Consider the following 122,173-nt stretch of genomic DNA (forward strand, 5'->3'; position numbering starts at 1 on the left):
ATCTCTAGCTAGGCAATTGGGCCAGGTAACTACCAGAGGTGATAGTGAGGGCCCAGGAAACTCTCCCTTAGGTATTGGGGGCCCAGGAAAATCTACCTCGGGTGGAAGTGGTCCCCGCAAACGTTACCTTAGGTGATTGTGGGCTCAGGAGACTCTTACCTTAGGTGATTTTGGTGGGACTAGGAATATTTACCTTCAGTGACTGTGGGCCTAGGAAACTCGAGTTCTGGTGATCGGTGGTTGTGGACCAAGGAAATTCTACCTTGGGTGAGCGTTCGGCCAAAGGTAATTGTACCTTAGGTGACGGTGGGGACCCTAGAAAATCTACCGTGATTGTGGTGCCCAGGAAGCTCTAGTGTACGTGATTATGTGGGCCCTGAAGAGTCGACCGTAGGTGACCATGGTAGTTTGGGTAACTCTAACTTAGGTTATTGTGGTGGCCCAGGAACCCTACCCGAGTCCATTGAGGGACACAGAGAATTTACCTTAGTTGACTGGGGGGTGTACCAAGAAAGGTCTCACTTAGGTGATTGTAGGGCCAGAGAACTCTAGCTTAGGTGATTGTTGGTGCCCAAGAAACTCTCCCCTATGGGGGGGCGGCGCAGAGGGCCAGGAAATTCTGTGTTAAGTGATTGTGGGGGACCAGGATAGTCTTCTTTAAGTAATTCTGTGCGGTTGACAGCTTATTACTTGAGGTGATTGTGGCCTCAGGAAAATCTAGCTATGGTGATGGTGGGGGCCCAGGAAACTCTACCTAGGTGATCTGGATGCCTGGAAATTCTGTGTAAGCAATGGTGGGGGCCTAATCCAATCTACCTTTAGGGCATTATGAGGCCCTGGAAACTTGACCTAGGTGTTGGGGGCTTAAGGAGACTATATCTTACGCGATAACGGTACCTGAGGAAATTCTGTGTAGGTGATGGTGGGTGCCCAAGGAAAATCTAGCTGAGTTGATTATGGGGCCAAGGATACTCCACCTTAGGTGATTGCGGGGGCTTGGAAAACTCTACGTTAGGTGTTGTGGGCTTCAGAAGTTCTATAGTGGGTGATCATGGCCTAAAGTCTACCTGAGGTGATTGTGGGGTTTCAGGAAACCCAGCCTTAGGGGACTGTGTGGTCCCAAGGAACTGTACGTTAGGTCATGTTGGGAGCACGGGAAAGTCTAACTTAGGTGATGTGGGGAGTCAGAAACCCGATCTTAGATGATTGAGGGGACCCGGGAAATAACACCTTAGGTGATTGTCAGAGCCCAGGAAACTAGTGTGCGTTTGTGGGGGGCCAGAAAACTCTCCATTAGGTGATTTTGCGAGACCCCTATCTCTAACTTAGGGGATTTTGGAGGCCCAGGAAACAAATCCTAGGTGATTGCGGGTGCCCAAGAAGTGCCAAGAAACTGTACCTTAGGTAATTATGGGGGGTGGGTGTGGCAGGACATTCTCCCGTATGTGTTTGTAGAGGCTCAGGAAATAATCTTAGTTGATTTGGGGGCCTCGGAGTCACTAGTTTACCTGATTGTGGGGTCCCAGAACACTCAACATTAGGAGATTTGGGGACCCATGAAACGCTGGCTTAGGTGATCGTGGGGGCCTAGAAACCTCTACCTTAGGTGATTGTGGGTCCAGGAAACTCTACCTTAGGCGAATGTTGGGTCCCAGGATGCTCTAGCTTAGGTCATTGTAGGGGGTCAGGAATCTCCCCTCAGGTGCTTATGGGGTCCCAGAAAACTCTAGGTTAGTTGTTTGTGAAGGTCGATGAAACGACCTTAGGTGATTACGGGGGCCAGGAAACCCTAGCTTGCATGACTGTGGCTGCCCAAGAAACTATGCCTTACTGCTTCTAGGGGCCCAGGGAACTAGCTTAGGTGATTGTGAGGCCAGGAACCACTATGTCAGTGACTGTGGTTGCCCCGTAAACACTACCTTAGGTGGTTGCGGGGTCCCAGGAAACTGTGCATTAGTTGACTGTGGGCCAGGGACCTCTGCCTATTAGTTGACCGTGGGGGCCCTGGAAACTAGACATTAGGTGATGGAGGTGGCCCGGGAAACTCGACTCTATGTGACTGTGAGACCCACGAAAGTTGACCTTATTTGATTGTGGGGGCCCAGATTATTGAACCTTAGGTATTTGGGGACCTGAGGTGTTCTACCTTAGGTGATCCCAGGGCCCCTGGGAACGTCTATGTGAGGTGATTGTGAGGGCTCAGGAAACTCTACCTTAGGTGTTTGTGGGGGAGCATGCATATGGATCTTAGGTGATTGTGGGAGGCCAGGATGTCCGCCTTAGTTAAGTTTGAGGGGGCCAGGAAACTCTACCATAGGTGATTACGGGGGCTCAGGAATCTCTACCTGATGTGAATGTGGGGTAGAGGTAGTTCACCCTTAGGGTATCACCTCATCCTGAAGTGACGGTGGGAGCCACGATAATGTACCATAGTCGGTCGTGGGGGGCCAGGATTGTCTACCTTAGGTGAGGATGACCCCCAGGAAACTTGCCTTAGGTGATTGTGGGGGCTTAGGGAAGTCCCCCTTAGGAGAAGGTAAGGCCCTGTGAATATCAGCCTTAGGTGATGTGTCCCAACTCACCTGGAAGCTCAGCCTTAGGTGATGTTGGTGGGTGGTGTGTGGTGGCGAGGCTAGGAATCTCTACCTTTGGGGATTGTGTGGGCCCAGAAAACACAACCTTAGGTGATTGTGGGGTCCCAGAATGGTTTACCTTAGTTGACTGGATCATGGAAGGGCTAGGAAATTCTACCCTGTTGTTTGTGAGGACACTACCTTACCTGATTGTGGGGGTCCATGAAATCACCCTTAGAAGATAGTGGGGGCCTGGGAAAATCTACCTTATATGATGATGGTGACCTAGGAAACTATACCTGAGGTGATTGTGGGCACTTGGGAAAATCAAACTTAAGTGATTGTGGGGCCCTAAACTCAAACTTAAGTGGCAGTGGGGTCCCAGGAAACTCTTCCTTGGTGATTGTGGTGCACTGAAGATTGGACCTTAGGTGATTGTGAGAATCCAGGAATCTCTGTGGAGGAAACTGTTGACCAGAGAAACTCTATCTTATGTGTTTGTGCGGTCCCCCAGAGCTTAACCTCAGGTGATTATGAGCTTGAGAAACTCTACCTTTGGAGAGGTTGTGGCCCAAGAAACTCGACAGTAGGAAATTGTCGAGACCCAGAAAGCTCCACCTTAGTTGATTTTGAGGGGCTATAAAAATCTAACTTAAGTCATGCTGTGTCCCAGTAACTTTCTCTTGGTGGGGGAGGGGGACACGGGGGGAGCAGGAACCTCTGTCTTAGGTATTTTTGGGTCCAGGAGACTTCCTTAGGTCAATGTGTGTCCCAACGCACTCTGTCACTATTAATTTGATTCTTATTTGATTTTGGTGGCGAAAAATTATTACTTTAAAAAGAATAAACAAACGATTACTTTAGGTGAGGTAATCCTAGGAAATTTATTTCAAATGATTGAGGCCTCATGCAACAGTAACTTAGGTGACTGGGCGATGCTGAAAACATTGGCTTAGGTGTTTCTAGGGCCCCAGGGGACTCTCCATTGGTCAATGTTGGGGGCCCATGAAAGTGTACCTCAGATGATTATGGGGGTGGCTCAGAACTCTAAATTGGGTGATTGTTGGGACACGGGACACTCTGGCTTTGGGGATTGTTGGTGGCCAGGAAATTCTATCTTAGATGATGGTGGGGGATAGGGAAACTCTAGCTTAGGTGATACGGGAGGCTAGGAAATTCTTCCTAAGTTGATTGAGGGACCAGGAAAGTCTACCTTAGATAATCGTGGGAGCCCAGGAAATTCTACCTTAGAAGATTGTGGAGATGCTATAAACTGTAACTTACGTTATTGTGGGGACCCAGCAAACTGTGACTTATGTGATTGTAGGGACCGAGGAAACTCTAGCTTGGGTGATTGAAGTGGGGGAGGGGGCAGTGAATCGTCCTTATGAGACTGTGGAGGACCTAGAAGTACTACTTTAAGCTATTGTGGGCCAAGGAAATCTATCTTTGGTGATTGTGGACCCAGGAAATTCACCTTTAGGTGATTGTGGGCCTCAGGAAACTCTGCTTTAGGTAGTTTTTCCTGCCCAGGCAATAATACCTTTAGGTAACTGTTGTGTATCAGGAAACTTGAGGTTAGGTGACTGTAGGTGCCCATAACTCTACCTCATTTCATTGTGGGACCCAGGAAACTCTACCTTAGTAAATTTGGGGCCCTAGGAAACTCTACTTCAGGTGATTGAGGGGCCCATGAAACTGTACCTTATGTGATTTTTGAGGCCTATGAAACTCTACCTTAGGATATTTTGGGGATCCAGGAAACTCTGTTAGGGGATTGTGGGAATTGAAGAAACTCTACCTTTGGTAGCTGTGGGAGCCTGGAAGTTTCTCCTTATGTGATTCTGGGGGGCCCAAAACTATTACTTTAGGTGACATGAGCCCAGGAATATCTACCTAAGGTTACTGTTGGGGAAACTCTAGCTTAGGTCATTGTGGGGGTCCTGGAGACTCTAGCTCAGGTGATGGTGGAAGGCTGGAAACTCTTCCTTAGGTGATTGTGGGGGGCCAGGAAACCTTACAATATTTTGGGAGCCCAAGAAACTTTACGTAAGGGGATTATGAGGGCTTAGGAAACTCTTACTTATTGATTGTAAGTCCCAGGAACTCTAATAGGTGATTGTGGGGGCACTTGAAACTTACAAAAATTGGGGGCCCAGGAAACTCTAGGTTCTGTGAATGTTGGGGGCCCTGAAACTCTACCTTAGGTAATTTGGGGGGACCCTGGAAACTCTAGCTTAGTGACTATGGATGCCCAGGAAACTAGCTTAGACGATTGTGTGGGCCCAGGGAAATCTACTTTATGTGATTGTGGGAGCCAGTAAACTCTAGTTTGTGTGATTTAGGGGCCCAGGAAACTACCTTAGGGAAATGTGGTACCTCAGCAAAATCTAATTTAGGTGATTGTGGAAGACCAGGAAATCTATCTTGGGTGTTAGTGGGGCTCCAGGAAACTCTTTCTTAGGTGATTGTGAGTTCTCAGGAATCTCTACCTCAGTTATTTGCTGGTTCCCAGAAAACTCGTGTCATTTCATCGTGGGGGCCAAGAAACTATACTGAATTTAGGGCCCAAGTAAGTTCTACTTTAGGTGACTTAGGGGGCCAAGGACTGTACACTTTGTGGGTTTTGAGGCCTGGGAAACTCTACCTGTGGTTGTTTTGGGGCCCAGGAAACTGTTAGGTGATTGTGGGGGGGGGGAGGGTGTCAAAGAAACTCTACCTTAGGTGATTGTGGGGGACCAGGAAGATCTTCCTTATGTGATTCTCAGGAGACCAAATCACCTAGTACTTTAGGTGATGTGGGCCCAGGAACTTTACCTAAGGTGACTATGGAGGCCCTAGAAATTACCTTAGTGAATTGTGAAGGCCAAGGAAAGTCTACCCTACATGATTGTGGGCTCAAGAAACTATCTTAGTTCATTGTGGGGGCTAGGGAACTCTACCTTAGGTTATGGTAGGTGCCCAGGACACACTACAATAGATGACTGTGGCCCAAACTCTACTTTAGGTGATTGTGGGGGCCTGGAAACTATATCTTAATGATTTTAGATCCTCCAAAAATTCCATCTTAAGGTTTTCTGTGGCCAGGAAACTCCACCTTAGGTGATTTGGGGGGCCTAGTAAACTAATTCTACCTTAAATGATTGAGGGGGCCCAGGAAACTCTATCTTAGGTGAATTTGGGGGGTCCAGGAAAATCAAGCTTAGGTGATTTGGGGTCTAAGAAACTCTAGCTCAGGTGATTGTGGGGTCCCAGGAAGCTTAGATGACTGTTTTGGTCCAGGAAATCAAGTTTAGGTAATCACGGGGTGGCAGGAAATTCATCCTTAAATGATTGTGGGGAAATTCTACCTTAGTAATTGTTGGTGCCTAGGAAAATGTATCTTAGGTGATCAATTATAGGGGTCTTAAGAACTGTATGTTAGGTAATTTGGGTCTAGGAAACTACCATAGTTTATTGTGGGGAATAGGAATCTAACTCTTAGTGATTTGGGGTCCCAGGAAAATCTACCTTAGGTGATACTGGGGGCCCTGGAAACTCTATATTAGATGACTTTGGGGGCCTAGGGATCTCTTATGTGAGGGTGAAGAAAATCTACATTAGGTTAGTGTTGGGGTGGGGCAGGAAATTTTTCTGTATGTGATTCTGAGAGACTAAAAACTTACTTTAGATGAATTTGTTTCCAGGAAAATCTACCTTAGGTGATTGTGGGGGCCCAGGAAACTCTATATGGTAACTGTGCAGGCCCAGGAAATCTGGCTTATTGTGAGGGGATTAGGAAATTCTACCTTAGTGATTGTAGGGGGCTCATGAAATTCCACTCTAGGTTATTGTGGGGGTCCACAAACTACCTTTTGGTGATGTTGAACTAAAATAGACTGTCAGTTATTTCTTCAGCAAGAGAATGGGTTTATTTGGGATCTGCAGAAAATTAAAATTCAGGGTGTGCAACTATGTGGAACTACTTGCATGTCCCCACACAGCAAGGCAAGGAGAGCTCTTACAGAGGAGAAAAGGAAGTTGAGAGGACTAGAGTAAATAGAGTCCATGGCTTTTCATTGGCTGAGTCATTGCCAGGAAAGAAGTCTGTCTTCTTCCTGTTGGGCTCTGTTATCATCACAGGACATGAGAGTTCCCCCTTCTGGTTTCCTGACTCTATCTGAGGTTTCTCTATTTTTTTCAGTGTTGATGGAGTCAGGATACTCTCCACCTTAGGTGATGTGAGAGCCCAGTAAACTCTAGTTAAGATGATTGTGTGGGCCCAGGAAAGTCAAACTTAGGAGAGTGCAGGGCCCCAGGAAATTCCTCCTTGGTGAATGAAGGGGCTCTGGAAACTCCACCTTAGGAGATCGTGGGGGCCAGGAAACTCTACCTTATGCCAGCCTTAGGTTTTTTGAAGGGTGGGGTTGAGAAGAGCAACCATGCCAGGGGTCCAGATAACCTGCCTACACATCTAGGCTCCCTGGTGTATTGTGACCTCAGCTCTGCTGCTTCTCTGGCTTCAGATCTCACTGTGGTGGCTCCCTTGCCAGAACTCTAATTTCAGGAAATGGTAATTATGCTTTTATCCACTGGAGAATAAGCTAGAGTCAGATGTTTGGGGGTTTGAAACTGGCCCTGGTGCTTCACTCCTTATTTAATGCCCAGCTAACTTCCAGGCACTACTCCCTCTTTATATATATATATTTTTAAGAATCTTTCTTCTTTCTTTCTTTACTTTTGGCTGCATTGGGTATTCATTGCTGTGTGCAGGCTTTCTCTAGTTGCAGTGAGCGGGGGCTACTCTTCATTGCAGAGCACAGGCTTCTCATTGTGGTGGCGCATGGGCTTACTTGGTCCGTGACATGTGGGATCTTCCTCGAATAGGGCTGGAATCTGGGTCCCTTGCATTGGCAGGCAGATTCTTAACCACTGCACCACCAGGGAAGCCCACTAGTCCCTCTCCTGATGCCTTTGCTGCTTCTGATCTTGGCATTATTCCATGGTTTTGTTTTCTTTTTTCTTTTCTGCAGTTTTCATTTTATTTTATATTTCGGTATTGGAAAATACATAATGAAATCAGCAGTCTTAATGATGTACATATATTTATTTTTTTATTTTTTTATTTTTTTTTTCTGTGGTACACAGGCCTCTCACTGTTGTGGCCTCTCCCGTTGCGGAGCACAGGCTCCGGACGCGCAGGCTCAGAGGCCATGGCTCACGGGCCCAGCCACTCCACGGCATGTGGGATCTCCCCAGACTGGGGCACGAACCCGCGTCCCCTGCATTGGCAGGCGGACTCTCAACCACTGCACCACCAGGAAAGCCCATATATTTATTTTTTAATGTTTATTTATTTTCTTATTAGTCATCCATTTTACACACACCAGTGTATACATGTCAATCCCAGTCTCCCAATTCATCACACCGCCCCCCCACACCACCCCCCCACCACTTTCCCCCCTTGGTGTCCATACATTTGTTCTCTACATCTGTGTCTCAACTTCTGCTCTACAAACCGGTTCACCTGTACCATTTTCTAGGTTCCACATATATGAGTTAATATATGATATTTGTTTCTCTCTTTCTGACTTACTTCACTCTGTATGATAGTATCTAGATCCATCCACGTCACTACAAATGACCCAATTTCATTCCTTTTCATGGCTGAGTAATATTCCATTATATATATGTACCACAACTTCTTTATCCATTCGCCTGTCGATGAGCATTTAGGTTGCTTCCATGACCTGGCTATTGTAAACAGTGCTGCAATGAACATTGGGGTGCATGTGTCTTTTTGAATTATGGTTTTCTCTGGATATATGCCCAGTAGTGGGATTGCTGGGTCATATGGTAACTCATTCTTAGTTCTTTAAGGAACCTCCATACTGTTCTCCATAGTGGCTGTGTCAACTTACATTCCCACCAGCAGTGCAAGAGGGTTCCCTTTTCTCCACACGCTCTCCAGCATTTATTGTTTCTAAATTTTTTGATGATGGCCATTCTGACTGGTGTGAGGTGATATCTCATTGTAGTTTTGATTTGCATTTCTCGAATGATTAATGATGTTGAGCTTTCTTTCATGTGTTTGTTGGCAATCTGTATATCTTCTTTGGAGAAATGTCTAGTTAGGTCTTCTGCTCATTTTGGGATTGGGTTGTTTGCTTTTTGATATTGAGCTGCATGAGCTTCTTGTAAATTCTGGAGATTAATCTTTTGTCACTTGCTTCATTGCAAATATTTTCTCCCATTCTGAGGGTCGTCTTTTGGTCTTGTTTATCGTTTCCTTTGCTGTGCAAAAGCTTTGAAGTTTCATTAGGTCCCATTTGTTTATTTTTATTTCCATTTCTCTAGGAGGTGGGTCCAAAAGGATCTTGCTGTGAATGATGTCATAGAGTGTTCTGCCTATGTTTTCCTCTAAGAGTACTATAGGGTCTGGCATTACTTTAGGTCTCTAATCCATTTTGAGTTTACTTTTGTGTATGGTGTTAGGGAGTGTTCTAATTTCATACTTTTACATGTACCTGTCAAGTTTTCCCAGCACCACTTATTGAAGAGGCTGTCCTTTCTCCACTGTATATTCTTGCCTCCTTTATCAAGGATAAGGTGACCATATGTGTGTGGGTTTATCTCTGGGCTTTCTATCCTGTTCCATTGATCTATATTTCTGTTTCTTGCTAGTAGCATACTGTCGTGATTAATGTAGCTTTGTAGTATACTCTGAAGTCAGGGAGCCTGATTCCTCCAGCTCCGTTTTTCTTTCTCAAGATTGCTTTGGCTATTCAGGGTCTTTTGCGTTGCCATATAAATTGTGAAATATTTTGTTCTAGTTCTGTGAAAAATGCCAGTGGTAGTTTGATAGGGATTGCATTGAATCTGTAGATTGCTTTGGTTAGTAAAGTCATTTTCACAATGTTGATTCTTCCAATCCAAGAGACATGGTATGTCTCTCCATCTGTTTGTTTCATCTTTAATTTCTTTCATCAGTGTCTGATAATTTTCTGCATACAGGTCTTTTGTCTCCTTAGGTAGGTTTATTCCTAGATATTTTATTCTTTTTGTTGCAATGGTAAATGGGAGTGTTTTCTTAATTTCACTTTCAGATTTTTCATCATTAGTGTATAGGAATGCTAGAGATTTCTGTGCATTAATTTTGTATCCTGTTACTTTACCAAATTCATTGATTAGCTCTAGTAGTTTTCTGGTAGCATCTTTAGGATTCTCTATGTATAGTATGTTATCTGCAAACAGTAACAGCTTTACTTCTTCTTTTCTGACGTGGATTCCTTTTATTTCCTTTTCTTCTCTGATTGCCATGGCTAGGACTTCCAAAACTATGTTGAATAACAGTGGTGAGAATGGACAATCTTGTCTTTTTCCTGATCTTAGTGGAAATGGTTTCAGTTTTTCACCACTGAGGACGATGTTGGCTGTGGGTTTGTCATATATAGCCTTTATTATGTTGAGGAAAGTTCCCTCTATGGCTACTTTCTGCAGGGTTTTTATCATAAATGGGTGTTGAATTTTGTTGAAAGCTTTCTCTCCATCTATTGAGATGATCATATGGTTTTTATTCTTCAATTTGTTAATATGGTGTATCACATTAATCAATTTGCATATATTGAGGAATCCTTGCATTCCTGGGATAAACCCCACTTGATCATGGTGTATGATCCTTTTAATGTGCTGTTGGATTCTGTTTGCTAGTATTTTGTTGAGGATTTTTGCCTCTATGTTCGTCAGTGATAATGGCCTGTAGTTTTCTTTCTTTGTGACATCTCTGTCTGGTTTTGGTATCAGGGTGATGGTGGCCTCATAGAATGAGTTTGGGAGTCTTCATCCCTCTGCTGTAGTTTGGAAGAGTATAAGAAGGATAGATGTTAGCTCTTCTCTAAATGTTTGATAGAATTCGCCTGTGAAGCCATCTGGTCCTGGGCTTTTGTCTGTTGGAAGACTTTTTATCACAGTTTCAATTTCAGTGCTTGTGATTGGTCTGTTCATATTTTCTATTTTCTGGTTCAGTCTTGGAAGGTTGTGCATTTCTAAGAATTTTTCCATTTCTTCCAGGTTGTCCATTTTATTGGCATAGAGCTGCTTGTAGTAGTCTCTTAGGATGCTTTGTATTTCTGCAGTGTCTATCGTAACTTCTTTTTCATTTCTAATTTTATTGATTGATTTGAGGCCTTGCCCTCTTTTTCTTGCTGAGTCTGGCTAATGGTTTATCAATTTTGTTTATCTTCTCAAGGAACCAGCTTTTAGTTTTATTGATCTTTGCTATTGTTTTGTTTCTTTTTCATTTATTTCTGCTCTGATCTTTGATTTCTTTCCTTCTGCTAACTTTGGGTTTTTTTTGTTCTTCTTTCTCTAGTTCCTTTAGGTGTAAGGTTAGATTGTTTACTTGAGATGTTTCTTGAGGTAGGATTGAATTGCTATAAACTTCCCTCTTAGAACTGCTTTTGCTGCATCTATATGTTTTGGATCGTCGTGTTTTCATTGTCATTTGTCTCTAGGTATTTTTTGATTTCCTTTTGATTTCTTCAGTGATCTCTTGGTTGTTTAGTAACGTATTGTTTAGCCTCCATGTGTTTGTGTTTTTTACTTTTTTCCCCTGTAATTCATTTCTAATCTCATAGCGTTGTGGTCAGAAAAGATGCTTGATATGATTTCAATATTCTTAAATTTACTGAGGCTTGATTTGTGATCCAAGGTGTGATCTATCCTGGAGAATGTTCCATGCGCACTTGAGAAGAAAGTGTAATCTGTTTTTGGATGGAATGTCTTATAAATATCAATTAAATCTGGTCTATTGTGTCATTTAAAGCTTCTGTTTCCTTATTTATTTTCATTTTGGATGATCTGTCCATTGGTGTGAGGTGTTACAGTCCCCCGGTATTATTTTGTTACTGTCGATTTCCTCTTTTATAGCTGTTAGCAGTTGCCTTATGTTTTGAGGTGCTCCTATGTTGGGTGCATATATATTTATAATTGTTATATCTTCTCCTTGGATTGATCCCTTGATCATTATGTAGTGTCCTTCCTTGTCTCTTGTAACATTCTTTATTTTAAAGTCTGTTTTATCTGATACGAGTATTGCTACTCCAGCTTTCTTTTGATTTCCATTTGCATGGAATATCTTTTTCCATCCTCTCACTTTCAGTCTGTATGTGTCCCTAGGTCTGAAGTGGGTCTCTCGTAGACAGCATATATATGGGTCTTGTTTTTGTATTCATTCAGCGAGCCTCTGTCTTTTGGTTGGAGCATTTAATCCATTCACGTTTAAGGTAATTATAGATATGTATGTTCCTATGACCATTTTCTTAATTGTTCTGGGTTTGTTTTTGTAGGTCCTTTTCTTCCCTTGTGTTTTGCACTTAGAGAAGTTCCTTTAGCATTTGTTGTAGAGCTGGTTTGGCAGTGCTGAATTCCCTTAGCTTTTGCTTGTCTGTAAAGCTTTTGATTTCTCTGTCAATACTGAATGAGATCCTTGCCAGGTAGAGTAATCTTGGTTAGAGGTTCTTCCCTTTCATCATTTTAAGTATATCAATCATGCCACTCCCTTCTGGCTTGTAGAGTTTCTGATGAGAAATCAGCTGTTAACCTTATGGGATTTCCCTTGTATATTATTTGTCATTTTCCCCTTGTTGCTTTCAGTAATTTTTCTTAGTAATCAAATTTGCAAAAATTAAAGACAATGTGTCTTGGCATGAGTCTATTTCCATTTTGTGGATAAGTTCATTTGTGTCGTATTTGAGATTCCACATATGTGATATTACATGGTATTTCTCTGACTTACTTCACTTAGTATAATCTCTAGGTCCACCCTTGTTGCTGCAAATGGCATTTAAAAATTTTTTTATGTCTGAGTAATATTCCATTGTATATATATGTGCCACATCTTCTTTATCCATTCCTTTGTCAGTGGACATTTAGGTTGCTTCTGTGTCTTGGCTGTTGTAAATAGTGCTGCAATGAACACAGGGTTGCATGTACCTTTTTGAATTAAGAGTTTTCTTTGGATATATGCCAAGGAGTGGGATTGCAAGATCATATGGCAAGTCTATTTTTAGTTTTCTGAGGAACCTGCATACTGTTCTCCATAGTGGCTGCACCAATTTACTTTCACACCAACAGTGTAGGAGGGTTCCCTTTCTCCACATCTTCTCCAGCATTTGTTATTTGTAGACTTTTTAATGATGGCCATTCTGACTTGTAGAAGAACAACTGACTTTAGACAAACCTCCTCACCCCTGAACCCAAAGCCCTTCTACTCCCTGCTTGTTTGACTACTGGGCAGAAGTGTACGCTAATGAAATTGTCTTTTAGGTTTTTAATCTCTGGAGAACTAAATATTATTTACTTCTCACCCTAAAAATACAATTGTTTTTTGTTTTTATCTTTTTTTTTTTTTTTTTCTGTACGCGGGCCTCTCACTGCTGTGGCCTCTCCTGTTGCGGAGCACAGGCTCCGGACACACAGGCTCCGCGGCCATGGCTCGCGGGCCCAGCCGCTCCGCGGCATGTGGGATCTTCCGGGATCGGGGCACGAACCCGTGTCCCCTGCATCGGCAGGCGGACTCTCAACCACTGCGCCACCAGGGAAGCCCTGTTTTTATCATTTTTGTGTGGCCTATTTTTACAGTTTTTCTGTGGGAAATTAGCATTAAGAAAAACATAAAAAGTCTCTGTACTGTTGTCCCAAATACATAAAAGGCAGATAGCATGTAACAGCTTCCTAGAACAAATGCAGTCACTGCAAGAAAAGGAGAAAGGAGTTTTGTGGGATGGTCAGAGAAAGAATGATAAATTATAAGAACACTCAATTTTCCCTAATAGGGCAAAACCAGGAACATCATCCTCCAAGGTATACCTTACATGGTTCAGTGATTCCCAGAACTCTGTCAAAGCAAATCAGGGAAGTGGAACATGATATTTAGAGATGTGAAGTCACTTGGACAAAGCTGATGAGTGGTAAGAATAATATTTTTTAGGTAACATTTAGTTAGTACGTGTTATGTGGCAGGCTCTAAGTACCTTATATGTTTCATATAATTCAATCTTCAAAACAACCTTATGTTGTAAATCTATTAATAGGTATTTTTCTGTACTAATGAGGTAACAGATGTTACAAAAGGCTAAATAATTTGTCCAATGTCATTCAATTAAAAAGTGGCAGAGCTGAGATTAGACCAGGCAGGGTCAGGGGGCCAGCCAGTCGTCATAGTTTGCTTTTCAGCATGTCATTGTGCTAATGGCTGTGAAGGAAACTCTCTGAGTGATAACCAGGTGGGTGCAGTATTGTGGCTGGGATAGAGGTCTTGGAAGTCATTTGACCTTGCTTCAAGAACTGGCCCCTTACCTATAATGTGTCTTTGGGCAAGTCACTCAACCTCTCAAAGTCTGTTTCCTCAAATGAGTACAAAGCATAGAGTGAATAATGAATAAATGTTAATTAGCTAGTATAAATAGCTGTGAAAGCAGGCAGGAGTGAATATACGAGAGGAGAGCTTAGATAAAGGTTAAGGAGAGGAATCATCATGCTATACTTTGAATAATTTTTAAATTCCCAATTAGCCCTGAAAAAGTTGAGAAAAATTCCCAATTGATAATGCAAAGTTTCAAATCAGAAAGCAGAAGCTCAGGGATAAGACAGAAGGTGGGGACAACAGCAGTTTCTCTTTCTGGCTCAGAATTCTTTCACTTCTACAGTGACTACCACATTGGGCCTTGAAATGGACCATTCATTTACACTGAGTCTTCAGAACTAGAATGTCCAGTGACTTGGCATTCAGACTGCTTTGGATATAAAGATAAATTCCTGAACCTGGAAATGATCAAGTTTTGCTTCTGTACTAGTTACTTCAGATGCTTCCTTTGTATTGTTTTTTAATGGTGGCCAAGCAAAGTGACTTGCCTGCCTTCTCCTGCACAGGAAGAAGGATCATCTTAAGGATCCCATTCTGGGTAAGTAGTGCTCAGCTCCTGCTATCACACACCTTCTCCTCCTGAAACCTCCAACACCTTCTCTTCCATCCTTACTCCAGATAAGGATCTTGCTTCTTATTTCACTGAGACAATGGAAGCATCTGAATAGAACCACCACATGCTCTCTCCACCAGATCTCCCCCATGCTGTGCATCTGTGTGCACACACTCGGCCTTCTCTCCTCTAACCAGGGAGACCACTCTGCATCTATGTAAGGCCACTCCTCCATCCGGGCATGAGGGCCCATCTCCTCTTGTTCCTGCATCTCATTCCTTCCATCTCTTGGATCAGTCCCATAAGTATACACACATGCTGTTATTTTTCCCTTAAAAAAAAGTCTCTTTTCTATTGGAAAAAGATAAACACAGATGAGTTATGACATTAAGGCACTACTGTTAATATTGTCACTGTGATTATAATTTTTAAGTTCTCATCTAAAAACAATATATACTAAAGTTATCAGAGGTGAAACAATGATTCTTTAAAATACTCCAATCAGAAAGTTGTAGATGAAGCAAGATTGTCAAAATATCAATAGCTATTGAAACTGGGAAGCGAGTACATGTATCAGTAGGTCCATTTTACTTTTCCCTCTATTCTTGTGTATGCTTGAAAACATACATGGAAAAGGTTAAAAAAATCATCTTAATTCCACTTTCTCTCCAGCTATTACATTCTTTGCTTCCCTTGATGGTGATACTCCTTGAAATAGTATATTCACTGACTGATTTCTTTTCCTCCTATTCCCTTGAACCTCCTTTATTCAGGCTTCTTTCCCTTACCATTTCAGCAAACTTGCTTAAGACCACTAATGACCTCCACGTTGTTAAATCCAGTGGTCATTTCTCAGTCTTCACCCTACATGATGCATCAAGCGTGATTTGACAGCTGATCTCTCCTTCCTCCTTGAAACACTTACTCCACCTGACTTCCAGGACTGCAGCCTGTGGGGGACTTGCAGTTGTCAACAGTACTGATATTATTCTTTTAGCTCATTAACTCCAATGAGTAAAAATGGTTTCTGAATAGATTTGATTTCCATCTGGTGTTAATTACATACAAGGAAAGGATGTGCTCAAGGGCACAATGCAATGTTGGCAGCTGGTCACAAGAGTGAGGCTGGGAGTGCAGGCAGTATCATGGTGGCATGAGTTGTTCCTTTTTTTCTCTCCCCCTCAACCTACAACTATTAGACATCTGTAACAGAAAGTGCCTCTGCACACACACCAAGACACCCAAGAGATGCATCCATCTGTGCATCTGAAAGTGGGTGGGTTGGATCTTGGAGAAGACCACAGAGCCAAGGGAGTTGCAGTGGTGGTGGCAACAGTCTCTCTGGCAGAGGAGGTGGAAAGTGAAAGGGGTGACAGTCTGCCTGGCAGAGTCCTGAAGAGAGACCTCTGTAACCAGGAGGATGGAAAGGAAAGAAGGCAGCCAAAGACAACCGAAGGTATGGGTTTCCTGCCATGTGTCCTGGAATTCCATCAAGAAGTCCCCCTATGCACTGCTGGAGCTCCCCCAGTGGAAGATCCCCCTACCAGGCCATGGGCATACTCAAAGCTCCAAGTGCTTATTATGTACCCCCCAGTCTGTCACCAGCCTTTGTTCTTTTTTTAACACCAGCTTTTTTATGCACATGCTCCCAACTTAGCTCCAGCAAGTCAAAAACGTGTGCTATATTGCCACCTTCTGGAAAGCAAAAGAAAGGCTTCTTATTGCCAACCTGTTTATTAGAATCAAAGCAAACAAAGCCTTACCTGTTACTTCAAATGAAAATGTGCAGAGGCACATTTCATGAAACACTATGAAAAAATCGTCGTAATATGGCAAAAGTAAAAATAAAATGACAGTTTTTCAGCAACTGAACCCAAAGACACAGAATACTGTGATCTACCTTATAAAGAATTCAAGAGTTGTCATGAAGAAATTCAACGAACTTTCAGTGAACTGAAGAATGAAATTAATGAACAGAAGGAATACTTTACCAAGAGAATGAAATTCTAAAGAACCAAACAAATTCTGGACCTGAGGAACTCACACAGGAAATGAGAGGAAGGCTGCATTAAAAACATTGGAAATAGAGCAGATCACATGGAAAAGAGGATTAGCAAGCCAGTGATAGGACTTTAGAAATGATTCAGGTGAGGGAAGCAGTCAAGATGGTGGAGTAAAAAAACCCTGAGCTCACCTCCTCTCACAGGCACACCAAAATCATAGCTATCTGCAGAACAACCATCAATGAAAAAGAAGAACCTACCAAAAAAGGTCTTCTATAACTAAAGAAGGAACCACAACAGTTAGGAGGGGGCAGAGTCACAATATAGTCAAGTCCCCTACATATGGGTTGGCAACCCACAAATGGGAGAGTAATTACAATTTTTTTTAATATCTTCGACTACAGTTGCTTTACAATGGTGTGTTAGTTTTGCTGTATAACAAAGTGAATCAGCTATATGTACACATATATCCCCATATCCCCTCTCTCTTGCAGTCTCCCTCCCACCATCCCTATCCCACCCCTCTAGGTGGTCACAAAGCACCAAGCTAAGGGAGAATAATTACAATTGCAGAGGTTCTCCCAAAGGAGTGAGAGGTCCGAGCTCCATGTTGGACTCTCTAGCCCAGGGATTCTACACCAAGAAGATGAGCACCTAGAGCATGTGGGTTTGAAGGCAAGCAGTGCTTACTTTCAGGAGTCCCAGAGTCTGTAGGAAATAAGAGACTTCACTCTTAAAGGGTGTGCACAAAATATCACACACTCCAGGACCCAGGGAGAAGCAGTAATTTGATAGAAGCCTGCTGATCTTGGAAAGTCTCCTTGAGGCAAGAAACAACTGCAGCTCATCCTGGAAACACAGACACAGATGGTAGCCATCTTTGGGAGCTCCTTTTACCATGTGGACCCTGGTGCTGGCAAGTGCCATTTTGGAATCCTCCTTCTAGCTTATTGGCCCCAAGACACAGCAACTAACTGGGTGTAACCACAGTCCAACCCACCAGTGGACAGGCTGCCTTAAGACCCTCTGAGCCCACAGCTGCCTCTGGACACGGCCCTGTCCATGAAAGGGCCCAGGACCCAGCCCCACATGTCAGTGTGCAGGCACTAGCCGAGGCCCGCCAGGACCCGCCAGCCAAAGACCCCAGGACCCACTAGGGCACAGACACCAGCTGCAAGAAAACTGTAGCCCTGCAGCTTGCAGACCCAGCAGGCCAGACTCTGCCCAGGGACCAGCTGGGCCCTGGCCAACAGCAGGCCAACACAAGCTTCAAAACACCCCAGGTCCCACAGCCAACTGTGTCAGGAACTGGCCCCACTCACCAGCTATCTGACCCCAGTTCTGGGACCTGCAATCAGACGCCAGGACCCACCTCTATCAGCCAGGAGGTTGGCACTAGCCCCAGGACTCAGCTTCACATAGCAGTGGGTGGACAACAGCCCTGGGGTCTCCTGGACCCTGACTCTGCCCACCAGTAAGCCAGCATTAGCCTAGAGAACCTGTGGGGTTCCACAGTCAGCCACCTCATGACCCAGTCCTGCCAACCAGCAGCTAGCAGCCTCCACAAAAGGTAGGACCTGGCAACCAACCAGGCTAGGGGCCAACCAAGCCTACCAGACTGACCACACAGTCAGCCTACCAAGACAGAAAGCCCCACACAGCTCTCTAGGAACCCCTAGCTCATATAGCTCTGGTGGCAAGAGGGGAGTGTACTGCTCGGATGCATAGGATGTCTCTTACAAAAGGCCACTTCTCCTAGGCTGGGAAATGTAAAGAACAAATTAGGCAAAATGAGGCAACAGATGAATATGTTGTGAACAAAGGAACAAGATAAAACCCCAGGAGAACTAAGTGAAATAGAGATAAGCAATCTACCCAAGAAAGAGTTCAGGGTCATGATTGTAAAGATGATCAAAGAACTTGGGAGAAGAAGGGATGCACAGAGAGAGAGAGATTAGATGTTTCTAACAAAGAGCATATACAAAGAAAAACCAAACAGATGAAGAATACAATAACTGAAATGAAAAAGCACACTAGAAGAAATCAACATCTGACCAAATGATACAAAGGAATGGATCAGCGAGCTGGAAGACAGTAGTGGAAATCACAAACTGAACAGAAAAAAGAATGAAAAGATATGAAAATGGTTTAAGAGACCTCTGGGACAACTTAAGTGCACTAATATTCGCATTATAGGGGGTCCAGAAGGAGAAGAGAGAAAGAGACTGAGCACATACTTAAAGATGTAATGGCTGGAAACTTCCCTAATTTGGGAAAGGAAATAGATATCCAAGTCCATGAAGCTCAGAGAGTCTCATACAGGATTAACCCAAAGAGGAACACAGCAAGAAACATTATCTTTAATATTCTCTCTTTTTAATTACAATGGTGGCAAAAATTAAAGGCAGCAAGGGAGAAGCAGCAAGTTACACACAAGGGCACTCCCATAAGGCTATCAGCTGACTCTTCAGCAGAAACTCTGAAGGCCAGAAGGGAGTGACATGATACATTTAAAGTAGTGAGAGAGAAAAACCTAAAACAAGAATAATCTACCCAGCAAGTCTCTTGTTCAGATTTGTTGGAGAGATCAAAAGCTTTAATGACAAGCAAAAGCTAAAAGAGTTCAGGATGATTGAGGCAGCTTTACAAGAAATGTTAAAGGAACCTCTAAGTGAAAAAGAAAAGACCACAACAAGAAAACATGAAAATTACAAACGGAAAAAGCTCACTGGTAAAGGCAAACATATAGTAAATGTAGGAAATCGTTCACTCATAAAGTTAGTAGGAAGGTTAAAAGATAAAACTAGTAAAATAATCTATATCCACATTAAGAAGTTAAGGGAGGGCTTCCCTGGTGGTGCAGTGGTTGAGAATCTGCCTGCCAATGCAGGGGACACGGGTTCGAGCCCTGGTCTGGGAAGATCCCACATGCCGCAGAGCAACTGGGCCCGTGAGCCACAACTACTGAGCCTGCGCAATTGGAGTCTGTGCTCCACAACGAGAGGCCGCGATAGTGAGAGGCCAGCACACTGCAATGAAGAGTGGCCCCTGCTCACCGCAACTACAGAAAGCCCTCACACAGAAACGAAGACCCAACACAGCAAAGATAAATAAATAAATTAATTAATTTTTAAAAAAAAGAAGTTAAGGGAAAGACAATCAGATGTAAAATATTGTATCAAAAACAGTTATTGGGAGGAGAGTACAAATGCAGGGTTGTTAAAATGCATGTGAAATTAAGAGATCAGCAAGTTAAAACAATCATTCATATCTATCTATCTATCTGTGAGCTAGCTGTATGTGAACCTCATTGTAACCATAAATCAAAAATCTATAATAGATACACACGAAGAAGAAAAATGAATCCAAACATAACACTAAAGATAGTAAAAATCACAAGAAACAAAAGATGAAAGGAACAAAAAAGGCCTACAAAAACAAATCCAAAACAATTAACAAAATGTCAATAAGAACACATACATCAATAGTCATTTTAAACGTAAATGGACTAAATACTCCAATCAAAAGACAAAGTGGCTGAATGGATACAATAATCAAGTCCTATAAATATGTTGCTACAAGAAACTCACTTCAGATCTAAAGACACACACAGACTGAAAGTTGGATGGCAAAAGGTATTCCATGCAACTGGAAATCAAAAGACAGCTGGGAGTAGCAAAATACACTTTAAAATAAAGACTGTTATAAGAGACAAAGGAGGACACTACATAATGCCTAATGATCAAGGGATCAATCCAAGAAGATATAACATTTGTAAATATATATGCACCCAACATAGAAGCATACATAAAGGAAATATTAACAGACACAAAAGGAGAAATCAACAGTAACACAATAATAGTAGGGAACTTTAACACCCCAATCATATCAAAGGAAAGATTATCTAGACAGAAAATCAATAAGGAAACACTGGCCTTAAAAGACACATTAGATCAGGTGAACTTAATAGATATATATAGAGCATCCTATCCCAAAACAGCAGAATACACATTCTTTTCAAGTGTACATGGAACATTTTCCAGACTAGATCACATGCTAGGACACAAAGCAAACATCAGTAAATTTAAGGAAATTGAAATTCTATGAAGCATCTTTTCTGACCACAACAGCATTAGACTAAAAATCAACCATAAGGAAAAAAAACCCACTAACATGTGGAGGCTGTACAATGTACTACTACACTACCAACAGATCACTGAAGAAATCAAAGAGAAAATTAAAAAATACCTGTACACAAATGAAAACAAAACCAAACCTCAACAATCCAAAATTCTATGGGAACAACAAAAGCAGTTCTAAGAAGGAGGTTTATAGCAATACAAGCCTACCTCAGGAAACAAAAAACCTGAAATAAACAACCTAACCTTACACATAAAGGAGCTAGAAAAAAATAACAAACCCCAAAGTTAGTAGAAGGAAAGACATGGTAGAGATCAGAGCAGAAATGAAATAGAAACAAAAAAAATTAAAAAGATCAATGAAATTAAGAGGTTTTTAAAAAGCTAAACGAAATTGACATATCTTATCCAGACTCATCAAGGAAAAAAGAGGGCCCAAATCAATAAAATCAGAAATGAAAAAGGAGACATTACAACTGACACCACAGGAATATAAAGGATAAGAGACTACTACAAATAACTATATGCCAGTAAATTGGACAACACAGAAGAAATGGAGAAATTCCTGGAAATGTACAATCTCCCAAGACTAAACCAGCAAGAAATAGAAAATATGAACAGACCAATTAAAAAAAAAAAAACCTCCCACCAAACAAAAGTCCAGGAACAGATGTCTTCACAGGTGAATTCTACAAAACATTTAGAGAAAAGTTAACACCTATCCTTCTCAAACCATTCCCCCAAAATTGCAGAGAAATGAATGCTTCCAAACTATTCTACAAGGCCATCATCAAATTAATACCAAAAACTCAGACAAAGATATCACAGAAAAATGAAAATTATAGGCCAGTATCACGGGTGAACATAGATGCAAAAATCCTCACAAAATATGAGCAAACTGAATCCAACAATACATCAGAAGGATTACACACCATGATCAAGTGGGATTTATGCCAGGGATGCAAGGATTCTTCAATGTATGGAAATCAAACACTGTGATACACCATATTAACAAATTGAAGAATAAAAACCATATGATCATCTCAATAGATGCAGAAAAAGCTTTTGACAAAATTCAACACCCATTTATGATAAAAACTCTCCAGAAAGTGGGCATAGAGGGGACCTACCTCAACATAATAAAGGTCATATAAGACAAACCCACAGAAAACATCATTCTCAATGGTGAAAAACTGAAAGCATTTCCTCTAAGATCAGGAATGAGACAAGGATATCCACTCGCACCACTATTATTCAACATAGTTTTGGAAGTCCTAGCCATGGCAATCAGAAGAAAAAGAAATAAAAGGAATACAAATTGGAAAAGAAGTAAAACTGTCACTGTTTGCAGATGACATGATACTATACATACAGAATCCTAAAAATGCAACCAGAAAACTACTAGAGCTAATTAATGAATTTGGTAAAGTTGCAGGATACAGAATTAATGCACAGAAATCTCTTGCATTCCTATGCACTAATGATGAAAAATCTGAAACAGAAATTATGGAAACACTTGCATTTACCATTGCAACAAAAAGAATAAAATACCTAGGAATAAACCTACCTAGGGAAACAAAAGACCCGTATGCAGAAAACTATAAGACACTGATGAAAGAAATTAAAGATGACACCAACAGATGGAGAGATATACCATATTCCTGGATTGGAAGACTCAATATTGTGAAAATGAACATACTACCCAAAGCAATCTACAGATTCAATGTAATCCCTATCAAATTACCAATGGCATTTTTTTTCTTGCGGTACACGGGCCTCTCACTGTTGTGGCCTCTCCCGTTGTGGAGCACAGGCTCCGGACGCACAGGCTCAGCGGCCATGGCTCACGGGCCCAGCCGCTCCGCGGCATGTGGTATCCTCATGGACCAGGACATGAACCCATGTCCCCTGCGTCGGCAGGCGGACTCTCAACCACTGTGCCACCAATGAAGCCCCCAATGGCATTTTTTTACAGGACTAGAACAAATCATCTTAAAATTTGTATGGAGACATAAAACACCCCGAATAGCCAAAGCAGTCTTGAGGGAAAAAAACGGAGCTGGAGGAATCAGGCTCCCTGACTTCAGACTATCCTACAAAGTTACAGTAATCAAGACAATATGGTACTGGCACAAAAACAGAAACATAGATCAATGGAACAAGATAGAAAGCCCAGAGATAAACCCATGCACCTATGGCCAACTAATCTATGACAAAGGAGGCAAGGATATACAAGAGGAAAGACCGTCTCTTCAATAAGTGGTGCTGGGAAAACTGGACAGCTACATGTAAAAGAATGAAATTAGAACACTAACACCATACACAAAAATAAACTCAAAACGGATTTGAGACCTAAATGTAAGACCAGACACTATAAAACTCTTAGAGGAAAACACAGGAAGAATACTCTTTGACATAAATCACAGCAAGATCTTTTTTGATCCACCTCCTAGAGTAATGGAAATAAAAACAAAAATAAACAAATGGGACCTAATGAAACTTAAAAGCTTTTGCACAGCAAAGGAAACCATAAACAAGATGAAAAGACAATGCTCAGAATGGGAGAAAATATTTGCAAATGAATCAACGGACAAAGGATTAATCTCCAAAATATATAAACAGCTCATGCAGTTCAATATTAAAAAAACAAACAACCCAATCCAAAAATGGGCAGAAGACCTAGATAGACATTTCTCCAAAGAAGACATACAGATGGCCAAGAAGCATATGAAAAGCTGCTCAAAATCACTAATTATTAGCGAAATGCTAATCAAAACTACAATGAGGTATCACCTCACACCAGTTCGAATGGGCATCATCAGAAAATCTACAAACAACAAATGCTGGAGAGGGTGTGGAGAAAAGGAGCCCTCTTGCACTGCTGGTGGGAATGTAAATTGATACAGCCACTGTAGAGAACAGTATGGAGGTTCCTTAAAGAACTAAAAATAAAATTACCATATGATCCAGCAATCCCACTACTGGGCATATACCCAGAGAAAACCATAATTCAAAAAGACACATGCACCCCAATGTTCACTGCAGCACTATTTACAATAGCTGGGTCATGGAAGCAACCTAAATGCCCATCGACAGACGAATGGATAAAGAAGTTGTGGTACATATATACAATGGAATATTACTCAGCCATAAAAAGGAACGAAATTGAGTCATTTGTTGAGACATGGTTGGATCTAGAGACTGTCATACAGAGTGAAGTAAGTCAGAAAGAGAAAAACAAATATCGTATATTAACACATGTATGTGGAACCTAGAAAAATGGTACAGATGAACCGGTTTACAGGGCAGAAGTTGAGACAGAGATGTAGAGAACAAACATATGGACACCAAGGGGGGAAAACCGCGGTAGGCTGGGGATGGTGGTGTGCTGAATTGGGCAATTGGGATTGACATGTATACACTGATGTGTATAAAATTGATGACTAATAAGAACCTGCAGTATAAAAAAAACATACAAATGAAACAACTAATACTAAACTTTCTTTGGGTTATTTGTATGGCAATATGTTAATATAAATGTTTCAGACATTACATGAAATCTCTAAAAATCTTATAAGTTCTGGTAAAATGTTATGTCATAATTCTAGTTATTACTTTAAAATGTATATCAGAAATAACTAAATTTCCTTGTCAACTGCATTATTATGAACTTTCATCAGATCTTTAACTGTGGTCATTTTTAAGTCTTTTGTCATTTACAGAGAGTTCTGAGTGTACTCTGATGCTTTTGCAAAAATGTTCCTATAAAAGGGTCTCATCTTCAAGGAAATCATGGAAAAGACTCTGACAAGTACAGGTTTCTGGTAACTGACTATACTGCTGAACTGAATGAATAAGCATTTTCAGAACTCTAATGGAAAACTGATGAATTCATAAAAGTGCTAACAAAAGATCAAGATAAAAAAAATTAATTACATGGGACTGAGTGAACTGATGAGGATGATTATAATTTTTGTGACTTTCTGTTTGAATAATAAAAAAAAATCCCACAAGGACTCAGAGGCAAAAAATATACAAATCAATTTTCACTGCAAAGTAAAGGAGCTGTTACAGTGGAGGATTACTGGACTGAATGTCAATATTATGACATAGTATGAGTGTGTTTCATGTTTGGTAATTGCAATCATTGCTGCTTTTGTTGTGGTCATCCAGTTACAATGCTTGGTGTCAGTTGATTTATCTCTTGTAAAAATAAAATACAGTGTGTGTGCGTGAAAAAAAAATGGCTGGAAGATCTAAACGGACATTTCTCCAAAGGAGACATACAGACGGCCAAGAGGCACATGCCAAGATGCTTAACACCACTAATCATTAGAGAAATGCAAAGCAAAACCATAATGAGGTATCACCTCACACTGGTCAGAATGTCCAGCATCAAAGAATCTCCAAACTATAAATGCTAGAGAGGGTGTGAAGAAAAGGGAACCCTCCTACACTGTTGGTGGGAAGGTAAATTGGTACGACCATTATACAGAACACTATGGAGGTTCCTTAAAGAACCAATAATAGAGCTACCATGTGATCCAGCAGTCCCACTCCTGGGCATATATCCTGAGAAAACCATAAATCGAAAAGATACATGCAATGTTCACTGCAGCACTATTCACAATAGCCAGGACATGGAAGTAACTTAAGTGTCCATCGACAGAGGAATGGATAAGAGGATGTGGTACATACATACAATGGAATATTACTCAGCCATAATAATAATGAAATAATGCCATTTGCAGCAACATGGACGAAACTGGAGATTATCATACTAAGTGAAGTAAGTCAGACAGAGAAAGACAAATATCGTATGATATCATTTATATGTGGAATCTAAAACATGGTACAAATGAACTTATTTACAAAACAGAAATAGAGGGACAGATGTAAAAAACAAACTTATGGTTACCAGTGGGGAAATGGAGGGAGGAATAAACTGGGAGGTTGGGATTGACAAATACACACTACTATATATAAAATTAGATAACTAATAAGGAGCTACTGTATAGCACAGAGAACTCTACTCAATACTCTGTAATGACCTATATGGGAAAAGAATCTAAAAATGATTGTATATATGTGTATGTATAACTGATTCACTTTGCTGTACACCAGAAAGTATCACAATATTGTAAATCAACTACACTCCAATAAAATTTTTTTTAAAAGTTAAAAATAAAAAACAATGGAGTGACAAAATAACCAGAAGGAAAAAGATTCAATGGCAGTAGTAAGTTCTTACATATCAACATCACCCTAAATATAAAGGGATTGAACTCAGCAATCAAAAAGTAGAGTGGCTGGATGGATTAAAAAAATGACCCAACTATATGCTGCCTAAGGAGACTCATCTCAGCTCTAAAGGCATATTAATACAGAGGCTCAAAATGTAGGGCCAGAAAATGATATTCCAAGAACTGGAAACAAAAAGAAAGTGGGTGTAGCAATATTTATATCAGACAAAATAGACTTGAAATAAAAAATGGTAAGTGACAAATAAAGACAAAAGGGTCAATACACCAAGAACATATAAAAATTATAAACATAAATACACCCAACATAGGAGCACCAAATACATAAAGGAAATATTAACAGACATAAAGGGAGAAGCTGACAGTAACACAATAATAGTAGGGGACTTTAACACCCCACTTACATCAATGGTAGATCATCCAGACAGAAAATCAATAAGGAAACACTGGCCTTAAAGGACACATTAGACCAGATGAACTTAATAAATACACATAGAACATTCCATCCAAAAGCAGAATTCACATTCTTTTCAAGTGCACAAGAAACATTCTACAGCATATAGCATATGATAGGACACAGAACAAATCCTAGCAAATCTAAGACTGAAATCATACCAGCTACCTTTTCTGTCCCCAATGGCATAAAAGCAGAAATCTAGATCAAGAGGAAAGTGAGATCTACAAACATGTGAAAACTAAACAATACACTTTTAAACAACCAATGGGTCAAGGAAATTGCAATTGAACTAAAAAGTTATTTAACAAAAGAAAAAGTAAATACAACATATCAGATCTTGTGGGATGCAGCCAAAGAGGTTCTGAGAGGAAAGTTTTAGCAATCAACATATATACAGTCTAGCTATCTTTTCAAAGAATTAGTTTTTAGTTTCGTTGATTCTTCCTATTTTTATCTGGTTTCCATTTCTTTCACTCTGATTTTTATTTCCTTCCTTCTACTAATTATGGGCTTAATTTGTTCTTTTTCTAGTTCTTTGTGGGGACCGTTAGCAAAACAGCTTACAAGCCTGGGCCAACTAGTAATATGGCAGCATAATCAGTAAGAAAGGATGCCCCCATGATCATCTGAACAGGAATACACAACAGCTTCAAAAAGAGCTATTTGCTTAAGAGATGGAATGACAGTATCTGATTTGCATCACTATTCAAATAGTTCCATAGATTTCTTCCTCTATGTCATTCCAGGCACCGTGTGAAGTGCTGGGAGTACAAATGGAATAAGTAGGACACAGTCCCTGCCCTCAAAGAGGTTATGGTTCAGATGGGGTGAGACAAGCCAAGAGCCACAGTTTGAGCTATAAATATGCACACAAGATAGGATGTTGTACAGGAGAGTGTCCTGTAAAGAGGCTTCTAGAAGAGGAGACCCAAGCTGAGTCTTGAACAACAAGTAAGACTCAGCTGCATAAAGGATACAGATCGGAGAGCAGATGGAAGCGCACAGGATAAAACCTGAAGGTAGCAAGTTATAATCACTTCCATAAAGAAGGAACACGGTGGAGAAGGGGTAGGAAAAGGCAGAGAATTGGGTGGGTGGCTTGTACAGAGCAGGATATAAGGTCAGAGAGCTGAGCAAGATGCCAATGGCTTAGACACTTATGGGTTAATTTAGATAGTCTAAACTGTATCTGAAAGCTCGGGAAGCTGGACACCATTAGGCTGGCTTTTAAAGAAAGAGCTTTCTGGCTGCCACATGGAAGACTATTAGGAGGGTTGAGCTTCTTGGGTCCTGCTTCAAAGGGGATGAGGAACTGACAGTTGTTATGGACTAAATTGGCCCCCACAAATTTGTATATTGAAATCCTACCCCCCACCCCCAATGTGATTGTATTTGGAGATAGGAATTTTAGAGGTAATTAGTGGTAAATAAGGTTATAAGGGTGGGGCTTTAATCCAATAAGACTGGTGTCATTATGAGAAGGGAGAAACCAAGGATGCCTGTGCAGAGAAGTCCATGTGAGGACATGAGAAGATGGCCATCTGCAAGCCGAGGAGAGGGGCCTCAGGAGAAACCAATGCTGCCAACACCTTGATCTTGGATTTACAGCCTCCAGAACTGTGAGAAATCAATTTCTGTTGTTTAAGACATCTAGTCTATGGCACTTTGTTATGGTAGCCCATGCGGACTAATACAAGTGTTTACTCTAAGTTTTAGATGTTGTAAATAATAATCATGGACATAGGCCTTAATCCATGAAGGCTGAGAACACTAATCAGGTGAGTGTTAGATAACTGACACATTGCAAAATACATACAATCAATTATATGTGCGGGGGATCAATCACAGTGTGGAGTAAGAGGATGTGGAGCTCACCTCCCCCCATGAACACATCAAAAGTACATCTACATGTGTAACAATTCTCACTGAAAACTAACTGGAAACTGGCAGGAGGACTCCTATACAACCAAGGATGTAAGAAAGATACACGTGTAATCTGGTAGGAAGGGAATAGAAATTGGGTAGGGACCTATGCCCCTGGGAGGGAACTCAGAGGAAAAGGGAGATTACATGGGTGGACACCCACCCTAGGGAGTGAGTGGTGAGAGCCACAGATTGAGCATCCCAGTCCTGGGGTCCTACACCAGAAGGAAGAGAACAGCCTCCTTTGCTGGTTGGAGGACTGCTGGGACTAATAGAAGGGCTATGGGAAGCCTGGACTCCACTTGAGGGGAGCACACATGTGCTGGCTTGCCCCTGAGGCAGGGCAGAGAGAGTTCTGCTCTAGCAGCCGCTGGGTTTCCTGAAACCATGGTGGTGTGCACCCCAGCCTGAACCAAGTGAATGGTCAGCCCCCTGTTCATTCCATGTCACAGTGCAACACTGGATCTGGGGTGGCCATCACCAGGGAGAAGACTTGACTGTGGGATATAGAGGTGACCTGGTCCTGGGGTGGAGCCTGGGCAGGGCAGCAGTGGCCACTGTTGGTGCTTACTCAAGTGGCATACTAGAAGCAGCCCAGATTCTGATGGTGCTGCTCCTCCACAACTTAACCCCAATACATGCTCAGAGTCCACGTGGGCCCCTCCTGCCCTTCGGTGGGGCTCCACATGGGCCCCATTTGCTTCAGCACTCCCTTCCTCTGGGGCAACTGCCCCCGTCTGGGAAGAAGGGAAAACACACACTTAAAGGGAACACAACCAGGTCAGCCCAACCCTCAGGGCTTCTGCTCCAGCACCTTGGGATCAGACCCTGCCCGTGATAGGGTGGTGACAGCCACTGAGCAGAGGGGAAGTCCTGCCTTATACTAAGCTCCAGCTCCAGGCCCTTCATCTCCAGCCCCACCCCCTACCAAGGTGATAGCTGCCAGCACACCCTGAGGAAAGAGGTAGTATGCATCCATGTCTAATCCAGCTCTCCCATCAAAGGCATTGGGCACACACAGTCTGTATAGGGATACTCCCACTTAACACCCCTTCAAGATGCAATAGGTAACTGTTTCACCTAAATTCAGAGGCAGAGAAAGTTAAGCAAAATGGAAAGGCAGAGGAATTGCTCTCAATTGAAAGAGCAAGAGAAAACCCCTGAAAAAAATAATGAAACAGAAACAATTTACCAGATAAAGAATTCAAAGCATTGGTAATAAAAATGTTAACTGAATTAGACAGAAGAATAGATGTACACAGTGAAAAATTTAACAAGGAACTGGAACCCAATCAGAAATGAAGAATTCAATAGCTGAAATAAAAAACACACTAGAAGGAATGAATAGCAGACAAAGTGATACAGAAGTATGCATAAATCATCTGGAAGATAGAATAATGGAAATCACCCAATCAGAACAATAAAAAGAAAGTTTAAAAAATGAAAACAATTTAAGAGATCTCTGGGAAACATTAAGCATACCAACATTTGCATTAGAGGGGTCCCAGAAGGAGAAGAGAGACAGAGGGGATTGAAAATGTATTTGAGGAAATTATGGCTGAAAACTTCCCAAACCTGAAGAAGGAAATAGATATCCAGGTACAGGAAGCACAGAGGGTCCCAAACAAGATGAACCCAAACAGACCCACACCAAGGCATATCATAATTAAAATGGCAAAAGTTAAAGCTAAAAAGAGGATTCTAAAGTCAGCAAGAGAAAAACAAAGAGTCATAAACAAGAAAACCACCCCTGCTAGAAGACTATCAGTTGACTTATCTGCAGAAACATTGCAGTTCAAAAGGGAGGCGCATGATACATTCAAGTGCAGAAAGGGAAAAATCTGCAACCTAGGATACTCTACCCAGCAAAATTATCATTTGGAATAGGAGAGATAAAGAACTTCTCAGACAAGCAAAAACTAAAGGAGTTTATCAATACTAAACCTACTGTAAAAGAAGTGTTAAAGGGCCCTCTCTACATGAAAAGAAGTAAGAATCCAGAGGAAAGGTTAAATACCAATAGGAAAGGCAAATATAGAGCAAGGACTGAGAATCAACCACTTAAAGAAGCCAGCCTGAAGACTAAAAGACAAAAAATTGTAAAAGCAATTATAACTACAATAAACAGTTAAGGGATAAACATGGTGTAAAATATGACATCAAAAACAAAAAATGTGGTGGAGGGGAGTAAAAAAAAGTAGATCTCTCAGGTGTGTTTGGACTTAAATAAATGAGTACCAGTTTAAAACAAGTAGATATAGTTATAGGTCAACATATATTATCCAGGGTTTTGAGAGAAGATGGCGGAAGAGTAAGACGTGGAGATCACCTTCCTCCCCACAGATACATCAGAAATACATCTACACGTGGAACTGCTCTTATAAAACACCCACTGATTGCTGGCAAAAGACCTCAAACCTCCCAAAAGGCAAGAAACTCCCCATGTACCTGGGTAGGGCAAAAGAAAAAAGAAAAAACAGAGACAAAAGAATAGGGACGGGGGCTGCCCCGGTGGCGCAGTGGTTGAGAGTCCGCCTGCCGATGCAGGGGGTGCAGGTTCGTGCCCCGGTCTGGGAAGATCCCACATGCCGCGGAGCGGCTGGGCCCGTGAGCCATGGCCGCTGAGCCTGCGCATCCGGAGCCTGTGCTCCGCAATGGGAGAGGCCACAACAGGGAGAGGCCCTCATACTGCAAATAAAAAAAAAAAAAAAAAAAAAAGAATAGGGACGGGACCTGCACCAGTGGGAGGGAGCTGTGAAGCAGGAAAGGTTTCCACACACTAGGAAGCCCCTTTGCGGGCGGAGATGGGGGTTGGCGGGAGGGGGGGAGCTTCGGAGCCACAGAGGAGAGCGCAGCAACAGGGGTGCAGAGGGCAAAGCGGAGAGATTCCCGCACAGAGGATCGGTGCCGACCAGCACTCACCAGCCCGAGAGGCTTGTCTGCTCACCCGCTGGGACGGGCGGGGGCTGGGAGCTGAGGCTCGGGCTTCCTTCAGATCCCAGGGAGAGGACTGGAGTTGACGGTGTTAACACAGCCTGAAGGTGGTTAGTGTGCCGCGGCTAGCCGGGAGGGAGTCCGGGGAAAAGTCTGGAGCTGCCGAAGAGGCAAAAGGCTTTTTCTAGCGACTTTTCATGCCTCTCTGTTTCCAGGTGCGCAAAGACAGGGGATTAAGCATGCTGCTTAAAGGAGCTCCAGAGACAGGCATGAGCCGTGGCTGACAGAGTGGACCCCAGAGACGGGCATGAGACGCTAAGGCTGCTGCTGCTGCCGCCACCAAGAAGCCTGTGTGCAAGCACAGATCACTATCCACACCGCCCATCCCGGGAGCCTGTGCAGCCCGCCACTGCCAGGGTCCCGTTATCCAGAGACAACTTCCCCGGGAGAACACGGTGCACCTCAGGCTGATGCAACATCACGCTGGCCTCTGCCGCCGCAGGCTCGCCCTGCATCCGAGCCCCTCTTTCCCCCCAGCCTGAGTGAGCCAGAGCCCCCGAAGCAGCTGCTCCTTTAACTCCGTCCTGTCTGTTCAAAGAACAGACGCCCTCAGGCGACCTACACACAGAGGCAGGGCCAAATCCAAAGCTGAATCCCGGGAGCTGTGCGAACAAAGAAGAGAAAGGAAAATCTCTCCCAGCAGCCTCAGGAGCAGCGGATTAAAGCTCCACAAACAACTTGATGTACCCTGTATCTGTGGAATACCTGAATAGACAACAAATCATCCCAAATTGAGGAGGTGGACTTTGAGAGCAAGATATATTATTTTTTCCCCTTTTCCATTTTTGTGAGTGTGTATGTGTATGCTTCTGTGTGAGATTTTGTCTGTATAGCTTTGCTTTCACCATTTGTCCTAGGGTTCTGACCGTCCAATATTTTTTTCTTTTTTTTACTTAAAAATTTTTTTCTTAATAATTACTTTTTATTTTAATAACTTTATTTATTTTATCCTACTTTATTTTATCTCCTTTCTTTCTCTCCCTCTCTCTCTCTCCCTCTCCCTCCCTCCCTCCTTCTTATTTTTTTCTCCCTTTTATTCTGAGCCTTGTGTATGAAAGGCTCTTGGTGCTCCAGCCAGGAGTCAGTGCTGTGCCTCTGAGGTGGGAGAGCCAACTTCAGGACACTGGTCCACAAGAGACCTCCCAGCTCCACGTAATATCAAACAGCGAAAATCTCCCAGAGATCACCATCTCAATGCCAAGACCCAGCTTCACTCAACGAAGGGCAAGCTACAGTGCTGGACACCCTATGCCAAACAACTAGCAAGACAGGAACACAGCCCCATCCATTAGCAGACAGGCTGCCTAAAATCATAATAAGGCTACAGACACCCCAAAACACACCACCAGACGTGGACCTGCTCACCAGAAAGACAAGATCCAGCCTCATCCACCAGAACACAGGCACTAGTCCCCTCCACCAGGAAACCTACACTGAACCAACCTTAACCACTGAAACAACCTTACCCACTGGGGACACCCACCAAAAACAATGGTAACTATGAACCTGCAGCCTGCAAAAAGGAGACGCCAAACACAGTAAGATAAGCAAAATGAAAAGACAAAAAAACACATAGCAGATGAAGAAGCAAGGTAAAAAGCCACCAGTCCTAACAAATGAACAGGAAATAGGCAGTCTCCCTGAAAAAGGATTCAGAATAATGATAGTAAAGATGATCCAAAATCTTGGAAACAGAACAGAGAAAATGCAAGAAACATTTAACAAGGACTTAGAAGAACTAAAGAGGAAACAAGCAATGATGAACACAATAAATGAAATTAAAAATACTCTAGAAGGGATGAACAGCAGAATAACTGAGACAGAAGAACAGATAAGTGACCTGGAAGATAAAAATAGTGGAAATAACTACTACAGAGCAGAATAAAGAAAAAAGAATCAAAAGAATTGAGGAGAGTCTCAGAGACCTCTGGAAGAACATTAAACGCACCAACATTTGAATTATAGGGGTCCCCGAAGAAAAGGAAAAGAAAGGGACTGAGAAAATATTTGAAGAGATTATAGTTGAAAACTTCCCTAATATGGGAAATGAAATAGTTAATCAAGCCCAGGAAGCACAGAGAGTCCCACACAGGGTAAATCCAAGGAGAAACACACCAAGACACATATTAATCAAACTATCAAAAATTAAATACACAGAAAACATATTAAAAGCAGCAAGGGAAAAACAACAAATAACATACCAGAGAATCCCCATACAGTTAACAGCGGATCTTTCAGCAGAAACTCTGCAAGCCATAAGGGAATGGCAGGACATATGTAAAGTGATGAAGGAGAAAAACTGACAACCAAGATTATTCTACCCAGCAAGGATCTCATTCAGATTTGATGGAGAAATTAAAACCTTTACAGACATGCAAAAGCTGAGAGAGTTCAGCACCACCAAACCAGTTTTACAACAAATGCAAAAGGAACTTCTCTAGGCAAGAAACACAAGAGAATGAAAGACCTAAAATAACAAACCCAAAACAATTAAGAAAATGGGAATAGGAACTTAGATAACGATAATTACCTTAAATGTAAATGGATTAAATGCTCCCACCAAAAGACACAGACTGGCTGAATGGATACAAAAAAAAAGACCCATATATATGCTGTCTACAAGAGACCCACTTCAGACCTAGAGACACATACAGACTGAAAGTGAGGGGATGGAAAAAGATATTCCATGCAAATGGAAATCAGAAGAAAGCTGGAGTAGCAATTCTCATAGCACACAAAACAGACTTTAAAATAAAGACTATTACAAGAGACAAAGAAGGACACTACATAATGATCAAGGGATCGATCCAAGAAGAAGATATAACAATTGTAAATATTTATGCTACCAACATAGGAGCACCTCAATACATAAGGCAAATACTAACAGCCATAAAAGGGGAAATCGACAGTAACACAATCATAGTAGGGGACTTTAATACCCCACTTTCACCAATGGACAGTTCATCCAAAATGAAAATAAATAAGGAAACACAAGCTTTAAATGATACATTAAACAAGATGGACTTAATTGATATTTATAGGACATTCCATCCAAAAACAACAGAATACACATTTTTCTCAAGTGCTCATGGAACATTCTCCAGGATAGATCATATGTTGGGTCACAAATCTAGCCTTGGTATATTTAAGAAAATTGAAATCATATCAAGTATCTTTTCTGACCACAATGCTATGAGACTAGATATCAATTAGAGGAAAAGATCTGTAAAAAATACAAACACATGGAGGCTACACAATACACTACTTAATAATGAAGTGATCACTGAAAAAAATCAAAGAGGAAATCAAAAAATACCTAGAAAAAAATGACAATGGAGACACAACAACCCAAAACCTATGGGATACAGCAAAAGCAGTTCTAAGAGGGAAGTTTATAGCAATACAATCCTAACTTAAGAAACAGGAAACATTTCAAATAAACAATCTAACCTTGCACCTAAAGCAATTAGAGAAAGAAGAACAAAAAATTGAAGGAAACGATAGCAAAGATCAATAAAACTAAAAGCTGGTTCTTTGAGAAGATAAACAAAATTGATAAACCATTAGCCAGACTCAACAAGAAAAAAAGGGAGAAGACTCAAATCAATGGAATTAGAAATGAAAAAGGAGAAGTAACAACTGACACTGCAGAAATACAAAAGATCATGAGAGATTACTACAAGAAACTCTATGCCAATAAAATGGACAACCTGGAAGAAATGGACATATCCTTAGAAATGCACAACCTGCCGAGACTGAACCAGGAAGAAATAGAAAAAATTAACAGACCAGTCACAAGCACTGAAATTGAAACTGTGATTAAAAATCTTCCAACAAACAAAAGCCCAGGACCTGATGGCTTCACAGGCGAATTCCATCAAACATTTAAAGAAGAGCTAACACCTATCATTCTGAAACTCTTCCAAAATATACCAGAGGGAGGAACACTCCCAAACTCATTCTATGAGGCCACCATCACCCTGATACCCAAACCAGAAAAAGATGTCACAAAGAAAGAAAACTACAGACCAATATCACTGATGAACATAGATGCAAAAATCCTCAACAAAATACTAGCAAACAGAATCCAAGAGCACATTAAAAGGATCATACACGATGATCAAGTGGGGTTTATTCCAGGAATGCAAATATTCTTCAATAGATGCAAATCAATCAATGTGATACACCATATTAACAAATTGAAGGAGAAAAACCATATGATCATCTCAATAGATGCAGAGAAAGCTTTCGACAATGACAAAATTCAACACCCATTTATGATAAAAACCTTCCAGAAAGTAGGCATAGAGGGAACTTTCCTCAACATAGTAAAGGCCACATATGACAAACCCACAGCCAACATCGTCCTCAATGGTGAAAAACTGAAACCATTCCCAGTAAGATCAGCAACAAGACAAGGTTGCCCACTCTCACCACTCTTATTCAACATAGTTTTGGAAGTTCTAGCCACAGCAATCAGAGAAGAAAAAGAAATAAAACGAATCCAAATCGGAAAAGTAGAAGTAAAGCTGTCACTGCTTGCAGATGACATGATACTATACACAGAGAATCCTAAAGATGCTACCGGAAAACTACTAGAGCTAATCAATGAATTTGGTAAAGTAACAGGATACAAAATTAATGCACATAAATCTCTAGCATTCCTATACACTAATGATGAAAAATCTGAAAGTGAAATTAAGAAAACACTCCCATTTACTATTGCAACAAAAAGAATAAAATATCTAGGAATAAACCTACCTAAGGAGACAAAAGACCTGTATGCAGAAAATTATCAGACACTGATGAAAGAAATTAAAGATGAAACAAACAGATGGAGAGACATACCATGTCTCTTGGATTGGAAGAATCAACATTGTGAAAATGACTCTACTACCCAAAGCAATCTACAGATTCAATGCAATCCCTATCAAACTACCATTGGCATTTTTTTAAAGAACTAGAAGAAAAAATTTCACAATTTGTATGGAAACACAAAAGACCCCGAATAGCCAAAGCAATCTTGAGAATGAAAAATGGAGCTGGAGGAATCAGGCTCCCTGACTTCAGACTATACTACAAAGCTACAGTAATCAACACAGTATGGTACTGACACAAAAACAGAAATATAGATCAACGGAACAGGATAGAAAGCCCAGAGATAAACCCACACACATATGGTTACCTTATCTTTGATAAAGGAGGCAAGAATATAGAGTGGAGAAAAGACAGCCTCTTCAATAAGTGGTGCTGGGAAAACTGGACAGCTACATGTAAAAGTATGAAATTAGAACACTCCCTAACACCATATACAAAAATAAACTCAAAATGGATTAAAGACCTAAATGTAAGGCCGGACACTAGAAAACTCTTAGAGGAAAACATAAGCAGAACACTCTGTGACATAAATCACAGAAAGATCCTTTTTGACCCACCTCCTAGAGAAATGGAAATAAAAACAAAACTAAACAAATGGGACCTAATGAAACTTCACAGCTTTTGCACAGCAAAGGAAACCATAAACAAGACCAAAAGACAGCCCTCAGAATGGGAGAAAATATTTGCAAATGAAGCAACTGACAAAGGATTAACCTCCAAAATTTAAAAGCAACGCATGCAGCTCAGTAACAAAAAAACAAACAACCCAATCCAAAAATGGGCAGAAGACCTAAACAGACATTTCTCCAAAGAAGATATACAGATTGCCAACAAACACATGAAAGAATGCTCAACAGCTTTAATCATTAGAGAAATGCAAATCAAAACTACAATGAGATATTATCTCACACTGGTCAGAATGGCCATCATCAAAAAATCTAGAAACAATAAATGCTGGAGAGGGTGTGAGAAAAGGGAACACTCTTGCACTATTGTTTGGAATGCAAATTGATACAGCCACTATGGAGAACAGTATGGAGGTTCCTTAAAAAAATTCAAATAGAACTACCATGTGACCCAGCAATCCCACTACTGGGCATATACCCTGAGAAAACCATAATTCAAAAAGAGTCATGTACCAAAATGTTCATTGCAGCTCTGTTTACAATAGCCAGGACATGGAAGCAACCTAAGTGTCCATCAACAGATGAATGGATAAAGAAGATGTGGCACATACATACAATGGAATATTACTCAGCCATAAAAAGAAACGAAATTGAGTTATTTGTAGTGAAGTGGATGGACTTGGAGTCTGTCATACAGAGTGAAGTAAGTCAGAAAGAGAAAAACAAATACCTTATGCTAACACATATATATGGAATCTAAGAAAAAAAAAGTCATGAAGAGCCTAGGGGTAGGATGGGAATAAAGACACAGACCTACTAGAGCATGGACTTGAGGATATGGAGAGGGGGAAGGGTAAGCTGTGAGCAACTGAGAGAGTGCCATGGACATATATACACTACCAAACATAGGGTGGATAGCTAGTGGGAAGCAGCTGCATGGCACAGGGAGATCAGCTAGGTGGTTTGTGACCACCTAGAGCGGTGGGATAGGGAGGGTGGGAGGGAGAGACATGCAAGAGGGAAGAGATATGGGAACATATGTATATGTATAACTGGTTCACTTTGTTGTAAAGCAGAAACTAACACACCACTGTAAAGCAATTATACTCCAATAAAGATGTTTAAAAAATAAAAAAAACATATATTATCCACATGGTAACCACAAATCAAAGACCTACAATAGATACACAAAAGCTAAAAAGAACAGAACACAAGCATATTCTAAAGAAAATCATCAAACCACAAGGGAAAAAAATAAGAATAAATAAACAGACAATAACTACAAAATAACTGGAAAACAAGTAATAAAATGCCAATAAGTACATGCTTATCAACATTTGCTTTACATGTCAATGGACTAAATGCTCTAATCAAAAGATGGAGTGGCTTATCAGATGAAAAAACAACACCCTTCTATATGCTGCCTACAAGAGACTCATTTCAGAGCTAAAAATACACACAGACTGAAAGTGAGGGGATAGAAAAGATATTTCTTGCAAATGGAAACAGGAGAGCAGGGGTAGCAATACTCACATCAGACAAATAGACTTTAAAACAAAAGCCATAAAGAAAGACAAAGGGCATTATATAATGATAAAGTGATCAACACAAGAAGAGATTATTACACTCATTAACATATGTGCACCCAATACAGGAGCACCTAAATATATACAGCAAGTACTAATAGACGTAAAAGGAGAAATTGACAATAATAATAATAGAAGACTTTATCACCCCAATGATATCAATGGACAGATCATCCAGACAGAAAATCACTAAGGCAACAGTGGTCTTAAATGACACAACAGACGAGTAGGACTTAATAGATATCTATAGGACAGTACATCCCAAAACAACAGAATACACATTCTTTTCAAATACACATGGAATGCTCTCCAGGATAGATCACACACTAGGCCAGAAAACAATTCTCAACAAATTTAAGAGGACAGAAATTATATCAAGAATTTTTTTAACACAACAGTATGAAACTAGAAATCAATTACAGAAAGAAAAATGGGAAAAGAACAAACACATGGAGACTAAACATCATGCTACTAAAAAACCAATAGGTTAATGAAGAAATCAAAGAGGAAATCAGAAAATGCCTCAAGACAAGTGAAAATGGAAACACAACACTCCAAAATCTGTGGGATACAGCAAAAGCAGTTCTAAGTTTATAGTGATACATGCCTTCCTCAAGAAACAAACAAACAAAAAACTCAAATGAACAACCTAACCTACCACCTAAAGGATTTAGAAGAAGAACAATCAAAACCCAAAATTAGCAGAAGGGAGGAAATAAGATCAGAGAGGAAACACAGACAAAAAAAAAAATCAATAGAAAAAAACTGTGAAACCAAGAGTTGGTTTTTTGAAAAGATAAACAAAATTGATAAACCTTTAGACAAACTTACCAAGAAGAAAAGAGAGAGGACCCAAATAAATAAGAAATGAAAAAGGAGAAATAACTGATACCAGAGATACAAAAAAATCATAAGCAAATACTATGAACAATTATATGCCAAAAAATTAGACAACCTAGGAGAAACAGACAAATTTCTAAAAACATACAACCTTCGAAGACTGAATCAAGAAGAAACAGACATTGGAACTGACCAATCACTAATTGAAATTGAATTTGTAACTGAAAACAAACTCCCAGTAAACAAAAGTCCAGTACCAGACAGCTTTGCAGGGGAATTGTACCAAACATATAAGAAGAACTAATATCTACCCTTCTCAAACTAGTCCAAAAAAATTCAAGAGAACAGAACACTCCCCAAGTTTGTTCTATGAGGACACCATTACCCTGATACCAAAACCAAAGACACTACAAAAAAACAAAATTACAGGCCAGCATTTTTGATGAATATAGATGCAAAAATCCTCAAAATATTAGCAAACTGAATCCAACAATATGATCTTTAAAAAAAGATCATACACCATCAAAGTTGGATTTATTCCAGGGATGAAAGGATAGTTCAATATTCAAAAAACAATCAATGTGATATACCATATTAACAAAAGGATAAAAACCACATGATCATCTCAACAGATGCAGAAAAAGCATTTGATGAAATTCAACATCCATTTGTGATTAAAAACTCTCATTAAAGTGAGTAGAGAGGAAACAAATCTCAACATAATAAAGGCCACTTATGACAAACCCACAGCTAACATCATATTCAACAGTGAAAAGCTGAAAGCCTTTGCTCTAAATTCAGGAACAAGACAAGGATGCCCACTCTCATCACTTTTATTTAACACAGTATTAAAGTCCTAGCCACAGCAATCAGACAAGAAAAAGAAATTAACAGTATCCATATCTCAAGGGAAGAAGTTGAAGTGTCACTATTTGTAGAGACATGATACTTTATATAGAAAACCCGGAAGTCTCCACCCAAAACTACAACTAATAAATGAATTCAGCAAAGGTGCAGGATACAAGGTTAATATACAGAAATCTGTTGTTTTTCTATACACTAATAATGAACAGAAAGAGAAAGTAAAAAAAAATCCCGTTTAAAATCGCATCAAAAATAATATACTTAGGAATAAACAATCAAGGAAGTGAAAGACCTATACTCTGAAAACTATAAAACACTGAGGAAGGAAATGGAAGATGATACAAAGAAAGGGAAAATTATCCTATGCTCTCTGATTGAAGAATTAATATTATTAAAATGGCCATACTACCCAAAGCAAGCTACAGATTTAATGCAACCCCTATTAAAATACCCATGACATTCTTCACAGAACTAAAACAAATAATCCTAAAATTCATATGGAAATGAATGCAAATGCAAACGCAATCTTGAGAAAAAAGAACAAAGCTGGAGGTGTCACCCTCCCAGACTTCAGACTATACTATAAAAGTATAGTAATAAAAACAGCATGGTACTGGCACAAAAACAGACAAATAGATCAATGGAACAGAATAGAAAGCCCAGAAACAAACCCACACACTTAAAGTCAATTAATTTACAGCAAAGAAAGCAAGAATATACAATGGAGAAAGACAGTTTCTTCAATAAATGGTGCTGGAAAAACTGACAGTCACATGTAAAACAATGAGATTAGAACATTTCCTCACACCATATAAAAAATGGTCATTAAAAAGACAAGAGATGACAAAAAAGAGGATGTGGAGAAAAGGAACCTCTTGTGCATTGTTGGTACAGCTGCTGTGGCAAACAGTATGGAGAAACCTTAAAAATGTAACTACCATATGATTTAGCAATTTGACTTCTGGGAATTATCCAAAAGAAATGAAAACATTAACTCAAAGAGATATGCGTACTCTCATGTTCATAGCAGCATTATTTACAATACCCAAGACATGGAAAAAACTTAAGTGTCTGTCAATGGATGAATAGAAAAAGAAGTTGTGGTGTATGTATGTTAGTTCAATATTAGTGTATAGAAAAGCAACAGATTTCTGTATATTAATCTTGTATCCTACAACTTTGCTGAATTCATTTATCAGTTCTAATAATTTTTAGGTGGAGACTTCAGGGTTTTCTATACACACACACACACACTTACACACACAGGAGTATTATTCAGCCATAAAACAACAATGAGGAAATCCTGCCATTTGCAACATGGATGGACCTTGAAGACATTATGTGAAGTAAAGTAAGTCAGAGAAAGACATACTGTATGATCTCACATATATGTGAAATCTAAAACAAAACAAAACAAAACAACTCATAAAAAAGAGATCAGATCTGTGATTAGCAAAGGTAGGGAATGGGGGCAGGGAGAATTGAATGAAGGTGGTCAAAAGGTACTAACTTCCAGTTATAAGATAAAAAAGTACCAGGGATGTAATGTACAACATGATGACTATTGTTAACACTGCTGTATAATATACAGGAAAGTTGTTAAGAGTGTAGATCCTGAGTTCTCATCATAGGAAAAAAAATTTTTCTTTTTATTGTAGTAATAATTTCATAATATATGTAAGTTAAGCCATTATGTTGTATACCTTAAACTTATGTAGTAATATATGTCAGTTATATCTCAATAAAACTGAAAAAAAATACTGTGACCTTCTCCCCCACCCCCCCACAAAAAACATCCAGAGGGAGGAAAATGAAAACCCCCATGCCAGGCAGGAGCCATGTGGGTCAATCAGAAAGCAATTCAGCCCTAAATTACTGCTGCAGTTTCTATCACATGACATTAAGGAGTCCTGACTTCTTCAAGTGCCACCTCCCCTTGGTTTCCATCACACCCCTAGTTGCCTCCTTTTCTCTGCTCTCTTCTCTCCCCTTCCCCCAGGGCTCTCCACTCCTGCGACTCAAACTTCACCTCTACAGGGAGGCCCTCCTTGAATCCTCATTCTAAATTAGCCCTCCAAAAACAAAAAAAAGCTGAAAAAAGGGAATTCCCTGGCGGTCCAGTGGTTAGGGCTCTGTGCTTTCACTACTGGGGGCCCGGGTTCAATCCCTAGTCGGGGAACTAAGATCCCACATACATACATAAATATTAGCCCTGACTGCCCCACTTTCATAGCACTGCATTTCCGTAGTTGTAAGTGCTTGCAAAAGGAAACCTTTGGGAGAGACCAAAGAACCAGGTATGTTTTGGTTAAGGTCCTAGCTTTTATACTGTGTGGTGTATTCATGGTTATTTCATTAAAAATAAGCAGTCCGTGCAGGCATGGATTAATGATGTGTATGTCCTGAACTAATAATTATGATTGATGTGATTCTCTGCACCTGAGAGCCATTATTAAGTATTCTGAACACTTTATGTATTTGGCTTTCTGTTGATAATAAGTTGAGGGTAGTAGAAGTCAGGGATTTGTGCTTATTTTAATAATTTAGCCCATTTGATGGAGGTGAGAGAAGGGAAGGGGAGTAGTAAGGTAAGAACTAAAATACAAAGTGGCAGTTTAAGCCAAAGAGAACTTAGCAGTAAGAGGGAGATGTTTTCTTGAAATTTCACTGAAGAGACAAAATTTAATATGGGTATTGAAGAATTTCAGTGAGTGATGGATGGGAAAGAGTGTTGTTGTTGAGGAAATGGCATGAACACAAAACTGGTTCAGAGACAGTACAGAGAACATGAATCTAGGGGACAGTGGGACAGACTGGCAGGACTATGAGGCCAGAAAGAGGGAAAGCTGGTCTCGGGATCTGGACTGTTTCCACTGCAGGCCATGAGGAAACAATAAAGATCTTTAAACAAGGATGCATCCCTGAGAAGCATTTTACTAGTTATTCCAGGTAGCAAAGTTGCAGATGGATTTGGCATATATGAGGATGAAAAGTGGTCAAAGAGAGCTGGAAAGGTTTTAAGGTCATAAATGTGGGGCATGTGGGGTAGAGACAGGCTTCTAGAGGAAGATTAGAGAATATTTTGATTAAAAGAGGGAAAGAATACACCCTCAGAATGATAGTAGTGTGGGTTGGGAAAAGCAGTAGGGAGATGAAGGGGAGTGGGGTCCAAAAGAACTACGGGAAAAGGACAACTGGAAAAAATGGATGAGTCTGAAGCAAGAGCATTTACCTAGAAGTGCCCAGCTAGAAGCTAGAAATGCAGGATAAATTTGAGAAAAGATAATAACAAATATATTATCCTTCCAGGTAGACAAGGGATAGGGTATCAGACAAAATTTTGAGGGACCCAATGCTTACAGGCTGATGGGTAAGAATATTACTAGAAAATGCACTCCAACCCAGCACCCCAAGAGTGTCTTGAACTGTCACATTACTCAGTGCTACCTAATGCTATTCATCTTCTTCTCATGAGCCCACAATAATTAGCTTGTGGAACAAGCATACACGTGCTAAGAACAATGACAAAATTACCACATGGGAAAAATATTTCATCCTCTCGTGGCTAGACAGTCCACTAGACAGTCCAGTCAGAACCATATCTGAAACCTGGAATGCTTCATCACTCAGCACTGTCAGTGCCGTTAAGGTACTGTTTTTTTCTTACCAGAGGATTAATATAGGTGTGTCTAATCCTTAATTTACTCAAAGAACCTGAGAGGTCCTAGGTTAAATTTTGGTCTGAGCAATGACACCACAACTCCTCCCTCCTAAAATACTAAAATGAAAAAAAATGCTGGAAGAAAAGAAGGCCATCAACAGACGAGAAATCAAGGGAATTCCTGGGAGATAGAAAACAACTATCCCCATCATTCACTAATTTATACAATTATCTAAGAAAAAGAAAGTGAGGTATAAATTTTGAGAAATAAACATTAGTTCCAACTAGTTAGAGTTCAAAATAGCCAGATTCAAAACCCACATTACGTTTCTTTTTATGACAGCCATTACTTACTAACAAATGTAACAGGGAAAAATTGATTCTGTGACTCAATAATGAATTGAGTTTCACTTGTTAAAAAAAAAAATCAGTTTAGAGATTAGCTCACGATGGTGGAGTAGAAGGACATGAGCTCACCCCCTTCTTATAAAAACACCAAAATCACAACTAACTGCTGAACAACCATCGATAAAAAAATGCTGGAACCTACCAAAAAAGATACCCTACATCCAAAGACAGAGAAGTAGCCACAACAAGATGATAAGAGGGGTGCAATCATGATAAAAATCAAATCATATACCTGCCAGGTGGGCAACTCACAAAGTGTAAAACAATTATGCCACAGAAGTTATCCCGCAGGAGTGAAAGTTCTGAGCACCATGTCAGGCTTCCCAGCCTGGTGGTCAAGCAATGGGAGGAGGAGTCCCCAGAGAATATGGCTTTGAAGGCCAGTGGGGTTTGATTACAGGACTTCTACAGGACTGGGGGGAACAGAATCTCCACTCCTGGCAGGCACTCAAAGTCTCATGTACACAAGGACCCAGGGGAAAAAAAGCAGTGACCCCATAAGAGACTGGGTCAGACCTACCTGCTAGTATTGGAGGGTCTCTTGCAGAGGCGTGGGTGGCTGTAGCTCACTGTGGGGACAAGGACACTGGCAGCAGCAGTTCTGAGGAGTACTCACTGTCGTGAGCCCTCCCAGATGCCACCATTAGCCCCACAAAACAGCCTGTAGGTTCCAGTGCTGGGTCACCTCAGGCCAAACAACCAACAGGGTGGGAACACAGCCCCACCCATCAGCAGACAAGTTGCTTAAAGTCTCCCTGAGCATGGCCCTGACCACCAGAAGGACAAGACCCAGCTCTATCTACCCATGGGCAGGAACCAGCCACTCCCATCATGAAGCCTGCACAACCCTCTTAGACAGTCTCAACCACAAGAGGGCAGACAGCAGAAGCAAGAGCTACAATCTTGCAGCCTGTGGAACAGACACTGCAATCATAGAAAGTTAGTCAAAATTAGATGGTAGAGGAATATGTCCCAGAAGAAGGAACAAGATGAAACCCCAGAAGAACAACTAAGTGAAGTGGAGATAGCCAACCTACTGGAAAAATGCTTCAGAATAATGATAGTGAAGATGATCCAAGATCTCAGAAAAATAATGGAGGCAAGGATCAAGAAGATGCAAGAAATGTTTAACAAAGACCTAGAAGAACTAAAGAACAAATAGAGATGAAGAATACAATAACTGAAATGAAAAGTACACTAGAAGGAATCAATAGCAGAGTAACAGAGGCAGAAGAACAAATAAGTGACCTGGAAGACAAAATGGTGGAAATTACTGCCATGAAACAGAATTTTTAAAAAAGAATGAAAAAGAAATCAAGACAGTCTAAGAGACTTTTGGGACAACATTAAATACACCAACATTCACATTATAGGGGTCCCAGAAGGAATGGAGAAAGAGAAATGACCTGTGAAAATATTTGAAGAGACAATAGCTGAAAACTTCCCTAACATGGGAAAGGAAACACTCACCCAAGTGTAGGAAGAGAGAGTCCCAGGCACAGAAAAACCTAAGGAGGAACACTCTGAGACACACAGTAATCAAATTGACAAAAATTAAAGACAAAGAAAAAATATTAAAGCAATAAGGAACAAATGACAACATAAAAGGGAAGTCCCTTAAGGTTATCAGCTGACTTCTCAGCAGAAACTGCAGGCCAGAAGGGAGTGGCATAATATATTTAAAGTGATGAAAGGGAAGAAACTACAACCAAGAATACTCTACCCAGCAAGGCTCTCATTCAGATTTGACAGAGAAATCAAAAGCTTTACAGACAACCAAAAGCTAAGAGAATTCAGCACCACCAGACCAGCTTTGCAACAAATGTTAAAGGAACTTCTCTGGGCAGGAATGAGACCAGCAACTTAAAACAACCATGTACATATATAGACTGCTATATCAAAACCTCATGGGAACAGCAAACCCGAAAACTACAATAGATTCACACACACACACACACACAAAAGCAACCCAAACACAACACTATAGACGGTCATCAAACCACAAGAGAACAGAAGAGGAAAGGAAGAAAAAAGACCTACAAAAACAAACCCAAAACAATTAAGAAAATGGCAATAGAAACATACATATCAATAGTTAACTTAAATGTAAATGGATTAAATGCTCCAACCAAAAAGACAGACTGGCTGAATAGATACAAAAACAAGACCCATATATATGCTGTCTACAAGAGACCCACTTCAGATTTAGGGACACTTACAGACTGAAAGTGAGGGGATGGAAAAAGGTATTCCACACAAGTGGAAATCAAAAGAAAGCTGAATAGCAATACTCATATCAGACAAAATAGACTTTAAAGACTGTTATAAGAGATAAAGAAGGACACTGCATAATGATCACGGGATCAATCCAAGAAGAAGATGTAACAATGGTAAATATATATGCACTCAACATAGGAGCACGTCCATATATAAGGCAAATACTAACAGCCAAAATGGAGAAATTGACAGTAACACGATAATAGTGGGGGACTTTAACACCCCACTTTCATCAAATGGACAGATCATCCAGACAGAAAATCAACAAGGCAACAGTGGTCTTAAATGACACAGTAGACCAGCTGGACTTAACAGATATCTATAGGACATTCTATCCCAAAACAACAGAATACATATTCTTTTCAAATACACATGGAATGTTCTCCAGGACTGACCACATGGTGGGCCACAAAGCGAGCCTCATTTAATTTAAGAAAACTGAAATCGTATCAAGCATCTTTTCTGACCACAGCGCTATGAGATTAGAAATACACTACCAGGGCTTCCCTGGTGGCGCAGTGGTTGAGAGTCCGCCTGCCGATGCAGGGGACACGGGTTCGTGCCCCGATCCCGGAAGATCCCACATGCCGCGGAGCGGCTGGGCCCGCGAGCCATGGCCGCGGAGCCTGTGTGTCCGGAGCCTGTGCTCCGCAACGGGAGAGGCCACAGCAGTGAGAGGCCCGCGTACAGCAAAAAAAAAAAAAAAAAAAAAAAAAAAAAAAAAAAGAAATACACTACCAGAAAAAAACTGTAAAAAACACAAACACCTGAAGGCTAAACAATATGCTACTAAACAACCAATGGACCACTGAAGAAATCAAAGAGGAAATCAAAAAATACCTAGAGACAAATGAAAACAAAAAGACAATGATCCAAAATCTATGGGAAGCAGCAAAAGAAGTTCTAAGAGGGAAGTTTATAGCAATACAATCTTACCTCAAGAAACAAGAAAAATCTCAAATAAACAACCTAACCTTACACCTAAAGGAACTAGAGAAAGAAGAAGTAAAACTCAAAGTTAGTAGAAGAAATCATAAAGATCAGAGCAGAAATAAAGGAAATACAGACAAAACAATAGCAAAGATCAATGAAACTAAAAGCTGGTTCTTTGAAAAGATAAACAAGATTGAAAAACCTTTAGCCAGACTCATCAAGAAAAAAAGCAAGGACTCAAATCAATAAAATTACAAATGAAAAAAAGGAGAAGTTACAACTGACACCACAGAAACACAAAGGAACATAAGAGACTACTACAAGCGACTGTATGCCAATAAAATGGAAAACCTGGAAGAAATAGACAAATTCTTACAAAGGTACAATCTCCCAAGACTGAACCAGGAAAAATTGAAAATAAGAACAGACCAATCACAAGTACTGAAATTGAAATTGTGGTGGAAAAAACTCCCAACAAACAAAAGTCCAGGATCAGATAGCTTCACAGGCGAATTCTATGAAACATTTAGAGAAGAGTAACGCCTATCCTTCTGAAAATGTTCCAAAAAATTGCAAAGGAAGGAACACTCCCAAACTCATTCTATGAGGCCACCATCACCCTGATACCAAAACAAGACAAAGATAACAAAAAAAGAGAAAATTACAGGCCAGTATCACTGATGAGCATAGATACAAAACTTCTCAACAAAATACTAGCAATCTGAATCCAACAATACATTAAAAGGATCACAGACCCTGATCAACTGCGATTTATCCCAGGGATGCAAGGTTTTCTTAATATCTGCAAACCAATCACTGTGATACACATCAACAAATTGAAGAATAAAAACCATATGATCATATCAATAGATGCAGAAAAAGTTTTTGACAAAATTCAACACCCATTTATGATAAAAACTCCCCAGAAAGTGGGTATAAAGGAAACATACCTCAACTTAATAAAGCCCATATATGACAAACCTACAGCTAACATCATACTCAACAGTGAAAAGCTGAAAACATCTCCTGTAAGATCAGGAACAAGACAAGGATGTCCACTCTCACCACTTTTATTCAACATACTTTTGGGAGTCCTAGCTACTGCAATCAGAGAAGAAAAAGAAATGAAAGGAATCCAAACTGGAAAAGAAGAAGTTAACTGTCACTGTTTTCAGATGACAGAAAACTATTAGAGCTCATCAATGAATTCGGTAAAGTTGCAGGTTATGAAATTAATACACAGAACTCTGTTGCAGAGGAGCTTCAAGATGGTGGAAGAGTAAGATGCGGAGATCACCTTCCTCCCCACAAATACATCAGAAATACATCTACATGTGGAACAACTCCTAAAGAACACCTCCTGAACGCTGGCAGAAGACCTCAGACCTCCCAAAAGGCAAGAAACTCCCCCACGTACCTGGGTAGGGCAAAAGAAAAAAGAATAAACAGAGACAAAGAATAGGGACAGGACCTGCACCAGTGGCGGGAGCTGTGAAGGAGAAAAGGTTTCCACACACAAGGAAGCCCCTTCTCGGGTGGGTGGCAGAGCGGGGGAGCATCAGAGCCACTGAAGAGAGCACAGCAACAGGGGTGCGGAAGGCAAAGAGGAGAGATTCCCGCACAGAGGATCAGTGCTGACCAGCACTCACCAGCCTGAGAGGTTTGTCTGCTCACCCACCAGGACGAGTGGGGGCTGGGAGCTGAGGTTCGGGCTTCGGTCGGATCCCAGGGAGAGGACTGGGGTTGGCTGCGTGAACACAGCCTGAAGGGGGCTAGTGCACCACGGCTAGCCGGGAGGGAGTCTGGGAAAAACTGGAGCTGCCTAAAACACAAGACTTTTTCTTGCCTTTTTGTTTCCTGGTGCACGAGGAGAGGGGATTAAGAGCGTGCCTGAAAGGAGCTCCAGAGACAGGCACGAGCCGCAGCTATCAATGCGGACCCCAGAGATGGGCATGAGACGCTAAGGCTGCTGCTGCAGCCACCAAGAAGCCTGTGTGCAAGCACAGGTCACTATTCACACCTCCCCTCCCAGGAGCCTGTGCAGCCCGCCACTGCCAGGGTCCTGTGATCCAGAGACAACTTCCCCGGGAGAACGTACAGTGCGCCTCAGGCTGGTGCAAAGCCACGCTGGCCTCTGCAGCTGCAGGCTCGTCCTGCATCCATACCCCTGCCTCCCCCCGGCCTGAGTGAGCCAGAGCCCCCGAATCAGCGGCTCCTTTAACCCGTCCTGTCTGAGTGAAGAACAGACGACCTCAGGCGACCTACATGCAAAGGCGGGTCCAAATCCAAAGGTGAAACCCGGGAGCAGTGTGAACAAAGAAGAGAAAGGGAAGTCTCTCCCAGCAGCCTCAGGAGCAGTGGATTAAATCTCCACAATCAACTTGATGTACCCTGCACGTGTGGAATACCTGAATAGACAACGAATCATCCCAAATTGAGAAGGTGGACTTTGGGAGCAACGATATATATATATTTCTCCCTTTTTCTCTTTTTGTGAGTGTGTATGCGTATGCTTCTGTGTGTGATTTTGTCTGTCTGGCTTTGCTTTTACCAGTTGTCCTAGAACTCTGTCCGTTTTTTTTCTTTTTTATTACTTAAAAATATTTTTTCTTAATAATTATTTTTTATTTTAATAAATTTATTTTATTTTATTTTTTTATTTTATTTTACCTTCTTTCTTTCTTTCTTTTCTCCCTTTTATTCTGAGCCGTGTGGAGGACAGGCTCTTGGTGCTCCAGCCAGGCATCAAGGCTGTGCCACTGAGGTGGGAGAGCTAAGTTCAGGACACTGGTCTACAAGAGACCTCCCAACTCCATGTAATATCAAATGGTGAAAATCTCCCAGAGAGCTCCATCTCAATGCCAAGACTCAGCTCCCCTCAACGAACAGCAAGCTACAGAGCTGGACACACTATGCCAAACAACTAGCAAGACAGGAACACAACCCCATCCATTAGCACAGAGGCTGCCTAAAATCATAATAAGGCCACAGTCACCCCAAAACACACCACCAGGCATGGACCTGCCCACCAGAAAGACAAGATCCAGCCTCATCCACCAGAACATAGGCACTAGTCCCCTCCACCAGGAAGCCTACACAACCCACTGAACCAACCTTAGCCACTGGGGACAGACACCAAAAACAATGGAAATTACGAACCTACAGCCTGTGAAAAGGAGACCACAGTAAGTTAAGCAAAATGAGAAGACAGAGAAACACACAGCAGATGAAGGAGCAAGGCAAAAACCCACCAGACCTAACAAATGAAGAGGAAATAGGCAGTCTACCTGAAAAAGAATTCAGAATAATGATAGTAAAGATGATCCAAAATCTCGGAAATAGAATGGAGAAAATACAAGAAATGTTTAACAAGGACCTAGAAGAATTAAACAGCAAACAAACAGAGATGAACAACACAATAAATGAAATTTAAAATTCTCTAGAAGGAATCAATAGCAGAATAACTGAGGCAGAAGAACAGAGAAGTGACCTAGAAGATAAAATAGTGGAAATAACTACTGCAGAGCAGAATAAAGAAAGAAGAATCAAAAGAATTGAGGACAGTCTCAGAGACCTCTGGGACAACATTAAACACACCAACATTCGAGTTATAGGGGTCCCAGAAGAAGAAGAGAAAAAGAAAGGGACTGAGAAAATATTTGAAGAGATTATAGTTGAAAACTTTCCTAATATGGGAAGTGAATAGTTAACCAAGTCCAGGAAGCACAGAGAGTCTCATACAGGATAAAGCCAAGGAGAAACACACCAAGACACATATTAATCAAACTATCAGAAGTTAAATACAAAGAACAAATATTAAAAGCAGCAAGGAAAAAACAACAAGTAACACATAAGGGAATCCCCATACGGTTAACAGCTAATCTTTCAGCAGGAACTCTGCAAGCCATAAGGGAGTGGCAGGACATATTTAAAGTGATGAAGGAGAAAAACCTGCAACCAAGATTACTCTACCCAGCAAGGATCTCATTCAGATTTGACGGAGAAATTAAAACCTTTACAGACAAGCAAAAGCTAAGAGAATACAGCACAACCAAACCAACTTTACAACAAATGCTAAAGGAACTTCTCTAGGCAGGAAACACAAGAGAAGGAAAAGACCTACAATAACAAACCCAAAACAATTAAGAAAATGGGAATAGGAACATACACATCAATAATTACCTTAAATGTAAATGGATTAAATGCTCCAACCAAAAGACATAGACTGCCTGAATGGATACAAAAACAAGACCTGTATATATACTGTCTACAAGAGAGCCACTTTAGACCTAGGGACACATACAGACTGAAAGTGAGGGGATGGAAAATGATATTCTATGCAAATGGAAATCAAAAGAAAGCTGGAGTAGCAATTCTCATATCAGACCAAATAGACTTTAAAATAAAGAGTATTACAAGAGACAAAGAAGGACACTACATAATTATCAGCGGATCAATCAAAGAAGATATAACAATTGTAAGTATTTATGCAGCCAATATAGGAGCACCTCAATACATAAGGCAAATACTAACAGCCGTAAAAGGGGATATCGACAGTAACACAGTCTTAGTAAGGGACTTTAACACCGCACTTTCACCAATGGACTGTTCATCCAAAATGAAAATAAATAAGGAAACACAAGCTTTAAATGATACATTAAACAATATGGACTTAATTGATATTCATAGGACATTCCATCCAAAAACAACAGAATACACGTTCTTCTCAAGTGCTCATGGAACATTCTCCAGGATAGATCATATCTTGGGTCACAAATCAAACCTTGGTAAATTTAAGAAAATTAAAATCATATCAAGTATCTTTTCTGACCACAGCGCTATGAGACTAGATATCAATTACAGGGATAAATCAGTAAGAAATATAAACACATGGAGGCTACACAACACACTACTTAATAACCAAGAGATCACTGAAGAAATCAAAGAGGAAATAAAAAAATACCTAGAAACAAATGACAATGAAAACACAATGACCCATAACCTATGGGATGCAGCAAAGGCAGTTCTAAGAGGGAAGTTTATAGCTATACAAGCCTACCTTAAGAAACAAGAAACATCTCAAATAAACAGCATAACCTTACACCTAAAGCAATTAGAAAAAGAAGAACAAAAAACCCCAAAAGTTAGCAGAAGGAAAGAAATCATAAAGATCAGATCAGAAATAAATGAAAAAGAAATGAAGGAAACGATAGCAAAGATCAATAAAACTAAAAGTTGGTTCTTTGAGAAGATAAAATTGATAAACCAGTAGCCAGACTTATCAAGAAAAAAAGGGAGAAGACTCAAATCAATAGAATTAGAAATGAAAAAGGAGAAGTAACAACTGACAGTGCAGAAATACAAAGGATCATGAGAGATTACTACAAGTAACTATATGCCAATAAAATGGACAAACAGGAAGAAATGGACAAATTCTTAGAAATGCACAACTTTGGAGACTGAATCAGGAAGAAACAGAAAATATGAACAGGCCAATCACAAGCACTGACATGGAAACTGTGATTAAAAATCTTCCAAAAAACAAAAGGCGAGGACAAGATGGCTTCACAAGCAAATTCTATCAAACATTTAGAGAAGAGCTAACACCTATCCTTCTCAAACTCTTCCAAAATATACCAGAGGGAGGAACACTCCCAAACTCATTCTATGAGGCCACCATAACCCTGATACCAAAACCAGACAAAGATGTCACAAAGAAAGAAAACTACAGGCCAATATCACTGATGAACATAGATGCAAAAATCCTCAACAAAATACTAGCAAACAGAATCCAACACCACATAAAAAGGATCATACACCATGATCAAGTGGGGTTTATTCCAGGAATGCAAGGATTCTTCAATAGATGCAAATCAATCAATGTGATACACCATATTAACAAATTGAAGGACAAAAACCATATGATCATCTCAATAGATGCAGAGAAAGCTTACGACAAAATTCAACACCCATTTATGATAAAAACCTTCCAGAAAGTAGGCATAGAGGGAACTTTCCTCAACATAATAAAGGCCATATATGACAAATCCACAGCCAACATCATCCTCAATGGTGAAAAACAGAAAGCATTTCCACTAAGATCAGGGACAAGACAAGATTGTCCACTCTCACCACTCATTCAACATAGTTTTGGAAGTTCTAGCTACAACAATCAGAGAAGAAAAAGAAATAAAAGGATTCCAAATCAGAAAAGAAGAAGTAAAGCTGTCACTGTTTGCAGATGACATGATACTATACATAGAGAATCCTAAAGATGTTACTAGAAAACTACTAGAGCTAATCAATGAATGTGGTAAAATAGCAGGATACAAAATTAGTGCACAGAAATATCTGGCATTCTTATACACTAATGATGAAAAATCTGAAAGTGAAACTAAGAAAACACTCCCACTTACATTGCAACAAAAAGAATAAAATATCAGATGGAAACAACCTAAGTGTCCGTCATCTGATGAATGGATAATAAAGATGTGGCACATATATACAACGGAATATTACTCAGCCATAAAAAGAAACGAAATTGAGTTATTTGTAGTGAGGTGGATGGACCTAGAGTCTGTCATACAGAGTGAAGTAAGTCAGAAAGAGAAAAAGAAATACCATATGCTAACACATATATATGGAATCTAAGAAAAAAATAATGTCATGAAGAACCTAGGGGTAAGACGGGAATAAAGACACAGACCTACTAGAGCATGGACTTGAGGATGTGGGGAGGGGGAAGGGTAAGCTGTGACAAAGTGCGAGAGTGCCATGGACATATATACACTACCAAACGTAAAATAGATAGCTAGTGGGAAGCAGCCACATAGCACAGGGAGATCAGCTCGGTGCTTTGACCACCTGGATGGGTGGGATAGGGAGGGTGGGAGGGAGGGAGACACAAGAGGGAGGAGATATGGGAACATATGTATAACTGATTCACTTTGTTATAAAGCAGAAACTAACACACCATTGTAAAGTAATTATACTCCAATAAAGATGTAAAAAAAAAAGTAAATCACATCTTCTACATTGACAACATAGCTGGTAGTGACTACACATTAAAAATATATTAAAGGCCTTTAAAAAAAAAGAATAAAATATCTAGGAATAAACTTACCTAAGGAGACAAAAGACCTGTATTCAGAAAATTATAAGACACTGATGAAAGAAATTAAAGATGACACAAATAAATGGAGAGACATACCATAATCTTGGATTGGAAGAATCAACATTGTGAAAATGACTATGCTACCTAAACAATCTACAGATTCAATGCAATCCCTGTCAAACTACCAATGGCACTTTTCACACAACCAGAACAGATAATTTCACAATTTGTATGGAAACACAAAGACCCCAAATAGCCAAAGCAATCTTGAGAAAGAAAAACAGAGCTGGAGGAATCAGGCTCCCTGACTTCAGACTATACTACAAAGCTATAATAATCAAGACAGCATGGTACTGGCACAAAAACAGAAATATAGATCAATGGTACAGGATAGAAAGCCCAGAGATAAACCCACACACATATGGTCACCTTATCTTTGATAAAGGAGGCAAGAATATTCAATGGAGAAAAGACAGCCTCTTCAATAAGTGGTGCTGGGAAAACTGGACAGCTACATGTATAAGAATAAAATTAGAACACACCCTAACACCATACACAAAAATAAACTCAAAACGGATTACAGACCTAAATGTAACGCCAGACACTATAAAACTCTTAGAGGAAAACATAGACAGAACACTCTATGACATAAATCACAGCAAGATCCTTTTTACCCACCTCCTAGAAAAATGGAAATAAAAACAAAAATAAACAAATGGGACCTAATAAAACTGCAAAGCTTTTGCACAGCAAAGGAAACCATAAACAAGACCAAAAGACAGCCCTCAGAATGGGAGAAAATATTTGCAAATGAAGCAACTGACAAAGGATTAATCTCCAAAATTTACAAGCAGCTCATGCAGCTCAACATCAAAAAAACAAACAACCCAATCCAAAAATGCGCAGACCGAAATAGACATTTCTCCAAAGAAGATATATAGATTGCCAACAAACACATGAAAGATTGCTCAACATTAATCATTAGAGAAATGCAAATCAAAACTACAATGAGATATCATCTCACACCAGTCAGAATGGCCATCATCAAAAAATCTAGAAACAATAAATGCTGGAGGGGATGTGGAGAAAAGGGAACCCTCTTGCACTGTTGGTGGGAATGTAAATTGAAACAGCCACTATGGAGAACAGTATGGAGCTTCCTTAAAAAACTAAAAATAGATCTACCATATGACCCAGCAATCCCACTACTGGGCATATACCCTGAGAAAACCATAATTCAAAAAGAGTCATGTACCAAAATATTCATTGCAGCTTTATTTACAATAGCCAGGACATAGAAGCAACCTAAGTGTCCATCAACAGATGAATGGATAAAGATGTGGCACATATATAGTGGAATATTACTCAGCCATAAAACGGAACGAAACTGAGTTATTTGTAGGAGGTGGATGGACCTAGAGACTGTCATACAGAGTGAAGCAAGTCAGAAAGAGAAAAACAAATACCATATGCTAACACATATATATGGAATATAAAAAGAAAAAAACATGGTCAGAAGAACCTAGGGAGAAGACAGGAATAAAGATGCGGACCTACTAGAGAATGGACTTGAGTATACGGGGAGGGGGAAGGGTACGCTGGGACAAAGTGAGAGAGTCGCATGGACATATATATACTACCAAATATAAAGTAGACAGCTAGTGGGAAGCAGCTACATAGCACAGGGAGATCCGCTCAGTGCTTTGTGACCACCTAGAGGGGTGGGATAGGGAGGGTGGGAAGGAGGGAGATGCAAGAGGGAAGAGATATGGGGACATATGTATAACTGATTCACTTTGTTATAAAGCAGAAACTAACACACCATTGTAAAGGAATTATACTCCAATAAAGATGTTTAAAAAAAAAAGAAAGAAATCTGTTGTATTTCTATATGCTAACAATGAAAGATCAGAAAAAGAAATTAAAGGAACAATCCCATTTACCAACACATCAAAAAGAATAAAATAGCTAGGAATAAAACAACCTAAGGAGACAAAAGACCTGTACTGTGAAGACTATAAGATGCTGATGAAAGAAACTGAAGATGACACAAACAGATGGAAAGATATACCATGTTCTTGGATTGAAAGAATCAATATTGTCACAATGACTATACTACCCAGGGCACTCTACAGATTCAATGCAATCCGTATCAAATTACCAATGGCATTTTTCACAGAACCAGAACAAAAAATCTTAAAATTTGTATGGAGACACAAAAGACCCTGAATAGCCAAAGCAATCCTGAGAAAGAAAAATGGAGCTGGAGCAATCAGGCACCCTGACTTCAGACTATACTGCAAAGGTATAGTCATCAAAACATTATGGTACTAGCACAGAAATATAAATATAGTTCAATGGAACAGGATAGAAAGCCCAGAAATAAACACACACAGCTATGTTAATGAATCTATGACAAAGGAGGCAAGACTATACAATGGGGGAAATACAGTCTCTTCAATAAATGGTGCTGGGAAAACTGGACAGCTACATGTAAAAAAAAAAAAAGAAATTAGAACACTCTTTAACACCATACACAAAAATAAACTCAAAATGGATTAAAGACCTAAGTTGAAGACCAGGCACTATAAAACTCTTAAAGAAAAACATAGGCAGAACACTCTTTGATATAAATCGCAGCAACATCTTTTTTGATCCATCTCCGAGAGTTATGGAAATAAAAACAAAAATAAATAAATGGAACCTAATTAAACTCAAAAGATTTTGCACAGTAAACCATAAACAAAATGAAAAGACAACCCACAGAATGGGAGAAAATATTAGCAAATGATGCGACCGACAAGGGATTGGTCTCCAAAATTTACAAACAGCTCATGCAGCTCAATATCAAAAAGACAAACAACCCAATCAAAAAATGAGTAGAAGACCTAAATAGACATTTCTCCAAAGAAGACATACAGGTGGCCAACAGTCACATGAAAGGATGCTCAACATTGCTAATTATTAGAGAAATGCAAATCAAAACTACAATGACATATCACCTCACACCAGTCAGAATGGCCATCATCAAAAAGTCTACAAACAATAAATGCTGGAGGGGGTGTAGAGAAAAGGGAACCCTCCTACATTATTGGTGGGAATGTAAATTGGTACAGCTACTAAGGAGAATAGTATGGAGGTTCCTTAAAAAAACTAAAAATAGAGCCACCATATGATCCAGGAATTCCACTCCTGGGCATATACCTGGAGAAAGCCATGGTTTGAAAGGATTCATGCACCTCAATGTTCACTGCAGCACTGTTTACAATAGCCAAGACATGGAGGCAACCCAAATGTCCATCGACAGAAGAATGGATAAAGAAGATATGGTACATATAAACAATGGAATATTACTCAGCCATTAACAAGAATGAAATAATGCCATTTGCAGCAACATTGATGGACCTGGAGATTATCGTACTAAGTGAAGTAAGTCAGACAGGCAAAGACAAATATCATATGATATCACTTATATAAAAAATATTTTAAAAACGATACAAATGAACTTATTTACAAAACAGAAACAGACTCACAGACTTAGAGAACAAATTTATGGTCACCAGAGGGGAAGGGTGGGGGGTGGAGAGGGATAATTAGGGAGTTTGGGATTGACATGTATACACTGCTATATATAAAATAGATACCCAAAAAGGACCTACTGTATAGCACAGGGAACTCTGCTCAATATTATGTAACAATGTAAGTGGGAAAATAATTTGAAAAAGAGTAGATACATGTATATGTATATAACTGAATCACTTTGCTGTACACCTGAGACTAACACAGCATTGTTAATCAACTATACTCCAATATAAAATAAAAGTTTTTAAAAAATCAGCTTAAGCAGAAAAGTAAATTTATTGAGCCCCAACTAGCTTTAGGCACAACCAAATTGTGAGATTTCAGTCATGTCATCAAAACTTTTTCTCCATGCTCCATCCCACCCCCAATCTCTGACCTCTGTCCTGTGAGCTCTTCTCTTCAAGGCAGGCTCTCTCTGGGAAGGCAAAACATCCTCTCCAGATTCTATTCCCAGTAGCAAAAGAACTCAAAGAGTTGGACTACTCCTGGCAAAAACACAGGACCTGTATGAAGAAAACCATAAGAGACCTAAATAAGTGGAACAGGAGTTATGTTCTTAGAAGGGAAGACACAATATTGTAAAGTTACTACTTATTTCCAAATTGATTTATAATCCAATCCCATTCTATTTAAAATCCTAAAGCAATGTCTTAACGGATTCTTTATAAACTGGCTTTCAGAGTTCAACTTAAACAATTCACAGAAATGGCCAAGGATTTTTTTTTTTGAGAAAGAAGAATGGCGGGGTAGATTAGACTGTAACACCAGATGTTTAAACATGTCATAAACATATAGTAATTGAGACAGAGTGCTATTAGTAGAGGAAAAGATAAGTCAACAAACTAGAGAAAACATTCAAATTAGCTGGGAAAAAACAGACCATCTATAAACAGTGCTGAAATACCCACCCCAACTTTTCTTTTATAAGAAGTGAATCCTACTTCATACTGTTACCAAATGCAAGTTCATGTGCCCCACATACAGTGAAGACAAACAAACTGACACATCAGAGTTTGGAGCAGAGAAAGGTTTATTGCAGGGCCACACAGTTTCAGTTGCTAGAGTCAGTACACTGACTGAAACCAACAAAGGCTGAATAACCAGTTCCTCCAAAACGTTGGAAATACCATCCTTTTGGACATTATGCCTATAGTTTTTCTCCTTGCCATGCCGGTTTCCTTAGTTCTGTGACTGTAGACATGGGATTCAGTCCAGCAGTTTCAGCTAGTGTAGATGGAATGAGCTCTGTAACATCCGCAAAGGCATGAATGCAGTAGGAATCCAAACCACTCAATGTTCGTGAATATTCGGTTAACCACAGGGCCCACTCTATCTCTGGAGCACTACCTCCTGCAATAAGAGCTCTCTGCTTTACTAAACAATGAATAACACATAGGGCATCATGAACTGAAGGCCCAGCTTCATCAATCACCAATGTGTTAGAACCAGGAACGACAGCTGTAACTTTTTCCTGGGATAATATAGCCTGTAATCTTGAGCAGTGTGCCAGAACTATGTAAATTGACCCCCTCAGCTCATTCGGCCAAACCCAGCAGGTCAGCAGTTAAGTTGGTCAGTATGAGCAATTGGCTTGGTTCCAATATTTTCTCTTTCAATGTCCTTAACTACCACAATCTTCATTTTGATCAGGAAATTTAATACAAGATCACTAAGAGCGTGTCTGAAGAATAGACTTCTGGGGGCTTCCATGGTGGCGCAGTGGTTGAGAGTCCGCCTGCCAATGCAGGGGACACGGGTTCGAGCCCTGGTCTGGGAAGATCCCACATGCCGCGGAGCAACTGGGCCTGTGAGCCACAATTACTGAGCCTGCGCGTCTGGAGCCTGTGCTCCGCAACAAGAGAGGCCGCGATAGTGAGAGGCCCGCACATGGCGATGAAGAGTGACCCCCGCTTGCCACAACTAGAGAAAGCCCTCGCACAGAAACGAAGACCCAACACAGCCATAAATAAAATAAATTAATTTAAAAAAAAAAAAAGCAAGGTCTGACAATGAGAACTGAAAATTAAAAAAAAAAAATAGACTTCTGTATGCGAAAGACATTATATCCATTTTTAAAATTTGCTTCGTTAAATTTAGAATATAGTCTGTCTTTCCTCAGGGCTCCATCCATGTGGGCATAGCAGAAACTGTTTGATTATCATGATCTGTTTTTAAGCCCAATCTTAATCTTTTCAACTCTGGATATGTCAGAGGAATTGGCCACCTTTTGGGTGAGAACCAGCCCTTCCACCAACACAAAATTATCAATTGTCCCACCAAGTTTCCTTTTTTTTTTTAAAAAAAAAAAAAGATAGTTTATTTAAACTAAAAACAAGCAAAAAAACTAGAACAGTTTACCCACCCATTTCTCTCACCCCTCTACCCCCACCTCTGGAAACCACCAACCTGTTCTATCGATGAGGTTTTATGTTTTTTTTTTTAGATTCCACCTGTAAGAGAGATGACACAGTATTTGTCTTTCTGTCTGATTTATTTCACTTAGCATTATACCCTGGAGGGCATTAGCAGGTTTTTTAACTATTCTGACCTCTTTGAGATCTACAACAGTAGCTGTGGCTGGATCAATCACTTTCCTCCCTGCATTTACACTCAAGTAAGAGAAAGACTTGAATACTGAGAGACAACTGCTGAGCTCAATGAAGTGGCTGCAATGTTTAACAACACTTCTCTATCACTCGCTTCCACAGGTCACGGCATGTCAAGATTTCAATACCCTTTCCAAATCCTTCTAAAGTGATTTGGAAATGATGAATCCATTTCTGAAAAAACCTGGTACAGGAATCAGAGAGAGCCATCAATGATGACCACTGATGTGGTGCCATTTCCTTCTTTCTCTTGAGCCTTAGCTCTACCAGCATTCTGGCTGTTGAATGTAATGCTTGTGTTTGTTTCAGAATGGTAGCACCATTTGTAACGGTCACATCACCTCTTCCATCTTGAATCATTTTATCCATTCCTTTTGGTCCAAGTCTTGATCTAATGCATCGGCAACACCTTTGGCCACGAAGATGTTGCTGAAGCAGATCTGTGCTGGCTTCTTGTCCTCACGGGTGCTTTTCCCCTGGCTGCTAGCAAGCTTGGTTGGGTCTGTGTGGGCTCCGAAAGGACAGGTGGACGCAAATTCCAGCAGGCACTAGAATAACTGTGTTCTCTATTAACCACTGAAGGGGATCAGAACATGTTACCCCCAAATATTTCACTTTGGCATATTGATTATTTTAGCTGAAAGCAACTGAGAAATAGCATATATAGGAAGAGCTCTCTGACCCCTTTCTGCCTAAAAGCTGGGCATAAATTTCCTGTGAGAAAGGTGCCTTCTGTACCAGGAAGGGGAGAACACTCTTATCACTGGCAATGGGAGTTAATACCAAGATGAATCTACATTAACTTTACTAAAATAATCCTCATCTTCCATTAGCTTCCCCCATATATTTCTTAGTCACTGTCCCACAATATACCACCCCTGGAAGCCCAAGCCCCTTTTCTTTGTTTAGTCATACCTCCACAATTTATCACCCTTTGTTAAAATGGTATATAAACCCCAAGTCTTACTGCTTCTTTGAGTTTTCACGTCTTTTATATGAAGTCCCCTGTAAAAAACATTAACATCAAATAAGATTTGTATGTTTCTCTCCTGTTAAGCTATCTTTTGTCTTTGAAATTCATAGGGCTCAGGTACAGGGTAAAGTTTTCTTTCTCCATCTACTTCAAGCGATGGGTTGACTACAGAATAGAAGGTGAAAGAGAAGGACTTGTTATGTGCCTGTGTACTGATTAAATGTTTAAGATAATTGTATGTGTTGTATTTAAAGAGACAATAAAAAGGAAATTGTCATCAATCAAGTTACTCCTAAGAATAAAGACTTATTGAATCCCAAGCAAAACCAACTGTTTTTTTAAAGATGCATAAATTAAAACTTTAAAGATTTAATAATTTATTGAAGTCAGAAAAATAAAATTTCAATATATTAACCCTAAAAACCTAGAAGTCCCAGAAATTACATTTTAAAGGATTTAGAAAGAATTCCTTATAAAAGGATTTACTATTACATTCTTTGTTAAACTAAACTGTGACTCGGAGGACTTGTAGTATCATTTTACACCCCGACACAGTGCCCTGATAGATTAGTCAGCAGTAGCACATGAAATCATGGATAGATGAGAGATACATATCCACTCATATCCAAACATAGCAAATAGCACTGTATTTCCTATTTAATGGAAAGCAGTTTCTTCTGTAATTCTTTGGAGCAATAAGCCTTTAGATCCCTGTGTCTCCCATTTAAAGAAGAGCCATTTGTGCCTTTGTCCTAATATCTCTGAGTACTTGTCAGGAGTTAAAATGCTGGCTGAATCACTGTAGGACTACTTATATGAATGCAGGTAAAAATGTCTCAGGAGGTGGTTTACTCTGGTTTGTTCTTTCACATCTCAAATTTGCTTGGCTGGTCACAGTTAGGCAGGTAGAAATGAGTTAAGAATTTTAGAACTCACAATAATTTTGACCAGAAGTAGATTAAGATCATTGCTGTACAATATGAGAGAAAAACCCAGACCAGCTGTCTTTCCCAAGATGGCTGCAATGAACGTTGGAAGAAGAGACAAAATCCATTCTATAAGGGGAGGGAGAAGAGAATTAGATTGCTTCATAACACTCAAAACCTGTACTCAATAAAATACACCTGAGGTTCTAGATTAAACACTAAGACAACTCCTGAATTTAAAATGTAAAAAAAGGAAATCCTGGGGCTTCCCTGGTGGCGCAGTGGTTGAGAGTCCGCCTGCCGATGCAGGGGACACGGGTTCGTGCCCCAGTCTGGGAAGATCCCACATGCTGCGGAGCGGCTGGGCCCGTGAGCCACGGCCACTGAGCCTGCGCATCCGGAGCCTGTGCTCCGCAACGGGAGAGGCCACAACAGTGAGAGGCCCGCGTACCGCAAAAAAAAAAAAAAAAAAGAAAATCCTGAGCAATAGGTAACTTGTAATTAGGAATCTTTGAGTTAGTATTTGTAAGAAGTAGTCTAACATAGGGGGTAGAAGGACATAAGGGACACAACTTTGTCAGTTAGAGCAGGAATACTCATCTTTTCATTCACTTCTTTCAAAAGCTGAGAGAGGGCCTCCCTGGTGGCGCAGTGGTTGAGAGTCCGCCTGCCGATGCAGGGGATACGGGTTCGTGCCCCGGTCTGGGAGGATCCCATATGCCGCGGAGCGGCTGGGCCCGTGAGCCATGGCCGCTGAGCCTGTGCGTCCGGAGCCTGTGCTCCGCAACGGGAGAGGCCACAACAGTGAGAGGCCCGCGTACAGCAAAAAAAAAAAAAAAAAAAAAAAAAAAAAGCTGAGAGGAAGGTAGAATACTATATCATGTTCTTTCCTGAGCAAAGATGCCAGTTGGGGAAATTGACAAATCACTAAATTGAAAGGTATCCCCTGAGACAATAAAGCAAGCAGTTCAGTTCCAGTCAGAAAAATGGGGGTGGGGGAGAGACTTGAAATCCAGCCTGTGGCATTTTAACTGCAGCTGAGAGAGGTGTGGGCATGTCTAGTTTACTCATTTGGAGAATTTCTGCTTCTTGATGTTAAAAGATTGTTCCTTACTCATTGGTGATTAGCCAAAAGATGAGAACAAAAACAATGCCCCCTATCAATTTCCTCTTTAGTGCGGAGTGCCCTTGGGGGCCAAATGCCTTGTTAAGACAAATGGCTCAGGTGGGGTTCTGAGAGTTCACAGGCCTGAATAGTTGAAGACCCCGCCTCCCCATCCCTTCCCATCCCAAAAGAATGGAATTAATGCTAACACCTCAAACTGTTCATGCAAGGTCAAGGTTCTGATTCAAATACTACCTCTCCTCCACAAATGGAACCCAATTCATCAATACAGGTCTACCAGGAAATTGCAAAACAGGAGGCTAAGTTTCCTGCAGTGTCTTCCCTAGATTCTTAGATTTTTTTTTAATTGTTGGTTTTAATAGTTTGGCTGTGTTTCTTCTATAACCTGGGTCACCACGATTGCTGATTCAACTCCAGTAAGGAGGAGAAGAAAGAAGTAGAGGTCTCGCTCAGAACCCAGGAGGCATTCTCCCTTCTTACTGAAGGCTGGCCAGACTCTCGCTGATCATGAGCTCAGTTTAGGAGCCGCAGTGCAAGGGCCTCCCGCTCTAGCCTAGACCACAGAGATCAATGGCTTACAGCTGCGCGCCAGGGCGCCTGGCTATCTCCCAATTGAGGGCTGGGTGCAGTGAATCAGAAGTTAAGGAACCTCAAGTCGTCAGCACCACGGGGTGCCCGCGCAACCACTGCCCCCTGCCCCCACCCCCCCAGAGACCTCTGCCTCAGCTCTTCCTGAGAGATGGGGGTGCTGGACAAGGGGCTGCCTTTTCATTCTAACGTTTTAGGCTGGCGTGCTCTGACCTGCAGAGCCATGGGGTCTATGGAAAAAGGTGCAACTAATAAGTGTTGGAGAAAGAACCCACCTGGCCCAGGCCACCCCGTTGCTGACTTCGCCACTTTGGGAATTTCTACCTAAGCAAAGCATCCAGACCTAACATGAGCGCACCCTAAAACCCCGAGGGCGGTCAAGAACAAGGCCAAAGTGTGCAAACCCAAGTCGTGCGCTGCTGTTTCAGAATGGGTTAGTATGAGAGCCGTCTAGCTAGACCTGTTTCGGTGACTGACTCCGCCAGTAGAGGAGAAAGCCGAACTTCACCACGAATGTCCCAGGCCTGCTGAAACGAACGCCCCACGGGGCTGGCGCCGCAGGGTCCCTCCGGGCGCCGGCCGCGTGGGCGCGTCCCGGGCTTCCCACCCACGCCGGGTCCCCGCGCCCGCCGCGCTCACCCAGCCGCCGTTCGCCATCAGCCGGGCGCGGTGCCGTCCGGAGAGCTGAGCACACAGCAAGGCCACCAGGAACCGGCAGTCTCTGCAAACGTCTTCATTCTCCGTCTTCTTCCGCCTACGGGCCCCCTCTCCAGCAGCGTCCACGCGAAGGTTACGAGCGCTGCTACGCGGGCCCAGCTGGGGCCGCCACGGTTGTTGGCGAGTAGCTCCTGCGCCATCCAGGCCACCAGCTCGACGCGGTTCTCGCGGAAACCGCGGTATTGGGACAAGAAGTGCAGGTTGGTCTCCTGTATCCGGGCGGCCACGGGCGCAGCACGGCGGCCTCAGGCGTGGACGGCGTCCGCACGGGGGTGCCGGGCTCGCAGGCGCAGTACTCCAGGTAGTCCATCAGCAGCCTGGCTGTGCGCTCCCAGAAGGCGTCCCCCATGGCTCCGCCTCTGCCGGGGCCCGACCCGGCCTGTTTTCTAGCCCCGCCCGCGCCCCGCCCCTCCCCGCTCCGCTTTGACTCGGCTCCGCCCGGTCCGCCGCGGGCAGTTGCTTTCCCAGGTCCGGAGAGGAGCTTTTGATGGGAATCCCATCTACACCTGTTCCGGCCCCAATAGGCGAGACCCAGCTGTGTGCATGTGTTCACATAACAATCAGGGGCAGAGTGAGACTCTTTTGGGGTTATTGTTTAGCTCTGGCTTGGGGACTAAGAACCCAGTGGGGACAGTCTGGGAAGCTGGACTAGACTTTTGCCTCCTTTTTAGGAGAGGTTGACAAAGGTTACACACAGCCCTCCACTGGCGGCTCCCTTGAAAGGATTATCAGCATCTTCTCAGATTGGACTGAAGCATCCAGGTGTGTGTTGGAGGTACCTTTCTTTGGGTCTGGTATATGTGGCAGGAAACAGGATGATTCTCCTGCAGGTTGCTAGAGTGCCAATATTGGCTGCATTCACTCATTCATTCACTCATTTACTCCTAGTCTTTGGGGGTGGTAGGTCTCCCCCTTAGCACTGGAGATATAATGGAGAACAAGGCATGTGGTTCCTGCTCTCAAGGACCCTAGAGTCTAGTGATGGGACAAAGAAACAGGCAATCACAGTACAGTTAAATTATCACTATAATAGAGGTTGAGGGAGTACCCAGCTTTTGGCTGCTTCTTATAGCTACCAACCCTATATTGCTTAGAATTCTCCACTTTTTACTGGCCAATCCCTCATTACCCCAATTCCCTATTATAGTTAATACTTCTTATACTAATCTTTCTCTGTTCATGTTACTCTATGGCTTCTTTCTCCTGATTGGACACAGACTGACATAGAATTGTACCAGCAGTGAAATTTGTGAGGGTTCATTGGTCTGGAGCATTTTGAAATATCCCCGTCAGGGTGGAAGATGAATTGCTGCAGCTTGTATCACCGACAAAAAGGAGGCACAACCCTCGGTAGGTCACTTTGGAGGCAACATACACATTTGAGTATGCAACCTCAAACCATCTACAGGCAGGTGGATTGGGAAGCAGAACAAGAGAAGGCTCTTGCAGCTGTTTAGGCTACAGTACAAGCTACTCTTATCACTTGGGTTTTATGATCCAGCAGGTCCAATGATACTTGAAGTATCAAATAGAGAAGCTGTATGGAGCCTCTGGCAAGCACCGTTACAGTTATGGTGCAGACCTCTAGGATTGTGAAGCAAATCTACGTCCTCTTCTGCAGATGACTATCCTTTTGAGAAGCAGGTTCTGGCTTGCTACTAGGTCTTCATAGAGGCTGAATGAGGTGACCATGCAGCTTGAGTTCTCCTCATAATATGGACGTTGTCTGACATGCCTTGTTTTAAGGTTGGGTGTGCACAGCAGCAATCTTTCATCAAGTGGAAATGGTATATGAGAGACTGAACTCAGGCGGGTCCATGAGGTACAAGTAAATTGTGAGTAGGTGGCTCAGACCCCTGCAACACAGCTCCTGTTGTTTGCCTCTTCTCTTGTTCCATGCCTATGGCCTTCAGGGGATTGCTTATGACCAGCTGACTGAGGGAGAAAACTCAAGCGTGGATTATAGATGGGTCTGTATGATATGCTGGTACTACATGAAAGTGGACAGCTGGAGCATTATAGCCCCACTCAGTGGGGGACTGTGAAGACAATGGTGAAGGAAAATCCTCCCAGTGGGCAGAAATTCAAACAGGATATATGACTGTACACTATGCCTGGGGGGAGAGATGGCCAGAGTACAGATCTACATTGATTCATGGGCAGTTGCTGATGGTTTGGCTGGATGGTCAGGGCCTTGAAGATTGGTGACAAGGAAATCTTGGACAGAGATATGTGGCTGGAACCCTCTGAAGAGGCAGAATGAAGATACTCGTCTCCCATGTCAACGCCTCCAATCCAAAGGGCAGCCACTGCAGAGAAGACTCTTAATAATCAGGTAGACAAACTCCTGTACTCTGTGAAGGTCAGAGAGCTTCTTTACACAGCTGCCACAGTGCTTGGTCCATGCGACCGTGAATGAAGAGGCCATGAAGCAGGGACCGAGGATGTGGCAACAACAGAATTCCCCTTACAAAGGCTGAGCTGGCTAATGCTACTGCTGAGTGCCTTATCTGCCAGTGCCAGTGATTCCTCTATGGTGAGCCAAATGAATTTTGCCTGAAGGGAATATAAATCTCTGTAAGTCGGGCTTCCCTGGTGGCGCAGTGGTTGAGAGTCCGCCTGCCGATGCAGGGGACGCGGGTTCGTGCCCCGATCCCGGAGGATCCCACGTGCCGCGGAGCGGCTGGGCCCGCGAGCCATGGCCGCGGAGCCTGTGTGTCCGGAGCCTGTGCTCCGCAACGGGAGAGGCCACAGCAGTGAGAGGCCCGCGTACAGAAAAAAAAAAAAAAAAATCTCTGTAAGTCAAGCTGAGCTGGTTGTGACATCTTACGAATTCCCTTAGTAATTAATTATTAAATAAACATTTTGATATATGTTCATGTTTTATTTTCAAGGGAGTCGTGATTTTATCTTTTTGAACATTATATTTTAGCAGCAAGCACACAGTTTTTTCTTAGATTTGGAGTAGCCTGGGGGTTAGAGGTAGATCCTCTGGCCCTGTCATTGGTTAACTCTAATAATTATCAGTGCAATCAAACAACAAATGAATAAATTAACCTCCACACAGAATTTCCTATGCAGTTTGCAGTCAGATTTGGTTACAATCCCCACTCTGCCACTCAGAAGCTGGGCGACCATGAGCAAGTTATTCAGCCCTCCCAACTTCCATTTCCCCACCTATGAAATGGAGGCAATAAACTGCATTATAGGCTGTTACAAGGATTACGTGAGTTGGTATGTGCAAAGGCCTTAGCATAGTACCGGGCACATAGTAAAAGCTCTTTACAGAGGAGCCTGTATTATTAGTATGAGTTGACCAGGGTTACCAGGCTCGCTTGTCCCACTTTTAACCAAAAAATCAAGATGTGACATTTTTGGTGAGCCTTACTTATATGGTTTCTGGTTTTGTTTTTAAAATACTGAAAATATCTAGAGATTTTCAGTGATTCACAGCCCCCATTGGTCTCTTGCCTTTCCCACTGCCTCTCTGTGCCCGCAGGGCCCCTCCTGTGCCGCATACGGTTGCCCCAGAGCCTCCGCTTGAGCCACCCTCTCTCAATTACCTTCCTCCTCCTCTTCCAAACCCCTACAAGGGCCTGAATGGCCCCAGGGACGTCTCACAGGGAGGGGCTGGAAAAGGGCTCATTAGCCCAGATCAGCTGCTTTCAAAGTTGATCTGACCCTGGGAGTCCTTCCAGGGAATCCTCCAAGGTCAAAACTATTTTCATAATAATACTGACTCTTTTCTGTACGTGTGGCTTTTAAAACACTCACTTTCTCAGGAGTTTTCCAGAGGCTACTGATGTGTGGTGAAGGCATCATCACTGGAATATGTGCTTCTGTATTCTTGTGTTTTATGATTTTTCTCAGTTTAAATTTCTAATATGATAAATATTGATAGATATAAATCCATATAAACAAAAAGCTCTTTGGGGTCCTCAATAATTTTTAAGAGTGTAGAGGGATCCTAAGATGGAAAACTTTGAGAACCACTGGCCCAGATGAATCTCTAATTGATGATAATTACCAATTTGATACATGAGTAGGGATCGCTTATGTGGAGTCGGGGGAGAGGAGAGAAAAGAATGAACAAGGGGAAGGGGCATAGGGAGGAGGGGGAGAAGAAGAGGAGGAGAGGTAGGAGGAGGAAGGGGATCAGGAAAGAGGTGAGACAAGAAGAGAGAGGAGGGAGGAAATGGGGCAAGGGAGGGGGGAGGAGGGAAAAGGGAAAGGAGTTGGAAAGGAGAGGAAGGGAACAGGAAAGGGAGGAGGGGAAGGTACTTTACATACCTTGGAACTGTCCCATTTCCTAGATGAGGGAACTAAGGCTGAGACAAATTTAGACATTGTATATCCTGTAAAAGTGGTAGAGCTGGGTCTGAAACTAGGTGCACATCCTTTGTCCCCATGCTGTCCCCCTCTTATAGATGAGTCCTAGTGTCAGCAGGACCACCTTCTAGCCAGATGGCCAAGCAACTATGAGAGGCAAGGATGCTAAGGCCCATACAACCTGTACTGCCTTTAAGCCACTTATAATCCCGGGAAGGGTATAGAGGAGGTCCAGGGTGGGAAGAGGGAAGTGGATATGGGGTGCCTGCTCTGGCCTTGGGTTCATTCCAGAACAGGACCAGCAGCAGGGCCCTACTTCTGGGAGGCCAGCCGCCCATTCCCTCCAAAGCAGCTGCCTTGGTTTCAGTTCACAGGTATTTCCCACAAACACCTGTCATCATCATACCTCCTTGTTTGACCCCCCTGTCTGCCTAACCTTTCTCTTCTCTGGCTGGAAAGGGGGTGTCCAAGGCTATGCACACCTCGGGGCACATCTATTTGGCCCCTTCACCGCAATGGTTTGGTAGCTTTGCCTCCACGTCCTCTAAAAAAAAGAAAACCTGATTAAAAATCTCCACTCAGCATTATTTTCAATATGCAAAATATAATTTATTACCTGGGGTTTATCCTTCAGTCTCCATGTGGTGTAGTATATTTCCAACCAAGTATTTCATCAATAAATACTAAACAACAGGCGCTGTGAGATTACATACTTATAGGGGAGGTGGCTAACTGCCCATGGGGGTGAGGGAATACTTTCTTAGGGCCTTGAAGGTCACTTTTTTAAAAATTATTTTTTATTTATTTTTTTAAACATCTTTATGGGAGTATAATTGCTTTACAATGGTGTGTTAGTTTCTGCTGTATAACAAAGTGAATCAGCTATACGTATACATATATCCCCATATCCCCTCCCTCTTGCGTCTCCCTCCCATCCTCCCTCCCATCCTCCCTATCCCACCCCTCTAGGTGGTCACAAAGCACCCAGCTGGTCTCCCTGTGCTATGTGGCTGCTTCCCACTAGCTATCTATTTTACATTTGGTAGTGTATATATGTCCATGCCCTCTCTCACTTCGTCCCAGCTTACCCCTCCCCCTCCCTGTGTCCTCAAGTCCATTCTCTACATCTGCATCTTTATTCCCGACCTGCCCCTAGGTTCTTCAGAACCATTTTTTTTTAAGATGCCATATGTATGTGTTAGCATATGGTATTTGTTTTTCTCTTTCTGACTTACTTAACCCTGTATGACAGTCTCTAGTTCCATCCACCTCACTACAAATAACTCAATTTCGTTTCTTTTTATGGCTGAAATGTGGTCACTTTTGTGGTCACATTGTGGTCACTTTTTTGATTGGAAAGTTAGGGGCTATTTTGCACATATACTGAAGATGCTCCCCCACCTCTCCAAACATATAACCTTGAATTTGCTTCCCCAGAGTCTGGGTGACTTTTCCTTTGCCCTGGCTTCCTTCACTTCTGGGAGGCCCAGGTCAGACTGCAGAGACACAAAAAGGTCTGTGGGAGAGAGGGAAGGGGATGCCCTAACTAGGAGCCCAGGAACAAGCTCAGGAACATTCTGGGAGCAGAGCTTGAGAATTTCACAGGACACATTGTGGGGCCAGCCCTTCGGCAGTTGGCAGGAGCTGGGTAGACCCTGTGCCCATTTCCCTGAGCCCCTGTTCAGACTGGAATCTACTAGAGGGAGACGGTGGCTGAAAAGTTGTCCCTCTGGACCATGCTCCCTCCCTGCCTTCCCTCTGGGCTCTCAAGGTGGGTAGGGCGGGGTGGAGGTCTGGGAGGTGCGGGAGGAGGTGGGGTGAGGGGGTAGGGGGGTGAGCAGTAGCCTTTCATATTTTCTCTCTCTACTCCAGGGCCTGCTGTGTAGTAAAACCCTTGGTAAATGTTTTCTTGGCAAATGATTGCATATAATCATTATGTTTATTTCAAAAGAGTTGATTGAAAAGCTGGCTTGGGTAATTTTTGACTGACTGGGCCCATCTTGATACCTGAACAAGTTGTTTTGCAGGTGGGCCTGGCACGCCCCCTGAGGTTTACAGGGGCACTGGGTCCAGGCCTGTCGGATGGCTCCAGCCCTGGAAGGGCAACTTCAAGCAGCAGAGCCTGCGGCTGGGCCTGCAAAGCCAGAACTACCATTAGGAAAAGGGCCAGGCTGGAGCAGGGCCAAGAGAGGGGACCGAGGATCCAGGGGACTCAGCACACACAGCCCTCGGGCACCATGAGAACCTGGCCTGCCAGACCCCAGACCACCCACAGGGCAAGCCTCACCCAGGAACCATTTTTGGTCAGAGCTGACCTTTTATTTCCCTAAGTGATGCATGCCATCTTTATGAATGAGGAGTTTTCCAAAACAAAGAATAAGCCTCTACACCTTAAAACAAGACAGAACAGAAAATAAGGGATCCTGTAACTAAAGCACTTGGTACCTTCCAGAAGGAACTGCTGAATTTCAAATAAAGACAAGATATATTTTATGTTATTTTTCCTCAATATAAGTGAAACAAAGACATTATCATTCGAGACCTACCCTATCAATTAATTTGTATATGTAATTGCACTTGCAATGCAGTAAAGATGAGTGTAACTGATACGGACAAGGTTCATTTTAGTCTGAGTAGATGCTACTAATCCTAATACGTCTAACACTACAAACAGGTTTTTAAATGAGTTTACTGTCTTATGTTCCCACACAGAAAGGTTTTGGTTGCTCTGAGAAGCATTTGTGTCACAAACAGCACTCAGCTTTTCCCTCTAAGAAAAAGTCCTGTCCCCATGATGCAGTGATATATCCCACCATCACAAGATTCACACATCAAACCTTCTATTTTATGATATCTCTGCTTCATTTATAACTGCTTACACATATGAAAATGTTTTATCCTAAAAAATACAATAGGACGCAAGGCTGAAAAGGCTACTTTCACCATAAAAACACACTTTTAAAAAATTGATTCTGTCTAATTACATTTGGAATTGGCATTTTCTTCTATCAAAGACCAATTAACACTGTCATTCTCACACAGTCCATTAAAGTCAGCACTTGCAGGGGAAGGTTCCAAAAGTCACAGTGTACACTGAGAAAAATCAGCTTTTAAAGTGCTCTGAAAAATAAATTTGATTCAAGGAAACAATATGGAATATATTATATGCTGAACTGTACTGGGGATAGAATGAGTTGAGACGACAGTTTAGAATAACCTTAAAAACAGATACATTTTGGGCTTCCCTGGTGGCGCAGTGGTTGAGAGTCCGCCTGCCGATGCAGGGGGCGCGGGTTCGTGTCCTGGTCCAGGAAAATCCCACGTGCCACGGAGTGGCTGGGCCCGTGAGCCATGGCCACTGAGCCTGCGCATCCAGAACCTGTGCTCCGCAATGGGAGAGGCCACAACAGTGAGAGGCCCGCGTACCGCAAAAAAAAAAAAAAAAAAAAGATACATTTTAAAAAGTGTTTGAAATGAAAAACACTGTACTTGAAGGTGTTCTCATAGTGCTGAAGGCTCATTCTGGGATCTTTCCAGGGTGGTGGTTTTAACAGTAATATTGGAGATGCTTGCTGAACATTCAGTCCTGGAGCTGCTCACTTAAGCTAAGTTGCAATAAACTCTCAGATCCTCTAGAAGCAAGATCTATTTATATGTGACGATTTCAAATTCTATTCTCAGGTACCTATATGTGCATTATGATTAAGCCCAGACCTGCAAAGACACAAATAGATAATATTTAGTCTGTTTTCAGTTAATGACTTGTAAAACCTGAGTTTAAACAGATAAAATCAAAGTCTACTATACACAAACATACACACTACATCCAAAATAGAGCATTCACATGTCTTAGAAAGATAACACTTTACTCCTAGCATCTCAAAGGTGCTTCTTTGGCCCTGGCTCCCCCTCTCCCTTAGTTAATCATCTGAAGGGCATCTGTGGCCTTCTTGCTAGGGAAGGTAACTCTTAGATTGAAAACCAGAACCCTCTGTACCCATTCAGCTCACTGGGTACATTGACATGTTTATTAATTTAGCGAACTCTTGCCCAGGATGATGAAGTCACAGGTAACTTTACTGTTTGTTTCAGGAACTTCACAAAAATCCTTTTATCTATTTACCCTAAGACTAGACTACTCAATTACCCTCTTTAGAAAAGACACACACTTCTCACGACAGTACACAGCATCAAATGACCACCTACTTTTCAAGACGTTCTTCGAAATTCTCTCCCTCCCCCGACCCTGTGTCCAACAATCTTAAACTATGCCACAAATTTGTCCAATCCTAATTAAGTCCCTCCATCAAAAGACTTGCCTTCAACCAGACTCCCCAAACCTCATAAATACCTGCCTTTGCTCTCCCCTTCTGAAATGCTAATAAAACTGTCAAGTTTGTGATCTTCCACAGTGAGATAAGCTTTGCTTGATGAACAGGTTATTTTGGTGGCATTTCTAGGGAGCCAACATCTGACAAAGTCATGGAGCTCTTTGAGAATCTAATAAAAGCCATGAGGACACTTTTCCTGGAAAAAATGCGTACACGCGCACGCGCGCGCGCACACACACACACACACAATTTAGCATATAATTGCAGGGGCTTCATAGGTCTCCTGAAGCCCCTGTGTGGGCTTCACAGGCGTCTGTGACCAAAGATTAAGAATCCAGCACTACTGGGAGGTGAGACTGGCAATATGACTTGTCAAAGGCTGGAATCAGACTTTTAGGGTATCTATGCTTGAACAGCTGCATTGATGGGGAACTCACTACCTCTCCAGGCAAATCATTTCTCTGTGGCTACAGAATTGAAAGTAGAGCTCTATTTTGGCTGCCCAGGCCCATCCTAGCTTACTCTGACCTCTCTGCTTTCAGGAAGGCCAATCACTCCTGCTCTCACACACAGAGGAAAGTAGAAAAACTTCTCTCTTACTCTGAGGGTATGATCCCATGATCCTGAGCAAAAGGCAGTCCCATCAGGGGAAACTCGTAGAGTACTAACACGGTTTTCATGTCCAAACAAGATGGAGACTCGGGATCCCTTGAGGACATCCCAGACGTTGATGGTATAATCGTTGTATCCAGCAAACAGCAGGCGACCTTAAAGCAGGAGGATATGATGGTTATGAAACCAGTTCCTTCCTTCTTGTTTTTCTTTTCATGACTCTCACTCATGCACTCGCTCATTCATTCATTCATTTATTCATTTAATAAACAGTGATTTAGTGCCCATTATGTGCCAGGCACTGTGCTTTGCCCTGGGGATTCAAAGAGGAGAAAGCACAGTTGCTGGCCCCTGTGGAGGGTGGTGGTGGGCAGGCTGACTCATAAATCATTGCAGCACCCTGTGGTAAGGGCTGTCATGGAAGTGCTCAGCTATGTGTGAAGTGTTATGTGATCATAGAGGAAGGGGGATCAAGAAGGGCACTACAGGGGACTTCCCTGGTGGCGCAGTGGTTAAGAATCTGCCTGCCAATGCAGGGGACACGGGTTCGAGCCCTGGTCTGGGAAGATCTCACATGCCACGGAGCAACTAAGCCCATGTGCCACAACTACTGAGCCTGCGCACCTAGAGCCCGTGCTCCACAACAAGAGAAGCCTGCGCACCACAATGAAGAGTAGCCCCTGCTCGATGCAACTAGAGAAAGCCCATGCACAGCAACAAAGACCCAACACAACCAAAAATAAATAATTAAATTAAATTAAATTAAAAAAATTTTTAAAAAGGGCACTACAGGGAAAGCAACACTTGAGCTGGCCTTTGAGGGCTGAATAGGAGTTTGCAATGCAGACAAGGAAGGGAAAAGACGTTCCAGTAGCAGCATGCATGCACAAAGGCACAGCTACACAACCGGGGGGTGTCTGGGAAAACTGAATGGTCCAGTGACCCAGCATACGAGTGCTGCCTTAACTTTCACAGGCAGCCTCCCCAGCTGTGAGGGCAGAGGTGCCATGAGCTTCGGGGCATTAAGAAAGGGACTCTTGCTTCACTCCCCCCCACCCCACCTCTGAAAAAAAGGGTCCCTTTTCAGGTGTGAAAGGAAAATGGAAGGCTGGAGAGGAAATGCCTAAAGGCGCAGATGGAGTTTTGATACATCATTGTTTTGAAGAAGAACATAAGGTGGGCCCAGCCTTCATTTCCCGTGGAGCGAACTGGGCTGGGGAGGCTGCTTCAGGCAGGGCAAAGCAGGCTGTCAAAAATGCAGTGGAGGAAAACTGGTGCAAAAGTAGACTCTTTAGCACATGGACCCATAGGAAGTTTAGCTAGGAGGGGAAGCTTGGCAGAGCTGGGTTTCATTGAAGTCCTGTTTTACAGTCCCGGGAAAGTTTCTGAAATAAAATCTTACCACTGAGGGAGAAGTCCACGCTGGAAGCTCCAAAGATGATACTCTCTTTGGAATAGATGGCAACCTCCCTGTCTGCCCGGAGGTCGTAGAGGCGACACTGGGGTGACAAAGAAGACAAAGAGGCACTTGTTTCTGGATCCTGTTTGGTGCATTGATGGCCACAGAGCTACAGGCAGGTGCCAGTGGCTTGTGTAGTTTTTGTTTTTTTTGTTTTTGTTTTGGCTTGTGTAGTTTGAGGGATAAGGGAAAAAACCTCTTTCATTTTCTCTCCTAGTATTTTCTCCCTCTATCCCGATTCCTATCAATCTCCAGGGATTACTGAGATTCAAAGAAACAGCAAATACAGATTTCTTTAGGTACAAAAACAAAAATGAAAGCCCTCTCTTTTTTTCTGACAAAGAATATGTGTTCACTGCAGAAAATTCAGGAAAACTCAGAAATGCATAAAGGAGGAAATAAAAGTCACCCCCAATCCTAGAGGTATTTACTAACATCTGGACTATTTCCTTCCGTCTTAATCTATTTTATGTGTGGATTTAAATGGGGAGGATGTTTCATTATTGCTTCTATTAGCATTATGTTGTGAGCATTTTCCCATATCATTAAATAATCTTCAAAAAACAGGAGTAATATGGTTGTTATATTCCTCATGTGGATATATCAGAATCTACTTAGCCATACCCTGCTAAGTGTTTGATTATGTCTGATTTTTCTCTTTTACAAATAAAATTATGGGGAAGCCATGATCCTTCTTCTATAAAAATCTTTATATGCATCTCTGATATTTTCCTTAGAATAGCTAAAAAACAGAATCCTTAGAATAGAATTGTTCCCAAGAAATAGCATGGCTGGATTAAAGGGTAGGGAAGTTTTGAAAGCTCTTGAATTTTCCCAAATGTATGCCCTTAAATTTTGTTAAATATTTTTTGAAATACAGGTTTTAAATTTTCATTATTATCAAACCCTCAATCTATTCCCCTGTAATTTCTTCCATGATAGCAAATTAGAGTACAATTCATTATTTAATAAGATATTTGCTATTTTGAGGGCACAGGAGGATATTTTTTTTCTCCTGAAATATAGGTCAACATAATTTGATAATTAGTATCAAAAACCTTAAAACTAGGCTGATTTTTAACTCAACAAGTTCATGTCTGAGAATTAATTCTAAGGAAATGATAAGAGAAGTACCAAAAATATTTGCTTATAGCAGTGTTTTTAACAGGAAAAAAAACCTTGGAAAAAACCTAATGACCCCAAACTTGAAGACTGGTTAAGTAGATGATGGCATATCCATAACATGGAAAACTATTTAATCATTAAGAAAATATAATGTGGGAGAAAAATATGTACTGGCGTGGGAAAATGTTCACAATCTATTGCTAAGTGAAAAAAGGAAATTATAAGCATGTTGTTTTAAAACTAAAAAGACAGAAAGGAATTCACCGAACTGTGATTTTTCTTGGGTATAATGATTAACATAATTTAGCGTTTTCCCCCAAGTTTTCTTTATTGAAGTCACATCAGTTCTGTAATCAGGAAAAAAGTTATTTTTGAAAACTAAAATTAGGTCAGCATATCTCTCCTTTGGATAGGAGAAGCTCTCAATAACTTAGAAACATACCGTAGCATCATCTGATCCCGAAGCAAAGGCATCTCCGCTCGGGTAGTATCTGCAGAGAGAAAGTGTGGGGAGAAAGCACTTAGAGTGGTGATTCCCAATCCTGGGTGCCCATCAGAAGCATCTGGGAAGGCTGTCCCATGCTGGTCCCCCAGACTTCTAGGGATACACAGACCACTCATTACAGAGGCCAGAAAGGGAGGCTCATCTGGAAGGTCCCACTGACCTAATTTTCTTCTCTGTAAACAGGGGACAGTGACACTGGCCTTGCAGAGTATTGGTGAGGAGTAAATGAGATAATATGTATATCTGTACCAGACACTGAACACAGGCAGGTCCCCTGTATCCTTGCTTCCCCTTGATCATATACCCAATTCCCAAGACTTGGCCAGAGCTAAGGGATAAGACAGTGGTTATAAAACAGACACTGCAGTCAGATATACAGAGCCATGGGAAGCTGTCTGCACTGACCACTCACTACATGGGATACTTCTGGCAAGTGCCTTCACCTGGCCCAGCCTCAGTTTCTTCATCTGAAAAGTGAGGAGGATAAAGCACATTTCCTGCTGTAAAGACTGAATAAGACAGTGACAAAGCGAGAGAGAGGCATGGACATATATACACTACTAAACGTAAGGTAGATAGCTAGTGGGAAGCAGCCGCATAGCACAGGGAGATCAGCTCGGTGCTTTGTGACCGCCTGGAGGGGTGGGATAGGGAGGGTGGGAGGGAGGGAGACGCAAGAGGGAAGAGATATGGGAACAGATGTATATGTATAACTGATTCACTTTGTTATACAGCAGAAACTAACACACCATTGTAAAGCAATTATACTGCAATAAAGATGTTTAAAAAAAATAAAAAAAATTTTAAAAAAAGACTGAATAAGACAGTATATATATTATACAAAGAATGTGGCATGGTGCCAAATAAAAAGCATGCAGTAACTAATGATTATTACTGTTATGGTCATCCTCTCCTCTAATCAGGCCTTCAAGGACTTCCCTGGTGGTCCAGTGGGTAAGACTCCGCACTCCCAGTGCAGGGGGCCTGGGTTCGATCCCTGGTCGGGGAACTAGATCCCGCGTGCATGCCACACGCCGCAACGAAGATCCCACGTGCTGCAACTAAGACCTGGCACAGCCAAAATAAATAAATATCTAAAAAGAAAAATAATCAGGCCTTCTGGAGAGAGGGCAGCCTAAGTAGAGACCTGGTGGATATTAGAAGAAGAGGGTTCTGGGTAGAGGGAACAGCATGGGTGAGAGAATGTGCATGTTTAAGCTGTTATTTCATGAATATATAGGGATTTAATTTAGTTTTGTGGCTTTATATTCTATCCTGTATCTTAAAAACCTCATTTACTATCTGTAGTAATTTCTCAATTGATTTCCTTGGATTTTCTGGGTAATTACTGCACATTTGCAAAAAGTGATCGTTTTTTTTCCCATTTTCCTTTCCTACATTTGAGGTCAAAGAGCTAGAAAATTCTCATTAATATTTCTACCACTAAGGTAATTAAGTATTCTTATTGTGTTCTGGCTTTTTAAAATTATTATTATTATTATTATTATTTTAAATATTAACAAGTGATTATGAGAGGTTTTTTAATTTCCTTCTGTGTCTTTAAATTTTTTTTTTATTATTAATTAATTAATTTATTTTTGCTGTGTTGTGTCTTCGTTTCTGTGCGAGGGCTTTCTCCAGTTGTGGCAAGCGGGGGCCACTCTTCATCACGGCGCGCGGGCCTCTCACCATGGCGGCCTCTCTTGTGGCAGAGCACAGGCTCCAGACGCGCAGGCTCAGTAGTTGTGGCTCACGGGCCCAGTTGCTCCGCGGCATGTGGGATCCTCCCAGACCAGGGCTCGAACCCGTGTCCCCTGCATTAGCAGGCAGATTCTCAACCACTGCGCCACCAGGGAAGCCCTTATTATTATTATTATTTTATTTATTTATTTTTGGCTGTGCTGTGTCTTCACTGCTGCACGTGGACTTTTCTCTGGTTGCAGTGCATGGGCTTCTCATTGCGGTGGCTTCTCTTGTTGCACAGCACGGGCTCTATGCGTGCAGGCTTCAGTAGTTGTGGCACACGGGCTCAATAGTTGTGGCTCATGGGCTCTAGAGCACAGGCTCAGTAGCTGTGGCGCATGGGCTTAGTTACTCCGCAGCCTGTGGGATCTTCCCAGACCAGGGCTCAAACCCGTGTCCCCTGAATTGGCAGGCGGATTCTTAACCACTGCACCACCAGGGAAGCCCTGTGTTCTGGCTTTTAAGGGGAATAAGTCTAGTGCTTTCCTCTAAGTATAAAGATTCTTCAGTGATTATACTTTAAATGCTGTCCTGACAGTGCCAGCTTCTAAATATATATGTCAAGTCCTGACCTCTCTCTTGGAATCCGGTTCACAGCTCCTGCTACCTACTTGACATTCCCACTTGGTCGTATAACAGCATCTCAGACTTAGCTAGCCCAAGACAGAGCTCCAGAATTCATGTGCAACCACTGCCTTCTCCCTGCACTGCTTCCAACCCTCCCTGTCTTAGCAAATGGATCAGTGCTTACTGCCCCTTATAAAAGATTCAGGTTCCCTAAGCTCAGGGCTCTTCTCCTGTAATGCAGCCCTTTGCCTGGGCAGGTGTCATTTGGCCCTTTTCATGTGACCCTGTAGAATTGGGGCTTAGGTAACCAGCACAAAAATGCTGATACCCCAGCTACTGCCATCACTATGAGTAACCAACTATCCTTCATCTCTAACCCAGGAGTCTCATGCCTTCTAGCAGCATCCACGAATCTGTGGCAGCCTTACTTCATAGCTTGCAGCTAGGGTAAAATCTCAAATCCTTCCCAATTCTAGACATTTCTGTCCTCCCTGTGTGCCTTCTTTAGTTTCAGCCACCATCATTTCATTCTCAGACTCACACAACAACCTTCTAACTGGCCGTCATACTTCCATTCTTGCTCCCCTACAATCCATTCTCCATACAGCATCCAGAGCGATCTTTTAAAGGCAAAACATGGATCATGCTAGCCACCTCCCCAACTCAGGACTCGCTAGTGGTGACCTGGCCTTTTGTTAGGTCCCTGAACATCTCACCTCCCTGATCTTCCCCCAGCTCTTTGCAAGCCTGGCTCCTTCATTATCCTGGTCTCAATTTAAACATCAATTTCTCAGAGAGGCCTTGACCATTCAAAGAAATAACCCATCTTACCACAGTTCCCTGTTTTACTTTTTCTTAGCACTTAGCAGTACTTAAATAGCACATTTATCTGTGCTTTGTCTTCCATAGGACAGGAGAGATGTTGTCTTGTTCAAAACAGTACTCCCAGTTTCTGGAATAATGTCTAGCAGATAAGGACTTAATAAACATTTGTTGAATGAATGAATGAGAAACACTGACTTGACCTAGACAGGATAATATCCATTGCCCCTAGTGCAATTATATTAAAATTCTCCAAGAAATCGGGAGTGCTGTTCAGTCCCACCACAAATCAGCCATTATTGCTGGAAAAGCCTCTCTCAGCCAAGTAACTTGAGCCTAGAGGCTAAGCGCTAGCCCAGGCCGGGGAACACTGGGAGGACAGAGGAGCAACGTGAACATTTCACTCACTGACCGGACGCTGTTGATGTCAGATTCGTGTGTTTCAAAGGCCTGCACGCACTGTCCGGAGCGCATGTCCCACACCATGGCTTTCTTGTCACATCCCTACAAACGGAAAGTTACCCAGAGTTATGTACAATGCAAGGAATGTCTACAGACAGGCATGAGTTCTGGTTATGTCACAGAGACCTTTTAGTTCCCATTAGTAAATGGCTGACAATATGCTTTTCTGGCACTAGCTTTACCTAAGGCCACTTTCCTCAACTGATAAGCCCTCACACGGCCAGAGTGAGGTCTTGGGCTTGGGGTCAGGGTGACGAGCAAGGGAAGGCACCCAGCCCCCTTTTAAGCATGTTTTCTTCTCTCCCACCTTTCTGAGGGGCTGCAAACTCTCCAGAGCCTCCTTCTCCCCTTCCTCCTGGGCATGTCTCTTCACTTTTCCCTCCCTTTCCCCCTCCTCTTTATCTCTGCCACTATAAGCCCAGAGGGGAGGAGGGCAGGTGGACAGTGGGTGTGGTGGGACCTCCCAGCTTTGTCTCAGGTGTGTGGGGCAGCCTGAGCACAGGTGGAGAGCCGGGTGCCCCTGGGCCAGCTGCACCCCAGCAGCCTAGTCAGGGTGTTGCCTGCAGTCAGCTGGGTGGCTCAGGCAAGTCACCTCCCTGGACTTCTGCCTCAACACCTGTAAAGTGAACCTTGTCTGGGTTGCTACCATGACCCAGAGAATCATAAACACTAGGCTTTCACATACTATCCTGCTTCCGGGAGCATTTTCATAAATTCCTGCAGAGCTTTCTGTGATCAAGCATGAGCAGTATAATTAGACTCTCAAAGGTCAAACAGAAGGAGTAATGGATTAAAATTAGTGTCCAAGTTGTTGGTTTCAACTCAGAGGAAAGGATGGATGAGGTGCCATAACTGATGTCTCAGAAAGACCTGCTATGGGAGTTGAGTACTCCAAGCATCTTTACTGAGATTGTGGACAAAGGAATCAGCGAGTCTCTTCAAATCGTTACAGGACCCTAAATCAGATGGAGTTTAATACTCTGAAAGAGACAATACAATCCACAATGATATCAACAATTTGAAAAAACAGTGTAGTTGAGTAGGGATAAATACAGTTATACAAAGACACAAGAATGAAATGTACACAGATAGGGCCAAACACCCAAGAAGAAAATCAGGGTCCCTGCCAACTAGAGGCCTCACAGCCCTCACCTTAGGCCCAGGACTAAGATGTGGGCAGCTCGGAGCAAACATCATTAGATAGCGTTTGCACCTCTGTCCTCTCTCATCACTGTCTCCTGAGCGAGATGAGACAGGACCCAGGGGTCAGGCCAGCCACCTCAGTTCTCCATTCTTATTCCCAGGTGTCCATAGAAATACGTGCCTCTCTGCATAACACACTGTAAACTCTTCCCTCTACTGCTCACAATATCCTGGGGAAGGTGGGGGGCAAATGCTATCGTGCCTTATGCCCAATTTACAGAGGATAAAATGTAGAGTCAGGTAGCAAACGTGGGTCCCAGGTGTCCTGGCTCCTCATCTGGTGCTCCTAAGCCATGGTGGCCTGCCTGTCCGACTCGTAGCCTTCAGATACACTGCTCCCTGTGCCTGAGAGTGGGAGGGGCTGGTGACTGGCAGGGGTGGGGCGGAAGAGTGTCCCACCAGTGTCAAAGCTCTGATCACACCACGGCGATGCCTTGCCACCACTGCCACCTGAGCGTCCTGGTGCCTAGCGACTGTCTCTAAAGCTCTCAGATGCTAACTCTCTGCTACTTCTTTAAGGAATCTCAGCCCTATCCAGGGAAGTGTCCAGCCTAGTCCCACAAATTAACAGGAAGTGCCACCATGAGCCTCCCTAGTGGACAAAGGACCCCCCGGAGATCTTCCTTGGGTCTTTACCCCAGACACGAAGGTGTTCCCGGTTTCTGAGGGAGCCAGGTCCAAGCAGAGCACGTCGGCCCCGTGCCCATGGAAGCTCTGCAGCAGCTGCCCGCTCTCCACGTCCCACAGGGCACACGTGCCATCGCCACTCGCTGTCAGGATCTGCCGCAGGAAAGGACAGGAAGGGTGTGGCTGTCATTAATGTCCCTGTCAGGGGAAGCCAAGCAGATGCTTACAGTTCCACGGGGAAGAGGAGGCTCCTTACACACACACACACACACACACACACACACACACACCTGCTAAATCTGGACTCACACACACACACACACACACACACACACACACCTGCTAAATCTGGACTCAAGCACAGAACTCTTTCTCTGGTACTGAGAAAGAAACAGTTCATTTTTGACACCCTCGCTGTCCTTGAGCTGTTTATGTGCCTGTCCTCCTGCAGAGTATGAAACCCAGAGGTCTCCCTGCGGTACCTGCGGGGCTCTATACCTGCCTGGCACGTAGGAAGTGCTCTGTGAACGTTTGCTTAACAGAACCTCAAGCGGCTCCCACAAGCAGCCAAGCCCAGCGTTGTGCTTCCCAGACATTAATGTGCAACCCCACACTCAGCTGCTAATAGAGAGCCTGGGGTGGGGCCTGAGATTCTGTATTTCCCACGAACTCCCAGGTGATGCTGATGCTGCTTGCCGGGACCCACCTGGAGCAGGATTTTGCTAAACACATTCTCCTGTAGCTGGATCACCCAGAGGCTCCCTGGGCCACTGAGTGGTGCTGACAGACACACAGGGCCCACCAGCATCTGCCGTGTGCTGACCACGTCCAGGCCCTCCACTAGGCGTCAGGGTTTGCAGAAAGACTGTGTCTTGGTCTCTGCTCTCCTGGAACCTGGTTAACAGGATTGTCAGGAAGGACTGAAACCCACCAAAATCCCTGTCCCTACGTTAATCAATTCCAGGGCCAGGCACACTTCCCGGTGCTGCGTTAGACAATATTGAGAAGCCAAGTAAAAATAACCTAGCTGCCCGCTCCAGGAAATAACTGCTCCTGCAAGATAAAACTGAACCAGGGCTTCCCTGGTGGCGCAGTGGTTGAGAGTCTGCCTGCCAATGCAGGGGACGTGGGTTTGTGTCCCGGTCCGGGAAGATCCCACATGCCGCGGAGCGCCTGGGCCCGTGAGCCATGGCCGCTGAGCCTGCGCGTCCAGAGCCTGTGCTCTGCAACGGGAGAGGCCACAACAGTGAGAGGCCCGTGTACCGAAAACAAACAAACAAACAAACTGTGAACCAACTAAGCTTACTTATCAAGACTAATAGCTTTGTAAAAAATTAATGAAACAGAAGCCTCAATTAAATACAGTGGGAGACCAGACGGGGGAGCTCTCATGTCCTGTGATGATAGAGACCAACAGGAAGAAGACAGACTTCTCTTCTTTCCTGGCAAGGATTCAGCCAATGAAAAGCAATGGACTCGAGCTGCCCTGGTGGCGCAGTGGTTAAGAATCCACCTCCCAATGCAGAGGGCACAGGTTCGATCCCTGGTCCGGGAAGATCCCACATGCATGGAGCAACTAAGCCCATGCACCACGACTACTGAGCCTGTGCACTAGAGCCTGCAAGTCACGACTACTGAGCCCACGAGCCTAGAGCTGGTGCTCCGCAACAAGAGAAGCCACCGCAATGAGAAGCCCACGCACCACAATGAAGAGTAGTCCCCGCTCACCACAACTAGAGAAAGCCCACGTGCAGCAACAAAGACCCAACACAGCCAAAAATAAATTAATTAATTAAATTTAAAAAAGAAAAGCCATGAACTCTGTTTAATCCTCCCAACTTCCTTTTCCACTCTGTAAAAGGGTCCTCCTTGCCTTGCTGTGTGGGGACTTGCACATGCCTCGCCATGGTCCACTCACTATGGTTGCAGGCAAAAAAAGCACAGGGACAGCAGCTTGCTCACCAGCTCTTTCTGGAAGCCTCGCCGGTTTCCTCCACGACCGCTGCCAAGGTGTGTGCCCTCCCATTTTAAGGTGGGTCTTTTAAGGTGGAAAACTAGTTATGACATAATAGCTTAGGGTTGGTAAACCCAGCGAGGTAAGGGTCTTAAAGCAAGTCCTGGTGAGCAAGCTGTTGACCTGAAACAAACAGACTGCCAGGTATTTCTCCAGCAAAGATGGGTTTATTCAGGATCAGCAGAGAACTGCGATTCAGGGTCTGCAACCATGGCGAGGTTGGACCACTCACCCTGGACCCTGAAACCCTCTCAGGACCCTTCCCCAGTTTCTTCATTTTGAGAAGGTATAGCGATTCTGTCAAGTTGGGGTTCTCCCTTGCTGCAGTAGGTCTAATAAACTTAGCATTGCTGGGTGGCAGGTGTTCCTGATGGTTTTGGCAGACAAGACAATGATCACTTACGATAGAGTGAGAAGTGCTGAGATACAGGTAGGTCTGTGAGAGGGACACCAAACCCACTTTGGCAACATGTGAGCTGATCTCAGAGGAGGAGTGAGAGCTGGCCACTCACTAAGGAAGGGGAGGAGAGCAGAGCGAGCTGAGGTGAAGGCGCACCTGTGCAGTGAATGAAAGGTGTGCCTGGGTACAGAGTGAGGACTTTAGCCCGTAGGCAAGAGGGACCTGTGGAAAGCTTCTGAGCAGAACGACCAAATCAAGGGTATATTTTAGGAAAATCTGTCTGAGGTCAGTGCAGCTGTCCCTCAAGCAGACTCTGGATAGTTTCAAGTACAAAGGCTGGCCCATGCATGAAGAAGAACACTGGGGTGCCTGGGGAAAGGCGTGGCGGCCAGAACTAGGGTTTTAAATTTTGTTGCTGCCAGTGTGTGTGAGGCTTGGGCTCTAGTGCAATTGGGAGAAAGGCAGTGGGGATCCAGCGCTCAAGGCCTCAAAGACCCAGCTGATGGTATCGCAGAGCCCTGGAGCCAGCATGGTTCTGAGCAGCCATGGGGGGACCCACATGGGTTAAGCCCTGGCAAGCAGAGCCTCCCTACGCCCCACCTTCCTGCTGCTCACAGGGGCTGGACAAGATGATAAGACGGTGTGGGAAGGGGCTCTTGCAGTGTAAGTGCCCACAACAGAGCCCTCTGTGGGTGGAGATTACTGATGGCTGAGGAAAGAAAACAGGAAGTAGGCCTTACAGGACTGCCAGCACTCAGTGTACCCACTGACTGTGCTGCACCTCTAGTTTCCACGTGCTGGTGGTCTCCTCTCATCCTCTCCCTCCTTCCCCCTCTCTTCCCTTCCCTCTCGCATGCTAGGCCTAGCACTTGTAAAAGAATCTTCTTTTTCTTGCAGGGAGGGGACATATTACAAGGAAAGAATCCATTCCCACCATGGCCTTGCACCTGCTGGCCACACCGTCTTGTGAATGGGTTCCTGCCAGCAGTCTGGGAGGCCTAGGATCTTCTTGCAGCCAGGAGAGGCCCCTCCATGGAGAAAGAGCTGGCTGAGTTCCGGAGTTCTCAGGCTTCTTGGGTGTGGGCCCCAAGGCCCTCCTCAAAGCCCCCACTTGCAGGCAGCTCTCAAATTTGGAGACTCTCCAGGCTGCAAAGCCCATGCAGCTGCCCATGGGACTCCCTCTGGCCTCGACCTCCCTTAATAGGCCTGTGTACATCTGACAAGAGGACTCAGGCTGGTAAAAGCAGCTTAGGAACACACAAGACTTGGACCGTGTCTTAATTTGAGAACTTGTATTTTGTGATGTGCTATAATTCCCTCCAATCTCTGCTGGCCACACCCACTAGTGGATGTTCCACCCCAGTCCTGTCCTAACATTTGCAAGAGGGCCAGTAAATGCCAATCTTTTTTGGGACATCAGGTCCAAACAAATGACTGCCTGAAATGAGTCCCTCGGTCTAGCTCTTTAATGGGAATTTTCCACACCATACTCTTCAAAGAAATGAATAGTTTTTAAAAGTTAACAGTAAATTCTTAATATTTAAAAAATATTTTAAATATTTGTGATCTTCATTACAATGTAAGTAAAAATAAATTTTATAAACCAAACATTCATTATGATAAATGCACTAAACAGATCCTCTAACTCATTGTCATTCACTTATTCTGGAATGTAGAGAATCTGTAGGTCTTATACCAGCTTCTTGAGGTTTTTGTTTTTCATCTTAGATCCCAGAGCTGGAAGGAAGCTTAGTTCATGAGTTCAGTGGTACCCAAACTAGGCTATGCATCTGAATCACCCATGAAGCTTTGTGTTAATACAAATAACAGAACAATAAGAGCTAATGTTTATTGATATTTACTAAGTATTTGAGATGGATCATCTCATTTAATCCTCAGAAAACCTCATGAGGGAGGAATTTACTATGATCCTCACTTGCAAGTGAGAAAAACAAAACACAGAGAATAATAAAACCTTGTTTAGGATTCACCATCCAGAACAGGAGACTAAACATCCTCGGCTGCTTTGGCTGCCCCTCAGGCCCAAAGACATCCGATCTGGCCACTGCAGCAGCCAGGGCAACAGCACTCTCTACTGCACAGGCCTGCAAGACCCCTGGTCACAAATAACAGGTGTAAACGCTGCCCTCTAAGTCCGAACAGCCCTCCAGTCAGCAGTGAGACCATTACCCATTCCCGGGTCTCCTTGTCACTATGCTTGCCACCCCCCACCCCCCACCGCTGACATCAGTCAGCTGAAGCCAGAGTGGCCTTTAATCTGACTCAGTCTCCTCCTTCAAACAAACCCAATCTGCCCCAGCCCCAGCAATGGCTCCCTGCCATTTGTAGGGTCAGCCCCACCACTCAGGGCACCCTGTGATCGGGCCCTGCCCACCTCTCGGGCCACCTGCCTCCTACAGTGCTCCCCTCCACCTCACTGGCAACACACTCGTCCTCCAGGGTGGCCCCTGCAGCACGTTTACGACCCCCTACTCCTGCTCTGAGCTCCCAGCTTCCCCTGCTATTCAGTCACCCCTGGTATCTGGTGGTGGCATCTGTGCAGGTTTTCTGGAGAGATGTGACAGAGACACGATAGGATGCTTTAGGACTTGTGAGAGAAAACGTAGCCAAAGCGTTGAAGTTGGATTGTCTCCACTTTGTGGCTTGTTCATAGTAGGGCACAGGTTTACCCTCTGATGCTTTTTCTTTTCGAATGTGTTAAAACGGGAGTGTAAAATAGGTACGATGAGGCGTGTCACGTGCGCAACTCTGAAAGTCAGCACCCTGTGAAGTTTTACATACGGAAGCACCTTGGAACCACCTCTGACCCAGACAGCAATTTCCACCACCCCAGAAGGTTCCTTGACCCACTCCCACCCCCACCAAGTCAATTAGAGGAGGATGTTCAATATGGCATGGAGTTCATCTCATCTCTACCAACAGTCAACAGCCCTGACTTTCCCCATTTCTGATTTTATTAAAAATAACAATATAACCAGGAATTCCTTGGTGGTCTAGTGGTTAGGATTCGGCCCTTTCACTGCCATGGCCTGGGTTCAATCCCTGGTAGGGGAATTGAGATCCCACAAGCTGAGTGGCACGCCCCCCCCCCCAAAAATATACGCATATACACACATACACACACATATATACACATTATAAACAAACACACATATACACATATACACACACACATACACACATATACACATGTACACATACACACATATATACACATATACACACACACACACATATAAACATATATACATATACACACATATACACATATATATGAAAAACAACAGAAGCTTCCTCTTAGAGCCAACTGGAGTGCACACAGCATCCTGTGAAGAGGGACACCAGAACAGCTTCCTCGCCTGCAACTCCACTTTAGCTCTCCACGACCAACCCTGCTCCCCAGCAGGCTGGCCTGTCATCATGCATCCTCTTATTTACCTGCATGTCAGAGTTGGTAAAGCTGCAGGCCGACAGGTAGTTGGTGTGCATAGCAACAGACTTCTTTTTGGCAGCCATGTTTTCATTTTTGTCAAACGTCAGCGGATACACAGAACACTTATTATCCAAACCACTAGCATGGAAAGACAGAAGTGTCAAATGTTAATACAGGGCAGTAGAATATGTGTATGCTTTCTCATTCACACAAACTTTTCAAATTGTTTTCCTTTGGCAGTATCATATGCTGTAACCTTTCCCTCAGCTTTTACTTTGAAGATTTTCAAATGTACAGTAAAATTGAAAGAGAAAATAGTACAATGAACACCCAGATCTCTTCACATACATTCACTAACTTAACATTTTGCCATACTTGTGGGAGCAAATTCTGAACCATCTGAATACAAGTGGCAGACATGACACATTACTTCTAAATACTTCAATTTGCAAATTTACATCTCCTAAAAATAAGAACATATTCTATAATCACTAACTCATTATCACATCTGCGAAAGCAAAAATTCCATAACACCGTTTAATAAGCCATCCATATTCAGTCTTTCCCAACTGTCTCCAGGATCCAGGGCCCATTTAGATCCACACATTACATTCTGTTTTTATATCTTTTTTAGAACTTTTAATGGAGAACACACACATTGTTTTGGTTGTTTATAATGAGAGAACTTAGGTCAGTTGTCCTACAGAATGTCACACAGTCTGGATTTGTCATGTTGTTTCTTAATGGTTATATTTAAGTATAACATTTTTTTATAAATTTATTTTATTTTACTTATTTTTGGTTGTGTTGGGTCTTCAGCACTGTGCATGGGCTTTCTCCAGTTGCGGCGAGCGGGGGTTACTCTTAGTTGCAGTGCGTGGGCTTCTCATTGCAGTGGCTTCTCTTCGTTGCAGAGCATGGGCTCTAGGTGTATGGGCTTCAGTAGTTGTGGCTCACGGGCTTAGCTGCTCCGCGGCATGTGGGATCTTCCCGGACCAGGGTTCAAACCCGTGTCCCCTGCATTGGCAGGCGGATTCTTAACCACTGCACCACCAGGGAAGTCCCTCAAGTATAACATTTTTAGAAATAATATGTGATATATAAAGGTGATATTGTGGTATTTCTTTCTTACTGCTTCACTTTAGGAGGCTTGCAATGTCTCTTGTGTCAAGATTGGTGATGCCAACTTTGATTACTTGATCAAAGTGGGGACCACCAGATCTCTCCATGGTAAGGGGGATTTGTTTGTAATTACAAGCATATTTTGTTTTATTGCGCTTTGCTTTATTGCATTTTTACAAATTGAATGCTTGTGGCAACCTGGCATCAGGCAAGTCTATTGGTGTTATTTTTCCAACAGCATTTGCTCACTCTGTGTCTCTGTGTTACATTTTGGTAATTCTCAAAATATTTCAAACTTTTTCATTATTATTATATTTGTTATGGTGATCTGTGATCAGTAATCTTTGCTGTTACTTTTTTTGTGTGTGTGGTACGCGGGCCTCTCACTGCAGTGGCCTCTCCCGTTGCGGAGCACAGGCTCCAGACGCGCAGGCTCAGCGGCCATGGCTCACGGGCCCAGCCGCTCCACAGCATGTGTGATCTTCCAGGACCGGGACACGAACCTGTGTCCCCTGCATCGGCAGGCGGACTCTCAACCACTGCGCCACCAGGGAAGCCCCTGCTGTTACTATTGTAATGGTTTTGAGGCACCATGAACCATGCCCATATAAGATGGTGAACTTAAGCGATAAATGCTGTGTGTGTTCTGACTGCTCCAACTGACCAGCCGTTCTTCTCTCTCTCCCCAGGCCTCCCTATTCCCTAGGGCACAACAATACTGAAATTAGGCCAATTAATAACCCTACAATAGCATCCAAGCATTCAAGTGAAAGGAAGAGCTGCATGCCTCTCATTTTAAATAAAAAGCCAGAAATGACTAAGCTTAGTGAGGAAGGCATGTTGAAAGCCAAGACAGGCTGAAAGCTAGGCCTCTTGTGCAAAACAGCCAGGCTGTGAAAGCAAAGGAGAAGTTCTTGAAGGAAATTAAACTTGCCGCTCCAGGGAACACATGAATAAGAAAGCAGAACAGCCTCATTGCTGAAAGGAAGAAAGTGTTAGTGGTCTGGACAGATGAAACCAGCCACAACATCCCCTTAAGCCAAAGACTAATCCAGAGCAAGACCCTGACTCTCTTCAATTCTGTGATGGCTGAGAGAGGTGAGGAAGCTGCAGAAGAAAAGTCTGAAGCTAGTAGAGGTGGTTCATGAGGTTTAAGAAAAGAAGCTGCTGTCCATAACATGAGTGCAAGGTGAAGCAGCAAGGGCTGATGTAGAAGCTGCAGCAAGTTATCCTGAAGATCTAGCTAAGATAATTAATGAAGGTGGTACACTAAACAACAGATTTTTAATGTAGACAAATGAGCCTTATATTGGGAGAAAATGTTATCTAGGACTTTCACAGCTAGAGAGGAAAAGTCAACGTCTGGCTTCAAAGCTTCAAAAGGCAGGCTGACTCTCTTGTTAGGGGTCAATGCAGCTGGTGACTTTAAGTTGAAGCCGATGCTCATTTACCATTCCCCAAATCTTAGGACCCTTAAGAATTATACTAAATCTACTCTGCCTGTGCTTTATAAGTGGAACAATAAAGCCTGGGTGACAACACATCTGTTTACAACATGGTTTACTGAGTATTTTAATCCCACTGTTGAGAACTACTGCTCAGAAAAAAAGATTCCTTTCAAAATATTACTGCTCATGGACAATGCACCCAGTCACCCAAGAGCTCTAATGGAGATGTACACAAGATTCATGCTGTCCTCATGCCTGTTAACACAACATCCATTCTGCAGCCCATGGTTCAAGGAGAAATTTTGATTTTCAAGTCATTCTTTAAGAAATACGGTTCGCAAGGCTATAACTGCCATAGACAGGATTCCTCTGATGGATCTGGGCAGAGTAAGCTGAAAACCTTTGGAAAGGATTCCCCATTCTAGATGCCATTAAGACCATTTGTGATTCATCAGAAGAGGTCAAAATATCAACATTAAAACGAGTTTGGAAGAAGTTGATTTCAACCCTCGTGGATGACTTTGAAGGGTTTAAGACTTCAGTAAGGGGTTCAAGACTTCAGTGGAGGAAGTAACTGCAGATATGGTGAAAACAGCAAGAGAACTAGACTGAGAAGTGGAGCCTGAAGGTGCGACTGAATTGCTGCAATCTCATGATAAAACTTGAATGAATGAGGAGTTGCTTCTTACGGATGAGCAATGAAAGTGGTTTCCTAAGATGGAATCTACTCCGTGGAGGTGGTTGAAATGACAACAAAGGATTTAGAATATTAATAGACTTAGTTGATAAAGCAGTGGCAAGTTTTGCGAGGATGGACTCCAATTTTGAAAGAAGTTCTACTGTGGCTATAATGCTATCAAACAGCACTGCATGTGACAGAGAAATTGTTGGTGAAAGGAAGACTCAATCTATACAACAAACTTCACTGCTGTCTTACTTTAAGAAACATCCACAGGCACCCCAGCCTTCAGCAAACACCATCCTGCTCAGTCAGCAGCCATCAACACTGAGGCAAGACCCTCCACCAGCAAAAAGATTAAGACTCATTGAAGGCTCAGTTGATGGTTAGTATTTTTTAGCAATAAAGCATTTTTAAATTAAGGTATATACATTTTTTTAGACATAATGCTACTGCACACTAAGACTATAGTATAGTGTAAACATCACTTTTATACGCACTAGGAAACCAAAAAATTCGTGTGACTCACTTCATTGTGATATTTGCTCTATTCCAATGGTCTGGAACCAAACCTGCAATATTTCCAAGGTATGCCTGTAATAATAACTGTGGTGTGACACCTTTAGGTCATGTTAATATCCTGTTCCCAACAACCATCATACAATGGCTTTAGCATGATTATCCTTGTTTGAATAAAATATTACTTTATGGTACAAAATAGTGATCCTCTAATTTGATAATTCTTTCTGCATTTATTAGCTGATATTTTTCTGTAAAGACAAATCCAATCCCTCCTCCTCCCAGTATCACTGCACACCCATGGATTCTTTTTTCTCTTCAACTGGGTTATGATACATTACTACCATTATTCCATGTGATGCTAAAATTATCCCAATTTGGAAAGTTGGCGGGGGGCCCTTCAAGAGGCTCCTGTTTCTGTTTGATAAGATTCCATTAATATGACTTGAGTGTTCCCTTGCTTTCTGGAACAAGAAAATATCCTAGGTTCACTTTACTCTTTTCCTGCCCTAGACCTACAATCAGTCTTACTCCAAGGAGCTCTGCTTCCATTTAGTGGGGAATGACATTTAGGAGGGGCACTCCCTTCTGAGGCCCTGGGGAACCTAGGGGACCCCTTTGCCTTTCCAACTGCTTGGAGGTGCAGGTGTAGACTTGGGTAGTCTCTTACAAGTAACTAGCTTTGGCAGCACGTTTATAGATGGTGTGAGTGAGAACGATTTGCACTTGGCTGTGACAATGAACCAGCATGCTTCAGACTATGGGCTTCCCTGACTCTCAAGGTGAAACATGTTCTCCTATTCTGAAGCCTCAGAGTAATTTCTGTAGCTCTGTCGGGATACTCACTCACACTTGGGTTTATTTGCATTGCTATGAGAAGCAGAAAGGTTTTGCAATGTGATGCATTTGGTAATGTATCTCTGCTTTAGTACCTAACTCATTTTGTGATCTTTGTTATGTTTTTTAGCCTCTCTAAGCCTCAGTGTTCTTAACTATAAAATGGAGTGGATCCCACCCACCTTTCACAAGGGGCTGTTGTGAAGATAACATAGAGTTCAGAATGGCCCTTGACGCATGACAGAGGCTCAGTAAGTGGTCATTATTGTTATTTTTATATTCTTGCTTGGAGGCAGGTACTATGTTTTATTCATCTTTGAATTTCCCTAGGACACCCAGTCCAGTGCCTTGCACACAGGTGCTCATAGCAAGTGTACAATACCTGAATGAAGCCTTCTTGGTGATATGGCTTCAAATAAAAAATACACATATGTATATAAAATCAACTGACACATTTTTTTGAGAAGGGAATTGTGTAAATACTGGTGGAGTTTTAGCTTTCAAGTTTGGAACCAACTGAGAGATAGACCCAGTAGTCAGGCAGATGAAGAGAAAAACACCCTTTTGTCACCTATAACGACATTTAGAGAATACGACATAGGTGTGGATCTGTGTGATAATGGAGTTACAGGGATGTCACAAAGCCATAGCTGGGAAACACTATGTTAGATTATCACTGGAAACTCAAAACGAATCGCAGCATGGTGTGAGTAGGGCAGATGGTGCTTTTATCTAAGATGAGGACTCAGTCTTTCTCAGTTTAGTTTTTCTGCTCTCTCTCCTCATCCATGGGACTCCCGATATTTTAAAAAGTGCTTTCCCAAATATTCACACCTTGAACTTCTACTTTGGTTTTTACATCAGCCTGTGAGACAGCCAATGCAGGCCTTGACCATCTACCACATGCCAGGACCCGGGATACAGAGATGACAGCGATTAAGGCACCAGCCATTCCTCCACTCTGTACTCTCTCTGCACCGGGTGTCACCAAAAAAGCTGTCTACCTGGGCCTTGTAAAATTATTCTCACCCCTGACTGTCCCCTTGTCCTCCTGGAAATCCTTCCACTGGGTTTCATGTAGTGAGGGTTAAAATAAGAAATAGCCTACAGAATCATTTTCTGAACTACTGTTGAAGACATTGTGTGCTATATTATTATATTCATCATATATCACAGAAGGATATACCCAATGTATCCTTTTTGTAATTTGGTGCTAGACATCTGATATCTCAATAGCAAATACTGAGAAATTTATATAACCCATCCAACTCTATGCATTTGCTAGAATTAATGCCCGATTAGAAACATACTACCCGAGGGTTTTTTTAAATGTAGAGTATTTATCATTCTTACTGAGTACTGAAGAATTAACCCTACTTAATGGAAGGTCTGGCCTTTGCCCTTCGCTACTGGGAGGTGATCTCTAAGGCCCTGGAATGTCCTGCCTGTTGGGAGTGTCTTTGCCTGGGGTTTTGGCCACTGGACAGTCTAACATTGTGATTTGTGATGGAGGTTTTGGGACACATCCTGTGAGTTCTCACCTCTGAAGGAAGTAGAGACTAAAGATATTAACCTGACCTCCAGGAGAGAGGTCATAGAACAATATTTTATGGCCAACAGGACATGTGAAACGCTGCTGTGTCACCCATACTTACCCGCATGCAATGGCACATCCCGATGGGGCATACGCACACGCCATCACCCACGTGCAGGGCATTGTGACCGCGTGCTCCTGCAACACAGCACACACCATGCATGCAATGAACGAGAGCACTTCTACGCAAACGTCAGTTTTTACCAAGTAAAATCACTGAAGCGTCTACCAAATTACTTTCTAGTTTCAAAGGTCAGTGGTTTGGGCTGAGACTGATGAGGAGACTCCGATCCTCCATAATCAACCAAACTTTATGTCATACATTCTAAAAGTTAAAAATCTCAACTAGCAAAAGAATATCCTTAACGTCTTACTTCTTTCTTACTGTTATACTCCCCCTGTTGTTCTGAATGAATATTGGGGCTCATTTTCTTTGAAAGATCTGTCTGAATTTCATTTCACATACGTATATGCTTCACCTTATTTACTCAGATTCCCTCTATTTTAAAAACATATTCTTGAATGTCTCTTTATATGTGTGTTACAAGTTTGTTTACCTGTGAGTGAGTATACAAGAGCCTTTGTCCTCTGTGTGTCTTAAACCATTCCAGGGCAGGTAGGAATGGGAGTGGGCTTGGGGAGGGGAATTAGAGTTGTGCTCTGGGAGAAAAGGAAACCTGTAAAATGGAAGCATTCAGAGGAGGTGTAAGTCCTCGGCTCCTGGCTGGGGTCTGAGTCACCCGTATTCTCCTGCATGCATATAACCAACTAAGGCATGATTCAAAAACTTCTCAGTCTGTGGCCCTATTTCCATGGGAGCCATGGGCCCTGGACCTGGTTCTAACACCAGCGAGATGTGCAGCCTCACATAGGCTGGCCATTGTCTTACCTCATTCTACTCCGTCTGGGAAGGGAGAGGATGGGTCTAGATGGTTTGTAAAGTACATTCAAGTGCTGGTCTTCTTTCCTGTTATGATTCTCTGTGTTTTTGTGGGGAGACATGGGCCTTGATACTGCCTGTCAAAGTTCTTTGTCACTCACAGAGTAGTAGCCCTTCAGACATCATGAATAACCTACTTCCACGAATGAGTGGCCACTCTCAGCACAGGGCACCCCGGCCCCTTTGCTGACAAGTGATAACTATGGCCCTGCCAGGGACCACAAGTGGCAACCCCATGGCTCCCCAGACATCAGGCAGCGTGTGCTCTACGCCATGCTAAGGCATAAACAGAAGCAACCCCCTAGCCCCACCCCTGAAGATGCTGAGGAGTTCGGGAGAGGCAGAGTGATGTATAGGAAAGCCCTCTGCAAATTGTTACATTGTCATTTTTATTATTCCCCAGGGGCCTGACCATTCCGGACTCTGCTCTACAAGATGGTTCCGGGCCCCCTTGAGCAGGTTGTATAACAACTGCCTATTATGACATTTACTGAACATGTTCAATAATGCAGAATAAGGACGCTGTTCAATTTGAGACAGATAATAGGTTTCTTTTTTATACAGTGAAAAGGAAGGCTTTCTTTCTAAGTAAACACTGGAGTCCATATTTAACATACAGTACTTGTTACTGCAAATGCCAACACGATGCAGGCATGCAAGCGCACCTACACATAGATCCTGGCCTTTCTGTTTCATTAGAAGTCTAAACTTAGGTCTCACTTGGAGCAGTACATGCCTATGCCAGACTTGCAAGGGGCTGTGACTCCATGGCATCCCTGTGAAGAGCGGTTTAATCCCACTGAAGTCTCAGCTCCCCACCCACTGTTTGCTCAAGTCCACGTGCTATGGAGTCTAGTCGAAGACAGAGAGGGGAGAGGAAACTGGGGGTTGGGTACCTCTTATCATCAGCCAGAAGAAAAATCCTAAATGCAGTAGTAGCATGTGTGAATGTGACAAGTTTCGGGGCCATGCCCTTTCCTGCTTCCGTATCGGCACCCTCTGTGTTAGCCCTGCATGCTCTTCTCTGGGCGAGGGGTTCGGCTCAGGAGAGGAATGAACGCTACAGTGGCTGCTGAACCATCTGAACACGGGTGGGCTTTCATGGGGTTTGCACCCCCAAATAGGCTCCTGAAGGGCAGGGCGACCAGTAGTGGGGTGCTTGGAGAGGACGAGGACAGGGCTGGGGTTCTGAAGTGCCTCAATCCACCAGGGACAATGCCTTACCTTGTTAGTAGTGAAGGAATCCCACACGATCACCTTCCCATCCTGGAGGGAAATAAGTAAACAGTTGAACAAGCTAGAGGTCACCACTGGGGAGATGGAAGGCGGGGAGGGGCAATATAGGGGTAGGGGATGAAGAGGTACAAATTGTTATGTATAACATAAGCTACAAAGATATACTGTACAACACAGGGAATATAGCCAATATTTAATAATAACTATAAATGGAGTACATAACCTTTAAAACTTGTGAGTCACTATACTGTACACCTGTAACTTATATAATATTGTATTATCAACTACACTTGAAGAAAAACAAAAAAGAGTAAACAGTTCAAAAACTGTCAACAAGCCCTAACACATTAACTGCTGAGAACCTCATGGAAAGCCAAGTCCAGCTGGGCAGTGCCAAGTGGAAAGCCAGAGCAAGTATCTGGACAATCAAGACCCTCCAACCCATCCTTGAAGAAATGGGAGTAGGTGGCGACAGCACTTTCCAGCCTGATGCAAGTCTCAGTTCTCAACCTTGCATCCCTTGTGTAGACACAATGACAAAAAGCAACACTCAGGCACTTCTTTTATGCCAATTATAAACCAAGCACGAATTGCTGGTAAACTGTCATCACCATCGTACCCCAAATGTCAGTAAGTTATACATGGATAAGGTAAAGCTGAAATTACCTTCAGATGCCTGACAGTAACTAATGGTCCTTCTCCTCACCCTCCCCCAACCCCACCTCCCCAGCCTGTCCTCCCTACCATTCGCCTTTGAGTCCACGTTCCCTGCAGGCCCGTGTAAGAGCCCCACCCCACCCTTCGCCCCCCTCCCTGTGTGGAAGCTGCGGAGGGGGACTGGGTGGGCCTGACATCAGTCTGACTCCCCCAGGTGCTCAGGGACATCACAGCCTCACCCCCACCCACCCTGCAAAACAACATGGGACTCACACCTCTGATGGTGGGGACCCCCGTGGCAGCTGTTCCGGAAACAAAGAGCACTCCCTGTGGAGGGTGAGCTCTGGGCGATGCCACAGACAACACGGCCACTTTCACTGCAATCGCTCTGCAGCCCCAGTAGGGGGTGTGGGGAGGGATATGATGCCATCTGTTTGTAACGCAAACCCATCAGAGATAAACCCACATAAGCCCCGGTGGCTGCAGCGCAGTCATCTACCCAGAACGTGGTGTAAGGGTTGTCTGGGCCCCCAGGCTCCCGCTGGCAGTGGAGGAGGACGGCTGAGCCGACCTCCTTCAGCACGTGGGCCCCCCCCCACATCCTCAGGGACGGAGAATCTGCAGCCTCTACCGCAGGCTTGATTTTTTTTAATCACTCAAGCCATTTGGAGCCAGATCTGGTGAGTGAGGTGAATGCCACTTAGGGGCATCAGCAAGGTCTGAGTAACGAAAGTGACACAGCTGCTTGCTTCACTTGATCTGATGGAAGATTTCCATATTCACGGTGCGTGGGGCTGAGAGGCTGTGATCAAAGGCAAAGTTGGTGGTTTGGGGCCTTTTAGGACTCCTAAGCACATTTGTGCTTCTAATTTTTCTGACTAAACGCCCATACATGCTGTGTGGGTGAATTAGATAACAGAGCAGAGGGCTGCGGCGGGGCGGGGGGTAGAGACTCAGTGTATCACCCAAGTCAGCGTTCCCTTCAGAGGCTTCCTCCACCGCACAGCCCGCCTGCCTGGCTCCACCGCCCACCTACTGTGCGCTCTGGAGAGAGAAAGGCAACCAAGAAGCTAAAAGCAGTCTCATAACTAAATGTGGTCCCCCCGTGAGCACAGACATTTACACCAGGGGCCTATGTACCTGGAGAGACTGTGCCTCCACCCCAAACCCCAACCCACTCAGTCAGGCAGATTAATTTCCTGCCTTTTAAGGGAGAAAGGCTGCTCTGAGTCACTCAAAGTCTGTTCCAGAGCCCTTCTGCTGTTTCCCACCTTCCTCCTTTCCCCCACCCACCTCTCCAACTCCCTTTGCAGTAGAGGTGGATGGATAGAGTCAGTCAGCAGTGCTGAAGCATCCCTCCCCCTCTCCCCACCCTCTCTAGTAAGAGTGGTACACGAGTGACAGAAAGTCCAACATATGGCATCCTTTTAAGGATTAAAAAAAAGTCTAAGAGGCTAGGCGGCAACATGTACACCTCAACAACCACTTTGAAAAAAGGAGCCTTTGGAAAAAAGTCTAGAAAGAGATGCTCTAAGATAATAATGATTGTAACAGCGTGGTAGGGGTGAAAACCTTTTCTTTCTTTTTTCCAGTTAAATACATAACTGATATATTAAATTTTTTATGAACATAAAAAAAGCAAGTGCAACGTGATATACTAGATTTGTAGGTAATACAGGAGATTAATAACACCTGTCCTATCAAACATAGTACCGACAGAGATATTAGAACTCATGGATTATTTAGAATATGTACAGTTTTGATACTTAAAAGGGTTATAAATAAAAACCAAATTTTCCTTTGAAAAAGCTGGACTAAAGGCAGAGGCAGGGGTGGGGGGGCGGTAAACTGGCCATAAAAATATATGACTTCAGTTTATGGTTTTATGTTCAACGAATGTAACATCAAAATACACATAAAAAGCACTAAGCAGTGGTAGCTAGCCTCCTGAAAGACATGTCCTTGTCCAGGCCCCTCCCTCATTGTATCAGTGTTGGTCTGTGTGACCAGTGGAATGCAGAAGAAGGGAAGGAATGTCACTTCTGAGGCCAGGTCATCAAAGACAGCACGGCTTCTGCCTTTGTCTCCCTCTCCTGCTCTGGTGGAGGCCAGCTACCGTGCCGCAAACAGCCCGATGGAAAGGTCTACATGGCGAGAAGCTAAGGCCTCCAGCCAAGAGCCATGTGAGTGAGCCATTTTGGAAGTGAGCTTCTGCCTTAGCCAAGCTGTCAAATGACTGCATCCCTGACCAACATCTTGACTGCAACCTTGTGAGACACCCTGAGCCAGAACTATCCTGCTGAGCTGCTCCTGATTCCTCACTCTCAGAAACCATGTAAGATACGAAATATTCACTGTGTAAGTTGTTAAACTTGAGGGTAATTTGTTATGCAGCAGTTTAATAACTAATACATAAGATGTAAAATAAACCATGTCAACTATATAAAATGAATGAAAAAATTTATACTTCACAAAATACATAGTTTAAATTTGTTCTTTAAGGCATAAAAACTGCTAAACTCTTAAACTGAAAGAAGCCACAATGGCACTTCAACCACTTACGCCCTCAACTTGGAGGAAAAAAAACCCCTAATTTAAAAATGGTTTCACTTACAAATAAGACCTTGAAATAGACTCAGGAAGAAAATTTTTGAATGGTTTGTCAAATAGACTTTATAATATTTCAGTTATTACTAATTCCAAATCCACCCAAATTAGTGAAGTTTTCAAGTATGCCAGAAGAATTCTTAACAGGGTAACTCGTGTCCTTTGGCGAACAGGCAGAGACATAACATTCAGAGAGGGTCTTTTGAAAAGGACGGCTCTTTCCCTTCAGCTTACAATCAGAAATGTGCCCATCATCACCCGACAGGTGTGACATACCTGCGAGGAGCTCACGATCCTCCTCTTATCCTTGCACCAGTCCATGCACAGAACCTTGTTCCCGTGGCCTTTGAGGGTCCTTCTGGTCTTCATGACAAACTGCCCCAGGGCCTCCACGCGCTCGGCCACCTGGTGCACTGCAAGGACAAGACACACTCAATCCCGTGACCAAGGACCAGGTCTGAGCCACAAGCTGGCACAGGGAAGCCATCGGTGCTTCATTCTCCTGCGCTTTACCCTATTGCCCTCGCGATGCTCTTTCAAGCTCAGGAGAAGGTAGAGACACGCTGTCATTATCTCTGTGTTTAAGACCCTACATTTATAACTTATATAATATTGTGCATCAACTATACTTCAATAAAAAATGACCCTGTTTTTCAAAGCACTTCCATATATGCACGTTGAGGGATTAAGGACAGGACTGCCTCACATTTGCAAAGCTCTACATAGAACTCTCCCACTGAAGGGCCACAGCTCTGCAAGGCGGGCAGGTAGGAAGTGGAATGAGATCGCTATTCCTTTTGAATGGGTGAAGAGACTGAGGCTTACAGAGGTTATCCGGCTAATACGAGTTCATACAACTGACCAGGAGCAAAGTGGGGGCTTCTGGTTCTTTTACCTACTGCTTTCCAGTCACAAGGACAAGTGACTTTACAGAAACCGTCCTATCAGGTGCCAGGACGTGCACCATCTGCTCAACAGCAGGCCCTGTGTTTCCTCACTGGTCCCCCCAATGCTGGGCATGGGTCTGGGACATGGTAATTGCCCAATCCACGTGCTGCAGGAAAGAGCGAATTGACTGACCCTCCAAACAGTACACTGTGGATTTACTGAAAACTCACAGGGCGGGCAGAGATCAACGCAACATTCCACAGGTCTGAACACATGATCTGCAGAAGGTACATACCTCAGGCAGGCGCTCCAAAAATCAATCTCTCAGGGGCTGGGACCACAGCCTCTTTCCTGAGGCCAAGGGAGAGCTTTTGGGGGGCTTTTGGAGAGGCTGTCAGAGGGAGACAAGTTCACGCGAAGTAGCAGAAAGGGCCCCAGAAACCATCCGGTCCATGCCGTCATTGTGCAGGTGAGGAAACTGAGGTGGGGGTCATGTGGCTTCTGCCCCCTTGTGCGGCGCCACTCCCTTTCCGGTTAGAGGCTGAGCCGGGCTCCTAACCCCACCTCTGCTTCTCCTTCCTCTAAATCTCTCAGCTGGGCCTTTTTCTGGGCAGGTGGGGAGGAGGGAAGGGGGCATTCTAGGCCAGGGGACAGCCCCAGGAAAGGTGTGGTGTCTTGGTACAGACAGGACATCAGGGGTGGAGGGAGGCAAGGCACCGGCTCTGGCCTTCCCAGGGAGCTGCTGGTGCTCGCTGGGGAAGTGCCCAGCTCCCTCCCTTGAAGCCTGGGCTGAGGGGCTGACTCTGTGCTTTAACCCTTGTGACAACAGCGCCCCTTCTCAGGAAGTCCTTCCTTCCTTCTTCCCTCCCCTCTTCCCTTCCTTCTCTTTAAACACTTCAGTGTGTAGTTCCTGAAAACAAGGAATTCTCTTGCATAACCACAGTATGACTATCAAAGTCAGAGAACGGACACTGAAACAATACAATGTCTAATCTGTAGACCTTATTGAGATGCTCTCCATTGTCCCAACAATATCTTTATAGCAAAAGAAAACCTAAGATCACGTGTTGCAGTCACTGGTCGCTTTCTTTCACCTCTAGTTAGTTTGTTCCCCAACCTGGGCTTGTCTGATGCTTCCTCAAGATTAGCTTTGGGTAATGCACGTTTGGCAGGGACACCACAGACTAGCGCTGAGGTCCTGCCCCGAACACCTGTCCCATCAGGAGGCACCTGCTGCCTGCTAGTCCCATCACCAGCAACGTTTACCCGGATCATTTGGTCAAGGTGGTGTCTGCCAGGGTTCTCCACTGTACAGTTACCATTTTGCCTTTTGTCATGAAAAAGTACTTTGTGGGGATGTACTCTGAGAGTACATAAACATCACCATACTCCTCAAACTTGAATACCCTACTTTTAACATCCATTAATGATTCTTGCCTGAAACAATTATTATTATGGTTGGTAAGTGGTGACTTTTCTAATTCCACCATTCCTTCTGCATTTTTTCGTTGACTTTCTAATATAAAGAGGAGTGCTCCTTCTTCCCCAATGTATTTATTCATTCATTTACATTAGAAGGGACTCATGGATTCTCACTTTATTCAAGAAGTTATGATCCTTTACTACTATTTATTTTGATGCCCAACTCGTCCCTGGTTTGCTCAGTGGGAGTCCTATCAGGCAGGCTCCTGAGACCTTCCAACAGGTCCCCATCATCCTCGGAGCACATCTTCTTGCGGGCTCATGTTCCCTCCCTGCCCTAGCCCTGGAAGCAGGCATTTATTTCTCCAAGAAGTCCTGGTTTCTTTTAGTTGCCCCATTTCTTTGTGATGAAATAAAAATGAGTGAACAGGTTAAAAGTCTCTGTGAAAACCCACGCTGTAAAAAGTACTTGCTAAGACACAGACATACTAGAGAATGGACTTGAGGATAAGGGGAGGAGGAAGAGTAAGCTGGGACAAAGTGAGAGAGTGGCATGGACATATATACACTACCAAACGTAAAATAGATAGCTAGTGGGAAGCAGCCGCGTGGCACAGGGAGATCAGCTCGGTGCTTTGTGACCACCTAGAGGGGTGGGATAGGGAGGGTGGGAAGGAGGGAGACGCAAGAGGGAAGAGATATGGGAACATATGTATATGTATAACTGATTCACTTTGTTATAAAGCAGAAACTAACACACCATTGTAAAGCAATTATACTCCAATAAAGATGTAAAAAGAATTAAATTAAATTAAAATTTTTAAAAAAAGTACTTGCTAAACTATACAGTGCTACACGAGTGTGCAATTATTATGCCATCGCTTCTGCGAAGACACTGCATTCTTTATTGCCACCAACAGCATGTTAGTCTTTTATGGAAACATTCTTCACAAAAACACATTGAATGCAATTTAAAAACAGACTGAATTTTTCTAATTTCTTATAGGCCTTTTACACAAGCCTATACCAGCTCAGAGCTGTGAGCATATTCTAGTTAGTATTTTACTTTGAAACTTCATATCAAATTAGTGCTACTTCCCCCAGTTCAGCATTAGGACAATCATAGCCATTTAATGTCACTCTTACCAAAAAAAAAAAAAGATGACTCACCAACCAAAATAGGGCCTCCTTGCAAAGCATGAATTTGAACACATCCCAACTATTAATTATTTTTTCTTACTGCATTTTCTCTTCCCATATATAGATTCACTCCCAACCTACTCTATCCTGTTTCTATCTGCCAAATTAAAGAGTTTTTAAAAACTTTAGATACCAGAAAGTAAAAACAAAACCCAGAAAACTGGAAACGAGTAGAATATGCTCTGTAACTCATTTGTGGGAGCTTGGTTCAGGACAGATGTGGTTTCTCTCCTTTGCCTTCTGATGAAACAGGCCTTCAGGATTTAACTTTTTCTTTTTTAAAAAAAGAAATGATGAACACAGCTAGCTGGTTTCTATAATAATAACTTACTAGAATAGAATGATAGCCTGTTAAGAAATTCTACTAGAAGGTAAGTGGCAGGAGGATGGGGTGCTGTCTTGTTGGATCTCCTTGGAGCATTCACTGCAACAGAGCGGTCACCAGGGCTCCGGGTCACAGTCCTGCGCAGTCGCACACCAGCTGTGCAACCGTGAGCCTCCGCTCACCTTCCTGCCCCCTCGCTTCCCTCATGGGGTTGCTGGGACAACTATCCCAGCCTGGCACAAAGGGAGCACTCAATGAATGTTAGCTATTACTCTCCAGCTTGGCACACAGTGGGTACCCAGTAAATATTTATTGAAAGGATAAAGGGAATGCTCAGTGATTACTAAATTTCAGTCAACTGCAGCAATCCTAGGCAGCAGGTTTTGGTGGGCTAACCTAACTTTTCAGCCCCTTTCTCTTCTTCTTCTGTACCTCTCTCTAGCCCTAGTCCATCATCTCTGCTTCAGCTGCCAACCAACTCCTAAATTTATCAGCGCAAACTTGCTAGCACTGGCAGTGGGAGCCTCACTTGTTTCCTGATCCAAGGAGTCCGAATCCATGGGATGGAGCCAGGATGCTGCATTTCCACATGCTCTCCAGGTGAGTTATACCCACTAAAGGTGGAGGTGGGGCAGCTCTGAGAAGGTTCAGAAAGGCAGCTTCTTGGATGGGAGGGCGGGGCGGGGAAATAGGGCAGATAAAGGGAGGATTCCAGAGTCTGTGGTTGAGAACACAGCGATGCCTCAAACCCCAACAGACAATTCAGAAAGGAGCTGGTTGGGGAGAAAGCCATAATTCAAAAAGATACGTGCACCCCAATGTTCACTGCAGCACTATTTACAATAGCCAAGACATGGAAACAACCTAAATGTCCACTGACAGAGGAATGGATAAAGAAGATGTGGTACATATATACAATAGAATACTACTCAGCCATAAAAAAGAATGAAATAATGCCATTTGCAGCAAAATGGATGGACCTAGAGATTATCATACTAAGTGAAGTAAGTCAGACAAAGGCAAATATCATATGCTATCACTCATATGTGGAATCTAATTTTAAAAAATGATACAAATGAACCTATTTACAAAACAGAAACAGACTTAACAGATATTGAAAACAAACTTATGGTTACCAAAGGGGAAACGTGGTGGGGAGGGATAAATCAGGAGCTTGGGATAACATACACACACTACTATATATAAGATAGATAACCACCAAGGACCTACTGTATAGCACAGGGAACTCTACTCAGTATTCTGTGATAACCTATATGAGAAAAGAATCTGAAAAAGAATGAATATATGTATAACTGAATCACTTTGCTGTACACCTGAAACTAACACAACATTGTACATCAACTATACTCCAATAAAATTGAAAAAAAAAAGAAAGAAAGGAGCTGGTTGGGAATTAAGATGGTCAGCGCTCTTTCTTATGAATGATGTGCAGGTAGGGTAGTTGCTGGAAACTGAAAGCCATGGCTGGAACTCAAGAAGAGGGATAGAGCTAGAAGTATAGGCTAGTAATTGTCTACTGCTTGAATGATGTTTCCCTCCTATGTGCCAAATGCTTGGGTACAGAAAAGAAGAAGACAGTTCCTGCTCTTACTGGGCTCACAGTCTGCAGAGCACGGACAGGCCAGCACACAGGTAACCACTGCCGTGTAGTGAGAAGGTAGCTAACAGAGGTGTTGGGGAGCCGAGAGCAACATGGCTGACTCTGCTGCAGGTGCAACCATCGGAGGAGACGTCACAGGAACCTGTTTTTTTTTTTTTTTTTTTTTTTTTTGCGGTACGCGGGCCTCTCACCGCTGTGGCCTCTCCCGTTGCGGAGCACAGGCTCCAGGCGCGAAGGCTCAGCGGCCATGGCTCACGGGCCCAGCCGCTCCGCGGCAGGTGGGATACTCCCAGACCGGGGCACGAACCCGTGTCCCCCTCATCGACAGGCGGACTCCCAACCACTGTGCCGCCAAGGAAGCCCAGGAACCTGGTTTTGAAGGATGCATAGGAGTTGGGGTAGGGAAGGGGGAGGCAGGAAATTAGTTTCTTACCATTTACTTTTGTTCGTTATTCAGTAAGACGGAAGACATGACCTAATCCATGGGGTGTGCTGTGGTTTAACAGGGAAAGCAAATTAAAGTGCTTAACAATATTTGGCTGGCCAGGAATCAAAAATGTACAGGTGGGGACTAGGGGCTGAGGACCAAAACACTGGAAACAACATGACCTGGAGGAAAGAGGGCTTCTGAAATGGAAGGGCCATGAAATGTCAAATGTAATTATCTGTCATTTTTAATGACGGCAGAACATTCCACTTATGGATATACCATTAACTAAAAATTCCCAACCAGTGGACACTTACTTTGCTCCAGCGCCACTGTGATACCCTTGCATTGCATTACCTCCTTAGATAAATTCCAATTTGTGGCATTGCTGAGTTAAACGGAAAGCACATTTTTGAAGGCTTTCAATGCCCAATGCCATTATCCATCATTTACTGTGTGTCTCCCGCGTGACAGGTGCCGGGCTGAGAGCTTTACACATTGCCTGAGGTCACGGGCTTTATCTCCATTTCTACCGAAAAGGAAACAGGCTCAGGGAGGCTAAGGACCTTATGCACACACACACTTGGGCCTCTAAGAACAGATAAATACCTCCCATCGTGGGGTAAACTCTGGGCAGGTGGCTGTGATTCTTTAGAAAATCAAGGACTAGGTGAGGCAGTGACAAAGGCTTCCTGGTCCAGAAGACACCCCAACCTTGGATCCCTCCCACTTCCTGATGTAGCCAGAGCAATGGATCCTTTAGACCAAGAGTCAAGAAACCCGCCCTCACCTGGCTCAGCCACCACCTGGCAGGGAGAGGGGTGCCAAGTTAGAGCCAAAAGAGACCTTAGCAACTCGACAAGCAGTGCCCAGCATCATCCCCAGGCACCCTGTGCAGGGTGTCCTGTGTGCAGGGCTGAACCCTCCCTGCCCAGGGCCTGGGGTTGGGCAGTCATGTGGAGCAGTTGTTTTCAAACTTCTATTTGAGTTGCACAAGGCTCCCTCCCCCTGCCTGCTTCCACTTTCTCTCATAGATAAAATTTTACTAGAAGCCCAATCTAGAAACTAGACAGAGCAAAGCCAGGCTGATGAACAGTCGAGGGAGGTGCTGGGCTCAGAGGCGCTTCTGCTCTGCACGCCTCGAGCCCAGGGGCTCCCAAGGTCCAAACAGCAAGCGTGCAGGCCGACATGGGGCGCCGGCCCTGTCACTTCTCAGAAAGGAAAATGAGTCCTGAGGGGAGGGCACACTTATAAATTAGAGGTAAACAAATGTGTCCTCTGAGCCTGTGCCCTCCTCTGTAAAATGAGGGTGTGATGAGTTTATCTCTGGGGCCTTGGAAATGATCTGTAATACTGGCTTCAGACAAAGATGAACTTTTCATCAAGAGTGGCTTCCTCTCAACTTTCAGGGAAGAGTTTTGCTATTTATTTTATAATCAGTGCACACAGGAACCTAAAGTAAAATGTAGAACGTGGAGGTCAATACACAAGAATTCAAGCCATGTAACTTCATAAAGTGAAATTATGCAACAGCGTCATTCCTGTTGCTCCATAAGGCAATGAAAAAATGACTCCAGCATGAACACGCTCTAAAATTTCCCTGAAAATGAACACTGTGAAATTGATTGTAAATACAGAACACAAGTTCAAAGACATATGAGAGGTCTTAAATACGAAAACAGAACTATTTTAAAAATGGTCTTGGGGGCTTCCCTGGTGGCGCAGTGGTTGGGAGTCTGCCTGCCAATGCAGGGGACACGGGTTCGAGCCCTGGTCTGGGAAGATCCCACATGCCGCGGAGCGACTAGGCCCGTGAGCCACAACTACTGATCCTGCACGTCTGGAGCCTGTGCTCTGCAACAAGAGAGGCCACGATAGTGAGAGGCCCGCGCACCACGATGAAGAGTGGCCCCTGCTTGCCGCAACTAGAGAAAGTCCTCACACAGAAACGAAGACCCTACACAGCCATAAATAAATAAATAAATAAATAAATATTTTTTAAAAAAATGATCTTGAATAACTTACTAAATTTTACATCAACATACAGTCTTGTGATGGCCACAATTTGGTAGAAGATCAAAGGAATCAAGGAAGAAAACTTATCCAAAGCTAATTTTTAAAAACTCATTCTGTCTGATTCTACCCCAAGGTAGAATGGGATGGGATGTATACAAAACCCTCACACACCTGGATGGAAGGAAAACATTTATAATCACATTACCTCACTTGCGTTAGAGATTTTTTTTTTAACACCTTTATTAGAGTATAATTGTTTTACAATGGTGTGTTAGTTTCTGCTGTATAACAAAGTCAATCAGTTATACATATACATATGTCCCCATATCTTTTCCCTCTTGCGTCTCCCTCCCTCCCACCCTCCCTATCCCACCCCTCTAGGTGGTCACAAAGCACCGAGCTGATCTCCCTGTGCTATGCAGCTGCTTCCCACTAGCTATCTATTTTACATTTGGTAGTGTATATATGTCCATGCCACTCTCTCACTTTGTCCCAGCTTACCCTTCCCCCTCCCCGCGTCCTCAAGTCCATTCTCTAGTAGATCTGCATCTTTATTCCCATCTTCCCCTAGGTTCTTCAATGACCACTTTTTTTTTTTTAGATTCCATATATATGTGTTAGCATACGGTATTTGTTTTTCTCTTTCTGACTTACTTCACTCTGTCAGAGATTTTTGAATTGCCCCCAAACCATAAATTAGCCACAAACAAAAATGCCTGAATTCCTGAATTAAAAGTTGGAAGGGTTAAGTTATGGTACAGCCTTTATGATGGAATACTATATGGTTCCAAATCATAATTTTTAAATACTGACATTAAAAAGAACTGTAAAATGACATGAGGAGGTATTCAATCCATTGGGTTAAATTAAAACTAGACTCATACAAAAAACAAACTAAACTCAAACTATACCTACTACAATCCCAAGTATGCTTATAAATACATACACAGACGTGAAAATGTAAGCTATAAAGTCCCAAGTAAGCTTATAAATACACACACAAACATGAAAACATCAAAATATTAAAAGTGGCTACCTCTGGGTGGTGGGGTTATGGATGACTTGTTTTCCTGTATTTCTGAATCTGCTACAGTGGCATTAGCTTATTATGACAGTTTTCTAGCAAGAGGAAGGGGTGAGGAAATGAAAGGCAAGTTTGCTTTCTGCTCCTTCTGATACCACAGGCCACACATGGAAGAGCAGCCAGAAGCAGATTACTCTGCTGGGAAACTCACTTTTATAAGCCTCAGTACACGCAGCATATTTCCTTAGAACGTGGAAAAAGTGGATCAACATATTTGCTTCAGACTAATCCAGAAATACGGATTTCCTAAATTTCTCTTTACACTGTAAAGTCAGAATAGTCCAAGGCTCTAGCCACAAGTTGACAGAGTTACACTCAGAACACAAAGAAAAGGGAATAACATCAGATGATGACTCCTGTGGTTTCCCATATTTCCTCTGGATTTTTAACCTAAAGACATTACACAGATCTTTTTTGGGATGCTCTGCTCCTAGATAATAATAGAATCTGCCCCCAAGGAGCTGGGAACCGGAATGAAGTCATCCCCACACAGGCCCACAAGGCTGCCACGTATGTTGGCCAAAATGAACACGGCCTCCCTCCTGCTGTCTGCTTTAAGCCTGTCTTCCAGATCATGTGTCCCTTTAATTTCAAGTTAAGAACTCTTTAAAACTGAACTCTCTCCTTTTTCTCTGGATCTTGACTCCCATTTCAGTATTCATTTTTTATTATAAAAGCAATAAATGCACACATGTGTATAAAGTAAAACATACCTCTACGTCCCCCCACTCCCCTCTCTAGAGATAACAAGCTTCCTGTGTCTCCTGCCACAAATTTAATGCATATACAAGCAGCTCTTGTTTAAGCTAATGAGACCATATCATACACACAGCTGGGCACTTTTTTTTTCTTACTCAATACTGACACCTCTTCACACACACGCACACAGATTTAGTTTTTCGTTTCTGTTTTTTTTCCATTTTAATGTGACTCTCAGCTTTCTGAGAAACCGTCTAGCATGGTGAGAAGGAGAGCTGTACTCCCCATTTGCCCTTAGAGTAGCTGCATAACCTCTGGGAAATCCCTTAACCCTTCCCTGGATCTCTGCTGCTACTTCATCCCCAAGGAAAGGGGAGAGGGCTGTTGGGAGGGGAAGAAAACTTTTTGTGCGAAAACTGAAGCTGAAGCAGGTGACCCCTCTAGTTTCAAGAGCTGTGTGATAGCCCCCCCCAAAGATGTCCACATCCTAATTTGCAGAAGCTGTGAATATGTTACCTTACGTGACAAAAGGTGCTTTGAAGATGTGATGAAGTTAGGGATCTAGAGATGGGAAGAGTATTCTGAATTATACAGGTGGGCCCAATGTAAGTAATTACAAGGGTCCTTCTAAGAGGGAGGCAGGGGGATCAAAGTCAAAGAAAGTGATATGATGACAGAAACGAGGTTGGAGTGAAGTGGGGTCACAAGCCAAGGCATGCAGCAACCTCTAGAAGCTGGGAACGGCAAGGAATGGACTCTTCCACAAAGCCTCAGAAGGAATGCAACCCTTCCAACCCATTTTAGATCTCTCATCTCCAGAACTGTAAGAGAATAAATTTGTTGTTTTAAGCCACTATGTTTATGGAGATTTGTACAAGAGAAGTAGGAAACTAACACAAGCTGCCACCTCACGGTTCTAAAATGCCTGAGAATCAAATGAGCGAGCACCTACCCATGGGAGAAGGTAAGCAGAAGGCGATGACAGAAAACATGTGGAGAGAAGCAGGAAATGCTGGAGGAGTGAGGGGAAAGGCAGGGCAGGGGCCCGAGGCCTGGGGCTGTGGAGTTTGACGTAGGCTGGCTTCCCCTTAGGCCGCCCATAAAGGCCACTTCCTGTAGTTAAAGTTGGCCCAGTGTCTGACTTGGGAATGAGGGCCCAACAAAATGGATGCTGGTTTGAGGGTCAAAGGGATGGGAGCTGAAGAACTGAGAGTCTGAAGTTCAGTTAAGTTCTCTTTCCTCCAAGTTTATGCTCTGTAGTTTTGTTGTGTTGAGTTTTTTATGGCAAGAATTTGGGCAAGTCAGAGCTAATAGAAGGCTGAACAACTGTCCTGGTTTGCCCAGGACTGAAGGGCTTCCCAGTAGGCAAGGCTTTCCATTTTAAAACCAAGAGTCCCAGGTGCACCAGGATGACTTGGTCACCTTGGCTATGGCCTAAAGACCTTTCCCTGACCAGGGTAGGCGCTACAGGGCAACCTATGATTTAACATCACCAAAATGCAAAAACGCACATGCTCAGGAAGAGGCTGAGAGACTGGAAGAGCCCAGGGATCATGGAGATCTCTGTGGGAGAGACTGCGGTCACAAGAGGAGGAGCAGTGCTGAGTGCTTACAAGATCCCGGGGGGCTGTGATGGAGTGAGGGGCCAGTGTCTTACGAGGGTCACCCTTGTGGATCCTGAAGACACCAGGGATAGGACAGGGCTTAGGGTCAAAAGGAAGGCTTGAGCCATGTGCCATAGTCATCAGAAAAGGAGGGAGCCTGGCTGGGGGGTCAGGAGACAGCAACATGGAGAGGGAGATCAGTTGAGTGCTTGGAGCCTCAAAGGAACAAGGGTTTTACATGAGAGTGGAAGAGAGGTGGTCCGGAAGATAAAGAGGGAATAAAGGCGACCCTGACCACATGGCTTCTGGTCTTTTCTACTCAAAAATTCTAACATATGCAGGTGGGGATACATCCTTCCACTGTGGGTCCAAAATTTGGCCCCGACCTCTGAGAGCACTGCATCCTTGGCAGGACAGAGGTTCCCTGTTGAAAAGCTGCACCTTGACCATCTCTCTGCCTTAGGCAATTTACCAGATTCACAGAAAATCCTGAAACATATCCCAGTGGGCAGCCTTGACTCTCCAGAGCGTTTCTGGAGAATGCCCTCTGCACTGAGCACTAAGACGTTTGGCAAAAAAGCTGAAGTGAGGTTGGGCTGGAGCTCTGACTGGCTGGGCTGGAATCCTGGGTCCACTACTTACTAGCTGGGATCTTTCGGCAAGTCTTTTCACCTCTCTGTGCCTCAGTTTCCTCGTCTGTGAAATGGAGGAATCAGACGACCTACCTCAGAGGCACTAACACCATGCTTGCAGCATCGTCACTATCATCTGCAGCGTGTAGGAATTTGCCAAGGGAAATGGGGCAGACCCATTATCCATTCCCTACTTCTCTGATAACAGAACCCAACTTTGTTTGGGAATGGCAGCGTACTCAGCTCACTTCTCTCTTTCTCAGCCTCCCTTGTTGTAGCCATGTGACCTAGTTCTGGCCAATGAAGTGCAAACAGAAATCTGTTGGGGAGAAAGGAGGTTTTTGAAAAAACTTTTGCCTTCCTGAAAAGAAGGAGAAACAGAAGCTGGTGCCCACATTCCCCCTTCTTCCAGCCCTGGATACGGAGGTGATGCTGGGCACTGTGGCAGTTATAACCATGGGGCAAATGCCAGTGCTCTGAGGTAGTGGAGAAAAAAGAAGCATGGGTTCCTGATAGCACACTGGGCGGCTGAACCAAAGCTGACAATCGCCTACCCTTGTTCTTGTTAAGAAAAATAACTCCCAATTTGCTTAATTACTTTATTTGGGGTTTATAGCTAATTGTAGCTGAATACATTTCTAAATGATATAGGGGCTTAGCCTGCCTCCTACAAAAGCACAGCACATTTGAAATTCAGGTCACCTGCTTCTATCAAGTGATTTTTTTTTCAAAGAAAGGAATCAGGTGCTAAAGGACCTAGCATAAACCCCATCTTTCTTTTCCAAAGTGAATGTAGAGGGGTGGTACCAAAATGGCAAGAGCACAATGTATAGGTGTGCCTGAGAACACCATGCATGCGGAGGCCCTGTTCAGCAAAGGGGAGCTGCCACCCTCAGGGCTGAAAAGGAAGATGAAGCCACTTCCCCAAGCCTGGCCTGAGCCCAGGCACTGCTGAGGACACAGCATCCCACAGAGTAAAGGGAAGCTGATCCCACTAAGTCATGTAATCTGGCTATTTAATTGTTCACTCATAAAAATCACAGACTGGTTCTGAATTATGGTCGTGGTCAATAATGTAAGTTTATTTAAGATTGCTACTGCTGTTTTATGCTAACCACACCTCATCCGTCCAAAAGCTTCTTAAACAGCCTTAAAGGAACTAAATGTTTGGATTTGTTAAGCTCCTCTGCTTCCCTTCCCCCATCTGGCTCTCCACTCTCGGACTGGAAAAGTGAGCTTTTATATCAGAGTCTGGGTCCTTGCAAAAGCGAAACTGAGAAAAGACAACAGTGATGGAGAAAGTAAAATGCTTACCAAAAAAACCAGGAGTTTACCCTAGGCCGCGTCCACAAGAGCTCGCTGCGCTTGCCTCCGCTGACAACCACCCCCCGCCCCGCCCACCCCGCTCCGCTGGGGAAGGGCAAGAATGAGATCAGCTTGCGTCTTCCAGGCAGGCAGGTGATGACGGTAACTGGTCCCACGATCCAACGTCAGGAGGACAGCAGCCAGGGGCCGCCCCCGGGCGGCTTCCACTAGCCGGCAGGGGCTCTGCGAGGTGCCGGGAGCCCGCGAGCGTCCGTCTCGGGTCCCCCACCCGCGCGTCCGGGGGCTCGGGCCGCTACCCGCGTCTCATGTGGCGCCTAGGCACCGGGGCCCTCATCCAGGGCGGTAGCAGGGGCCTGGCTCCGGGCCCGGGCCGCCCCCCTCCATCCTCTCCCCCTATCCCCCCGGGAGCCGGAGCCGGTCTCCTTTCCCCGGCCCGCCTCCCTGCGCGCAGCCCCCGGCCCCGCCCCGGCCCGCACTCACGCTCCACGTCGTGCAGCTTGGCCCGCTCCTCCTCCAGTTTGCCCTTGAGGCTCTCGGCCTCGCTCTTGAGCGACGCCAGCGTCTCGTTCTCGTGCAGCCCGTCGGTTGCCATCTTCGAGCGCGGACGCGGCGGGAGGGAAGCGGGGATGCGAGTCAGCGGGCGGCGGAGGCCGGGCCGGCGAGCTTGCGCCGAGCCGCCACCGGCGCAGCTCCAGCCGTCTCCCCGAGCGCGCCCCGCCCCTCTGCGCTGACGCCGGCTGCTGAGAGCCGGGCTGCTGCGGCCGATCCCCCTCCCCCCTCCCCCTTCCCCCGGACGTGTCCGCGGGTGCAGAGCCCTTGCGCAGTGCCCTAGGCGAGGTCCGAGGTAGCGCTGCAGCGCACAGCACCCGGGGACACAGGGAGTGTCGTGCCCATTTTACGGGTGGGAAAACCGAGGTTAGGAGGAGATACGTGACTTGCTGAAGGGCGCGCACTTAGTGAGGGCCAAGCTGGGATTCCAACCCAGGACTGCCCGGCTCCTGGGAGTTTGGGGAAGTCCCAGTGACACAGCCCTTGCAACACCCCTTTCCCCCAGTCCCCCGCACACATCTCCCCTCCTTGGTGGCTTCTGCCTGCCGAGAGAGGAGAGGGGAAGGAGGCCTGGCTCGCGCCACTGGTACCCGGTCTGACCCCTGGTAGCTCTGATGCTCCCCCTACAACGAAATGAAAACTCTCCTCGTTTATTGACTTAAATATACAAAGCTAGTTCTGGCTTCTGAGAAGCTGTGGGGTCTTTGCCCGTTCTTGGTTTTGCCTTTCTTTTATTCACTCGGGAATTAAGTCCCTGGCAGCAGAAGGAAGTGGTGGTGGGGCCAGGGACACACAGGGACCCAGACTAGGGGCTTCTGAGCCCCTGCCCAGTGATCTCAGACACGTCACTTCTGAGGCAGCTTCCTCCACCTTAGAATGAAGGGTTGCTATAGTTCCCTCAGGGAAGCAAATTAGTGACTTTGTGGCAGACTCAAGCATCCGTTCTTTCCAGTCTCTTTTCATGCCAGGCACAGTTCCAAGTGCTTTACATTAATAACTCACCACAGTCACCCTGAATGGGTATTGTTGTCACCTCCATTTTACAAACGAGGAAACTGAGGCACAGAAAGGTTAAATGATTTGCTTAGTTCACACTCCCAGAAACAGTGTCAGAATTAGAGCAAAAGACTAAGGGCACAGGCTCTGTCTAGATCAGACTGCCTGGGGGTAAATCCTGGTTGTGCTGTGTGGCCTTGAGTGGCTTACTAAACTTCTCTGTGTCTCAGGCTCCTCATCTGTAAATGGGGATAATACCTTCCTCATAGGATCCTCATCAGGAGTGACTATGTAGAGCATTCAGAGTGAAGCGTGGCACGCAGTATGTGCTCGTTGTTATCATTAAGGCTGCCTGGTACACTCGAGCAATTCACAGCAAGTAATTTAAATGAGACACTGGATCATGGGGGACACTTCTCACAAGGATCATCTCAGAAGACCTGGGAAGAGCAGCATCCTCTCATCACCTCCTCAGGCTGGCACCTCTTTGCCCACTGTGGGATGTGTGTCTACCTCAGGGGCTGCCTGTTTGTGGAGACCTGGGGTGAGTGGAGCTCCATACTGGTGTGTGCCCTCCTCTGAAAGCTCTTTGTGTAAAATAACCCCCAAACATCCTCCAATCTGGAGAGTTTACCATCTAGAGATGAAGCCATGTAACTTTTCAATGGCTGGCAAAGTTTGCAAAGCGCCTTCCTGTAGTTTGCTGTTCATTGCTTTTTGTAAGTGAGGAAGCTGGAGGTCAGAAAAGTTGAGAGCTGCTACGTTTCAGCAGTGGTGGAGTTACAGGGTTGCCCCTATCCATGAAAAGTGTCCCCGGGGGGCTGTGTCTACACAATCCCAAACACCTGGATTAAAAAGTTAGCTGTCAGTCATTTGGATGTCTCCACAGTCAAAAGACTCTGTCTGAATATTTGGGAACCCCAAGTGCTTGTGGTGGAGATAGCTGGCGACAATCCTCTGAAGAGTATCTCCAGGCAGGGTTCTGACCTGGGAAGAATCTGTGATGCTACAGAGGACCTGACATCTGGGATTCTGGGCTCCTTCTGTCCACAGAGGAAGTTGTTTCAAAAGAAGAGCTGGATTAATAAATAGCACTGCTCCAGGATGGTAGGGCCATCAGAAAGCAGGTTTATTTTAAGAACTGAATGTCCTCAGTTTGCAGTTTGCAGATCCAAGTTTAGAACACAATGTGCTGCAGGTAGAAGCCCATCACACTGAGCCTGAACCCCGTGACATCAGGATTACTATGCTGTACCAAAGCCTGTGTGCCACCTGAGGCTGCTTACTTGCAATTTGCTTTATAGGAATAATTTTTAAAAATGTGATCACTGTCAGGGGTTACAATGGGACTAAAAGGATGAATACAGTTTTTCCTCTTCAGTTGGATAAAATGTCAACGTTATCTTTCCTCCCTTAGATATGTGTTTTGTTTTTTCATCGTGTCCATGATCGGGATTTCCTACTGAGCTTGTGGGGAAGAGTGCTTTACCACTTGTGACCAGGTGGGGGCTCCACACGGCTTTGCAAATCCTCTGAGACAGGATATTCCTAGTGCCTCAGCCCGGCTGTGGGCATTTCTGCTGCAAGGTCTGAAGCCTGCGCAAAGCCATCTCTGGTGAGGATTGATGTGTGTATTTTGAAAAGTGCCAGGTTTTGTGTTCAGTGCCTACCCTCGCTGAAGGCTTAGACCCAAGGAGCACTTTTCCTTAAGCCTGATTTTGCTAAATACTGAGGCCCTATATGGTTCAATCTTCTGCAGAACTGTTCCTAGGGACAGCCGGAGCAGGGCCTTTGGGAAGGTGCTCCCCGGCTGTTTATTTACCAGAGTTTCTTTTAGCTTGCTTGCTTGCCAAGCAGACTAGGAGAAGACAGAAGAAAAAAGCATTAGCTCTAAAAAATAATAAGCTAAAACATTTATTGAGCACTTCCTCTGCTGGGTATTGTTTTAAACACTTTCTCAAATAAACTCACTTTTGTTTCTCCCAAAACCCTATGAGACAGATGCCATTATTGTTGTTTTACAGATGGGAAAACAGACCTCCCAGGAGAGGGGAGGTCCATTGGTACAAGGCCTCCAAGGAACATAACTGAGAGTTGAACCCAGGCAGTCAGAACCCAGAGCCCACATCCTAAATCCCCACACTACACTGTCTCACCCAGCCTGGGTGTGCTGCAAATGTGTGTGTGTGTGTGTGTGTGTGTGTATGTGAACTGATTCTCTGGCAACCCACCTGTCACAGGACCCTCACATTAGACATTGTTTAAAGACAGGTAGTGACTTAAAGTTTTAAAGAGCAGCACTTACAATTTCTGCACATACTGAACAGTAGTTGAGCTGTTGAGATTTCTTGAAAACTGGTCTCAGAGCCCGTTGTTTGAAACATTTGTCACAGGAGCCAAATACGTTAACGAGAAAGGTCTGATCACACATCTTTTACCCAAGATGAAGCTGAAAGAGAGGGAGAGAAGAAAAAGGGATGTGTGTGTATGAGAAAAGTTCCACAACCTAAGAAACAACCTTTCACAAACTCTTTAGTCTCATTTCTCTGATTTCTCCGGCATTTGACAGCAACTGAAAGCATTATGAAACATTCCTAAGTATTTTATAACAGTGTGCAAATTTTTACTTTCTACTGTTTGTTCATAAAAGAAACATTGTAAGAGACTTTAATGAACTTTGTATTAACATGGTAGTTAGTGTGGATGTAAAAATCACTTTCTTGACTTGAGGCTGCTGAGCTGAAAGCAGAGCTGGATTGTTAAACAAAACAGGCCTCATCCTCCCACGCAGCATGGGGCATCACCGTAGTCAGGTGCTTCTTCTGAAATAGTAGTAAGAGCAGCCAAAAATTGTAACCTCAAGGAAACCATAAGTCTGAGTGCCTTGATCTTTAACTAGTTTCCAATCAGCGGATTAATACGTGCTTTTTGTTTTTCTTTTTCTTTTTTTTTGGTCACACCGCATGGCATGTGGGATCTTAGTTCCCCGAGCAGGGATGGAACCCGTGCCCCCTGCAGTGGAAGCGTGGAGTCTTAACCACTGGACCACCAGGGAAGTCCCCAATACATGCTCTTGTTGACTTAAAAAGAAAGAAAGAAAAGAAAAGAAAAAGAGGGAGAGAAAAGAGGGGGAGAGGAAAAAAAAGGGATGTGGGTACATGAGAAAAGCCATCAGAAACCGCTTTTTAAACCTCGTCTCCCTGTTATCATGGTAGCTGCTCAGACCTCTACATGAGGAATAAAGTCTGTGCAGTTAATTTGTAACCTTCGATTTATTACAACATGCTGGGTCAACACCAGCTCATTTATTTAATCAGTAAGAGAGTGTCAGACAATAGGTTTCCTGAACAGACATGGGCACAATTGATCTTTGCAGCACAGTATTAATCCTGTGGGGCCTCACAAAGGAAAGTGTCCTTGTAATGGATACTGTAATTTAAAACTTAAAAAAAAAATTCCTCCCCTCAGGATGAACTTTTGCAGTAAATACAAGAGTCAGAAAACAGCAGAGCCTGACCCCAACCGAGTAAATGTGGTGTTGGTTCCCTGCAAGTAACACATCTCATTTATGAAACATTTGACAGTCACAGACCTAGGGGTCGCCGCTTGTTCACCCACAAGTCAACAGACAGGTCCAGGTCACTGAAGGGAGGGTAACGTTGAGGAAACAAAATCATCTTGTGCTAAGGGTAGGGCTCTGGCTGGCCAGATCCTGGCCCTACTACTTAGGCAAGTAACTTCATCTCTCTGAATCTTTGTTTGCTAGTCTGTCAAATGGGTATCTTAGAATCTACCATCACAGGGGTACCAGGGGAATTATGAGGGACAGCGCAGGAAGCGTTTAGCTCAAGGCTGGAATATAGTGAGTGCTCCACAGCTGTTATGCTGCCCTGTGGGTGGCTACAATAGCAGCAGCCATAGCAGCCGCCACCACAGCAGCGGGGGGGGGGGGGGGGGGGGGATGAGGCTGGAGATGAGGAAAGAGCAGAGAGGAGCCTATGGCCACAGTTCAGACGAGATGAAGGCGTGAACTAAAGCAATGCTCTAGGGTGGATTTGGAGCATGCTTACGAAGAAGAGGGAGCTGGACTTGGTGACGTGTGGGCATGAGCAGAGGGCGATGTTTAGGATGTCTCCTAGGTTTCTGTTTGGGAGGCTGAGGGGTCATGGTGCCGCTGTTGGAGAGGGAGGCCAAGGGGGTAAAGGTGGGAGGGAGCAGCCATTGTCACCGAGCCAATTTAACAGGCGTTCCAAAGAGTGGGCCATGTCAAGGGCAAAGAAGAGAACCACTGAGTGTAAAGATATTGGGCCCCTGGTCTGAATTTGGAAGAGCCCAAAATGAGAGGGATGTATCTGTGGGGCAGGTGGCAGTGGGGACACCGCTGAGGGGGAATGTCTACCATGCAGAGGTCACCATGGGGCGGGGAGAGAATGGGGAGCTCATGAGTTGGGGTGGACTCCTACAGCCAAGGGCCAGCTGGCAGAGTTCTTGAGATCTCTGAGGAACAAAGGAGTAGAGGGCAGTCCCTAAGGATGAGAGATCAGGAGGGAACCAGCTACTGATCACCTCGAAGGGCTGGTCCCTGACCTCTCACAGCCACCCTGGGAGGGAGGAAGGACATCCGTGTTACCGCAGAGGAAATGCTGAGGGCTTAAATGAGATCAAGGTCAGTGACGGAGCCTGAATCTGTATGTAGTGGGACTCCACAACGTTTACCACAGAGCTAGACCATCAAGCCACTCTGCTTTGTCCCAAAGAGCGAGTTAAAGACCGGCAAAGGGCCTGCCCACCCGAGCCTGGCCCGTGCCGGGGGCCTAGTAATGTTGCCCACCTCCCGCCCCCCACTGCCCAAACCTGCTAAGGAGGCCAGTCACGAGGTCATGCTGAGGACTCCAAGTAATAGCATTAGGAAGGTGAGCCATGGATTTATTCAGCAAGGGAGCGACGTCATTCAAGTGGATTATTCCAGCATTTGCGCTTCCAGAAGTAGGTCAGAGAGACAAAGCACAGCAGGAAAATCAACTAGGTTAAGAGACTGTTATCATGTTCTGGGGAAGAGGAAATGAGCTCTGGACAGAGTAGCAGCTGCAGGAATGGAAGGCGAGAGGAACCCGAGAAAGCAAGGGCAGAAGGAATAGAAGGATGACTAGGAATTATGGGAGATTGACCCCCACAAAGAGAGAAGTAGAAACATTGCCACACAGAAAGACAAATATCGTACGATATTGCTTACATGTGGAATCTAAAATAAAGGGGGTACAAATGAATTTATTTACAAAACAGAAGCAGAGTCATGGATGTAGAAAACAAACTTATGGTCATCAGGGGATAAGGGGGGAGGAGGGATAAATTGGGAGATTGGGACTGACATATACACACTGCTATATATAAGATAGGTAACTAATAAGAACCTGCTGTATAGCACAGGGAACTCTACTCAATACTCTGTAATGGCCTATATGGGAAAAGAATCTAAAAAAGAGTGGATATATGTATATGTATAACTGATTCACTTTGCTGTACAGCAGAAACTAACATAATATTGTAAATCAACTATACTCCAAGAAATATTAAAAAGAAAAGAAAAATTGCCAATATTCCAAATCTGGATAGAGATAATTTTTTTCTCCCAAACTGAATTTTAAATGTTTTCAAATTATAAGAGCTGTACAGTTCATTATAAATAATTGGAAACAAAGGAACATGAAGAAGGAAAATCAATCACCTACATGCCCTGTCCTAACAAATAACTGACCTGTGTTAGCATTTTATGTTTTCTTCTAGTATCTTCATAAGCACCTATGTGTATACATTAAAAAAATTGGAATTACATGCCATACGCAATTTTGAACTTTAGCTTTTTGCTTAATAGTGTTTTCGCCTTTGCATGTCATTGCGTATTCTTGGAAAACACCAATTTTTAAATGGAGACCACAAATTTTGAATTATATCAACCTTAAATCATATCACATAGCTAGCATCTTAGATCTGGTTGGTTGAACATGGGCAAGCTACAAACTAAAGTTGGAAGATTATAGTATTTTAAAACTATAAACATTATACATGGTTGTTGTAGAAAGTTTGGAAAAATCAGAAAGGTATAAGGAAGAAAACAATCACCTATAATCCTATTGCCCAGAGAGACCCCTTTTCACATTTCGGCGTATGCAAGAATAGATTTTTAGGACCAGGGGTCATACTGATCATGTACACTGTTTATATTTTTACATCCTGGTGTTTTTCATTTATATTTATAACATGGGCTAAATTTAATTTCAGTACATTCTATTGTACTTATTGACAATAATCCTTTTTATGATGAGGGAACTTTTCAAGCTAGAGCAAATGCTTCAATGGGCATTTTAACAAGAAAAAGATAAAAATACCCCATTTTAACAAGTTTTGACATGCAGTTGCTCTGCAGTAGGAGTTCCCTAACCCTAAGGCGCGCACAAAATTTCTTTGAAATGTTTCACTTAAATAGATGTTGCAAAAAATCACCAAAACCCCCACTACCCCATGATTATTTTTAAAAAGTCAGTGCCAAGATAGAAAATCAAAAGTGAAAATCCCCACTATCTGCCCTGCATTCAGTTCCCTGAGTTTGATGGCTATTCGTCCAGACTTTTCTGATGCCATAGATAAAGCTTTGTTAGTTATATAAATGGGGCTGTTAGCTACTTGCTTTTTTCACCTAACTTATTGTGTTAGTGCTTACAGAGCTATCTGTTTTCTGGTAATAGCTTCAGTATTATTTTATCCTATGGAGTAATGGAGCATCATAATTTAATAAACCAACCTCCTACTGTTGGATATATAGGCTATCACCAGTTTTCACTTCAAAAATAATGCTTCATTGACCCAATTAAAAATGGGCAAAAGTACCCTCAGACTTTGCTGGTGGGAATGTAAAATGGTGCATCCTCTGTGGAAAACAGTTTGGCAGTTACACAAAAAGTTAAATAGAGTTGTTACCAAATGACCAAGCAAATTCACTCCTGGATATATCATATGTTCACATAAAAATTTATACATGAATATTTGTAGCAGCATTTAACACAAAAAGTGGAAACAACTAAA

General features: G+C 43.3%; 2 protein-coding genes and 1 pseudogene across 5 annotated transcripts; all 3 read right to left on the reverse strand.

Annotated features, from left to right (window-relative positions):
- Nucleotides 1–58,555: 58,555 nt before the first annotated feature.
- Nucleotides 58,556–61,505, reverse strand: LOC309802841 (T-complex protein 1 subunit delta-like; annotated as a pseudogene). The gene is made up of 4 exons: nt 61,491–61,505; nt 60,527–61,230; nt 59,124–59,757; nt 58,556–58,561 (listed from the first exon to the last, which is right to left on the reverse strand). The product of its transcript is annotated as a T-complex protein 1 subunit delta-like (transcript).
- An 835-nt stretch (nt 61,506–62,340) lies between these two features.
- BCL2L10 (BCL2 like 10) lies at nt 62,341–67,292 on the reverse strand (the record flags this gene model as incomplete). Its single annotated transcript, XM_082618729.1, is given in 5 exon segments — nt 62,341–62,710; nt 64,935–65,053; nt 65,056–65,241; nt 65,244–65,518; nt 67,282–67,292. Coding segments are annotated over 5 exon segments (714 nt in total). The 3' UTR covers nt 62,341–62,587.
- On the reverse strand, nt 66,039–114,264 carry GNB5 (G protein subunit beta 5). 3 transcript variants are annotated; one of them, XR_014293690.1, is made up of 13 exons: nt 114,029–114,264; nt 100,581–100,717; nt 97,029–97,070; nt 94,926–95,002; nt 88,671–88,803; nt 82,807–82,950; nt 80,918–81,009; nt 77,311–77,359; nt 75,687–75,783; nt 74,273–74,439; nt 71,349–73,055; nt 68,787–69,885; nt 66,039–67,568 (listed from the first exon to the last, which is right to left on the reverse strand). XR_014293690.1 is itself a non-coding variant. In XM_082617080.1 (11 exons), the coding sequence occupies exons 1-11, from the start codon at nt 114,138–114,140 to the stop codon at nt 73,044–73,046; spliced, it is 1,062 nt and encodes a 353-aa protein (XP_082473206.1). In that variant the 5' UTR covers nt 114,141–114,264; the 3' UTR covers nt 69,933–73,043. The 3 variants fall into 3 exon arrangements, 1 of the variants encoding a protein (XP_082473206.1); XR_014293691.1 differs by lacking the exon at nt 114,029–114,264 and adding an exon at nt 113,537–113,628; XM_082617080.1 differs by lacking the exons at nt 66,039–67,568; nt 68,787–69,885 and having other exon boundaries at nt 69,933–73,055.
- Between the last annotated feature and the right edge of the window lie 7,909 nt (nt 114,265–122,173).

Source organism: Mesoplodon mirus (assembly GCF_964341445.2).
Source record: "Mesoplodon mirus genome assembly, chromosome: 4".
In the NCBI taxonomy this organism is placed as follows: Eukaryota; Metazoa; Chordata; class Mammalia; order Artiodactyla; family Ziphiidae; genus Mesoplodon; species Mesoplodon mirus.

Excerpts from the sequence above, each read along its gene's own strand:
- GNB5 (XM_082617080.1), bottom strand. The coding sequence starts at position 114,140 with ATGGCAACCGACGGGCTGCACGAGAACGAGACGCTGGCGTCGCTCAAG. Across the intron at positions 100,718-114,028 it reads CAAGCTGCACGACGTGGAGC|TGCACCAGGTGGCCGAGCGC; the intron begins GTGAGTGCGGGC and ends TTGTCCTTGCAG. Across the intron at positions 75,784-77,310 it reads CGGGATCAGATGATGCTACG|TGTCGCCTCTACGACCTCCG; the intron begins GTATGTTTCTAA and ends TTGTCACCCCAG.